The 144,179-nt window shown below is 39.8% G+C and overlaps 3 protein-coding genes across 3 annotated transcripts; 1 reads left to right on the top strand and 2 right to left on the bottom strand.

Moving 5' to 3' along the window:
* Positions 1-3,674: 3,674 nt before the first annotated feature.
* On the top strand, positions 3,675-38,015 carry LOC146002208 (endoglucanase E-4-like). Its single transcript, XM_083139927.1, has 9 exons — positions 3,675-3,738; positions 6,912-7,076; positions 9,999-10,094; positions 14,352-14,538; positions 23,459-23,632; positions 24,007-24,169; positions 27,468-27,632; positions 34,740-34,879; positions 37,790-38,015. The coding sequence occupies exons 1-9, from the start codon at positions 3,675-3,677 to the stop codon at positions 38,013-38,015; spliced, it is 1,380 nt and encodes a 459-aa protein (XP_082996053.1).
* Positions 38,016-43,005: 4,990 nt separating this feature from the next.
* Positions 43,006-109,172, bottom strand: LOC146001954 (uncharacterized). The gene is made up of 9 exons (XM_083139672.1): positions 109,061-109,172; positions 102,636-103,103; positions 83,239-83,334; positions 81,652-81,834; positions 79,785-79,962; positions 55,879-56,041; positions 53,208-53,372; positions 45,497-45,639; positions 43,006-43,357 (listed from the first exon to the last, which is right to left on the bottom strand). Exons 1-9 carry the CDS (start codon positions 109,119-109,121, stop codon positions 43,126-43,128), a joined length of 1,689 nt encoding a protein of 562 aa, XP_082995798.1. The 5' UTR covers positions 109,122-109,172; the 3' UTR covers positions 43,006-43,125.
* An 8,722-nt stretch (positions 109,173-117,894) lies between these two features.
* On the bottom strand, positions 117,895-136,467 carry LOC146002515 (endoglucanase E-4-like). Its single transcript, XM_083140414.1, has 9 exons — positions 136,325-136,467; positions 133,932-134,096; positions 133,351-133,446; positions 131,503-131,685; positions 128,303-128,480; positions 124,357-124,516; positions 121,972-122,136; positions 119,951-120,090; positions 117,895-118,174 (listed from the first exon to the last, which is right to left on the bottom strand). The coding sequence occupies exons 1-9, from the start codon at positions 136,377-136,379 to the stop codon at positions 117,961-117,963; spliced, it is 1,356 nt and encodes a 451-aa protein (XP_082996540.1). The 5' UTR covers positions 136,380-136,467; the 3' UTR covers positions 117,895-117,960.
* Between the last annotated feature and the right edge of the window lie 7,712 nt (positions 136,468-144,179).

A 144,179-nucleotide genomic window follows, 5' to 3' on the forward strand; every position in this document is an offset into this window, starting at 1 on the left:
AACAAAAACTGGGGTGGGGGCTGTGAACATGTATATAATAAACCTACAATGAAGGCCAAGGGTGTTATGTATCAAATACCTTATGCAGGTCTCAAATCTCTTAAAACTATTGACAGTCTTTTAACCAAAAAGCAGCGCAAGAAAAAAAGCTCTTGTCTTGCAAAGGGACATGGTATGAAATTGTTGCTTAGTACCCCCCAATTAAAAAAATTACAGCAATCAAGAAAAAAATCACATGTGGGGGGATTTATATTTACCATCCCTGCCATCTTAGCTGCTCTCGGGGCTGTTTGGAGCTTGGCTGGGGGATCAGCTGCCATAGCAAAAACAGTAATAGATGCCAAAAAAAATAGGGCAGAATTAGATGAGCAGAGGCGCCATAACCTGGCCATGGAGAAAAAAGGCAAAGGTGTTAAGAGAGCCATAAATAAGTTTAAAAAAAAACAAGAGCCGCTTACAAACCAAGATATTGAAGCTTTAATCAAGCCACTGGGCATCAAAAATTTTAGAGGTGTGTACATGTCTGATTCTTTACCGGAACAACCACTCAACAAAGAGTGTGGCATTGTTAATTTGGATGAGTACAAAAATCAGGGCACTCACTGGATCTGTTATCTTAAATATTTAAACAATGAGGCATTTGTGTTTGATTCATTTGGAGGTGTTCCACCTGAAAATTTAGTACAATATCTAAAATCAGCTAATCTTTATTACAATAATGCCCGTATTCAAAACTTCAAAGATGTTAATTGTGGACATTTGTGTTTATCTGTTCTTAGATATATGTCTCAAATAAATAAACCATCAATTGAAGATTTTCAAAAGGCCTTGTGGTATCTGAAACATCATGGGGGTATTCCATCTCACCAGCCAAAATTCAATATTGAAACTCAAATTGCATGATGACATAGTGTATCCCAAAACAATAGCTCTCAGAGCATTTTACGGCATTTACTTGATACCTAATATTACGCACCACAACAACAAAATTGCAATAGGGGATCAAAAAATTGTCATCACTCCAGGGCAATATAATCTGTCCACTCTAAATGCTCAATTACCCAGAGGTATAGTGTTAAGTCAAAATTCTGTCACTCACAGAGTAGAGATTGTATCTGCTACAGAAACAGTGGATCTGGGTACTATAGGAGAGCTGTTAGGATTTGAGAACAACACAAAACTTGAACCGGCCATCAAACACACTGCTATGAATATACCTAAATTCTTAGCCATAGAGACTCTGAATATTCACTGTAATGTGGCCGAGGGTATGATCACCAAATCAAATGGCATAGGCACTCACAAACAAACTGGCATCATTGCAACATTCAAACCTAATTCCGAATTCATGGAGCCAATCATCTACAATCCATCCCCAACATTATATTTTCCTGTATGCCATAATAGAATAGATAACATTGAATTGATGGTCACTAATGAAAAAGAAGAATTAGTTGATTTTGCTGGAGCCACAACAACTGCTATCATAGAGATTAACATTTAAATAAAAATACATACAATGGAAAATATTGAGAGTTATGAGCTACAATCATTCCCCCCAAACAGGAGGACATTTGCAAATTTAAATCAACCCAACACAGAAATTGAGGTTGATCTTGATGTAGGGGATGGATTTATACACCCCCACAGAGCAGATCTATACATCAAATTTGATGTTGTAAAGCTCGATGGAACAGATTATCCGGCAAATTCAAATATAAGATTGGTGGACAATTTTGTGCCGCATCTATTCTCTGAAATTGAGATCAGAAAGCATGGCGTTGTTATAAACAGAATAGATTATCCCGGCATTACCTCCACAGCTTTGGCCACTCTAAAATTATCCAAAACCGAGGCATCATACTACAAAATAGGTGGTTTTGAAGCTGGTGATAAAATATTATCTAAAAATCACACAGTGCTGTTCCCGATGCGCCTGTTGCCAGGATTCTTCTCGGATTACAAAGATATTATGTGGAAGGGTGGTTTAAGAATTACATTTAGAAGAGCTGCCAATGATAATAATGCTTTGATGAGGTACAGCACATTAAACTCTACAGGGGAAGCTCTGCCTAATACCTTACCAGATGCAGGCAAATGCATTATTCAGACTATGGAGCTAAGAATTCCAGTTGTTGAATATGAGGCCAGTTATGCTCTTAAATACAAAGCAGATATAATAAAAAATCCACAGATTCCTCTGCAATTTTATACATATCAATCTGTACAGAAGCCCGCATCTGGCACATATTATGAGTTTGATGCTACAAATTCATTCTCCAGCATACAATACGACATGCCTGATTTTGTGGTGGTACTGTTTCAGACTGGGAGACACAACAATCAGGAAAAAAATTCAAGTAAATTTGATAACTGCAACATCAAGAACATATATCTTAAAAATGGCAGAAATGAGGTATTCCCTAGAGAAAATTACAATTTAGACATTTCCAAGGATGATTTCCTCAAATTATATGAGGCATTTTCGGCTTTCAAAAGGGTCACTACTGGCAGTACTGACATGTATTACACACCAGATGAATTCAAAGCACAGAGACCCATGTTTGTAATCAACACTTCAAAAAGAAAACAAGTTGTGGTGAATGACAGGACAAACATTAAAATTATCTGTGAATTCCATGAGGCATTACCAGATGACACCATATGTAGTGTTATTCTCATAGGGGAAAAATCATATGTTTATGATGTAAGAAATGAGAGGGTCACGGAGCAATTCTAGAAGAATTACATTGTTTTAATATTAGATAAACAAATTGAAGCTGGTATCCAATTGAACTTAAACCAGAAATAAATATGTATGGGTATGTGTATGTGTGGGTGTGGGTGGCCTAGTTTTAAGTGTGGCCAAAAAAAAATATCAAGAGGGGCATATTTTTAACAAATTTATGGACAACAATCTCTCAGAAGTGCCTTTTATAAGTGTAGCCTCATCAATCTGAGGGGGTCATACTTTCCGAGAAATTCCCGAGGGCATTTTTTACAAAAATCTTGAATTAGGCAGGGTTCCACACTAGAGCAAAAAGCTCATATAGCCATGTTGAGCTTGTTTTAAGTGTAAGCAAATCTGCTGGAGGGGAGTTCATACTTTCCGGTCCTGTCCCTATCATAAATACCACTACTATTATGGTGTATGTAAAGGGCATTGGTCTATACAGTACAATAAATTGTAAAGCAAAACTGTACATACACTGCAGGACGTACATAAGCGGTACCCATTTGACTTCTAGCCACATTTAAAACCTTTCATTCTGCTTTTTTTTTTTGCCCTTTGTCTTTTGCCTGTCCGGATTAAGCGAAGTACGACTTCTCGGGGTCCGGATTAACGAGGTTTTACTGTACTTTGGTATCGTCGCTAACCGACTAGCATTTCATGAGCATCAACTTGGCACAGATGTTATCAATTTTTGTGTCAACTTGTCAATAAAGTCGAGAAGTCTACCGAATTAAATACTTCCTGCTCCAAGCGGAAGTAATACTTTCCACCACGCATGCAATCATCACATCAGACCTGAGTAAGTCAAATCAATAAGCACAAGTTAAGATAAGTGTGCATTAAGAGGTTGTACTATTTCGGAGTGGTAACGGATACCAGCGAAATGCACTGTTTACCCATTGCGATTGTGTTGGTTCTGTTTGTGCTGTTTTCTAACGTGATGCACTTGAACAAACACAGCTGTGGTGCAGAAGGTATTAAAGGTGCAAGAACTAAGAAAGCAGGTAGGTATTAAATTTGTTCATTCGAAGGTAAAAGTGAGTTGTGCTTGTGAAATAACGTTAGAGCTTTCCGCGCTATCATTTCGTAATCGAAAGAATCAAAAGTAAGAAATGTTTTAGTGTGAGTAAGATTGCTGATTACGTTTGTATGATTCTCGATCTCTTCTCGAGTTGTAAATGCCCATCTCGTTCTCGCCATCGTCTCGATTGATAACTGCTCTACTCGATCTCGAAGAATAAACCTAAGTCACGTATATACGTATATATGTGTGTATTGATTGATTGATTTGCATGATTTTACTTCGTTTTTGCACCACGTTTGGCTAATTTGCGAACATGAGGTTGAGTGATGATATGATGAAATTGATGAATGGACACTTACAAACATCCTTGCCCAGGCCGGGATTCGAACCCAGGACCCCTGGCGTCGTAGCGCATGTGTGTATGTATATATGACATGAATACAAATTATGTAGTTCAAAATTATGTAACCTTCTCCACTCACCTGTCTCCTTATCCCTTTTAGGTCCAAAGATTTTCCTAAGAATCTTATTTTCAAATACTCTCAATTTATGTTCCTCCTTCAATGTAAGTGACCAAGTTTCACATCCATATAATACTACAGGCAAAATTACTGTTTTGTATATTTTAACTTTTAGTTTGTTAGATATTAAACGAGAAGACAAAAGTTTATGACTGGAAAAGTAGCATGCATTTCCTGAATTAAGCCTGCTTTTTATTACATCTTTAATATCATTTTTATTTGTTAGTATTATTCCTAAGTACAAAAGTTTATGAAGAGAGAAGTAACATGCATTTCCTGAATTAAGCCTACTTTTTATTTCCTCTTTAATATAATTTTCATTTGTTAATATTACTCCTAAGTATTTGAATTTGGAAACTGGTTCAAACGAGTTATTATCAATAATTAGATTTTGATTATTACCTAACACCTGGTTTCGGCCTGTAATCATATATTTAGTTTTCTCTTTGTTAACTTCCAAACCTATCTCTGTAGCTGCTTTGAAAAATATTTTAGCATTATTCTTAATTGTACTTGTATTTATATCATCCCCTAATAATTCTACATCATTTGCATATGCTAACAACTGAGTCACACCGTTTAATTTTAGTCCTTCGTTACTTTATTTTACCTTCCTAACAGCATATTCTAAGGCAAAATTAAAGAGCAATAGAGATAATGCATTTCCTTGTTTTAACCCATCATGAATTGCAAATTTGTCAGACACATTAATACCCACACGAATTTTACTTTCTGTTTCGCTTGTGCATACTTTTATCATATTAACAAGCTTCTTAGGTAATCCAAACTCGACTAATATATTATATAATTTATCTCTTTTGACCGAATCATATCCTTCTTTGAAATCAATGAATTGCTGATGGACACTTTTATTGTATTCCCACTTTTTCTCAAGTGTCTGTCTGATGTGAAAAATTTGTTCTGTAGTTGATCTGTTACGTTTAAATCCACATTGATAATCACCTATAATTGCATTAGCATATGGGGTTAGTCTTGTTAAAATAATGTTAGATAATATTTTATATGTTGTTGAGAGATTCCTTGCCTTAGAATATGCTGTTAGGAAGGTAAAAGAAACTAAAGAAGGACTAAAATTAAATGGTGTGACTCAGTTGTTAGCATATGCAGATGATGTAGACTTACTGGGGGATGATGTGAATACAATTAAGAATAATGCTAAAATATTTTTCAAAACTGCTAAAGAGATAGGTTTGGAAGTTAACAAAGAGAAAACTAAATATATGCTTACAGGCCGAAACCAAGTGTTAGGTAATCATCAAAATCTAATTATTGATAACAACTCGTTTGCACCAGTTTCCAAATTCAAATACTTAGGAGTAATATTAACAAATGAAAATTATATTAAAGAAGAAATAAAAAGTAGGCTTAATTCAGGAAATTCATGTTACTTCTCTCTTCATAAACTTTTGTCTTCTCGTTTAATATCTAAGAAACTAAAAGTTAAAATATACAAAACAGTAATTTTGCCTGTAGTATTATATGGATGTGAAACTTGGTCCCTTACATTGAAAGAGGAACATAAATTGAGAGTATTTGAAAATAAGATCCTTAGGAAAATCTTTGGACCTAAAAGGGATGAGGAGACAGGTGAGTGGAGAAGGTTACATAATTTAGAACTTCATAATTTGTATTCATGTCCAGATATTATTAGAATAATTAAATCAAGAAGACTTAGGTGGGCAGGCCATGTGGCACGAATGGGAGAGGAAAGAGGAGTTTACAGAACTCTTGTTGGGAAACCTGATGGTAAGAGACCTGTAGGAAGGCCAAGACGAAGATGGAGGGACAACGTTGAGATGGACCTAAGGGAAATCAGTAGGGATGGAAAAGAGTATAAAGAACTTGCTCCAGATAGGGAAAGATGGAAGGTCTGTGTTGCTGCAGCCATGAACTTTCGGGTTTAAGAAGGCTAGGGAGTTATTTAGTTAGTTAGTTGTTGAGAGATTCCACGGTAATTATTGCAGTTCATTTTATCACCTTTTTTAAACACGGGAACAATTATGGATTCTTTCCACTGTTGATGGATTTATTCTTTATTCCATATTAAACAAATTAATTTATGAATTGACATATTAACGAATTTCCACTATATTTAATTAACTCAGAGGGTATTAAATCAATGCCAGGTGCTTTGTTATTCTTTAGCCTTTTAATAGCATCTTTAATTTCAGTCAAGTTAGGTTCTGGAACTAAAGGTTCTGCTGTGTGGACTTCATTTACTTCTGATTTATCTCCTACATGGACATTTTAGAGGTCATTAAAGTAGTTCTTCCATCTATTTAAAATATCACTTGGATCAGCAAAAAAATAACCGTCTTTATCTTTTATCAAACACTTTCTAAATTCATTTACACCTTTATATACATCTCTGATATTTTTGTTTTTGCTTTTTGTTTCAATTTCACTAATTTTGCTTTTCAAATAATCTATTTTTTTACTTCGAAACGTGCGGTTAACTTCTCGCTTTATTATTTGCTTCTCTGTACTACAACAGTACTTAATGCTTTCTGATGTAACAAACAAATTTCAATATATAAAGCGTTTAAACTGTCTATTTCTTTAAGGCTAATCCTGTATAATCACTACATCACACATATATAACTTGTTCTAGTCGAGCGATACAACTATTCAGAAGTTCTAGGATTGTCCTTGCTTTTCTACGAAGCGGAGAGGTCTGGGGAGCTACCCCCTGGCAATCGCATCCCCTGGAGAGGAGACGCCGCCCTTGATGACAGGGGTAGGGATGGCGAAGACCTCACGGGAGGATATTTCAATGGTAAGTAAGAGTAAGGATTGCTACTGAATGTATTCACCACTGAAATGTTTGCTCATAATATAGAAATCTTTGGCCAATGGTACTGCATTAGGCATGAACATATGGAAGGTCGCGGGATCAAAAGAATCTCTTATACAGTGCCTTTCACGGTCAAGTCGTCCATGAAGCGGTGGCTAGCGCGCCTGACAGTGAGGACACGTCTGCCGGCAAACTGGATGGACCATCTGCGTGACCGGTAACGCTAGCTATGAAATGAAATTAGCTCGTACAAATACACTGACAGTTACAATTAAAATGAGCACGTACCTTGTTACAAGAGTTGTTGGAAATGTTGTGCATCCACACATTTACTGCATCTTCTTAGGAAATTGTCACTAACACGTATCAGTTCCCTTCCGAAATTGCTTCAATTTCTGTCCTGATATTTTCCTCCAATTTTTCTAATGTATGGCTTCAGGTTTTAAAGTTTGGTAGCTCATAGAAACGCCGGAGGGAATTTTGAGGTGTATGCTCCAATCATGCTCCAACGTGGTCTACTTTCTCTTCGGTAAGCAAACGTCGTTTCACCCTTCGCTTCTTATCAAGAACAAACCCTGTTTCCCTAAATTTGTTCACAAGTTTTCGAATACTCTCTGTGTGTGGAACAGCAACATCTGGGAATTCTGCTGCAAAACGCATTCTAACTTCCCTACAAGAATTCGTAATGATGTAAGGGTATACATAAAAATGTATTTGTTTTAAATTGTACGCATAGCAGAAATTATTAGACTGTAGAAAAGCACCAATAATACGTAAACTAAAATAAGACAATATAAAAGCTTGTTAATACCTTAACTACAGCGCCTTGAATAACGTAGTGTGGAAAACGGCACAGTTCTCCGCGCTCTGGCTGGTTCCACTCGAAAATGATCCGCTAGAGGCGCTGGTGTTGAACCCGGTGCTTGGTATTCGTCTACTTATAATGGAAGTAAATTAAGTTTTCGCTGCAACGTCTGATTCTTTTACATGAAGCATTTCTATGAATGTGATAATTGCTATGATATTTGGTACAGTGGTCGCGAAGATATTAACGAACATTCTAGACAGTCGACCACGTCCTGTTATCGACATACTTTCGTTAATAATACGGGAGAAAAAATACGCGTGGAATGCTCTTGGTAACTAAATTTTTGTGTATGAATTAGGTTCATTATTATTATCATCATCATCATTTCTTTTAAAGATATACACACTGAAGCATTTGTATTTTGAATATTTACTGTCTCTTTTCTTCCGCTTTAAACTAATCGCGGCGATGATGATAATGATGATTCCATGAAACGACAAGGGGAACCCCACAAAACTTTCTTAGTGCCATCGACATGAGTGTAAGGAAACTTTCAAACCAATGAGACAAGCGACACGGGATGTTCACACTGTCACACTAATGACACACACTTCCAGACTGTAAAATAGCATTCATTGCACATGAGGGTCCAAACAGCAAACGACACGTTCATATGGCGTATTCGCGTGCTACTTGTTACTTCGCTCGGAAAGCTCCTTAAAGGAAGGGTGCTCAGACCGAAGCGACACGCTAAAGGGGGAGTTCCCAACTAAGTGACAAGCGATATGGTGCCTTCAGTCTATTGGAAAACGTTCGCTGCTAATTGTGCGAACAACAGATAGGCGACACGAAAAACCGCACATTACAACAACAGATCTAGGCGACACGATAAGTCACACGTGTCGCTTTGTGGCTTGTGCGTCGCTCAAACTGGGCCATTTCCTCAATAGCCTGCAACATGTTGCCGTGGTTTGTTGTTCGCGCATGCGCGATGCAATGAGTGTCTTGCTTTAGGGAGATTGTGCACCAAAGCGACAAGGGGCACGCGACACTTATCGCTTGAGGATTTCACCAACCGAACGCTGGCCTGTGCTTCCCGTCATGCCGCTACGATGTGAAATGTTGCTCTTGATTGGCTCGTTTCCGAGCAACATGTGTCGCTTTGGTGTGAAAGTTGCCTTGGACCGAAGGACCCGTGTCACTTTGGTGTGAAATCCTCGTATCGTTTGTCGCGTGTCGATTTGGTGTAAAATCTCCTTGAGAAAACGGTGCAGTCAGAGCTTGTGTCCCTACGGTTCGAAAGGCAGCATTGATTTCGGACTGCTCGCTTCCAAGCGACAGTTTTGGTTTGTCGCCTCGGTATGAAATATCTCTCAGGATACTATTTATATTCTAATAACATAGAAAAATAAAACTCTAGTACACAATCCAACACCTGACGTCCGGAATCACTTTGCGATGTTTCTTCTTGTGTTACGCATGCTATTTATTTATTAATTTTATTTTACTTTTCTTTCCAAATTAATGTCATTTCGTGACTGCAAATCACTCCACAAATATAACTGTTTCCATCAATTCACGTACCGCCTTTCAAGACAAACAAATCTACATAATATATTCCAAAAACTAACAAAGCCGCATTACTTTCATAAGAAAATTAGCACCGACATTGATCGCACTGCCATCTATGTTTCTTATCCGTCTGAGGAACCAGTTTTTTGGGTCGTTTTCCACACTACTTTATTCAAACCACTTCACAAACACGTGAAACTGGACACCAGTTATCTGAATACTGAAGCACTGGCGCGTCCAGTGCCAAGGTCAGAGCTGTGAGTCTAAATGCCGGCAGACGCGCTCCTACTTCCTGGTGCTCTAGCCGCAGCTCCACGGCCACCTCACCCGTAAAAACCACTGTAGAATAAATCATGAATCCTATTGGTCGAATTGTGAGGATGCCAGAACAGTTAATATTACCAATCGATGCAGATAAATAACACGTGTGTATACCAATTTAATAATATTTAATCGTGAGTAAAGTCGACGAATAATATGGTATTATCGCGTTTCGCTTTAAGAGGTATTTTATGGTCTTCCAGGTGGTGACCATGTAAAGTTTGGGTTCCCCATGGCTCACACTGTGGCAGTCCTTGCTTGGGGTCTAATCTCGAACTGGGAAGCATACGAGCATGCAGGTAAGTTTTAAATTTCTCAGTCTTTACATTGTGGAGCGATTTTGTCATATTGTTAAAAAGGTTGGCAAAGTTCATGTCTGACTCTACACACTGCCATTGGCTATCCATTACCTGATCCACGGTATTGTGCTGTGTCGCTTGGTTACGGAGTGATGACGATCCTCATTGGATCATCACATGGTCTGCTACGTCTCCTGAATTGGACATGTTCGGATGAACACCTTCAGAGTCACGAATCTTGTCTGAACAAATCAAGGTTCCTTGGCAGACTGAGAGAGAGAGAGAGAGAGAGAGGTATACTGGTCGCTTTTTCAGCTGGAGGCTGAGAAACAGCGATGAGTTAATTTTCTTAGACTGACAGCAGGCATTTTCGAGTCACAAATCACCGAACGCCGTTGGCAGATCGAAACAAGCGAGTGTCCACCAATGTTGCCAAACAGTTCTGCGACAACGATATCGTCAGGACCAGAAATCAACGAGAGTTAATGGTGCAATGGTGCACGCGGTTCTGCACAATGAAGTGTCCCGAACGACCACCCCACAGATCCGTATACAACTGGCAAAAACATAAGTGCGGTTGGCAACGTTGTTTCGGGACGGCGATATTACCCTACTTCGCAATCGAGTTTGTTGACACCCATCGAGCCACACGCTCCTGATGACAATTGGGGAACAGAAAAAGCCAGAAATATTCATGACGGTCAGCTGCCAGCTGGAAATTCTACCAGTATAATATCAGCATCGCAGTTGCCTAAGTGTGGGAGATTCGTGCGCATGCGCCCTGCCTTCGGACAGGGTTACCAACTGAGTTTGGTATTTTTTGTGCCATCCACGGTTAATGTGGGTGTCATGGTAGAATAACAGCCTATCAAGAATACGTCAATGTACAGACTATGTAGCACACGTTGGAGAAGTAGAGATTCCAGAATATTTAATGGTAAACCAGATGGCATTGTCTTGATTTGGTTTCACTCTGGTACACTTTGACATCAATTTTCGGCCACTCTTGTCTAATCTCGACAATGAGATTGAATGATGATGAAATTGATAAAGAGACACAAATAATACCGTTTCCCAGGCCTTGATTCAAACCCGGGACACCTGATGTCATAGTATGGTGTGACAACCACTCCACCACGTCCACGGAGGTCGACAAAGCAAGAGACCTGTAGGACAAGAGTACGATGAAAATTGGTTGATTCTTGTTCAGGATAGAGATATGCATGTAACATGTGTTGTTGCGGTGTTACAAATTGTATACAGTTAGAGACAAGTGCAACGCCCTTGGGTGTATGTTAAGGTAAGGCTCCACGTTATGGGCGCCACTATGCCACGACCCTGGGGGTACGTACTTAAATGTTATTTACCACGGCTACAGAAATCTTAATCTCAGGGGATAGATTCTTTATTCGAGAATTCCAAATAAGAAAGCGTTTTATAGCCAAGAGGATATAGTTAAATGCGGATCTATATTCGGAAAACTGTACACAATACATAGAAAATATATAGCGAAGCTTGTATATACATTGAAATATATATATATATGCTGATTCCAAATTTATATCGGTTATATTCTTCTTATAAATATATGTATAATTGAAAGGAAATCTTCTTCTTTTCTTCTCGTAATTATGGGAAAAGGAAATCTTCTTCTTCTTTTCTTCTTTCTACACTCATGTCCAAAATTAAAGCAACAAACAGGAAAAAGGCATTCCTGTTGGGATGAAATCACCAAATGTTGCAAAATGACAGGGAAAATGTTTGTAACGGTTGTAGTGCAGTGTTTGTAGCACGAGATGGCTTAACGGTCGAGTAATCCGATTTCAGGAGGAAAAAAGCGCCACCTGCCAAAAAATAGAGACATGTGTGTAACGCCTGTCAGTTGTGTAGAAGGTTCCAAGTTGTGCAGTGCATCTGAAGCACACGAACATGGAAGGTAGGAGGCGTTTGACTGATGATCTTCGATGTCGAGCCATTGGAAGACTCGAAGCAGGACAGTCACAAGCTGAGGTTGCCAGGTGGTTGCAGGTGAACAGGTCTGTGGTGTCTCGACTGTGGCAGCAGTTAATGGACACAGGAGGGGTAAGCAGAAGCCCGGGGCAAGGTCGGCCAAGGGCAACAACACAACGAGAAGACCGTTATCTTACCCTCCGAGCACGAAGGTACAGGACGAGAACAGGCAGGCAGTTGGCATTAGACCTCCATGCAGCCTCAGGAACAGTAATTTCGAGACAAACTGTTTACAGGAGGCTTCGTCAAAGTGGCATTTACGCTAGGCGACCAGCGATGTGTGTCCCATTAACCAGGGAGAAAAAAAGGAACCGCCTGACATGGTGTCGGGAGCATGTCACGTGGACTGAGGAACAATGGTCGAATGTGTTATTCACGGATGAATCGCGATTCAGTCTGCAAAGTGATTCTCGACGGGTATACATCTGGAGAGAACAGGGAACACGATTTACCCCCCAAAACATTCGTGAACGGGATCAGTATGGCGGTGGCAGTGTTATGGTATGGGGGGCAATATGATGGCTGCGAAAACTCCGCTGCAAGAAATTGTTCGGGCACGTGGGCAAGGTTTAATCGGCAGGAGATACCGCGATGAGATATTGGCACCTTGTGTCAGGTTGTTTCGAGGTCCTGTTGGCCCAGGGTTCATTTTCATGGACGACAATGCTCGACCCCATCGTGCTCAACTTGTGGACTCTTTCTTGGAAGGTGAGGATATTCAGCGTATGGAATGGCCCTCTTCGTCTCCAGACCTCAATCCCATAGAGCATGTTTGGGATGCTCTGGGGAGACAGATTGCATCACGCCAGCCTCCCCCAGACACCCTAGTGGAGTTACGGCGTGCATTACAAGAAGAATGGGAGTTACTGCCACAGGATCTGCTTGTGAACATGATCCGCAGTATGCAACATCGCTGTGAGGCTTGCATTGCTGTTAGAGGTGGTCATACACCGTACTGAGAGACGTTTGTTGTTTTTTCCTCATGGGGGATTTTTTGGTTCATATGGCAAAAGTCCTACATTTTTCATTTTTTTTTTTTTGGTTCTTATTCTTATGAGACGTGTACTTTTGTTTTCTTTTGCTGTAATATGTCTTACAGTTGACATTATAATGTGCCTACGTACGCTTTGTGTCTCTTTTCCTCATTTTCCTGTTTGTTGCTTTAATTTTGGACATGAGTGTAATTTTGGAGAAGGCTTATTCTTCTTTCTTCTATTTTTGGAAAATACTTCTTCTTCTTTTCTTCATTCTATTTTTGGAAAATACTTCTTCTTCTTTTCTTTCTTCTAATTTATTGTCTTTCCTTTTAAAGCGTAATCTTATTTATTACATATATGCGCTCAATTTCTTTGGCATTATATAAACAACACAAGCTATATTTATCGAAAGATTAGGGGCGTCTAAACTGACAATAGCGCCACCTCCTATGTAACGACCAAAAGGGGAATAGCCCAGGATCGCTAACAGCAAACGCTGCCTATGGCCCAGTGCGTCTAATAAGAAGCGCAACCGTAAGTGCTTCGGGGCGTCTAGTTTGACACAGCGCTACCGAGGGACGGACAAATACAAAAGCTGACGATTTTCTCCTCGTCAGAGGTATTAAATCAAATTTTGATCACTAGGATCAAAAAGGAGAGAGATACATTTCTGAATTCATTTGCTCACTTATTAACTTTCATAATTGTTTCATATATGAGCATATTCTTATTTATCTTAAATGGCTATTTACAAATTTTATTTTCTCCTATAATTTTTATACTCTTCCTTTATATATTTTTCATTTACTATAATATATATAATCGCTCTTCTCCGCTCCTAGTTTCTACAATGAACTCTGCTCTTCTTTATATGGCGTGCTGCCATCTATCGTCGCTTTCGGGGAACATTTGTTCCTTGCATTTTTCATTGTGTCGTCGGAACTGGCACGTGACACAATTGTCTTGAGAATATATTTTTTGAAACATAAATTAAATTAAACATTATTAAATAAATTATGTTAAACTATGATTATTTCCAGTGGCGTAACTTTGTGGCTTTGGGGAGTAATAACATTATAGATTTAAATGATTATAAATTAAGGAAAATATTACAAAACATAGAAGCGAGCTTTAAAAAGATATGTATAACCGCCCTAATCGTCATAACTCCCTCACAAAATTACTGGCACGCCACTAATTAATTTACATGTTTCTTTATATATATATATATATATATATATATATATATATATATATATATAATTTCCAGGTCAGTTAGAGTATTGTCTGGAGGCACTGAAGTGGGGCACAGACTACTTCCTCAAAGCGCACACAGCGCCAAATGAGTTTTACGGCCAGGTTGGAAATGCAAATTTGGACCACAACTACTGGGGCAGGGCTGAGGATATGAACATGCCCAGACCTGCTTACAAGATCGACGCTGAACACCCAGGGAAGTATAGTGAGGGTTTCTTGTTCTTGTATAACATTCTTAATTGTGCTCTGTATCTTACGTCTCCTTACAAGGAGGTCTGGACATAGTGCGAGGGATGTGATCAGCAACACGCTCAACCTTACCCCCTCAGGTCTGGCCCCGAGATACTCAAGTGAGTACTAAACTCTGTACCAGCTAACTGTAGACCAGGCGAACGAGAACAAGTCTCTGCGCAAGTAGTAACGCGAAACGGCTCCATAAATGAACAGTGAGAGAAACGGGATTGGGTAATGGATGACTGGTGTTACCCACTTTCCCTGCTTCTCTCTGTCAGCGTTGCAAACTTTTGAAAACGGTGAAACAGTACGCACATGGCAAACGGACCGTATTTTTGTCCCCAAGTCCGTACGCTTGGTTTAAGAATATCTTTGGGAAATATTAGGGATAAAACTGCAAGTGAAAATATTGACAAGGTGTGAACCGTTCGTCCATACATGACATGAAATTTCCGTACATATGATCCGGACTGTAAGGTTGGCAACGCTGCACTTCCCCGATCGATTTCCCTCCTCCTCCTCTGCCGTTATGAGCGGCCCTGCTTCACAGTTAGTTGGGACAGGAGAGACAGCGACTTGGAACTCACCTGGAACATAATTGTAAAATTTCTCTCTGAGATCATAGGGGATCGAACTCGGGGTCACCTTGTGGCAATTAGACTGCCGACAAGTCTAGGAGCTAGTTCCGCTTTTCGTGTTCATTGATTCCCTTCGAGTTCAAGGTAGCAAGGTGATGACGCAACCACTGCGCCATCGGGGAGGCCCAAATGGTCATATGACTTGCTTTCGATCGCTATTGGTTGTCCAGCGAAAAGAATAGACTGTTGGGTATATGAGAACAGCGTTGCCGCTTGCCGCAGGGGCGAGTAATGGACCTGCTGGCAGTGAAAGTACAAGACCAAACAAACGTGCATGGCGCTTGAATCGCGGGTACGTACAAATTGAAGAAATAAGTTCACGGTGAGCTATTATTAAAAGCAAGAAACAAATTCACAAAATTACATAAACTGAAAGAATAATTCTTAATGAACTTACTTTTCTCTCACATGTCACTCCAGGGGGTTAATTCCTTCCATTGCAGAATCATCACCAGAATCATTTTCTTCTGTCAGATCATCACTCTCGCTGGAATCTTCACCCAAGTGTATTATTATCTGATCAACGTCATCCTGCAATTCATCTGCATTCCACATTTCCTTCTCTATGTCCATGACATGTTTTACGTAATTTTGCCAGTTTTCAACTGTTACTGTCTTAAATGATTCAGTGATTAAATTTTCAATGTCTTTAGTTTTGAATGTAGTGTTGTTACACCGCACATAATGCTTAACCTGTGACCACACAAGTTCAATCGGGTTCAGTTCGCAATGATATGGGGCAAACGAAGCACCGTATGCCCATGTGTTTTGCCATCTCATCGATCTTATACTTATCGTACTTAATTTTATGAATATTTGTAAGTTCCAGAAGATCTCTCCGTAACATGTCGTCATCATAACGAATGCCATGAGATTTCAACCATTCTCTTAAATAATTCTTCTTCCACGAGGTTGTCGGCATTGGCTCTTGCTTGCGGCTATGATAAGAGGCATTGTCAACAACAATAACAGATCCCGGAGAGAGATTGGGGAGCAACTGTTCCCGAAAATACATCTCATACGTTTCTCCATCCATTTCATCATGGGCATCTGCTGTATTCTTTTTGCACTGAAACACAAGTTGAGCGTTTTGCAGAAAACCGCGTTCGTTACCCGCAAGCACTAAAGCGTATCGCGCTCCGCGAGATGTTGGATTTTTTAAACCAGTGGAAAGACCTGCCAGAAACGCTTGTTTTGCAGTTGTAATTGTCTTGTCTTTCCATTCATAATTGACTGAGGTTCCGGTGTTTACCCAGGATTCGTCAGTGTAAACAATATTTCTATTTTCACGCCCAAACTTCCTAATCTCTCTTAAATATTTATGGCGAAGAGAAATTAAATCTTCTCTTTCCATTAACATGGATTTGTTGCCCCTTTTCTCATACGAAAAGCCAAGTTCTTTGAGAAAGACATGAAACGTTGATCTTTTAAAATTCGGTAATGTGGAGTCAGAATTAACAGCAACAAGAACAGAATTAAGTGTTGGGGGTTTGTTTTTAAAAAAGAATTCGTGAACTTTACGTCGCACAGCACTTCTGACAAAATCATTATATTTTACATTTCTACTTGTAATTGGCGATCTTTTCCTGGGTCGTTTCTTACCTGGTGTTTCAAGAGGACCTTGAGAAACCTCGTCCCGAATTTTATACACAGTAGCCCGAGAAACTCCAGTTGCTTTCGCCGTCTCGCTGGCTAACCAACTTACACTGCGATCCGGATTTTTCTGTTTTAAATAAACAAAAATATTCATTACTATTTGTCTTTCTTTACTTTTGAGAACCTCACCACGCCTTCTCTTCTTTACACTACTTTCGCTCATATTTCAGTATTAAAACCAACGGTTTTTTTACATCACAACACAACACAACGCACAGATCCGCCACAGTCATTCCTCGTCGAAACCAACGGTCAGTCACCCTCTCCTTCCGAGAAATTTTGTCTACCGCAGTACTGGCTGAGGGGGTGGGGTGGAAAGCAGTCGACAACGCTGGGCTCGCCGTTCCCCTCCGTTCACGTGCCCCTGCAGAAACAAAATTAAAAACACGCGCTGCTGGAAGGAACTTTTGCTGGTCTGAAAGCTTAACCAGTTCCAGAATAGCGTTTTACATTCGAAAGAAAAGCAAGTGTGTTCACCTTTGCGCTCAGTAGTGAAAACAATATTTAAAAAGAGGGAGGATGTAGGGAAAGTAAAAGCCCATTTGAAGCAACAGTCTATTCTTTTCGCTGGACAATCTATAGCTGCCATATTGGATTCTGTACGCGGTTCTTCCCGGTCGTAGTATGTAGTGTGTAGCCAGGCCCATAAACTATATTTTTAAAACGGCGACCGAACTGGAATACACCGTAATACAAAATTGAACTTGCAACGTGAGTTCTTTAAGTTTACTGAACATATGAAACATCCCATAAGGCAACGTCGTTCAGACCAAAACCACACCACCCCAATTATATAAACTATATCACCAGATTGCAACTTACTTCTTATGCTTAAAATGTATAGATATTTTGACAATTATAATTCGTACTCTGGTTTTTACTCTATGCCAAAACTACACTTCCATGATTATATCAAGTTATTCTTTGCCATTTTGGATACTGAACATACAAAGTTAAAACGACAAGTGGAGAACTGATAGGGACCATAACGATTCTGTCAAGTTAATCTTTCATATTGTATCTTAAGGATTTATATGCTCATTAGCTGGAACAGTTTAAAATGCAAATTGAGAGTTGTAAAAGGATTGAAGGAATTTTGTCGGCTTCCTAATTTACAATAAGTAACTTTATCTTTTGTAATTCTTATTCGTCAGCATGTCAAGAAAATATAGTGAAAATATCGCTATACACATGATCAGTGCGATTTTTGTCCGTTTGATTACAAATGCACTTACAGTGCAGAAGGTTTAACCTGGCACAGTTCGCGCCAAACCATAGATTTCCTTCTGCTAGCAGACTTTCCCGTGCGTCACATGAGTGCTTTCAACCATTGGCAGAAGCCTTAGAGACAGCACGTGATTTGTCCTCCGCCTACCAGTGGTCACCGCTTCCTTCGCGTGTCCTTTGTTGCCACGTTGTCAAGGACGTGAATGGTCTGGTGGTGGATCCATCTGTGCTTGCACCCCTAAATTAGAGCCCGGCCTGTCGCTACGTTTGCTCGCTTGCGCCGAAATCAGTGGCAACAACGTCATGCAGAACGACAGAGAAGGTTTTTGGCGGGAGCCGTGCCACGTTAAGCCTTTTGCACTGTATGTTGGGTAGAGTACGTAGTTTTCTAGGTAAGCACGCGAGAATATTTAATAAGGGACTCTGTACACATGTAACACTGAAATTATTTTGTTCGTTTGCATTAGTTTCTAGTCGTACCCTGCTAAGTTCCACATCGGGAAAATTGGGCTAGTCAAATCACGATGTTACTTCCTCGTTTCGTCCTTCTGACAACAGCGTGCAGGGGTTGGAACAACTGGGTCAGCACCCATTCAGGAGAAAGGGCTGACGAAACCACCTGCATGCATGTCTGCTCAAGAAACTGGTTCCGAGGCCAAGTTTCCACTTCGAAAATTCCGTCGCTGTAGGATCGTAGAAATTTACTTACTTATCTAGGCAGTACCGGCTTCGGCTTATTCGCAAGTGCACACCCAAATAAATCTGCAATGCAATTAATTTCATTCACTGGACACTATCTTCTTCAAAATATCAAACGTTTCGAGGCCCCATCGGCTTCGTTTTACCAGCACCTGCCGCCGAGATACGTTCGTTTCGCACAAGTCGCCGTGTGCCTGTTTGCCGCTGTTTGCAAAGAAAAGAGAAGGGTAGCTCGTGGTATCAAATGCAGTGTTGCTATCCCGTTCCGAGATCGTATAGAGGAGTAGAGGGAACTATAGTGCGCGTCAAATCTCCTGCAAATGGCTGAACAGCACTAGCGAATCACAGACGTGCGGCGTTGCCTAGTTCCGTGACAAGACGTTTCGCTCAACCACGCTCTCTCTTTTCCGTGTGAGATTTCGACATGGCACCGCTGCAGTGCGCTGCTATTGGCTATCGCCATATGCAGGAGATTTGACGCGCACTCTAATGGTATACTAAATAGCTACATAGCTGACTCGCTGCGGACAAGTGAAGCCACGGAGGAGGTCTCCGTGTACAGCAAGAAACCGTCGGCTGTATGCATGATAGCCGTAAATATCGTTATTTCTTCAGTGCATATAACTGTATAACCCTGGGAAAGCCAGGGTCGGATGTTTTCTTTCATATATATGTATTTATTAATTGTGTACCTACATTTCTACTGTGAAATACGTAACTATTTTATGTATATGTTACTAGAAATATGTAAAAGGAAGCCAGTTCGTGTTTCGTTATTTGTGGGACAAGCATAGGCGCTGAGTTAGGAGGGTGAGGCACTTTCTGCCCTTCCCCCTTAATTCCTCAAGAAGTATATACATTATGCGTAAAAAAATATTGTAAATCTTCCAAATATTTGTATCAAGTTGCTGCTTCTGGGGATAAACCACGTATATGTTATGGAAGTATTATCATTTACCAACATACTACACTTGAGATCGAGGTTTTTTGTGTGTAGTCTCAACACAGTTTGAAAACTTATTATAGAAAGAGGTAAGGAATACAAGTATTTCCTTTAATTCATGGCATGGCATTATTTCATGGCAACATATTTATTTTGTAACTGCTACGATGTTTGATAGCTCCTGGATTAGTCGGTTAACTTGTAAAACAATTTATTTCTTAAGGGGAATAAATGTGACAACATTTTTCATAGTTGCTCCGCAGTTTGAAAAACCCCTGAAATTGTCTGTCAAAACGTATTTAAAAAAGGCAAGGGAGGTTATTTTCTTTGGAAAATATCCAATTAACATGGTTTTTGTGCAGTTTCAAAGAATTTTAGATGTACAAAACCTGTTAACATTACATTCTCTATTATTATTTATTAAGAAATTAAGCAAACTGAATGGAATATTTTATGTTCAGGCACGTGTCCAGAAATATATTTCAGAGGCTGAAGCTCTGACCCAAGTGATTCAGAAATAATAATGATAACAATAATGTTTAAAGTTATACGTTAATATAATTGATAGGTATATCTGGTATATTCATAATTATGTGTAAATACATTAATATTGCATTGTTATTATTACATGAATAGATAATAAGAATAATTTTAAGAATAGAGATAAAACAGCTTGTATCCATTATCTAGCTTGTGCTTAGTTAAGACCGACAAAATTTATGTTAAAACAACTTTTCTGGCAAGGAACAAAAAAAATAATGCAATATTTTTAAAAAAGATGCATAATGGAATATTTATTGAAAAGCAAAGAAACTATGTTAGATCCAATTAACGAAAAGTAAAGTTAGTGAATAATATTTTATGCACATTATTATAAATAGTAAGTTCGGTGGAAATAAATAAACAAGTAGTAAAGAAGCACATTTTCATTATTTTTAGTAGTTGTTAAGTTTTTTCGAGGGGTCCAAACCCCCTGGACGACCCTAAATACACCCTTGTTTATATTGCATTAAAGCAGTGGTTCGTTTAGCCTGCTAATTGTAATGTTTCCGCTTACTTTCTGTAAAGATAATCGACACTTTACATGGTACGCAATGGCATGCCTGACTTTCCATTAATTTAATAACAGTGAATGAATTTTATTGCATAAAAGCAACTCACAACGTGTTACGAATTCATTCTTCATTGTTACAACATTCTTCCCAACACACAACCTGTAAAAAACTTGAAATTAACATTCGTAAGCATAGCTGGCAATGGAGGGTTCCGCTCTTCCTGACGTACATGGCTACGTAGAAGTTTAAAAACAAGTCGAGATTTCGAACGAGAAAATATGATGGGCGTTGAGGGAAATTAAGTGAGGGAATTTATTACGTTGTGTAACGTCGATGCTGATTTAGTAAGAGAAAAGTATTTACTTTATCATGGACGTTACAATTCAAAATGGTGGATTTCCAATTTTTAAATCGCTTGTTACTCGGTTATTTCTCAACCGATTTCCATTTCATTTACGCCATATTACATTATATTTACACTAAAGTTAATGTCCCAAAATAAAATAAATACTTAGGCGGCCTATATACAATACTATGGTGGGCCCGAAGTGGCCCGCTGGTTGTAGTTTGAGATTGCATTGAAAATTCATCAGAAGGAGCAAATTCTAAAATTTTGACAGCAGTCATAAAACAAAATCCGGCGTACATCAATGTAAATATGAGATACCGGAGAATGTGTCTTTATATTTATCATACCTTGCAGAGGATAAGTTAAAGAATAAATTGAGTAAGAATTCGAACAAAGGGAATGATCCTAGTCCTGCCCGGAATAGTCACGTGAGGCTGCTCGACTCCCATTAGCCATCGCGGTAGCGGAAACAGAATGGCTTCATTTTCTTCAAAAATGTATGATTTCCTTACTTAATTTATTCTTTACCTTAGGATAAGGACGGGGCAAGTAGGAACTTGCGGAGGCAGGGGGGGCAGACGAACATACTGTAAGAAAAGTATAGGCCTCTCGGATTGCACAGTGGTAGCGCCGTCGCCTTGTAATCAAGAGGTCCCGGGTTCGATACCCGGTGGAGGCACATGGCACAGTGCTTCGGATCCCACTTTAAACTGTAGGTCCAGTCCCGATTAGCCTTTCTGTGCATAAAGTGGACTTAAAACAACAATTTAATTCAATTTAATTCAATCAATCTAAGAAAAGTACGGATATTTTCGGTTTGAAGTTAGCAACAGTGCAGCAGTTGGACTTGTGTCCGAACCTAAACGATTGCGAGCATCGGAAGAAATCGTAAAGAAGAAACGCCAATCCAGCATAAAAACCTGATCAGGTAAGCATAAAATGTACATGCAAAATCCTGAATACTAAGAAAATGTGTTGCGAACACAAGGATTGCATAGATTACTATGGCTCCGCCGAAGTTGTGATTTGAAGTGAAGTGAAGGCAGTGATTTCTTTACAGATACAGGATGGCGAGACATCGAGAAAGAACAACGGACAGACAGTCGGTATATGCAGTGGGAACAATTTGCCAACTTCATGGGCCATTTCATTGATACGAACCCCTCTGGTCCTATAGTTCTAATTCTCGATGGGCATGGATCATACTGTTCAGATCCTCCAACCTTGGAGAAGGCAGTCGCCAACGATGTTCACCTTCTGTGCTTACCACAACAGCACACATAAGCTTCAGCTTCTGGATGTGTCTTTCTCCGGCCCACTAAAAACATTTTACAATGATGGCTGTAGAGGTTACATGCGGGAAATGCGGGAAAAGGCATCAATAAAGTGGTCTTTGGTGGCATTCTTGCTGAAGCGTGGAATCGTGCAGCCACTGTGGGGAATGCTGTAAATGCTTGTATAATATATCTCTTTAATCCACTACGCGTGTTTGCATGTCTTTGTTCCTGCGACTGTCCATGTTGAAGATAAGCGATCATCAGAGCTGATGTGTCATCTCGTTTTGAGGAGCTCAACCTTTTGCCCTAAACTTCTGAGACCAGCAGCAGGAAACGCAAAACTTTGCAATCACATGTATTGACGGATCATTCCTTCATCGCTTGCCTCAAGGACAAAACACTGAAAGCTGCAGCTAAAAAATCAAAGAAGTTTAAACGCAGCACACGTTATGAGTGCCGTGTACGCAAAGATATGTACAGGCAGGGACAAAATTGGGTGCTCTCCTTGGTTCCATGTAAATTGTGTTGCAAACGGAAATGACCCATAATTTGTGTGTTGTTATTGTGAGAGTGATGATAGATCAAAAATTATCATGTCTATCTGCCGCATCCGGGGATTGATCATACTATTTTGAGACAAATATATTTTTTTTTTGCATAGGATGTGCTATCATGTGTTAACTGAACGTTCACACCTTCTACGCCAACAGTTATTTTCATGTTTCAATAAAATGTTTCAAAGTTATTTTGAAAATTGTGCTTTAGGGTGTCCGTTTGCCCCGTCCTTACCCTATCTTCAGAAATGTGGAATTATGTATACGTATTCTTCGAAATCGCCTATTATTTACATTGATGTACGATACACATCATGTTTTTTTTTTTAACGACCGCTGTCACAATTTTAAAACTTACCCCTGGCGACGGATTTTCCAATGCTATGGCATAGACAGAAACACATGAGGAGTTTGTTTGGACTCAATCTTGCTCAGCTGTCTGTTGATGACGTCACCATTAATATCGTCCTTTATTTCTGCACAGGCAGTGACCTGGCTGCGGAAACATCGTCAGCCTTGGCTGCCACGGCGATTGCCTTCAGGAATAAAGATCCCGACTACTCTGCCCTGCTGATCGAACACGCAGAGCAGCTCTTTCACTTCGCCAACACCTACAGAGGGCTCTACTCGGACTACATACTGGTAGCTAAGGAATTTTACAGGTACGTTTGAACATGAAGATGGAACAACATTGCTTTGGAGTTTATCTTAATGTGAAGGTTAACAGCAATTATTACAGATTTTTTTTACGAATGTACAAGTTAAAATTTTATTTTGGTTGAATTCTAATAATGCTAGACAAAGGTGATTATTAATAACAATAACCAGCTTAGCCGAGTGATCAAGCAATGGTTGTGTCGTTGTGTTTTCCTCATCAAATTCATCACATAATTCATCCGCATGGTCACGATTAATCCAATAGCTGATCACAACTGTCTCTATGGCATTCTATAGGCAAAATGCAATGTTTCAGTCGGTTAAGCATTTACAGAGTCTCATAATTATGACATAAATTGACAAGGTTATATTTCGCTAGCAATGACATGTATAACGATGAGTTGACATGGGCCGCCATCTGGTTGTACAGAGCTACAAAGAACGAGAGCTACCTCGCTATTGCGGAGGTGATATACGAGGAGTTTGAAATGCACTACATGCCAAGCGAGTTCAGCTGGAGGGAGAAATCAGTTGGTGTCCAAGTAAGATAATCTAATTACGTAAATTCTATCTTCATTTGCTACTCCTAGGCCAGCCGCACACAGGATCCGACGCGACGCAACGTCACACACGTCAATTTATATAATTTATCATTTTATATGTTCTGAAGTAAATACATTTCTAGAAAATAATTGGTTAGAAAATACGATATTCACAATTTGGTCCACGATTCATTGACTACATGCAATTGCTGGCTTCAATTGGCCTCCGTTTTTGGTCTGTGGCTGAAGTGAATGGATTCGCGCATGCGTAGATCGTTTTGTTCGCAAGCCGCACCTCGCGAGACCAAATTCCATGGACTTTCGTTGTTTTGTTGTGCAAGATGACACGAGGAAAATGTTTCGTCCAGTGTGTGGCCGCGTATAAGGTAAGGCCTTTCCTGAGAAGGTCTGCAACAAGAATGGCTCGTCCCGTCGTGTCTTGTCGAATCTGTTGTTTGGCTGGCCTTAGGGTAATACCGATATGAGACGAGGATAGGTAGTTTCGCCTCGTTCTCGGAATTATATCGGTGCAGAGAAGGTGATATGAAATAAATTAGTGTGGAAGTATAGGGCGACGCGAATATTTTCTGCAGGAACATTTAGTATACATCTAAAACATATAAAGTGTATATTTGGATCAAAATAACATTTATAAGAGCTGAGCCGATACCGATGCCGATATGTCGATATATCGACCGATATCAGTGGTATCGGTACCGGATAATATCGGTTTGATTTTATTTACAGATACCGGTCGATACGTTTCCGGTATTTTAGTCTTTCATGGGGTTCGCAAAATGCCGCTTGACACTTTCGCGGATTTTGAGGGCAATATGTAAATTACTTGAACTTTGTTCTGAACATGTAAATAGATTATTATTGATAAAAATTATATAAAATAACACGGCATATCACTTACAACACAAATATAAGTAACTCTTATGGCCATAAGTAAAGTTTAGCGGGATCCTACCTTTAGTCACTTATGTGGTGAACCGTACATAGAATCACTTCCGTGTCTATCCTCACTCACGCACTGTTCTTCCTTTATAAGAAGGGGGTTGTGATCCGCTGTTGGAGGGGACAAGGGGGCGGTAAATAGGCACCGGTCACGGTTCCAGATCCCAGGTTCGTTGCGCCTTCCTCTAGGCTGGCTGATGTTCCGGCTTCGAGCCTCGGAACTCCCTTAGTCCTCAAGGCTGGGGTAGAGTGGTATCAAGCTCTATCTCCCACTCACCATCGTCACCTGCACATCAGTCGCACTCCACTTACTCGTTTTTAAACCTGCATACCACTACACCAAGTTTTAATCACACCTCTTAGCACACACCTTCACTCCTGTCACCTATACAGGGTGTTTCCGGGCTGATGATACAAACTTTCAGGGATGATGGAGAAGGGCACATGTGTCAATTTGAAATAAGGAACCCTAGTCCGGAAACGACTTAGTCGAAAGTTATAAGCGAAAATCTGTGTACGAAGATGTAATACTTTTATAACCTGCACAAGTTTCACAAGCTACTACATTCACAACAGTTGTTCAAAGTGGCGTCCCCCAGCTTCGCTGCAGGCATGACGTCGTCGCACAAAGTTCTGGCGAGACACCTGTCGAGACTGACGAGGATCTCCTGGCAAGAATTCTCGGTGCCTGTGACATTGTTCGAACGACCCCCGTGTTGTTGCAACGGGTACGCCAGAACTTTTTGCGACGATGTCATGCCTGCAGCGAAGCTGGGGGTTGCCACTTTGAACAACTGTTGTGAATGTATCAGCTTGTGAAACTTGTGCAGGTAATAAAAGTATTACATCTTCATACACCGATTTTCGCTTATAACTTCCGACTAAGGCGCTTCCGGATCAGGGTTCCTTATTTCAAATTGATACATGTGCCCTTCTCCATCATCCCTGAAAGTTTGTATCATTAGCGCGGAAACACCCTGTATCTTGTTGTCCTCGTACCCCCCAAATACGCCAAAGCTTTTATTGCAAAACTTCCATTGTGTCTTTGCAGTGTGCTGTTTTTCTTTAGCCTTGTCCAGTGGCTCTAACACACACACACTAAAACACAAAAAGATAAGAAAAAATAACAAAAGAACACAGTAACCATTGTGACTTGCCTGGGGCGCGGTTCTCTCACCGCCATGCCAAGCAAGGGACTGAGTGCAACTTTGAAAAAAAAATCCTACGAACTTTTAAGTGATAATAGAAAAAGAAAAGCCAAAATATAATAATAATAATAATAAACTAAATTTAGGGTGGAACTACGCAAAATTTGAACTTTCCATTGTTTTTATGCACCAATATTAAGGTAAAAAGTTCTCTTCTGTGATTTCATAACATACATTTTTATATTCCGATGTAAGTTTTTGAATATTTTGAAACAAATCTGGTAAATTAATGCTTATTTTTGGAGTATAATACTAACCCTCTAATAACAATCAGTTTTTTTAGAAACGCTTAATTGTCAAAATTTCCAAGTAGTATCGGTGAGAATCGGCGAGAGTATCGGTATCGGTTCAATGTGGTATCGGGTCAACCCTATAATTTATTTTTTATCGGGGTTAGGTGGGGAACACCCTTCAATAAAGAAAATTTGAATTTGAATTTGAATTTAAATTTGAATTTGAATTTGAATATACAGGGTGGCCCAAAAGTCCCGCATCATAGGCAAATGACGATAAATGTGAAATATTTGCGTTATCTTCTTGCAGGTGAAGCATGTTGAATACTGAAGAGATAGTAGAAATCATTTTGCTATGTGGATGTCTACATGTGTTTTGACAGTGGTGGCCAACACATTGAACAAATATTGTAATCCAGTCTATGGTGCGGGACCTTTCGGCCACACTGTCTTATTCTTGTTTATTGTGGGGCGGCATGGGGTTCAGAGGTCGGCCTCTTTATTCATCTATGGGAGTTCATAAGGTGAGGATTTCTGGCAAGGAAATCTTGTAAAATAGGTAGTCAAATACGAATCAAAAATAAATAAAAGAGGCACTATTAAATATAGGTAGCGAACATGACCTTATTTATATTCTTAGTCAGATTCACGCGTATTGATTTGATTTTTTTAATCTCCTGTGTTTTATCAATTTTTGGTAACTTTTCTGTCACCTTGGGCTAATGATGATAAATGATGGTTACATAAAATTGACGAAGAGATACAACACACAAGGAATTTCCTTCCACAGTTAAAGAAAAAAATAAAGCGTTAAGTAAATAATACAGAGTGACGCTGTTGGCATACGTACCCTTACTATCAACTAATTCATCTATCTATTTCTCTCCTATCTCCTAGGTTCTTCTAGCGCAGCTCACTGGGAAAAGGGAGTATGAAGATGTGATACGGGAATTCTGCGATCATATGTTGTATAAGCAACAAAGAACTCCGAAAGGATTGGTTTTCGTCACCCAATGGCAAACTCTGAGACAAACCGCCAACAGCGTTTTCATCTGCTTGGAGGTGAGCGTTTTCACACAAACACATACAGGGTGTCGCAATAAAACATGGACAAACTCTCACTGCGTGTGCACTTGAGTTGTACTTCTCTTTAATTCAACTTTGGGCTAATGGCAGCAATGAAGATGAACGGTGAAACTAAGAGGTGATGGATGAAGGGAAAACCTCAAACACATATGAACGACACGAGTTCCCCAGAGAATTACACTGCACGTAAATCAAGCCGCCAGAACCTCGTTAGTCTTACAAAATGCAGTCCAATACGTGTAAGAGAGTTTTGGCTGATCTCATGCAAGCAGTGGTTGCTTAACGTATTCATCCAGGGGTCCCGGGTTCGAACCCAGACCTGGCCATGAGTGTTCTTTGTGAGTATCCCTTCATCACTTTCCTCACATAACCCAAAACTGCAGAAAAAGGAAGTAAAATAAAACAAAACCATCAAACACGTATCCACGGTAGCAAATGACAGTTATGTTTTATGTCGCTAAACGACACTTTGTTTTAATACATTGCGAACACATTGTGCAACCAATCAATGCAGGGGGTTGACCTCTGAGTGAATATTTATGGACAAAACGTAGGATGTCCTTGTTTAAAACATGAACAATAAATCAGGATATAGAGCAAGATTTATGTGCGGGAAGTTACACTCCGCAATTTCACAGCACTATTGATTTAAATGTTTTTTTTTAGAGAGAAATAAATAACATTCCAAATCATGCATCTGTATCATATGGATGCATACATACAAGATAGACATTCCGTTTCACGATAGCCTGTTGAGCCTAAACTATGCTACAAGGAGAAAAACGTTAATGTGAAATGTTGTTGCCTTGATTTGCCATGTACAGTACACCTCTCAGGTGTTGTTCTACAGGGTGGCTCAATAAGTCACTTAACACCCCTAATACAAGGCCACTGCGGCATGGAACGTGAAAATGGCGATGACCAATCGTTATCAGGCCAAGGGGGAACCACACTGACGTCACTCGCATGGTCGGCAGCCATCTTGATGTCCGCCATCTTGAATTCAACTTCAGAAATTTAAATGGGAAGGGGGTCGTGCGACATATCAAAATGGGCTAGAATTTCACCAGGAAAACAACTGTGACATTTGTTTTCACCTAACTTTAATTGTTGCAGAGTTAACAATACCACAAATTTATGGCTCAATAAGTCACTTAACACCCTCGGTACAAGGCCACTGCGACATGGAACGTGAAAATGGCGATGACCAATCGTTGCCTGGCCAAGGGGGAACCACACTGACGTCACCCGACCATGCCATCTTGATGTCCGCCATCTTGAATTCAACTTCAGAAATTTACATGGGAAGGGGGTCGTGCGAAATATCAAAATGGGCTAGAATTTCACCAGGAAAACAACTGTGACATTTGTTTTCACCTAACTTTAATTGTTGCAGAGTTAACAATACCACAAAGTTATAACACATGCTCAATATGACGTCCCTCTTGCGCAACGCACACGTGTAATCGTCTCTCCCATGACCTTACCACATTCTGAAGAACCTCAGGAGTCATTGCAGTACAGGCATCCACAATGCGTGTGCGCAAGTGGGCCAGATCCCTGATTTTCGTAGCATACACCATGGCTTTGAGGTGTCCCCAGAGGTAAAAGTCCAATGGTGTCAGGTCAGGTGAGCGTGCAGGCTATTCCACAGTCCCTCGGCGACCAATCCAGTGGTGACGGAATTGTTGATCCAGGTACTGACGGACTATCATCCCATAGTGCGGTGGAGCACAATCTTGCTTGAACCATTCAGGATAGCTCCCATCCTCGGACAGTAAGGATGGTAAGATCTGCTCCCGTAGCAGAAGCAAGTGGCCCTCTGCATTTAAGTTGCCCTCAATGAAAAATGGACCAACAAGTCGGGAACCCCAAGTACCACACCACACCATTAGCTTCCCGCCCCCCGTTACCTTGCTGGGATCTGTCCAATGTGGATTTTCGGGTGACCAGTACCGCAGATTTTGCTTATTCACCTCTCCCGACACTTAAAAATTAGCCTCATCACTGAACAGAATCTTGCTACCGACGGCAGGGTCACGTTGCAGTTGTGCTATAGCCCACTCACAAAACTGCAAACGCCTGTCTGGATCGTCCTCACTAAGGTGCTGCTTCAGCTGTATCTTATACGGATGCCAGTGGTGGTCACGTACAATCCTTTGAATTGAACCCCTGCTGACACCGCTTTCCAGCGCCAGTCTCCGTGTGCTACGGGTTGGGGACTTTGCAAATGATGCCAACACCGCTACAGCAGTACCCTCATCCGTGGCTCTTTTCGGACGTCCATGTCGCGGCTTGTCATCCACAGATCCAGTATCTTGGAACTTTGCCAGCAACTGGCTGACGGCCACATGTGACACCGGTTGTCTTGCAGGATTGCGGCTATTGAAGTCTGCGACAATGTCACGCGTACTTCTCTCCCCTGACATCAATATGATGGCAATCCGTTCCTCACGTGTTAGTGGCATTTTCGTTCAGATCAGTTGAAAAGGAAATGTGCTACCCTTGACACGATCAATTCACATCATCACTCTTTTAAACTTTTATGTAAAGACAAAACACAATCGTGATTCCCATGCCAACCAATACTACAAGATATGTACATACCGGTAAGTCAATATCCGGACATTTCCAGAGATTGGTCTAACAATAAATACCACATAATCACATACTAACGATTATTTGAACAATAAACATTTAAGCAAAAAGGAAAGGACGTGTCACTCTCCCATGCGGAAATCGCCCTTAAATTTAAAGTTAGGTGAAAACAAATATCACAGTTGTTTTCCTGGTGAAATTCTAGCCCATTTTGATATGTCGCACGACCCCCTTCCCATGTAAATTTCTGAAGTTGAATTCAAGATGGCGGACATCAAGATGGCATGGTCGGGTGACGTCAGTGTGGTTCGCCCTTGGCCAGGCAACGATTGGATATCGCCATTTTCACGTTCCATGTCGCAGTGGCTTTGTACCGAGGGTGTTAAGTGACTTATTGAGCCATAAATTTGTGGTATTGTTAACTCTGCAACAATTAAAGTTAGGTGAAAACAAATGTCACAGTTGTTTTCCTGGTGAAATTCTAGCCCATTTTGATATGTCGCACGACCCCCTTCCCATTTAAATTTCTGAAGTTGAATTCAAGATGGCGGACATCAAGATGGCTGCCGACCATGCGGGTGACGTCAGTGTGGTTCCCCCTTGGCCAGGCAACGATTGGTCATCGCCATTTTCACGTTCCATGCCGCAGTGGCCTTGTACTGGGGGTGTTAAGTGACTTATTGAGCCACCCTGTATAACGGAAGTGAAGTGACATAGCAACAAGCAACTCCACTATTAAGGCTGGGGGGACTGCACCCTTAGTGAGAAACACATTCGGGTTCGCTGTAACCGATGCAGCGACGCAAGTCGTTTATTGTTACCAGACGTCCTCTTCTACCCGGACAAACCCTCCTTTTCGGATCCTAAAAATGGTCCGGAAGGGTTTTTAGGAAACTTTTGGAAATATCTTCTTTTCCGGAATAAAGACAACTGCTTAACTTGAAGATGTGCCGCAGGTGTATAAATCCGATAGATGGTTGGGATCAGCGTGATTCGCAACACCACCATAGGCGCCATATTGCTGCCGAGAAGCTTGCTCTCCACATGTTCGACTGTCGTACCAAAAAGTCAGCGCGAACTCTCCAGCTCGAACCCGGTGCAGTCGAGCGATTCAGGAAGCATGATGCAACGGTAGAACACCCTTCCGCCATCATCGCCGACTTCGCGGCCTTTACGAAACCTTTTGTCCACCTGAATCCCCGATCCCGAACTATCCTCCACCACTCCATACCAACTCCACGAAGCCTCGATTTTCGCATAATTTGTGGTGTGGCGAGACCAGCGTGTCCTACCCGAGTCGTATGTGTACCGCTGTCCCAACGCGACTAACCACTTCCTCGAGAGTATGCTGGAAGAAGCCAGAGTGATAGGAAAGGTGTTTTTGACCCCCAAGCCTATGCTTCCACTATCCCTCGATGATCAGCGTAGGCACGATGCAGCCACCGCCTGTCTCGTTTGCAACTCGACCTTCACCGCCACCAAAAACAAAGTGAGGCACCACGACCATTACACCGGGAGCTACGTCGGTTCTTGGTGTAATGATTGCAACACGAAGGCCCGGAACCCACGGTTTGTTCCGATGGTTTTCCACAAGTGCTCGAGCTACGACTTTCAACACATGATCACGCATCTCGGGTACGACGAAAAATGGATCCACGTCCTGGCCGAAAACGGTGAATACTAAAACGGGGAGCACTACATCAGCCTGAGTAAGTGGGTGTCGATTCCGGGGAAAAAGCAACCATAGATCTACGCTTCTTGGATTAGCTGCGGTTCCCCCCGGTAAGCATCGATGCTCTTGCGGGAAGCTTAGCGACAACCGCTGTTCACCAAAGCCGCCAGTTTTCCGAACTTGGATGTCGGTCTTGTGAGACGTAAAGGGGTTTACCCCTACGAATATATCACGAACCACGCCAAGTTCGACGAAAAGTCGCTCCTCCCAAGCACGAGTTTTATAGCCAGCTGAGAGGCTCGGCCATTGCGGTTGAGGACTACAAGCATGCGCAGTTCATGTGGCGAGAGCTGGGTTGTGAAACTCTTGGCAACTATATCACGACGCCTACCTCAAGCTTGACATAACGGTCCTTGCGGACGTCTTCCAAGCATTTCGCTCGACCGTGATGGGCATCTACAGCCTGAACCCCACACATTTCTACAGTCTCCCCAGACTTGCGTGGTCGGCCATGCTCCTACTAACGAAAATCGAGCTCGAGATCCTTTCCAACGCGAACATGATGCTGTTCGTGAAACGCGCTGTCCGGGGCGGGATGGTCCAGGTCTCGCAGCGATACGCTCGCGCCAACAATCGCCACATGTCGACTGGGTACGACCCCTCGCAACCAAGCAGCTACATCCTCCACACAGACATCAACTATCTCTACGGGCACTCCATGATGGAGAAACTCCCCTCCGAAGGGTTTGAGTGGATTGATGATCCATCCGCGTTCGAAGTTGAGAATTGCGATAATTTGGAACGGGGTTTCATCGACGAGGTGGACATCGACTTCTCCGAGGATCTGCAGGAGGCTTTTCGCAACTTACAACCTGCGCCGGAATTCAAGCATCCACCCGACTCGGAACAGTCCAAGCTCGTCATGGATGTCGAGCCCAAGCGAAGGCATGTGCTGCACTACCAGAATCTCCGATGGTTGATGGCGTAAGGGGTCACGGTTGGCAGGATTCATCGCGTCCTCGCGTTCACACATTGGAAGTGGTTGCGCGCGTACATCGAAACCAAATCCGCGCATCGCAACGTTGCTTCCTCTGAGCTTGACCGAGACTTCTTCAACTCTTGAACAACGCGGTGTATAGGAAAACAATGGAGAACATGCGAAATCGAGTGATTCTGAGGTTGGTGTCTGATGCCGAGCGTTGCCGCAAACTAGTAGCGAAGGCGACATTCAAATAGCGGACAACCTACAACGAGCAGCTGGTCAAGGGACAAGAGGTTGCGGAGCGACCTGCAGGCTTTGCAGTTCACGCTCAACTCCAGCCTCCAAACCGAGACCTCAGTGCCTGAACCCCACCCTCAAAATAGAAGCCGAACTCAAATCCCTGCTGCAAAAATACACCGATATATATATATATATCAGTGGCGTATACTGGTTTAAGAACCTGGGCTATCGCACCATATCATAGTGTTCGAATGGACAAACATTTGCTGGTGGGGGTGTTTTTGTTTTCTTTAACTCATTTGGGGTGGCGGGTTGAAGTGATGTGACTCTGTGATTAAAAATATATTCCTCATAAATAAAACATTTAAATGTACACTGTCAGTAAGGAAAGGATTTCAAGAATTTCATTCTTATTTGCATAAATATGAGGCCCATATTGTGAAATATTATGTAGGCCTACCTACGAGAATAAAAATAAAATTTCAACCTACCTATTTTCACGATTTTAAGTTCGGGTACTCCTTGTTGGCGCAGTGGTAACGCCGTTGACTTGAAACTAAGGGGTTCCGGGTTCGGTACATGGTGGTTTAGATACCACTTTAACTGTAGGTCCGATCCCCAATAGCTTATATGTTCATAAAGTGGACATACAAGAAAATTCCACTACGATTTGGAGCTTATCGTCATTCGTAAGCCGAATAGACAGCTTGTTAATTATGTCCCTCATTTCAGTTCACTACACAACTCAGCACATATCATTCACAAAAATACAATCCACTCAATACTGTATTCACACGCTGCCTCTAAATAAATTCCACGCAACAAGACCAGTCGACGCGATCTAGACTAGAACTGTCCTTGTCATTTCGGTAATTTGTAGATGCACTCATAAACCATTCCCGCTCAGCCAACAATCTTCTACTCCCCAGTGTATCTCTAGTTGCTTGAAGGTCAACGACCTCTTTTTCAACTCCTCTGCAAGCGTTCAATGATGTTCTTGCCCCTGCCACGTGACACACTTTCCGCTTGCCTGCAATATTTTGGCTTCAAAATTCCTCATTCCGTGGAAAATTGCATGCTGGGAAAAATTGGTTTGCAACATTGACCCAGACTGTTGAGGAAGTTCAGAGGGTTTTTCCCCCGCCATATGCAACCCTGTTCTCTCTCCTGTAACAGTTTGGCTCCACAATTCCCCGATACTGGGGAAATAACTTGCTTGGAAAAATTGGTTTGCAACATTGATCGGGTGATCTTTGTGGTAGCTCTGTCAAGCTTGCCCATTACCCCCGTCAAGTTGCACGCGGACGAGCCGTCTCGCGAATTCAAAGAAAGCAGACAATGTTTCCAACTCATCTAAGAAATCAGGTTCATCATCTTATTGAAATGAACAATTTTTTGCACATTTTCTGATAGATATTTTTTCTGTATTTTATTCACTGAGTCTGGGCTCCGCAGATACCCTAGGTAGCCCCGAATATACGCCTCTGATATATATTTATATATATATATATATATATATATATATATATATAAGTGTGTGTGTGTGTGTGTGTGTGTGTGTGTGTGCTTATTTCACTGTTCATTCCCACAGGTTGCCAAGGCTGGCATCAACCCCGAGGCCTACACAGGTTTTGCTGTGGAACAGATGAACTATATCCTGGGTGATGGGGGAAGAAGCTATGTCGTGGGGTATGGAAATAACCCACCCACCCACTGCCACCACAGAGGAGCGTAAGTCTTGAATTGAACTGGAATAAAACATTGAAATACTGACCAAGGCAGAATTTCTTGTTTAGAAAGGGTGTCCCACGAACGGCGCAACTGGGAATTAAGAGTGGCGTTACTTTGTAACCGAAACCTGTACATACATAAGTCATACACCAAATGTTAGCCCTGTCCAAGTAGATATTTTTAAACATAGAAACAACAAACGGGGTGCAGTGTTGTTCATGCAGTGTTGCCAAATGGAAGTGAAAGTGTAAATTTATTTTTCCACAAAGCATGGAAAATTGCATGTCAAACATTCGTACCGAAATTTGGACGTCAATTTCCACCTTGGGTAGGTGGACTATTTCGCCATCTATAGTTCAGAGAAGAAAACCAATCGTTTTTGCGTATAGCCAATCCTGAAATGCCTCGTAAAGGCGTACCGGTCCAAATGGATGTTTTAAAAAAATTATGAGTTACAGTGGCAACACTGTTGATGTTTGAAGGCAACAAAAGGTGTGTTTAGTGATGGTCTATGACATGGAAATACTGGAAAAAGGAAAAAAAAGAAAATTAAAATTATGGTGAAAAAAGTGTTACTTACCTACTCCTGGCAACCATGCAATGCGCATAACAGGCAGTGTAGCTTTACAAAAGATGTTGAAAATGACAACCATTTTCCCTGAGGCATTCATCATGTTGGAAGCAACTTTATGCAAGGTTGATTGGTTTATATTGTTAATGGCTGTGCAAATGTTTATTTTTAGATTATCAAGTGTTCTTGGGTTATTAATGTAAACTGTTTGTTTCAAATAACCCCACAGAAAAAAATCTGGAGACGTCAGATCCGGGGAGCGACTGGGCCATAAGTATTTGCTTATAATGTGATCGCCAAAAACTCTGCCAACATGTCTAAAGTTTCATTAGACGTGTGACATGTTGCGGAGTCTTGTTGAAACCAACAATCACGTTCATCACGTTCCAACAGAGAAATAAACTGTGTGATAAGGTCACGATAAACTATTCCCTCAACTGTTGTGTTGAAAAAGAATGGACCGATTATTTTTCTCCGCGAAATCGCGCACCACACACCGATCTTTTGTGGATGAAGTGATTGTTCATGTAACAAATGGGGATTGTTACTTGACCAGTGTCGAGAATTTTGACTGTTGACATATCCATTTAAGTGGATCCATGCTCCATCCGTGAAAAAAACCTTATCCAAAATATTCACACCATTGTCTCTAATAAAATTTCTAAACCACTGGCAGTATCTTACACGTGTACCTTTCTCTGCTTCCTTCAGTTCTTGCACAGCCTGTACCTTATATGCACGTAGGTGCAATTGTTTTAACGTTCGGTGAGTTGTTGTTTTTGATACACCTGACTGTGCAGCAAGCAAGTTTACGAACAGATTTCCTGGGAGATTGTGATATTCTCTGCTCCACATCCTGCAGCACACCTTGTGTCAAAACTGGTGGTTGTCTGTGGTAGGGTTTGTCATTAACTGATCCTGTTTCACGAAATCTGGAAACAAGTCGATATATCGTCGAATTTTCTGGAACACTGTTATTCGGATATTTCTCGCGAAACACAGTTTTTACACTAGCGTACGATTTTGAACAAAAATAATGGTCCACATCTTCCAAAGAGTACTTCATTTCACAGAACAATTCTAATCTTCCCCTACGAACAATGCGAAATGCACGGCTCAAATAGTTCTGAGTACACAACTAACTGATTCTTTTGTTCTCGTTCGGTGGGCGCTCTTATCGCATTGCATGGTTGCCAGGAGTAGGTAAGTAACACTTTTTTCACCATAATTTTCATTTTCTTTTTTCCTTTTTCCAGTATTTCCATGTCATAGACCATCACTAAACACACCTTTTGTTGCTTTCAAACATCAACAGTGTTGCCACTGTACCTCATATTTTTTTAAAAACACCCATTTGGACCGGTACGCCTTTACGAGGCATTTCAGGATTGGCTATACGCGAAAACGATCGGTTTTCTTCTCTGAACTATAGATAGCGAAATAGTCCACCTACCCAAGGTGGAAATTGAAGTCCAAATTTTCGTACGAATGTTTGACATGCAATTTTCCATGCTTTGTGGAAAAATAAATTTACACTTTCACTTCCATTTGGCAACACTGCATGAACAACACTGCACCCCGTTTGTTGTTTCTAAGTTTAAAAATATCTACTTGGACAGGGCTAACATTTGGTGTATGACTTATGTATGTACAGCTTTAAAGAAATATTTTGTAGCATAATGTATATAAGGATTTTGTAGATATGAGAATCACTTTTGGTGAAAGTATAATAATCTCGTAATAATTTAATAGTGTCTATTAGGCTTTAAGAAAGGGAAAGAAGGAAACAAATTATATATACTAACGGGAAGAAGCTCATACGAAACGAATGTAATATGTAACCTGTAAACACCCTTATTTTTCTCTTGATTTAATTGATTGATTGATTGATTGAATTGCTGTTTTAAGTCCACTTTATGCACAGTAAAGTTAATCGGGACTGGACATATAGTTTAAAGTGGGATCCGAACCACTATGTGCCTCCACCGGTTATCGAATCCGATTTTTCTTGAATTAAAATTTAACAATTTATATAAGAAAAAAATAACAAACATTCTGTTCTGTAGAATAATATACAAAATACTAATCGTGTTAAATTGTAAATCGTGTCATTATCATTAAACTGAATAAACGTAGCAGCTGATATTTTGTAAACTATCATTAAAAAGAACTGCGAAACTTTAGCTACAGACTATAAAAATATTTTATGTTACAATTACACAGTACATCCAGAATGTTCAATTATTTTAACGCGGACATTCGGCTTTTATCGGCATATGAAATTAGAAAAGATAGAACATTTATAAAATATTTGACCAGCATTCTCCGTTCTTTTTCAGCTCTTGCCCCGATCGACCAATCAGATGCGATTGGGGCCAATACTTCACTAACGAATCGAATTTCAAAATTCTCTACGGGGCTCTGGTGGGAGGGCCTGATGAAGATGACAACTATACGGACATAAGAAATGACTCCCAACACAACATCGTGTCGTGTGACGCCAATGCCGGCTTCCAGAGCGCTCTGGCGTCGCTTGTTCAACTCGAGGTGCAAGGGTTGATTTGATTTAGTGAAATGTAAATTTGAAAAAAATAGTTAATGAAAATACAACAGATGATGTTGAAAATCCCAAGATTGTAAATACCTGATGTTAGTTCTACAGGGTGACTCAATAGTCCTGTTACATAGGAAAACAAATACGTGCATTCAAACTTACACACGACTGATATGTAACAGTTACAGTACATGTTCACTCTGTGCACAATCTGCTTGAATCCATCTTCACTTAGACGCTCCCAACTTCCTAAGACGTCTGCTAGTGTTGTGGGGGTGATTTGGGAAATGGCGCCGGAAGTCCTTTCTCTGGCGTGGCCCAGGCTCTTAATTGCCTTAGCGTACACGATGGACCTTACGTGTCGCCACATGTAAAAGTCCAGGAGTGTTACGTCTGGTGACCGTGGTGGTCATTATGTAACAAAGACTTTTGTGTCACCCTGTATTTCCATTTTGCCATGATTTTCTCTTTGAAAAACGGGCCACAGAGGGAAGGGGATTGGAGGCTATGGCACTTCTACTCCCAAACCCTCCCCCCCATAAATGCACCACAAGGTGGTAGAATACCTTTCCTAGAATTTATTTTCCAAGTAGACATAGAGAAATATAACATGTACGAAACACACTCAGCAATTTGTACAGCAGATAACGTCAGTGAAGTTACACATACCAAAGCTTGATTAGAAAATTGGAAGGGGCGAGCGGTGCAAAGTAAGGAAATTAGCGTAGTTGATTTTTCCAGAGAAAACTTTATTTATTAACCATTTATTTTGTTGTACCTGCAGGTGTGTTTATGTAATTATGTCAATATGGTTCCCCTTCCCCCACACAATGTCTTATGAATTTGGCAGCACTGGTTTGTAGTCCTTAACACTTTCATTGCGAGAGCAATGATACAAGAGTTTACGTACATTTTGCTCATAGATGGCAGCACCAAAGTAATAATCTTGTTTGTCAAGAAAACTCACGTAAAAAATGCAAAATTCGTAACTTTTTTTATGTTCTTAAACTCGATAATTTCGTTTTACAATATCGGAGAACAATATAATACGTGTTTAATTAGTGGTAATAACTTGCAACTTGTAAATTACAACTCTTCTAAGTAAAGGTTTTTGCCACAATTCTTTAGGGATCCTGGGCTCGTTCAATTTGTATTCGCGATACTCTGCTCAGTCAACATTTCTCTAAAAAACGCAACAATTGATGAAGTTCTATATTGTCTAAAAAAAACTATTTTGCTTGTTAGAACCTATTTTAGCTTTATGCGTCTAAATCGTACCTTTCTTAGGTTTTATGTATTTTTAAAGGTTTTACAGGATTTTTATGTCACACAGAGGCATTTGCCTTGTTTGGTGACGAAAGAATTCCATGACGAACGTGTTTGAAACATACTCTCTGTCGATTTCCCTTCCTCTAAGCCCATGGTGATTTTTCAAAGCTCTAAACAAAGCAAAATGTCTGGTGCCACTGTTACCTGTACAATCCAAAGTGATCTGATATGTGTGGTCTTCCTTACTTTCGCTTCATTTCGGTGCTTTCTGGCAATCACGCATTGCAAACTAACATTTCGGTATTCAAGTTTGCACCACTGACTGTTTTTGTTGAAATATTATTTTCAGCATATAAGATTATCCTCACAGACAAAATTGCGGAGCTTGACTGTGGATAAAATGAAAAAATGTTGTTGCCTAACTATACGGCGAAGAGTGGATTGTAATAGAAAATTTCCAATGGTAAGTTCTGCCATCGCCGTAGGGTTAGGCAACACACATAACGATATGAAGATAGTGTGTATTTCAGGATATAGGTGTCCCATTTTCATTGCCGGTGACTATACCTAATCAGCATTTTTCAGGAATTTTAAGTTATTTTGAACCTACTTCAGGATTTTTCGAGCCTAACAAGATTTTTAGGACCTATTTTAGGAATTTTAGAACCTATTCTAGGGGTTTTCAAACCTATTTTAGGATTTTAAGAGCCTATTTTAGAAACCTAAAAGCACACTTTTTAGAACCTAAAAATCAGAGGTCTAGTTATAAGTATTTTAAGTCAGCGCAGCGATTCTCAGTCTGGTTCGAAGAGCCCTGGGGATTCTCAAGAGTCCCGCGAAGCTTTACCAGAGAGGCTTTACCGTGAAAAATCCCTCATCAAACATTCATACTTGCAAACCCCAGCGAGTATACTATTCGCATTTCCAACTGGCGGCTGGGAAACAACGAATCAGCGATCAGTTGAATTATCTTCGACTGACATCGGGCATTTTCGTGTCACAAGGCACCCGAATATTGGTGGCGGGACGAAACAAATAAGCGTCGGATATACAGCATGTAAAACGGGAGAGAAAGAGAGAGAGTTGACCAGCACCGTTACTGGATAAAAGTTGTACAATAGCATGGGCGTCCCTTTTGAAAATGGATGTTACATAAACTTATACGTTACTCACATATATTTAATTTCAATCACAGTAATTTATGTTAATTGTTGCAGCAACGTGATAACTTCAATCTGAGGAAATGTTTCATTAGGACCCATAGGCGTAGCTACGGGATGTGCCGGGTGTGCCTAGGCACACCCTAATGGGCTGTTTTATCAAAGAGAATTAAAGACAGATATTTCAATTAGAGAGAAAATAAGCTGCAGTTTATAAGAAGTTGAAAATGTCATTGAAACGAGTGTCTATAGATTTTCGATTTTTTGATGTCATTGAAGAAGGAAGATATTTACTGCATTCTACTCTGTACTGCAGCGCCTTTCTTCTATACCTGTCACAAGCTGCACGTGTCAGAGAGAGCTTTCTCCAAGCTTTCCCAAGTGAAAACTAAATTAAGAGCAACTCAGAAGCAGGGTAGATTGGAAGCCCTGCTCTTGCTATTTGTGGAACAGCAAAAAGCTTAGTCTATTGATGTAAATGAAGTTATTGATGAGTTTAAGAACATTGTACCTTTTGACAGACGTCTCTTGTTATAGATGACGTGTATTTTGATGTATTTGTTTGTAACATTTATGAACATTTTGTGTGTGTGTAATTTCTATGCAATTTGATTTTTTCTACTACATATATTCAGAAATTTTTAACAGTCATTTAGTGAATTTATATTCCTTTACAAACATCAGTGCAGTTAAAGAGCCAAGTGATTGTGTTGCAAAATATGCTATTAAAAGGTACAAGACCGCATTTTTTTTCTTTGTGCACACCCAAATATGAAATTCTAGCTACGCCTATGTTAGGACCGCTGCCTCGTCCTTGGGTGAAATAAATTGTAATTATTTTATTTATTTCTTCTTAGTATGTTTCATCATGTAGTAGCTATACATATTCAATTTCTTTATCGTCTATATGTCATTTATCGATTTAATAAACTGCTGTATTAGGCCTGTATGATGTTTTTTCAGCAGTATAATCTAATACTTAAATAAATAACTAAATGGGCTTCGCGGTTTGAAAAGTTTGAGAACCGTTGTTCTAAACGCATTATATATATGCAAGGACGCCCTTAGAATTTTTTCTCAGGGGGGGAGCAGTGAGGGAAAGGTGGGGTGATGCTTTTCCCCGGTTAAGAGAATTCTCATAAAGCATCCCCAGCACTAGGATAATTTGCTAGGCACTTAATCTGCTGTCTTTCACGGCACTCCACGTCCATGTTTTCACGCTACAATTTCAAAATTTGAATTATATGAAGTCTTTCCAGAAATCTCATGGGGGCAAGTGCCCTCCCTTCTGGCCTCCCTCTGCGAGCGCCCTTGATTATATTGTTGTTGACTTATTTTCGAAATACAAACAAAACATTGTTCGTTGCTTTCCCGTAAATTCAACGTCAAGCAGTGATCACCCACCTATAGTCATGGTGAGCCGTGAGCCTTCTTTATTTGTATTTGTACGTACATTTTTGTAGTGTTTTACGTCACTTCTTACCAAGGGTGCCAACAAGTGGGGTTCATAACGTGCCTGCGTCATGGGAATTTTTGGGGGGACAACATTTTACAGTTTAGCTACCAATTCTTTATATCTTCACCCAAAAATGTGGGGACCGTTTCGTTTAATTGACTTGTTATTGATTTTTAATTATGGTTATTATGCACAGTTTTTCTACCTACGTGTGAATGATCACGGCAATGGGGTCGAATGAGATACCACCTCTTATGCTTTTAGAATCGGTTTGGAAGGGGAGACGTGCTGTTCGTACGATAGTCAAGCAGACACTGTTAGAGAATAAGGTTCAGTGCACTAACCATGGCAGTGAGCCTGTGCAGTTTCGTACTTTTTATGTTAGCATTTGCACACTCTTTCTTTCATTAAGTCTTTTAATTTCAACTGCAATGAAAGATTTCGAATGGCATGTGCCTTTCGATTGTTGGCATCTCGGCCAGTAGTAAAAGATGTTTGGGTAATCTCTTTGAACAACTGCTTAAAAGAGCGTGAAAGTTCAGACGACATAACGGGTTCTGAAGTTATGGATCAGCAGAAATGGGTTAAGAATGGCTTCCTTTTAAACCACACCGTGTTGTTGATCTTTCCAAATTTTCAGGTATTCTATAAAGTTATTCATACCTGTGACAAGTTGCTCTGCAGAACGCACAATGTACGTTCATGTATTTCTGATGAGTGGTTGATGTCTACCTTAATTAAAAGTGGTGCAAAATTAGGAAATTATCAATACGTTTGCTGGTATGACTTTGTAACGTCAGAAGTTATTATAATTTATATAAAATGTCATTTCGAACAAAGTCAAAGTAATATACTATATACATGTAAATGTTTATATTGTTCCACAAATTTTGTCTGCACAAAATAATTTGAGTACATGATTCGGCATATAGAGGGTGGTTGGAATATTCTAGCTTTTGGGGGGAGTGTGTCATAGATGAAATATATGGAGACAAACGCGATCAACTAACTATCTCGTAAAGTGACTTCTGTCAAGGAATATTCATCTAAAAAATACAGAAATATTTATGTTACTGATTGTACAGGTAAGGATCAAGTTTCAATCTGCTATTGTTTTCAAACTTTATTGGATTTTACAACAATTGGAGATTTTTTACATACATAGTTAAAGCAGAAGCACAGCCAGTGCATTAAAAGCAATCCCTTTCCTGTAAATAATATAAGTTAAGAGACACACTAACCCATCAATAAACCTTTCATTTTGAGGTTCTGAAGTGCCGCAACTGCGGACTGGAATCCTGCATTGTAGTCGATGGATACTTTGCTCTGTTTCGTTTCTGTTCTGACGTCACGATAATTGTCGTTGATGTCTGGTCCAGCGACCACTGCTCCTTGCAGAACGTGAGGGTTCGCGTCCGCCGAGAACTCGTTTAATCTGTTGCATTCCTCTGGTGGACTTGGACAGGAGCTGAAACGATAAATCAGAGAACAATCGATATTGTTAAAAGGAATTTTGACAACATTTTGTATATGGATTACCAGGTACTGTGGTATTTGAAACAAATATGCTTAGGAGGCAGTGGCGTGCGCTGACATTTTCCGTTGGGGAAGCAGATCCCGAAAAATTAAGAAAACCAAGAATTCATTGCTTCTACATGGTACGTTATAATGAAAAAATTAGCACTCTACCTCATACTGTTTCCATATCGTCTAAGGAAAAGATGAATGTCCTGGTGCAGTTGTTCATTTTTTCGAATTTCAGTTGGTCCGTTGTCAAACGTATTTAATACAACGGACGATTGCGGATGATTGAAACAATTTTCAAGATTTTCACACATTGCAATATTCACGAATCCACTTTGGCACCACGTAGTTCCTTCCGTAATAAATAGTAAACAATGTCAACACTAAAGTTTTAAAAGCAAACAAATAGAAATTCACTCGCCTGAAAAGCCATAACTTTTCACCTCGCAAAGCGCTTAAATAAGTGTGACCACAGCCAGCGAGTTATACAAACTCTATTTGGCGGATATATCCATGGATATGTTAGCTGTCTTAATAGCCAGAACGCTCGGAAACGTTTATCTTCATATAGAATATGTCAGCAATCATATTTTGGTGTTTATCCTGTGTTTTGAAACTTTATAGTTTATTTATGAATATACATTTTAACTAGCTTGGTGGATATGCTAATTCGCTGACAGTATACAGTACACTTGGACACTTAATCGTGCAGTTCGCAACACTGAGGACATCAGCAGGCTGACCGATGGCAGTCTCTGCTTTCTTCCAGCCCGTACAGTTTGGAAAACAAGCTTTGTCTCCACACAACGTTCCCTCACATTGGATCCTTCAAGGTCGCCGGGGTATTTTTCGGGTTTCTGATGGCATTGCCAGGGGGGTGATACTACGCAGATGTTTTGTAAACAGGCCGCGAGAGGGTGTTGATCGGAAAAGGACGAACCTTGGACGCTTGCAGGTTGATATTCTGTTGAGGCAACCCGGAAGAAATAATGAGAAACCAAAAAAGTTAAAGAATTAATTTATAACACTTATGCTGTTTGCCACCACTGCTGGCATTGCTGTACCGGAGTGCACGCGCATGTTAGGAGGATATTCCAGTGCCATTTTTGTGAAGCGTTACGCTAAACCAACCAGTATTCGAAGTGGAGGGGGATGTGGAGGGATGGTATCCCCATACAGGAATGTTTAAGGTCCAGGAACCCATAAATTCTAATGGGTTCTATTGGGTTCCGCAACAGAACCGGAATCTTTTTTTCTCGCACAATTTAAATTCGGTCCAAGTTGCATGTTGTTTCATTTCAATACGGAACTTGGACAGTATTAAAATTGATCGGAAAATGGTTACGGAACAGAATTGAAATTCTTTAAAGATTTACGCTTGTTGATTTTCTCTCCCGGACCGGAATTGAACTTACAATTCCTGGACCTTTAGCAATCCTGTTCCCAAGTAGGAAAATTTATGCAAACTATCCCGCACTGTCCTATTGGCCCTATGTTAAAACAAAGGAGCATGCCCCAGCTAGTCCCAAAATCTCCCGACCTAACGATTTCCACTTCGGGTACTAATACACATACAAATATACACGCACACATACACATACCATGTTTTGTATTGTTGTGTATGTGTGTTTGTGGAGAGGTTCACGCTCTCCTCACTTAGTGTGCCTCACTTCTCTTCTTTATACAACACTTTTGTCCATGTAGTTCGACCTATATTGGACAAAAATAATATATAAAGTCAAACTTGATTCAACCTTCCAGCCCCAAATTTCTCACAGATACCAACTTTATACAAATATACAAAAATATTAATGGACGTTACTTTTAAATGTAAAACATGACGTAGTTTTGATAATGCGTTCCTTCTTGGTTTCTTTCTATTCATTTAACAGGAGATATATTGCTCACAAAGCCAATGACATAAATAAATTACCCTACTTTTCTTGACACAATTCAAGTGCATAAGTATTTAAATAAATATTTAACAATAAAAAACATGTAGAGAAAACATGAGCATATGACTATGTGATTTTTTTCGGTAATGTAATAAAATTTTAAATTCATGTTTCCAACTTGCACTCACCTGGCTTCGTGGTAAGGTCTTACAGGTGGATTGTCCCCAAAACCAATGACGTAACTTCTACCTCCGTCTCCTAAAATATAGCCAATTTGCCTCCTTGAAAAGTCTCGATATACTTCCGAACCATTCATTTGCAATTTGGCTGCCTGTGGAGAGTAGCACCTTATGTAGTAATGCGCAAAATAAAATCTTAAGATACAGGGTAAATATCTCGCTAGGAAACCCATGAATTCCTTAATAACTTAATTTTTGTATGGTTCCCTGTGTAAAGTTACTTGAAGGAAGTCTATGTCTATCATAGAATCATCACACCCCTCAATGAAATGGACTGTACCCGTAACCTTGAGTAGCTAACACCAAACAGACGGTTGACTCTGTGTAGAGTAATGGCTGTGCCACAAACACATACAGTCAGTTAAACAGCTTACCAACCTGTTCAGATTCATGTTGTGTGTTTATAATTGAATTTATACTCCATTCGTATTTAATATATGTAATGAGATCCTGACAAAGGTTAGGTGTGAGGACAACGCAGACTGAAGATATTATTGTTGTTATTATGATAGGAATATTCCACGCCAAATTTCATGATACGTTATAGTGAGTTCTGGTATTAAGTAGCCATGTTGATATATTGAATCTGTACAGAAAATCTTCCTTAGATTACTATGAATGGCTCGCACGTTTAGATCTAACCACGTTACAAGAAAGAAGAAAGTCTAAAATAAAATGATATTGTACATAAGGTATTACGTTGGCAAATAGATATTGAATATTTCTTAATAGGCTATCTATAAAATAGCGAAATGAAAACCAGAGAAACACATTAGTTGAACGTCTTTGTACAGTGTTTGAGGTGTAAGAGCAGTTCTTGTTGAAGAGTACCATTTGAAACGTAATGAATATGTCGCATTTATGAGCCTATTAAATATTTGTCTGTGTAATTTTGTACCTTTTATTTGACGTGGCGCTGCATTAGATTTTATACCGTACTCAGCACTTAAAAGAAAATGTACTATTATTTTAATTTTGACACGTGCTTTCCTCTTGTACAAATATTTATTGTTTATAATTACCTTTCTTGTTGTACAAATATTTATTGTTATTAATCTTAATCTCTGTTATTTATTTTGTGGTTCTTGTGGTATTTAATACTTAGACCTATCACTGAGAATGTCAGGATTGTGACTGACCTTTATGTACATATCTTGTATGAGCTGTTCCATGGGAATTACGATTGTGTTTTGTCTTGACTTTTACTTCGGGCTTTGAGTTTTAAGGCTTGGTCAAGTTGAATTGTAAGAAGCTGTTATTTCTTTGAGTGAAATGGATTTTATGCACATAAGTAAGTGCTAAGAAGTAAAATACGATATACTGCTTTTCTCTTAGTGAAAACTTGACTTTGATTTTTATTTGACCAACGAACAAACAGAGATATTACTACCCAATACCCTGAGAGGTGTCACGTGAATGCTACGAGTCTTCATGTGATGTGATGCACTATGTTTGCTAACTGATACTGAAGATTCACAACACTTGAGAAGTATAGATAAATTACTAAATATAGTGTTCTTCAGGGGGTGCTCGTTGCTATGTGCAGTACGTATGCGCAGTCGTCCGTGGATGCATTACGTCATCTGGGAAGAATTGGGTTTGGTGCGGGGCACATTTAGCTACTAACACGTCGCAAAAATCGGAACAAGCAGGTTGTCCATTTATTTTTATTGTATTTTTGTACTTGCAGACTGGCCGCGGTGGCTCAGTCGGTAACGCGTCTGACTACCATGCTCAAGGTCCCGGGTTCGATCCCCGGTCGGTTCAAATCCGGAAACTTTTCTAACGGTGGAAGCGGCCCCGGCGCCCACCCAGCGTGGAATAACATGGGTACCTGGGGGAAACCCTGGGGGGTAAAGGCGGTCAGGGGCGTCACATCACCCCCACTCACGACCGGATCAAGAAAGTGTGGGGCGTTACCCCCCACCCCCTATACGCCTTCATGGCGTGGTGCTATGCACAGGGGAACACTTTACCTTTTTTTTTTTTTTTGCAGACTGCAATCATGTCTAATTGTGCTGTAGCAAGCTATGAAAACTATAACCAGAAAACTAAAGGAACTGACATAAAATATCATAGATTTCCAGTCGATAATTGCGTAAGTTAACAGTGGATTCAGGCTTGTAGACGAAATGTAAAAAAGGCAAGGGTGCAGTGTCAATTATTGTGAAGAAGACTATGTGCGAGATCTGAAAGCAGAACTTCTGCATTTTCCACCAAAGAACGTGCTGAAGCCAACTGCAGTGCCATCGCTAAAATTACACCCAGTTACTTTAGTACCAAATAATCGAGGAAATGGTGTAGCTCTCCTAAACACTTATCTTCACAATTTGATTCGCTTGTAGGACGTGTTGATAAGGTTTGCAGAGATGTACGCTACGAAAGACATGCAATAAGGAGACGTGCCCTAAACAGGCTAAAAATAATCTGCCAAAGAGATAAAAATATATAGACGAAGGTATATACACAAACTGCAAGCAACGTTTCGTTGTTGGAAAACATATTCGATCGTTTACAAAGGAGAAACGCACGTCTGCATAATGAAGCAAATAAATTAAAGATTACAAACAACCTCTTTCAACTTTGCTTTAACTAAATAAAGAAGTTCAAAATCTACAACGTAACCTAACCGACAGTACTACAAGAAAATCTTGTAAATGTGTTCAACTAGTGCGAAGTACGTAGTGAGCCTATCTGATTTGTTATGTACATTTTATGTAAGTCGGATTTATAATTACGGAGCGAATTTACAATATAGAGAAAGTCTCCAATTTTTTTAATTTTTGGTTTACTAACTAACTTAGGCCTCCTAATCACGAATGTGTTATTGAAAATCGGCGGCGAAGTCGGAAATTTGAAAAAAAAAATAATTTTTTTTCGAATTTTTATCCAGGTTTATATCTGTAGTTTTACGAACGAAATTTTATAAGTTTTACAAACGAAATGTTATAACTATGCTTACCTAACCTAACTTAACCTAACCTAACCTTCCGTGAATGGTTTTTGGGCAAATAATCACTTTGAATACGGAATTCGTGGTTTTGTAGCACGTAAATGACGAACAATGTTTCAAAAAACACGCCATTTTTCCTAAAATCAACGGTGGAGTATTTGCGTATTTTTACAAACGAAATATTATAACTATGCTTGCCTAACATAACTAAAGCTAACGTAACATTACCTGAAATGGTTATCCGTGAATGATTTGTGGACTAATGAACACTTTCAATAACAAATTTATAGTTTTGCAGCACGTAACTGCCCAACAACGTTTCATCAATACAGGAGACGCCATACTTTCCTGAAATCAACGTTAAAGCACTGTTGCCAAACTTACCTGTAATAAAAGCCCGCATTCACATGTCCCTCTACCTCGGGGTTCTTAAAGCCCGCATTCCACATGTTCCTCTACCTCGGGGTTCTCAGGGTCAACAACGTCATCTTCATCTTGCAGGTTGCCGTTTGTCGGATTGTATAACATTCCGGCAAGCTTGAAAAATTCTAATGTGCGGTCACATTGTAACTGAATGCACATTTTGATAAACATGTATTTGGCGAGGTAACCGGAGTAAAAAATTTTCTTTGTTCCAGTAGCATTTAATGTGATTTTCGCTTGCTTCCACGTCGATTCTATACTGTTTGTATGTGCCCCTGTTTCCTCATCCACAAAGTTGATACTGTGATTGACTTTAAGGTGTTGGTATCCTTCATCCTGAAGTTTATCATATGCCTTCCAAAAGTCGGATATGATAGTAGTACCTGGCAAAATCCATTCTTTAATCAAACCTATCAACGTATCGGCATCTCTTTTTTCGACAGGTACTAGGAAACAACGTCCGCTTCCTCTCTCGATACCCCCGAAAACCCACTGTCCCTCCACACGATGCCCCCGGTGGTACTTCCGCTTTCCAAATTTGGATTCATCGATCTCTACGATTTTACCAACACCTCCTATCTTCTGACGGTTGTTGTAGAAGGAATGTTCTAAAACTTCCCGACAGAAGGAACCCCAGTCAACTCCTGTCTTGTAAGAAATGCGAGCCTCATCGCATATGACATTTAAACAACAATTGCTGACCCAAAGTCTTACGAAAATACATACCTGTAAGATCGACAACTTTGATCTTGCAAAAAAAGTTCCTTTCCGTAGAGACACAGAGTAACCACATGGCTTTGATTTTTTCTTAAGGCACTGAACACTTTTTCCACACTTCCATGAGAACTTATCGAGGGAGGTACAGTTTTTATACAATGTCAATGCGTGCCCGCGAGGACACATGTAAGTGCCTTCTTTTGGCAAGACACCGAAATCCATTAACTTGTTTATCAGACCGCGACCCTCTTCCTCCATACTCCACTCAAATAATTGTACGACATTAACAATATTGTCACTTCTCTCTCCCGCCATTCTACAAGAACCTTATTTCTCCACACTCCACTGACATAAGCAAATACCACGTTAACAAACTTGTAACTTGGCAACGACTTTCCACGTTAATAATTTTCTCTCCCGCCTAAATTATCACTTCAACGACCAATGCTCTGAACAGTGTGGCAACGCTGTAGACGGCGCAAGGAATTTCGAACGTCATTTGTTCTGACATTGAAGATGGTGCTTCTTTCCTGAAATCAACGTTAAAGCACTGTTGCCAAACTTACCTGTAGTTGTCCGTATATGCTAAATTGAATGAAAGGAGTGCTAATGGAACCTAACCTAACAGGCCTAACCTAACCTAGTAGGCATACCTCGTCCCCGTGATGGTTCGTGGGGCTATGTCACGTTAATAATTTTCTCTCCCGCCTAAATTATCACTTTCAACGAGCAATGCTCTGAACAGTGTGGCAACGCTGTAGACGGCGCAAGGAATTTCGAACGTCATTTGTTCTGACATGGAAGATGGTGCCCGTGTTTCTTTATGGATAATTATCGCGGTAATTAACAATGTTATTTTACAACTTCTACAAATAAATATACAATTTTAACACGCGACCACCGTCTCGTAACTCGAGATACGTCTCTAGGAGTGCATAAGAAGTAAGTGTAAGAAGTATGAAGTGAATTAGAGACTTTCTTTATATTGTACATTCTAGCCAAACGGGGTCGGAAATGTGAATTTCGAAGATCGCGTATTGACTTTCACCCTATTGGAAATGAAATTCACTTACATCTTCAATTCGAGTTACATAGCATTGTATGCACGATGGTGAATATTGCATGACTGAATATTACACCCATCATTGAAATTTTTGGAACTTCCTTCAATTTTGGTATTTCACAAATACATTGTGGATAGTTTTGTACCCTTGTACTCAATATAAACTAATGGATGTTACATTATTACTTTGTAGTACATTTCTGTCAAAAAGAGCACGATCTATGATTAATGTAATGCAAGTTTCTTCGTTAATGTACAAATGTGTGTCGCATATCAGCCTTGGATTATATTTTCCGGTTATACAACTTAGACACACATGGAAATGGAAATGGAAAATCTGCGGACAAAGTTCTTTAACGAATAATAATTCGTACACTTGCACGGTCAATCATTGTGAGTTCATGTAACTTTCCTCTTTTATTGTTTAATTAAACTAAGAACTAAGATATTTTCATGGATATTCTCAAAGCGTTTCATTTACCGTGTGATCATAAATCTATTTCTATAGGCTTGAATTAGTAGGTTAAGACATTTAAATTTGATGGTCCTAGCACTCATCAAGTATTAAGTTAGTTAAATTAGTACTTGTACACTTTGGCTCGTCTTCTGCACGCATGTGTATGTAAAATTCTTAATACTAAAAACTAGAACTATGACAACGATAACTTGCAGCAAAATTTGAACCAGAGAAATTTAAAATATCTGCGAATTACAAACTGGAATTGCGTTTTCAAAGTCTGAAACTGCTATCTTACACACTATTTCGTCATTCTTCCTCCACATAAAACTTTCCAAAAGAATTTTGCATGTAGAACTTTGATCCGTAAATTATTGTACAGTAAATAAATATATGAAGAAGGTTGGGGACTCTTTCGAATTTAGAGTAAGTTTCAACTGCAGAGTAAAATTTTATCTACATTTATATTGCTTCTTTCACTTGAAAAAATTCAAAAATAAAGTTACATTATGGAGAACGGTAAGATTGGATTTTAAGTATATCAGTATTATTTTAATACTTTCTGATGTTATGTAAGATTTGAAATGTTCTTGGAAATGATTGCAACGTTCTGAATGAATAAGAAGGAACGATTCAGTCAGAAAACTTAATATTTGGCTTTTGTAGTGCGTTGTGTTAAATGTTGTAAGTAGATTATACCGGACTACTATCGGATTAAAAAATACGGATATTCAAGTTTGGTCTCCAATTAAAAGTTAACCAGTAGAACCACATAAAAAAGAGTTACATCAATATTCAGCTTATTCAATTCTGTGTCAATCTATAGTTACCAATTTTTTTTCGATTACGCCTTCTATTTTTATCGTCGTGAGAACAAAATAGGATTTTTTTAGTTTGGCAAACTATCGCTCTCTTTGAAATTCTATAAATAAAGAACGGGTGTTTTTTATTTATAGATTATATATTATATATTTTATTTATTTATTATCCAAATTCTAATTTCCATAATTTATAATCCGATAGTACTCCTGTGACGTTCTGTGAGGTCCGTAGTACCTCTGGGGCCTCTGTCGATCTCCGTGGGGAGTTGAAAGAACAGCGCACTACGACGCCAGGGGTCCCGGGTTCGAATCCAATCGGGTAAGACATTGATTTGTCCTTAATGAGAAAATTGAGAATTTAGTAAATGTGATATATGTGGAAACAAAGATTGATTGATTGATTTGCTTTATTTTTCTTCGCTTCTTGTACCACTTTTAGCTAATTTGCGAAGATAGGGATGAGTGATGAAATTGATGAATGAACACTCATAAACCACCATTCCCGGGACAGGATTCGAACCCGAACCCCTGGCGTTGAAGCGCGATGTGCTAACCACTACGCCAAGGAGGCCGGCTTGTGGAAACAAAGAAAGAGAACGACGGGGGGGGGGGGACTACCGCTTATGGGTTTTCCTTTCATATTTAAAAACAAGACAGAAAAGCAAAAATAAGCCAAATCTGTCAATCAATTATTTCTTTGTAACTCTTTCACTATGCAATTCTTCTTTACCATGCAACTTTTTTTTATTAAAATCATAATACGATTTATTATGAAATGATGAAATCTGAAATGCTAATGAGAACACGGACAACCTTCTTTGTAATATATCGATCAGGTTTCAGAAACATCAATTTTACGTTTGCATGTTCAATTTTCCTACTTTTAAAAGTAGCATGTTTTAATTATGTTACTAATCATTAAAGGAATACCTCAATACCATCGCGAAGTATGATAATTAATATTTCCCCCTCAAAGTAATGAAACACTTTCCCTCTCTGAAACTCGCATAGAAATGATAGCGGCCGTTTGCTTCGGCCAAGCCCCGAACGAACATAACCGAAGGGGCACGGAGGATAACCGAAAGGGCCCCGAGCCTCCCATATGATGTCACGCGTTGTGCATGAGCGGCAATTTTCGGATGGCGCTACCTTATATATTAAGTTACCTTGAGTGTTCTTTTTAACTTAGGTGTCACTTTTCCTGAAATAACCCTCTTCTATCTTACCTGTAGGCATATAAATGCAGTATTTGCAGCGTATCTTAGAGGAGCGTCTGGGTTATCATATAGCAGCTGCTTCGGTGTCTTGGTAGCAGTATTTATCATATAGTCACAATATTTCGTAATGGAGGTCTTGTACTGGTCATTGCCGGTCAATTCTGCCAAAAGAACCTGCGAATATAAAATGAAGAATGCCTTACAACGTTAGAGCGAAGTATGATGTGTATATAACAGGAGACTGATAATGAAGAAGTATCATAGTCCTTTTTATGTTCCTTTGACTTTATCTAAACTTTTCACCAGGATCCTGACCATGGGTGTATTTAAGGGGGGTTCAACGGGTTCAACCCCTCCTTTTGGTTCAGTAAATTTACTAAATTACCTGTTCTAACCGCTTGTTTATAAAAATTCTTCGGACTTAATTTATTTTATTTTATAATCCTAAATTCGAGATGTATAGGACGAGATATGGATGAGAAGGAAATTACGCAATTCCACACACCAGATAGGACTGCAGACCAAATGTCTGCAATTTCCTGGAAGTTTCAGAATTTCTGCGATACGAAACTACATTGAGACTGTCAAATCAGTTATCATTTCTTTCCCTCGAGTCATCTTAAAGAAATCTGTTTTTTTTTTTTAAAAAAAAAAACAGACCAGGTAAACATCTTAACATTCTCAAGTTGTTTGACACAAGATGAACAGAAAAGTTTCAATACTAAGTAGCGTGACTTCGTGACTATATACGCACAACTTTGTTGGGTCCAGCACCACCAACCCCCTTTCCGCAACAAGCTTCCGGTCAGCAGTGTCCTGGATTTTCATTTATGAAATAAAACAACCCTAATCATATAAAAAGTTGAACCCCCCTCCCCTTCCTTACGTGAACTCTATATATACGCCCATGATTATGACACAATAGTAGATTCAAGTAAAATTAGAGTATTTTGATTGATATTGTGAATCAAAGTTAACAAACAATTTCGAAAAGGAAAAGTAACAAATTTTAGTGTGTCAGTAACTAAACACTATTAGTTCTAATATACTTATCTTCTTTAATTTGTATTTCTGTCTATTAACTTTTATTAAAAGTAACAGTCAATCAAAATACGAAAACAATTCTGGTATATTTGTAATTTTGTTTATTAATTTTAAATCTTATATAATCCTAAACAAAATATCGAAAATTCGTGTCTCATGTTTGTGATTTTCTATTGATTGTACGTACGTATGTAAAACGTCCTAGGAATTTGGGATATTTAAAAAAAATATTTGATACAGTAGGTGACAAATTGATTTTGAGTTACTTGGAGGATAAGTTTCATACATTTCTTAGACTTAGTTTGTAAATACTTCTATCTATTACAGATAGATATATAGATACATAGTGTTACCTTTACAGTTATTTTATTCTGTAGGTATAAGATATAAATTGAAAAACATGTTGCATGCATGAACTGCAGACAGGCTGTTATTTTTTATACTAATTACCATCTAAAAATAAACCTTAATTTTTCATTACATTAAAATAAGTATCACATGTTTAAATTTGTAAATAATGAGGGACGAAAATTCAAAATATATCTTGTACTTCAAACATTTGCGACACCAGAAGCAGTTATATCTAACAAATATAGTTACATGATTGAGAAGATTAATATTTCTATTTTTAACCAAACTATATTTATTACTAATATCTACTTCATTTATTACTATTGGAATGTACGAAAATAAATTAATGTAACTTTTCATTCAGTTATTCATTACATAAAAAAAATTACCGAGTTACAGTAAAAGTTATTCATTTCAAAAAGTAACTAGTTATAGTTATTTGAAAAGGGTAATTTTGGAAATCTCCAGTTTGATTGGTGCAGTATAGTCAGCACGCCTATAGCGTGAGCAAGAGAGTTGAGATGACGTTAGCAAATCATATGTTGATTGGACGCTTCAGGAGTCATGACTCGCTGCCAATCTGCAATGCATAACAGCATGAGATGTCATGAGTAGTGAAAGGATTTTAATGTGCAAAAATTATGGTCGGGAGAGGTAAAAACGGTTCTGAAAATGTATTCAAAAGGATGCCAAAAAAGGTGTTGATGCAATGCCTTTATTCAATGTTATTTTTTTCTGGGCCTTCTGTATATAATGTACGTGACCTCATAGATCTGTGGATCTGTCGAATAGGTTTGGTTAATTTTTTGTTTTCTCTCGCGGGTTTTGCTGCATTATTTTGGGAAATATTATGGCTGCAATGATTATATTACACCACATTATAGCTCTCCTTCTGCTCTACAAAATGAGACTATAGGAATTTATATAGCTGCTCAAGAACAGTGGATTTATTTACTTTTCTGTCCAATTTTTTTAACAAAACATGAAAGAAGTGGAGGGGAAAAGGTGCGGAAGTATCAAAAATGAGGTAAACAGGGGATAAAATGTGCAAATCTTACGGAAAGATGCAAAAATATGCAACAAACTGTGTTCATTTTACTTGAATTCATGTCCTGAAATACATATCTCAAACGATCTGTGTGAAAACAGCTAGCTATATAATTGGAAATGTGCTGCACCTTAGAATCCGTTCCTTCTAGGCATGATAATAATCTCAGTGTAAGTGTCGTTACAAATAACACATTGTGTACAATTGCTCGTTTTGAAGATTGGACTACACACTAACCTGGGCACCGGCGTTCTTATACTGCCAGGAGAAAATGGGGGCTCTGGCCCCCATCCCGTAACTTTCGTAGATCCTTTCCGCTATGTACAAGTAGGTAGGGTCGTTGGAGGCCCTGTACATCCACGCGCCTCCCCACACTAGCTCGTCCACAAATGCTTTTGACCTACGGAAGAAAGACATATATATTCTCTCTGATACTTGTACTGGTTGCATTATTTCTTCAATGCTTCTTATTAAGAACCTGGTATTTTTTGCATCCTTACGAAATATCCTAATACTGTCGGGTGGCATCCGATATCCCCAGACCTCATTCCATTTGATTTTTACATCTGTGACTTCATATAAAGCCATTGTATACCAAGTAATATTAATACTTTACGACCTGAAATTGCCATCCACTTCTTCAATGGAACTTTCAATATTATTATAATTTCATTTACTTTACAAGTAGACCTAGTGGCCGGGTACTGAAACAAGATTTGGGGCTCGGTGGGGCTCGCAGTGTTGCCAACTCTTTACTCGAAAAAATCACCAAGGTTTTTGTTGGTCTAACCTAACCTAAAGCAAGGAGCTGGCAATTTTGCTTGAGAGTTCACAAACCGGAAGTGGGGCTCGATCGCCTTAATGGATTTCTCTCGTAAGGCATGATCTCCACTTGATGGCGCAGTGTTGTCAACTCCTTACCCGAAAAAATCACCAAGGTTGTGGCGCTCGTTGTAGCCTTTTATGATGTATATTTTGAGGGGCAGAGTTGGCAACACTGTGGGTTTTTACTGTAGCCTTTTATGAGGGGGGGTTTATTGCCCTCTGTTTACATCTGGCAACACTACCGTAGATTGACAGTGTTGTTAACCTACTGGGTTTTTTCACTGTAAATTTTCATCAAAGGACCTGAGGGGTCCATGTACTCTTTATGTCTGGCAATACTGTTGGGGACCTAGTGTTGGCAACACTGTGGGTTTTTACTGTAGCCTTTTATGAGGGGTACCTATTGCCCTCTGTTTACATCTGGCAACACTACCACTATTCATACTTTTTCTCACATATAGGTGTACGTGATGAATCACCAAACAGATTTTTCCTAAGTCATGAATTGGAGGGTTCTATGACAACCTATATTAATTCTCGTAAGAGAACAGAAAACACACACACACAAAAAAAAAAACAATACTGTGGTCACTACAACAAATAGTCTTCTTCAACCCCAATCCAACAACCCAAAAATCATCCTAACTAGAACCATGTAACTATCTGCCATCTGTTAGAGGTTTTGTGAACTATGTGGTGTTTTGTTTGTGTGTAAAAAAAATGCAATGCTTTTTGCACTTGGTTATCATCACCTAACATGTTATTAATTGTTTTTTAAAATTAATTACAACTAAAAACTAATAATTAATATTATCTAAAGTTACTAATTAATATTATACAAATAATTGATATATTTTTTTTTGTTCTTGTTGCTAGTGTTGGGTAATTATAGTTGTTGCAAAATATTAGCTCTCGCGTATGACAGTTTTTGAGTTTTGTTGGGTATATATAGACGAATCGAAATTTTATTTGTTATGTTAAATTGTATGTTAGGGTACATGGTAGGAGAAATCATTGTATATTAGAGCGCTCTTTTAATGATTTGCCTATAACTGCATACAGGCAGCCGTAAATTTAGCATAAAATATCCTGATCCTGTTTCTTCTAGCATGTGCGACGTTTGTTGTGGTGGGATCATTGGGGGAAATGTGATTCTCCCAGTATGTCATCTGACTTACTAGCATATGCGATACGAAGAACAGGTGTGTATGTGGCTTACTAGGATTAGGCTCATGGTAATGAGGTCCTAGTAGCTGAAACGTTGTCGGGGTATTTTGCAAAAAATTTTCTTAAACAGTTAACAAATATAATATATTTTTTTTAATTCAGACATTAGATGGATTTTACAAATATATTTAAAAAAAATAGGTTAGGTAATTGTGGCTTCTACAGCTCGCCAAGCAGGGTGCTCTTGCATAAGCTCTTATCAGTCTGTAAGTCAGCAACAAGCAACCTGCGCTAGAGGAAGATGCTCTTGACATCATGAAAAATGAAAGCTTTTTCACTGTAAATTTTCATAAAAGGACCTGAGGGGTCCATGTATTTTTTATGTCTGGCAATACTGTTGGGGGCCTAGTGTTGGCGACACTGTGGGTTTTTACTGTAGCTTTTTATGAGGGGGGGGTTTATTGCCCCCTTTTTATATTTGGCAATTTTATTGGATGTTCCTTTTTTTGAGGCTCGAAATTATTATTTGAGGCTTGAAATCATTATTTGATGCTCGTCGGTGTTGCCAACCCACTCTACAAAAATTCTACTATATGATCTTTCACTGGCTAACCTAACCTAACCTACTCTAACCTAACCTAACCTAACCTAACCTAACCTAACCTAACCTAACCTAACCTACTCTAACCTAACCTAACCTAACCTAACCTAACCTACTCTAACCTAACCTAACCTAACCTAACCTAACCTAACCTAACCAGGTCTAACCTAGCCTAAAGCAAGGAGCTGGCAACCTTGCTTGAGGCTTGCCTTACAGTGCATAAAGCAAGGTTGCTAACCTACTGGTATTTTTGCCATAACTTTTTACAAAAAAGAGAGAGGAGAGAGAGATGGAAGAGTTAAACAACCGACAGCCCACCTACAGCTTTTTTTTTGTCTAACCTAACCTAAAGCAAAGGTTGCCAACCTACTGGTACTTTTGCCATGGCTTTTTACAAAATAGAGAGAGGAGAGAGAGAGGGAAGAGTTAAACAACCGACAGCCTACCTACAGCTTTTTACAAAAAAAAAGAGAGAGGAGAGAAAGAGAGGGAAGAGTTAAGCGTATTATCTGCTTTCATGTCAGATTTTACCAACCTGTGAGCTGTAGTGTTTAGGTGACAAGCGACCTGCTCAAATAGGAGTTGGCAGCACTGACTTATAAACCCACTGGGTTCTCTTGGCATGTTTTTTCATGATGTGTTGCTAGACTATTGAGCATCTTGGCGTATACAATGTATATATTTTGAGAGGGGGGTTATAGCTTTTTTATGCTGTACGAATACTGGAAGCTTGACAGTGACAACCAACAGAGTAGGTAAACCTACATCCAGGAACTGCCAACACTAGTTTCTGACAGTGAATTTGAAATAAAATATTAAACAAAATACATGAGTAAGCACTGTGATTACAAATAGTACCAGTGTTGTGCCCCCAACTCCAACTGGGCAACTGGGGGAAATAATTGTACAACAATTTGTACCTAATTGTACAACAACTTGTACCTAATTGTACAACATATACACAGACATAAAAGAGAGAGCCTTCCCGCAACTTACTTCATGTACAATTTATATGATTTTACAACTGTGAAAAGAAAGCATATGTGTTCTGTATGCACACATTTATTCTTATTTTTCGAAGTTGAATGAAAGCACATGTTTTTACGCTCTCGTAATACTAACCTTGCTCCACTGATTTTAAATTGCTTCCATCCGCTTTTTTTTCTGTGTTATTTCCGCATGTATGCAACATTTGCTTTCAATAGACAGAAGGAATGTTAGTATAGCAGGCTCCGAGTTTACAATTTATTAAATTAAACAATAATTTATGTAAGAATATACTTGTACTTACCGAACACAAAATAATAAAAAGCACATGTGAATGTTTGCGTGTACAAAATGCTAATTAGCGAGAGTTAATTAAGCAAGGCAAGTAAAAGAAGCAAAATAGAACAACATATGGCGGCGTGAAAATATGTAAAAAATTCGATTCAGAGGTGGATCGAATTAAAGTTAGGGGATATTTTGCATTTTTTCCCTATAATGTACAAAACATTTACCGTACATAATCTTTTCCATTTACAACAGTATAAAATAAGAGGAATGTGTGACAATATTCATATTAATTAGGAAAGTATGTTGTATGCTAGGTTAGCTAATTGTGTCTTCTACAGCTTCACTGTATAGAGGGAAGATGGAAAAAGAGAGCTCTACGGAAACTGACGCTCTTAACAATATTGTACGCCCGTGAAAATTATATATAAATAAGGCATAAGCGTATTATCTGCTTTCATGTCAGATTTTACCAACCTGTGAGCTGTAGTGTTTAGGTGACAAGCGACCTGCTCAAATATGATACTGTTGACAATATTGAACGCCCCGTGAAAATTATATATAAATAAGGCATAAGCGTATTATCTGCTTTCATGTCAGATTTTACCAACCTGTGAGCTGTAGTGTTTAGGTGACAAGCGACCTGCTCAAATATGATACTGTTGACAATATTGTACGCCCGTGAAAATTACATATAAATAAGGCATAAGCGTATTATCTGCTTTCATGTCAGATTTTGCCGACCTGTGAGCTGTAGTGTTTAGGTGACAAGCGACCTGCTCAAATATGATACTGTTGACAATATTGTACGCCCGTGAAAATTATATATAAATAAGGCATAAGCGTATTATTTGCTTTCATGTCAGATTTTGCCGACCTGTGAGCTGTAGTGTTTAGGTGACAAGCGGCCTGCTCAAATATGATACTGTTGACAATATTGTACGTATATTGTATTGTATAGGAGACTAGAAGCATATAATTTGACGAAAAAAAAACCCGGGTAAGGTCATAGAAAATAGTTAAAAAAAAAGTGAACAATTATATTTTGCATTGCACAGCATTAGGTATTAAATAACATACCCCCAAAAAAATCTCTGCATTATGCGTTCTGAAAAAAATTGCCCTACGTGCCAAATTGCTGTGTCAAGTAAACATTTTCAAAGGCACTGTCGTACTTGTGTGCCGGGAAAGCGAATATGTGCGACCAAACTGTGCTCTAAGTGTGGAAAAATTTTTTCTATTGACTACTTCAAGGGACACCAGGTTACTTGCAAGAGCACTGGAACATCTCTACCGCAACCTTCCAAGCGAAAGGTAGAAGTAACCTCCCTCGATGCATCGCCACCTGCCAAACGCGTCAAGCTGGCGAAGAAAGCAGACCGATTTGCGTTTGAGCATTTATTAGAAGACTTTAACATAACATCAGACAGCTCATGCGATGTGCGTAGTTTTCTGGAGAGCGAGCGAGCTAAGATAATATCCATCCTCAACGATGCATTGGCTACATACTCCACTAAATTCTATGCTGTGCTATGCTGCAAGTATAAGAAACCGTCTGATGAAATATATAAATTCTTCCATGCCACAAAAGCAAAAACACTGCATCAGGCAGATGTCACTGACCTCGACAGCATCTACAACAAGTTTGTCGAGGAGTTTGTGGCAAAGCACGAGGAGCATCAGGCTAAAGGCTCGGGCGGTTCGCTGTGTGGCGACCCCCACGAACTTTGTCTGACACTTAGCAAGTTCCTGCCACTGGCAGGGTCTAGCTATATTGCCCTGCCACCCGAGGTTGAAGCAAGGAAAGCTGTTCTCAATATTCAGAACAAAGACACCAAATGCTTCCTCTGGTCGGTGCTGGCAGCATTGCACCCTATACCTAGGGAAAACAATCCACGCCGTGTTAACCACTACACGCAGTATGAGTCGGAACTGAAGGATGCAATGGCCGGGATTGCCTACCCTGTAGAAGTCTCGCATATTCGCAAGTTTGAGGTTAGTGCTCGTAACTTGTTGGGCCTGCAATTAGCCATCAATGTTTACGGTCTCACCGAGAACGAAAATGAGGTCCACCCCATCCGGGTGAGCAACGTGAGCAACAACAACGAGGTACGAGAAATCAACCTCCTGCTCATCAAGGACGAAACCCATCACCATTACACCCTTATCCGTTCCCTCTCTCGGCTTGTTTCGAGCCAACGGAGCAAAGACAAAACCCACGTCGAGGTGTGTCGCAGGTGCTTGGCTACATTTCATAATCGAGAACAGCAAAATTACCGGCGCATCAGAGGACCCAACATTGCTGCTGAGAAGCTAGCTCGCCACATGCTCTACTGTAGTACCAAGAAGCCTGCACGAATTATCCTGCCCGAACCTGGTGCAGTAGAGTGCTTTCGCATGCACAGTGCTATGGTGAAGCATCCTGCCTATATTGTAGCAGACTTCGAGGCCTTTCTTCAACCTCTGTCTAACTGCGAGCCCAACCCCGAAACATCCTCTACCATTCCTTTCCAAATCCACGAGGCCTCGAGTTACTCCTATGTTGTGGTGTGGCGAGACCAACATATTGCCTCCGAGCCCTATGTGTATCGCGGTCCCGACCCGGCCAAACACTTCCTGGAGAGAATGCAACAGGAAGCCATCAAGATAGGGAAGGTGCTGTTGGCCCCCAAGCCCATGCTGCCTCTGTCTCCCAAAAACAAGCATCAGCACGAAATGGCTCTAAATTGTCCTGTTTGCAACTCGGTCTTCACTGACGATAACAAAAAGGTCCACCACCATGACCATTATGGGACCGGAAGCTACATTGGCCCGTGGTGCAACAGATGTAACTTGAGAGCCAGGGACCCGCGCTTCATACCGGTCTTTTTTCACAATGGCTCGGGATATGATTTCCATCACTTGGTCACACATCTAGGGTACGACAATGCGAGAATCAATGTCCTGGCACAGAACGAGGAGCGTTATATTAGCATCAGCAAGTGGGTGCCGATCCCCAACTCAAGCAGCAGCATCGAGCTTCGGTTCCTCGACTCTCTGAGGTTCCTCCAGGCAAGCCTCGATGCTCTTGCTGGGAAGCTCAGAGACGACCAACTAGCCATTACCACATCAAGTTTCCCGAACTTAGATGTCGCACTCATCAGACGTAAAGGGGTCTACCCCTACGAATACGTCACAGGCCCTTCCAAGTTCGAAGAAGAGTTGCTGCCTCCCCAGGATAAGTTCTACAGCCAGCTGAGAGGTTCTGGTATTACCGACGAGGAGTACAAGCATGCTCAGTCTATGTGGGTCGAGTTGGGTTGCCGAACTTTCGGTGATTACCACGATGCATACCTGAAGCTTGATGTGACGCTTCTTGCCGATGTGTTCCAGGCGTTTCGGGCAACTGCGATAAACATTTACAACCTGGACCCTGTATATTTTTACAGCCTTCCTGGACTGGCATGGTCGGCCATGCTCCTGCTGACTAAAGTTAAACTTTCACTTATCTCCGATAATGATATCATGCTTTTCATCGAGAAAGCTATCCGGGGCGGCATGGTCCAAGTGTCGCAACGCTTCGCACACGCCAACAATCACCACATGGCCACTGGTTACGACCCCTCCCAACCATCAAGCTACATCATGTACACTGACGTGAATAATCTTTACGGGCACTCCATGATGCAGCCACTCCCAACAGGACAGTTTGAGTGGGCTGACCCCTCCAACTTCGACATCGAAAGCTTCGACGATTCAGAACATGGGTTCTTCGCCGAGGTGGACCTTGACTTCCCCGAGAAGCTGCAGGATACATTCTGTGACCTTTCGCCTGCTCCGGAATTGAAGTGTCCACCTGGCTCGGATCAACCGAAGCTCGTCATGGACTTGGAGCCCAAAAAGCATTATGTGCTACACTACTGGAACCTCCAGTGGTTAATGCAGCAAGGTGTCTCGGTCAAAGCAGTTTACAACGTGCTCTTGTTCAGGCAGTCTCCATGGTTGAAGCCGTACATCGAACTGAACACCAACCATCGCACTGCTGCCACTTCGGAACTTGATCGCGATTTTTTCAAATTAATGAATAATGCGGTATTTGGGAAGACCATGGAGAATGTGCGAAATCGCGTTGATGTGAGGTTGGTGACGAAGAAAACACAGTGTCGTCGACTTGTTGCAAGCCCGCTGTTCGGGTCTCGAACAATTTACAACGAACAGATGTCTCTGATTCACATGAACCGGGGCAAGGTGCTACTCAACAAGCCCATCTATGTGGGAGCTGCAGTTTTGGATCTGAGCAAGTTGTGCATGTTCGAGACATATTACGGCATACTACGTGCACACTACAACCACAATATCTCGCTCCTCTACACAGACACAGGCAGCTTGGTGTACCATGTTCGCACGGCCGATGCGTATGGTGATATAGCCAAAGTTCCAGCTCTTGTCAAGCTCTTCGACACATCGGGCTATCCCCAGCTAAACCGGTATGGAATTCTGCCCCGGAACAAAAAAATACCCGGCAAACTCAAGGACGAGAAAGACGGGGATGTGATTGTGGAGTTTGCTGGACTTCGTGCCAAAGCCTATGCGATCCGGGCTGAGGGTTCTGTAACAAAAAAGGCAAAGGGTGTAAGCAGGCAAGTGGTTCGGGAGCACCTCAAGTTTGAGGATTACCTCGAGTGCCTCAGAACAAAATCGCCCATTCTACAAAAAGAGCATCGTATCCAAAGCGTCGATCATGTGCTTACAACTAATATTGTCAGGAAAGTTGCTCTGGATGCACACGACGACAAGAGGTGTATTCTTGAATGTGGGGTCCATACACTTCCGTGGGGCCACTATCGCCTCCAAACTAGTAAGGCCTGCCCAGAGTGTAACAAAAAGTAATAGGCAATGCGAAAAAAACAATTTTAATTTACTTCCACTTCCTCGATTACATGCATGCATGGCACAGCAAAATTAAACTTCTGGAAACTGCTAATTGCAATTTGTACTTATATATATAAAATTCCACATTTCTTATTGTGTGCTATTTTCTTTTTATTTATTTAAAACTGTTCAGTTACTCTTTGATTCTTGACGTCATACACAAATGTTTTCTCTGCAATAAGAATGACACTGCACAGAGTATCTGCAGGCAAGGCATCGTGGAACTCGCATACAATCTTGATGTTGGTACGATCGTTGACCACCACTTGCTTCCTCTTAGATGTGTTGATGACGGTCATGGGTCTCCGTGCTTTGAATTCGCTGGGCGCGTAGTACATGTCCACGCTTCCTTCGGTTACGCGTTTGTAAGCCGTGTAAGCTTCGTAAAGTTTGAGGTAATCGTTTTTGGTCACGTCGAGGTTGTAATTCTCGCGCGGGAACACTTCGTTCCTACCGTTCTTCAGATAAACGTTCTTGATCTTGCAGTCGTCGAACTTGCTGGAATCTTTTTCCTGATCGTTATCGCGTCCGGTCTGAAGAAGCACTACGACGAAATCTGGCATGTCGAACTGTATGTTGTTGAACTGTGTAGTCACGTCGAATTCCATGTGACTTCCCGACGCCATCTGCTGCACGCACTGGTAACCGTGAAAGTGAATCGGCACCTGCGGACTTTTCAAGATCTCCGCTTTGTACTTGAGGGCGTAGTTCGGTTCGTATTCCACCACCGGCATTCTCAATTCCATGCTCCGGATGACGCATTTCGCTGCTTCGGGTAAAGTGTTGGCTATCGGCGTGGTGCCGTCCGGACCCAAAGTAGCGTATCGCATCAGTGCGTCGTTGTCGTTGGCCGCTCTTCGAAACGTGATCCTCAGTCCTCCCTTCCACATGATCTCCTTGTAGTCCGAGAAAAAACCAGGCAGCAGACGCATGGGAAAGAGCACCGTGTGACTTTTCGTCGATATTTTGGTTCCGGCTTCGAATCCCCCGGCCTGGTAGTACGCTGCGTCCGTTTTGGATAATTTCAACGTTCCCACTGCCGTCGACGTGATGCCTGGATAATCTATTCTGTCGATGACGGTGTTGTGTTTCCTCACCTCCACCTGCGAGAACAGGTGAGGCACGAAGTTGTCCACGAGTATCAAGTTTGCTGCTGCGGGAAACGCGTCTCCGCTTTCCTTCTTCACCACGTCGAATTGAAGGTAGAGGTCCGCTCTGTGAGGATGAATGAACCCGTTGCCTACGTCCACGTCGTATTCGATCTCCCTGTTCGCTTCGTTCAGATTGGCGAACGTGCGACGGTTGGGAGGGAAAGATTGCAATTCGTAACTTTCGATTTGCTCCATTTTACATGTATGGTTATTTATTATACGTTGATCTCCACGATGGCCGTCGTAGTGGCACCTGCGAAATCCACCACGTCTCCTTTCTCGTTCGTCACCACCAACTCTATGTCGTCTATGCGGTTGCGACATACTGGAAAATAGATCGGCGAAGAGGGCGTGTAGATGATCGGTTCCATGAACTCGGAACTTGGTTTGAAAGTGGCTATGATTCCCGTCTGCTTGTGACTTCCTAACAATCCGTCCGAAGATTTCGTGATCATACCTTCGGCCACGTTACAGTGTACGTTCAGAGTCTCTATGGCCAAGAATTTAGGAATGTTGGTTGCCACGTGCTTGATGCCAGCTTCGAGTTTTGGGTGGTTGTTCTCGAAACCTAAAAGCTCTCCCATGGTGCCCAGGTCCACGGTCTCCGTCGCGGATAGGATTTCCACTCTGTGCGTGACCGAATTTTGAGAAAGGTATGTGCCTTTGGGTAATTGAGCTTGCAAAGTGGAAAGATTGTATTGTCCTGGCGTGACGACGATGTGTTCGCTTCCGACGCTAATTTTGTTGTTGTGCTGCGTAACATTAGGTATGAGGTACATGCTGTAGAATGCACGCAGAGCCACGGATTTAGGATAGACGATGTCGTCGTGCAGCGTGAGTTTCAAGATTGAAGATTCGCTCGTGAGATGGAACACGCCCATCCTAGTGATGCTGTTTGAGGTTCCACAATGCTTTCTGGAAATCTTCGATCGTAGGGTTATTTATTTTAGAGAGAAACGCGAGCACGGAGAGGCAGAGATGGCCGCAGTTCACGTCTCCGAAATTTTGAATGCGTTCGTCGTTGTAGTATATAGAGGTTTTGTTCGTTTTCAGATAATGAATTAAATTTGTAGGTGGGACACCTCCGAAAGAATCGAAAACGAATGCTGTATTATTGTCGTTTTTGTGGTAACATATCCAATGCGTGCCTGGATTTTCTTGACCGTCCAAGTTGACTACTCCGCATTCTCTTCTTTTAACGCTTGAAGGTAACGAGTCGGACATGAAAACTCCTCTGAAGTGTTTGATTTGTAACGGTTCGATCAGAGATTCAATGTCTCGGTTGGTGAGTGCTTCTGTTTCTTTTTTTTAAACTTCTTCATCACGCCCTTTCCTCCTTTCTTCTCCATGGCCAGGTTGTGACGTTTCTGTTCTTCCAACTCGGCCTTGTTCTTCTTCGAGTCGATGACGGTTTTCGCGATGGCGGCACTTCCGCCGGCCAAATTTCCAACGGCCCCCAATGCTGCCAGGATGGCCGGGATGCTGAATATGAAACCTCCGATCTTTTGCTGTTTCCGCGAACGCTGCAATCTTTTCAATTGAGGTGTGCTGAGCAGCAATTTCATTCCGTGTCCTTTCGACAAGCAAGAACGTTTCTTCTCGCGTTGTTTCTTGGTGAGTAACCCATCGAGGGCACCTAGATTTTTAAGATTGGAGTATGGTATCTGGTACACGACACCCTTGGGCTTCATGTTGATGCTCTATGTGTTATTTTCACGGTATGTTATTTATATATATATTCTGAGATTTTTTCTTGTGTAGTTTTTTTTACGGTATGTTATTTATATACCCCACCCCAATTTTTGTTTCGTGTTCATGGCGATGGTGGTACCCAGTGCGGCGACCCGTTCACCCAACGATGCGTCTCTGCTCACGAACCTTTCGAAAGCTGCATGTTCCAATTTTTTGTCTGCTTCGTGACGTGCGTCCAGATCCGTCTGCGTGGTGTTGTAGGCTATGTCGTGATCTTTGCATGCCGCGTCCAACGGATTCACACCCTTGTCTCCTCTCTCCAATCTTTTCTCGAGTTTGGTACCCGGTCCGCAGTACTGGTAGCCAGGTAGATGCATCTCGAAAGGTAACTTGCTGATGATGTCGTTCACGAGTCCCTTTCCTTCGGCCACGTTCCAAAATTTCGGAGGCAGCGTGTTGATGATTTTGATCAGGTAACCTATGCCCTTGTCGTCGTTCACGATGAAGTTGGAAAGTTTCGTGCTGATCATGTCCACGATGCCAACCTTCTCGTTGTAGAAATTACGGTTGCCTGCATTCTCTTCGCCGGCTATCACCAACAATCGGTCCACGAGCTTCCTCACGTCGTCCACCCAAACGAATTCTTTGGGTAACGTGTTGTAGCGTTTGACGCCGCTGCCTGTTTTGACCTGGTTCCAAATCGGTTTGATGAGATTCTTGTACTTCTCCCCACTGCTCGATTTCACCCTATTCTGCGAGGCGTCGTTTTTCTGGTACAAGGCATCCGTCATGATCAGAATTTCCTTGTAACTTTGGTAATCTTCGTCGGTGTAATCTTTCGGCTGCTTTTTGGCGACGAGTTCCCACAGTCCCACCGTACCCGGATACCTGTTCCAACTATCCTTCTCGCCTAAATTGACTTTAATGTCGTTGCCTTCGAAGGTCACCTTCGATTTCCCAATCTTCCACACCACACCGCCGCCTTCGCTGGTTTCCATGCTGGGATACAATCCGAACACTTCATCCTTGTCGAATTTCCCCGTGCTCAGGTAGTCTCGTGCCAAAGGTCCCAACTCGATTTTATCCGAAGACGTGCTACCTATGGCTCGACGTCGTGCCGGTGCATCCTTCAGTTCGAACGGCGTCGAAGGAATGCTCGAAATGGGTGTGGGTACGGCGTAACTTTTAGCTGCGAGCGGTACGAGTTCGTTGATCAAATTTTTATTTTGTTCCGTGACACTTTTAATTTCTTTACCTAGACTGCTGATGGCATCGATCACGGGTTGATCCTGACGTTTCTTCTCTTCGTAGAATCCGCGATTCTCGGATTTCCAACCTTTGAAGCGTTTCGCGAGGTAATCGCGAAGCTTGAGATTTTCGTCTTCGATTTTTCGTTTCGTCATGACGTTATTTATACACGTCGTTTCTCACAACGTTGCAACGTTTAGAAAGTCGTTGATTTTGTTTCTGTATTTTCCGTCGTTGGGTTTCCTCGTCATGTCGATCGTCGCGAATCCGAAATCGTCACCGTTCCAGCAAGTAGAGCAGCAGCGTTCCGAAAATTGATTGTAGTTCATGTCTCCGCCTACGTAGTCATCGTACGCGTGCTTGAGGTTGGTGTGATCTTGACGAAACAAACATATGAAATTAGCGTTGTCGCGTACTAACTGTTTTGGAATTTTGGAAAACGTTTGAGCTAGGTAAAAGCAATCCATTCCTTTGTGACGACCTTGCGTGAAAAAGTTGCGAATTTCATTTTGATTTTCCAGGATGGCGTCGTCGAACACAACAACTGAATTTTCACGACAATCGTCGAGTGGTTTTATTTCCGAGGCGAACGTTGCAATGTCCAGACCATCGTACACTTTCATCAGTTGCTGGTATTTGGATTGCTCCAAACTTTTTGAGAACACGTACAGGTGCCTGTTCTTCCAATCTAACCAATTCGGTGCGAGGCGAAAATTGTCCACGAGCAGTGTCGTTTTCCCACACCCCGAAGGACCTACGATCAGACAGCGGATGCTGTCGGGAAGCAACTCACCGTTCTTTTTTTTTCTCGTTTGACTTTCCGGATCCGGTAGACGCTTCACCACGTTCCACGTACTTACAAGATTACTTCGTCCGCGTCGATCCAACTCTTTTCCGGAAGTCCCAGCCATTTGACAAACAGTTTGTCACCTTTCCTACGCAATACTTTCTCGATGAGGTACGTGTCGGGGTGTTTCGTTTTAGAGAGTTCCTCTTCGTAAAATCTTCCTTTCAAAATCTCGTCGTTACTATCTTTTATTATATACGTGTGTCGGTTTCCGGGTAGAACTCGAACCACCGTAAAGAGTTCCGTGCTCCAATTTTTTGTGAACCCCTTCTCGAAGGTGCGTTTGAATTTGCTGATCCTCACCTGGTCTCCAATTTTGTATTTAGCTTTTTTTGTCGTGGGTGTGTACTTTGGACAGTAAACGGTAGAAATTAAACGCTGCTCGTCGGACTTGGTAACGTCAACTGGCTTCATGCCTATCGTTCTGTGTACCGTTTCATTATAGGTGTCGACGAGTTCCGGCAGGATGTCGACCCATTTGTAATTTCCCCGAAGCGTGAATCGTTTCCACATGTGTGTTTTCAAGGTTCGATTGAATCTTTCCACGATGCTGGCTTTGATGTGACTGAAGCTCGAATAATGTCGAATCTTGTGTTTTTGAATAAATATTTGGAATACGGCGTTGTAAAATTCTTTACCGTTGTCCGTTTGCAGAAACCGTGGTCGTCTGCCGCCGCTTTCGCGAAAAATTAATTTGAATGCTTCCGTGACGCATGTTCCCGTTTTCGCCTTCAAAGGTAGAGCCCATGCGAATTTCGAAAATGTGTCTATAACGGTGAGAAGGTACTTGTTGCCCTTGTTCAATTTATGTACGTTTTTCAAATTGCCGCTACTCATCTCCACGAGGTCGCTTTGCCAGAGGTCGTCGATGCCCTTGGTTACCACAGCCAAACGTTCGTAGTTACGGCGTGCAGGTTTATGCAATTCTTCGACGATGGCTTGCCTAGACATTTTTTCTTAGAGATTACGTTTCAAGAGAAGCACAAGCGTGATGGGATTCAAAGAGGGTGGCACTTCGCTCGTGTTTTGAATGATCAGCTTATCGCCGGCACTCACGTCGAAAACGGTGAGATCTTCGTCTTCGTGTATTTCATATATGTTGCGCGTTTCGTTCCAACGTGCCAGAGGAATGTTTCCTGCTTTCTGGACACCACGATTCGATATCAAAGTCATGGTGGGAACGCTAGCTAGACCAGTACGATAATTCGTTTATCTGAATCGTGCCATCGAGGAGAAACTTGTAGTACGATGATAAGGATGTAACATGTACAGTTTGTTACCTTCGACGAACGTGGAGATTCTCTGTTGATTGGGTACGCTGTTGATTTCGATGGCTTGCAGAGAATGCAGTTTAGCGAATTTAGTGTCGACGCCGAGCAGATTACTGTGAACTTGTCCGAGTTTATTTTCGATGGGCAGCAAATGCTCGATTATGGTATCCGTTACGGCAGAAAACGACGGTTTGATTTTCACTTCCACGTTCAACTGCTTGTAGTTTTCGTTGAGTTCTTGCAACTTGGCACCGAAAGAAGCCAGCGTCGATTCCTGCGTGGATTCCAGCACTCCGACTTGATCTCTGATGTTGACGACGATGTTCTGAAGGTTCTCGACTTGATTCAATTTCGAGCTCTTCTCGGTAAGATCGTTCACGATGCTTCGCATCTCTGTAAACTGCGTGTGAAGGTCGGCGACGCTCTGCGAAGTGGGCAGCGTCGACACCAGCGAACTAATTTCGTCTCGAATCTGTTCCACGTTCGCCGTTTCCGTTTCTAGTCGTTTCAGCATTCGAGATATGTTTCTTTTCAAAGCGTGCAATTCTTTGGAGGTGGGGAGATTGGCCACCCTACTCTCGAGATCGCTCAATGAACTTTTGATGTCGCTCGAATCGGATAGTGCCGTCACCGCCGTTTTCAATTTTTCCAAATCTTCGCTCGAAGGTACGCTCGTCCGTAACGATTCCAAGTCACCCTGTATGTTGTCCAGTACGTGATGAAAATGAGCAAGATTGGATTCGACGTTCAAATTTTCTAAATATTCGATCTTCTGCTGAACCGTGCTCAACGTGTCTTGAATGCTCGTCAACGCTCTCGCTTCAGCGTGAATATTTTTAATTTCTTCGTTGATCAATTCCAAGGACGCCTGAAGCGTAGCGATGGTGGTTTGAATGTGTTCGAAATCTTGATAGGCCTCCAATTGAATTTTTATGTTCGCGACGCTTTTACCGATGACCTGCAGTTCGTCCGACGATGGTAGGTTCGTCATTGTATCTTCCAAAGTCTGTAACTTGGATTTAATTTCTTCCAACGTGCCGGTGAATTCTTCTTGTAATTTGGAAACGACGACGTGCAAGCGTTCTACATCAATATCGTTCACCACGGTTTGAAGTTCGGAGAAATTCTTTTCTATTGCGGAAGTTCGTTCTTCGATTTCGAGTTTCAATTTTTCCAAATCTTCATTTTTCGATTGAAATTGCTGTAATTTGGCCAAATCATTTTGAAGCGAATCCACGCTCAACTGTATATTTTGAACGCTGTCGTAAGAAGGTACGTCGACATAATTTTTTATGAGCGTTTTCAGTTCGGAATCGATTTTCAGAATGGGGTCGAGACATTGCGTTTGGAGCGTAGCGATTTCCGACTCTAAACTTTTGTTTAAGGTCTCCTGCAAAGCGATCAAATCGGTCCTCAACTTCTTAACTCGAATGTCCAACATGAGAATCTCTTCTGCGTGGTCTACACGCTTGGTGTTGCCGAAAATGTCGTTAGGCATTTTTGGTTAACGGTTATTTATAATAGGATAGACGATTCGTAATTCTACAAAGAGAGGAATGAGTTTGTCGTAATCTCCGAGAAGTTCCATGTAAAGATAATCTCCTGCAGAAACATCGTACGTAATGTTAGAAAGCATCTTGTCGTGCTTGATTCGAAAAATATTCTTGCCGGTAGAAATTTTGATTTCGCCTGCGTTTTCCGGATTCACGGTGATTTGAAGTTTCCCGTCGATCGGAATTTCGTAAAAATGTAAATTGTTATTAAAAACATAAAACATCTTGCCCACATCGTCATTCAGTTTCGTCCAAATGCTGTTGAGATGAACAATCAGTAAACCATTGAGTTTAGATAATACGGAAGGTAAGAGGTTATTGGAATTTGGCGGTGCAGTCTCCATGTTGATCTGTTTGCGGAAGCCAAAAAGATTCATTGTCTTTGTTAGTTATTTAAGAATACGGTCAAAGTTTTTTTTTTGTAATGACACGCAAAGTTTTTTTTTTGTTTGCTTGCGTCACAATACAGGCACGCGCGCGCACGTGTGTGTGTGCGACACATTGTTCCCGAAAGAGGTTTACAAAAGTCACGATATATAAACATTTGGTCCCACAGTTGGAAAATTACGATAAGTTGCATTCAAAAGTTTCAAAATATCATATAGTAGAATTTTTGTAGAGTGGGTAGGCAACACCGACGAGCCTCAAATAATAATTCAAGACTCGTCGGTGTTGCCAATTCCTATTTGTAGGTTAGCTTAGCCAGTGAAAGATCATATAGTGGAATTTTCTTCGGTTGGGTTGGCAAAACCCAAGCCTCAAACAAAACATCCAATAAAATTGCCAAATATAAAAAGAGGACAATAGACCCCCCTCATAAAAGGCTACAGTAAAAACCCACAGTGTCGCCAACACTAGGCCCCCAACAGTGTTGCCAGACATAAAAAATACATAGGCCCCTCAGGTCCTTTGATAAAAATTTACAGTGAAAAAACCCAGTAGGTTAACAACACTGTCAAAAAATCTACGGTAGTGTTGCCAGATGTAAACAGAGAGCAATAAACCCCCCCCTCATAAAAGGCTACAGTGCCCCCACAGTGTTGCCAACTCTGCCCTCAAAATATACATCATAAAAGGCTACGACGAGCGCCACAACCTTGGTGATTTTTTCGGGTAAGGAGTTGGCAACACTGCGCCTTACGAGAGAAATCCATTAAGGCGATCGAGCCCCACGAGCCCCAAATGATGATTCAGTACCGGGCCACTTGTACTACTTTTACACCGGTTTCTTCCTTTGTTGATAAGAGAAGCAAAATTCAAAATTGTCCACAAGAATAACAATTCTCCCCCCAAGGATATGCTGCATTTAACTCAGCCTCCTCCACGTCGTGTTATAATCCACATAAAGTATTTAATTACGACAGCGTAAGTTTATTTAGCTTCATCTAACACTTTACTTGATGTCCCCACCTGAATTCTTACTTTTCTTCATCTAACGGATTAATATTGGGGCACAAGCTGACCAGATTTTTAAAACAAAAAACCGGGACAATTTTCATATTTTCCTGAAGAAGACCGGGACAAATAGGGATGGCTAAATGTATATATTTTAATATGGGACACCTGGCCACCTTAACCTAATAAGTGACTTGGAACTAGCTGATGTAAATGAATTACTAAGGAAATATATTATGTTTCCCCCTTCCCAGCCTCATCGCACATATTGCAGCTTGGTGCCAAGATATTTGCACACAGCGATGTCAGTAAAATCGTGGAAACTGCCAGCTGGCGATGCGATTCAGTGCTAGCAGTGTTACCACGTTCCAAGTACAGCTTTACTCTGCTGAATAAAAATCTGTATAAAATCGGTTTCGCAATGTGAATTTTCAATGATAATGCATTTTAAAAACAGGTGCAAAGAGCTTCAAAACAAGACGAATATTTTATTTGTAGGACTATCCAGTACCAAGAAACAGTTGTTTGTCAAAATTAAAAATAATGTTTTTTTTTAGAAATTCTAGAAATCTGAAAATTAATAATTGTATTTATAAACTTTCTTTCCTGCACCCTACTAAAATTTCATAACGATCGGACAACTGGTTTTTGATTTACAGAATTTCTAAGATAGAGATCGTTTGCAAAACTTAAAAAAACGGCCCTTGTTTTGTTCTTACGACGATAGAAAATAGAAGGCATACTCGAAGAAAAATTAGGTGAGCATAGATTAACGCAGAATTGAATAAGCTAAATTTTGATGTAACTCGTTTTTACGTAGGTGTACTGATTATTTTTTAATTGGAGTCCAAACTCGAGTATCTATAATTTTTAATCCATGTGTCGCCCCAGTCGAATTTGTTCAAGTTACCATTTGTAAATAGAAAGTGCAACATCTGCGTGTTCATGCGTTATCTATGACTCGCACAAGATTGAGAATGTTCGAGAACTAATTTAAATTAACCTAGAAGACCGTGAGGGAGATAGTCTGTGGTGAAATATTAGCTAGTTGCGTAATATATAGTTACAGACAAATTCAAGCTTAAATTGTGGATTTAATCATCGTTTTTATTGTAAAAGTGTTCTGTGTTATTACAAGACAGTACATTTATTGAAACGTAAGTTAATATTAAATAATCTTGTGATTTAGAAGATAAATCAGTGTTAAATCTAGATAGCATGGAAGGCTCTGGGCCATCCAGATAAAGTTTCCTGCTTGTACGAAATTCAACAAATTTCATTCAAGTGAGGGAAAATGTCTAGCAAGGAAATTATTAATCAAAGCAGAGAAGACGTCCAAATGGAGACGAATGAAGTAGTGAAAGTAAAAAAGGACACGTCTTCAAATAAAGAGGGAGAAAATATGTATGTTGAATTGGTTGCTAAGCAACCAAAAAGTCAGAACACAAAACGAAACCGAGCAAAAGTTAGTGGAAAGGAGGAATCTATAAATGCTCCAAAAATTTTCAAAGCAAACGTATTAGAGCGTACAATGCAATCAAAGGACAATGTGAATAAAAATGACTTATTCTATCCTGGGCACGATGGCCCATATATTGTGCTTGTTGAAGGAGCGGAACACAACGTTGGTAGCTTTAGTGCTATTATGTTAGGTAGTCACTTAAGAGAAGCTAGAATTAAGGTGAATTATGTTAAGGCATCGGGTCCTAATCGTGCATAGGTTTACTTTTTAACATCCAATGATGCAAATGACTTTTACTTGAACAAAGAGTTTACAAGTTATGGGAAAACTACCTTCGAACATAACTGTGGATGATAATATTCAGAGAATTAAAAATATTCTAGTCGATTGTGCAAATATTACTTCACAGTTATTGAAACTTATTGAAGAGCTTGAATCATATGAAGATGCTCAACATTAAATATAATAATCAGTAAGTTACCACATGCAAAATATGTTTTTGTTTGTGCAATGGAATTTATGCTCGTTTCCTTCAAGAAAACCTGAACTCATAAAACTGATAGAAGAGCATCATCCTCTCATTATGTGTGTGTGTGAAGTATGGGGGGATGGGGGAGTTTCAATTGAAATAAAAATTTATCACGCAGTAATTAATCAAAAAATCCGGAAAAGGAGTGGGTATATTTGTACATGAAAACCTGGCATTCCAACCCATATCATTTAATCCCAATTTAGTGATTCTTCGAGAATATCGGGTGGAAGTAGTGGGAATACAAGTGCAAATTTTGAATAAAATATTTACTGTTATCTCGACCCATATACCATCTCCCTATACATCGCAAAAAATTGCAGTGAAACATTTAAGGTCTATGATTAGTTCATTCAAGACTCCATTAATCATAACTTGAGATTTCAATTGCCACCACCCATTGTGGGGTCGACAGGCAGCAGATAAGTTTGGTCGAACTCTTGTTGAATGGATGGAGGCGGAACAGTTAACTATAATAAATGATGGTTCACCTACTCATATGCCTAGAAATGGAAGTAATCCGTCATCTATAGACTTAACATTAATTTCAGAAAAGTATTGTGCAGACTTTACATGGGAGGCCGATGTGGACTTGAGAACAAGCGATCATTATCCATGTTATTTTTATCTGGCTTATTGCCATGCAACAAATGAAAGAATATTAACTATTCGTAAATGGAAAGTATTCAAAGCTAATTGGTCTAATTATACTAAACTTTTAAATATTTATTTCTCAGAGGATGATTGATTAAAACCTGATAATATTACATACGAGGAGTTTGTAAAAATCATTTCGGCTGCGATGGACTTGAGCTGTCCCAGGGTGACAAAAGAAAAGTAGTCAGCAACATTTCCCAAAGATATACTGGTGGACAGAAGAGTGTGCTGAAGCAAAACTACATAGAGTCGAATTAGCAAGAATATACTCACGTCAACCAAATCCGGAGAACTGGATAGCATTCAGACGCTCTGTGGCCAAATCAAAGAGATTATGCATAAAAGCAAAAAGAAAATCATGGAAATTATTTTGTGAAAATTTACACCCAAGCATGAAATTAGGATATGTGTGGAATAAGTTTAGGTCGCTCAAAAATCCTCGTACAGCAAATGTGGTCCCTTTGAAATCAAATTGGAAGACTGAATTTATTCAGAAACTCATACCTACAGTGTCAGACGGAGTAATTGAAACACCAAATGAATTATGTAGTTACACATCAAAACTACGTTCGGCGAAAGGTTTTGCAACTCCAATTTCAAAAGAGGAAATCTATGAAATCATCGGCAACAGTAAAGAATCTGCTCCAGGGATGGATGGAATTACTTATTCTATGATTAATCATAGCAATATTACAGGTAATTCTCATGTAGATGAGTGTGCAAAGAAAGCAGTGCGCCTTCCAAATATTACGAACTTATCCTTATGCTATACGGATCTTCTCCCTAGAGTAAAGAAGAAAATTCTGAATGAATGGTTTGATTGGTGTCGAAATGAACTTACAACAGTTGGAGAATCATACAGACCATTTGCTGAATTCAAAACACGAAAACCATTGTTTCATCATGAAAGTGCTACAAGAAATGTAATTGTATTAATTAATAGACTGAGAACGGGCCATTTGTGTACTAGGCAACATTTATCCAAAATTGGAATAACGAACAATAAGAAATGTGAATGTGGATGGGAAAGTGCAGATGCACAACATATAATACTGGAATGCTCAAAATATAATAGAGAGAGAGATATCTTGTATTATACTTTAAATAATCTAAAGGTTCAGTTTCCAACAAATTTGTTAAGTTTAGTTGTTAATCCAGATGTGAGAATTGGTTATAGTTTGTTATCATTTTTAAGGAAGTGTAACATACAATTGTAAAAGGCAAAATGTTCTTAAAAAAAATCTAATATCTGTAAAATAGGGGGGATGGACTGATAATTTTATTGTAAAATAATTGTGTGTGTATTTTTATGGACAAAAAACGGCATAAAAGCTGTTAGGTTCCAAATAAAGGAATGAATGAATGAATAGAAGACCGTGAAGGTGAGTGTCATCCGATAGTAAGTTAAGTCATCTTAAGTATACATGAAGTTATGTAATGATTTTTTCAGACTTAAAACGCCATTTCCAAGTTCCAATGTCGAGTGTACTCTCCTTTATACCGTTACATGAATAATACACAGCTTCATTCAACAATGTAAAATTATAAGGATTGAAATAAGAAATTCCAAATATGAATTATATTGTCGCTCGAGTGCGTGGCCGTGAAGCAGTCCGAATCATGTATTTTGCCTGTTTAATCGAATATACGTACAGTCACTGGCAATAGAAATAGGGCACATGCATCCTGAAATACTCGCTTCCATGTAAGGCGTTAGGTGTGTTGCATAACTCTACGGCGGTGGTAGAAGTTGCCATTCAATAGGACGCTCGCAGGTTCGAGTCTTCTGTGGGAAGCGTAACAACTTTTCTCCTGAGATTCCTGTCTGTGTATGAGACCAGTGGCCCATATTGGGGAGCCACGAGTGAGTAGCGTAGCCCGATCACAGAAACCTAGAACTTAGAAACCGTCGTGCTGACAACACGTCACCCAATAACTGGTTGGATGGTCTCCCACCTCGGCAGGTAGAAGTCAAGAGGTAGGCCCTGGCCCTCAAGCGCTGTTGCGCCACGGGTTATTATTATTATTTATATGAATTCAGTATTTCATGATTTAGGTGCCTCATTTTTATGACCGGTCAGTACGTATCCCCTAAACTCAAGCACACAGATTTATTTTGATGGAAATATTTTTAAGTGAGTAAAGTTATCATATACTTTTGTCACAGAAGATGTTTGAAATATTTCCTCATACTGCTAAGCATTTTTATGTATTTTGGGAAAGTCTCCTTCAGAATTACATCCTCACATTTCCGATCGAGCTTGTTTTCATATAAGAATGGCACTTTTTTTTTTCTTCGAAAGTGTGTTTATGTTGCGACATTATAATTAACAATATATTAACAATTATCAACACTCAGCACTTATCATTTACATCCTCATCAAACTATACAGAAGCGAATTTATATCCTTCTTCAGCACGACAAATAGGCTAGTATGAAAACGATTCGTTCACGGCAGACAAACATGTGCCATGGTTCCACGTTCAGACAGCAAGGATCGTACCTTTTATCAATAACACGTTACCAGTGGCGGCTCATGCTACTTATTATTAGGAGGGCTGCATTCAGAAAAATAAATAATACCTTACCTTAACTATTTGAAGATGAACTTCATGCGGCGGTCTTTCATTGTTGTGCGATTTACCATTCAGAAGACCAGATTATATAACTTACTGCCAGAAAACAAATAACTCTTTGAATCGATTCGAAAACTTAAAACTAGCACGCACTTACTGACAAGCAAAATGAACGCGTTATACGAGCCTCGGTAATCGTATGTTTATGCCCCGTGTTCGCCGTCATAGTGTGAGAGCTTTCACTTTTTCATTTACCCTAATTTTCTCTAATTTTCGGCTCCGTTTATCTCTTTATTCTGTATGTTTTCTCCCTCATCCTCTTTGATTTTCACTGTTTTCTGTCCCCCCCACTCTCTCTCTCTCTCTCAGGCACACACATAATACTCATTCTCTCTCTTCTTTGATTTATATCTCATTCCTTCTCTCCCTCCCTCTCTCTCTCTCTCTCTCTCTCTCTCTCTCTCTCTCTCTCACGCACACACATAATACGCATTCTCTCTCTTCTTTGATTTATATCTCATTCCTTCCTTCTCTCTCTCTCTCTCTCTCTCTATCTCTCTCTCTCTCTCCCTCCCTTTATGACGCACACACATAATACTCATTCTCTCTCTTCTTTGATTTCTATCTCATTCCTTCTCTCACTCTCTCTCTCTCTCTCTCAATCTCTCTCTCCCTTTATGACGCACACACATAATACTCCTCATTCTCTCTCTTCTTTGATTTCTATGTCATTCCTTCTCTCACTCTCTCTCACTCTCTCTCTCTCACTCTATCTCTCTCTCTCTCTCCTTCTCACACACACACTCTATCTCTCTCTCTCACACACACACTCTATCTCACTCTCTCTTTCTCTCTCGATTTATACCGTTCTCTCTATCTTTCTTTTTAATTTCACTCCATTTTATCTCTCTCTCTCTCTCTCTCTCTCGCTCTCCCTCTCCTTTATGACTCTTACAACGCTAAGATCATCTAATATACTACTTGCGGATATGTATTGACAGCGTCCGTTATAGATTGCTGATACAGTCCTTGGTAGTTGGTCGCGAAGTCGTACAGCTTTGTGGCGTGGTCCAGCAAGTACCAGGAATAGGTGAAGTTCCAGCGCTTCAGAGCAATGGAAGCTGACGACAAAGCAGCGGCCACCTCGGCCGCCAGATCTGCACCTGAAAAGCAAATTTGTTCGTTTTATTCTCCAATACATGTTATTATGGTTGACGTTGGTTTGATTAAAGTACAACAACATGGCAGAAAATTGCCCAGAAAAGAAAATCAAATTGTCCTGAACTCTTGGGAATGGTTCAAGTTAACATAGTTTATTTCCGTATCCCAAGGTGACAAACGCTGGTACAGAAACGAAGCTAGCAAGAATCGGAGACAAGAATCCATGTTTGCAAACGTATTGTAAGGTGCTGTCCGAACATGCAAACGCGCCGTTCCTCTGTCTTTGAGGTTGTCCGAATCGAAAAGCTCTTTAGTAGCACATTTGACACTTTTCCCGCCAGATGGCAGTCAACCACCACGTTCTGGAGCTCAGACGCACAATCCTCAAGCATAATGTTTTACACCCACTTACTACTTAATTCGAAAAATGGGTATATAATTTATTCCTTTAAATTTTGTTCTAAATACAGTGTTATCGATAAAATAGTACTTAGTTTTAGATTGTCTATTCAGTAAGCGTTGCCTCTACAAAGTGAAAGTTGCAATATGGCTGCCAAGCGAGGACTACGGCAAGTTGAAGTGTGCAGTTCCACCTCTTCCTTCCAACTCAACCTATTAAGTGGATTCAAACTATTAATGCAGTAACTTTAGACGATTTTTATTCATAAGAAGCTGAAATCTGGTACATCGAATCTTCATAACATTAATAACAAAAGATCAAAAGTCTCCGGCGATCATTCGTACACTAAGTCCGCCATATTGAAAAATGGCGGACATGTTATTAATGCAATAAAACAGTTATGTGCCAAATTTCAGCTTGCTATGAATTAGTTCCACTATTTCTCCTATTTTTACTGTACTATATAATGTACATTACACGCTTCGGACAGTGCTGTAAGTGAGAGCTGCTACAGTTTCAGACTACACTCAGTCTCAGGAATCTGTGGAGCAAGGCTGCGCATAACGGTAGAGAAGGGGAGAAAGCGAGTGGACGGAGTTACACAAGGCGCGCTGCTGGAAGGAGTGTTAGCTGCAGCGGGGTTATTCACCTATCACAAGGGAAAGTAAATGCATCACCTGAAACAAAAAATGCATAAAGTATTCCTCAGACCAAATGTTTAAGTACGTCATCGAGAAAGATGCAGACAAATGCATCAACAGATGCATTAAAGTGCTTCTAGACTGAAAGAAATACTTGCATCATATGATGGACATTAGAATGCACAAAATTCATCAAACCTGATTCTTTGCAGACGCCACAAAACACAGTTTAGTCCATCAATCGATGCGTTTTTGGTAGATCAAAGGATATGATACATTTAGATTTCTGTATGTGCCCCCCTTACACATTCATCTCGACTCTTATCTGCGCAGATACTTTCTCGCAATCTCGTTCGCATACTCTATAGATTCTCAGTACAGTGTAGACAAGCGGTTCTCAAACATTTTTTCTCACTGTACCCTTTAGTCTGTCTCATGTCTGATGGAAACTAAAGCATACCGACAAGTACGACAACAAGTACCGTGTGAGGCGAAATCTAGCAGATGGGTAGCCATTCCAGCGCCAACTAGGACATTCCTACTGGAAATCCAGTTCCGTGTGATTCGTCCCTTACTCTTCCATCATGCCATGATTTCCCATGCTGCCCTGCAAAGAGGATGTATTGCGGTTTTGAAAAAGACTGGCTCACCTGGATTGGTGGAGTTGATCATGTAGGCTGGCCGTTCTACGTCCATATCCTCAGGTCTTCCCCAGTAGCCTTTGTCCACCGAGAACTTCCCCACTTGGCCGTAGAGGACGTCTGGCGCCACGTGCGCCTTCATCAGATAGTCTGTGGCCCATTTGATGGCTTCTCGCATCTGGACGAGCTGGCCTGGGGAAGAAACAAGTCATGCTGATTGGGTGAAACTGAAGAAAAGGCACCAATATAAATATTTATAACAGGCTGGGACACGAACAGAAAACTTCGTTGGCGAATAAACAACTCTGCATATTCTGTTCCTGAGGTATTGTCACCTACAATAAAACAGGACACCTAGATCCTCACATATTTACTTTCCTTCATGGCTTTATGTGTGTTGCATAACTCTACTGCTATGAGCGAACTATAATAAAAAGTCTTCAAATGGCCTGGGTAATAGCAAGTTCCGTCATCGCCGTAACAGGCATAACACCACCCAGGGAAGGGGACATTTCAGTATACAGCTGCCACAATTTGATTCCGGGGACTATAGCTCGAATAATCATGGTATTGAGAAAAGATATCTTCATGTGTGGCATGGTATGGATGTGGGTGCGTGTGCGGGTGTGGATGTGGGTGTGGGTGTGGGTGTGGGTGTGGGTGTGGGTGTGGGTGTGGGTGTGTTTATATTGATTATGTATACAAGAGGTTTAAGGTTCATAATGACTGTAAAGAGCCCACCCCGATCAATGAAAGGAAAGATGAGATATAACTGAGTGAAATCCTCTCTCCACACTTGTCATACCTGTCTCATATTCTCGCTGAGCACTGTCCTGGACGTATCTAACACGCCGTGTCCATGGCTATTGTCAGAGTTCGTACATCGACTCTGACTCACGCTCCTTCCGTTATCCCACACTGAGTGTATCGATGAAATTTGCAAGCTAACTGAGAGAGCTGTCCTTCCGGATTTCATGTTTTATTCTGCTCCCGGACTAGATGTTATTACTCCTCATGTCCCCTATCGGTGAGGTGTACATTCATCACCTTCCGTATAACCTCAGCACAGAGGTATTTGGAAATGAGGTGCATACCTGGGATATGGACGGAGACGTCAGGTCAATGAACAGTGTAAAGATATCATTAAACGAGCCTCTTCTCTAACTTCACTCATTATACTTCATCAATATATATATATATATATATATATATATATATATATATATATATATATATATATATATATATGTGTGTGTGTGTGTGTGTGAGTGTGTGTGTGTGTGTGTGTAAGTATGTTATTCATTGTGTTCCTGTTTCCATCGAATTGGCATTACTCTAAAAACGGTAGAAAAGCGACGATAAATCATAAATTCCAAAAAGGAAATAATAATAATAATGCCGACCCCCCGGTTCCAGGTTCGAATTCAGGCCTGGCCATGGGATTTCGTAGTGAGTGTCCCTAATTAAACATCTTTTGATAGATTATTTGACTTCCTTAATTTTTCTGGAGCTACAGTACTTCTTCAACGTTAATTGTCACCGCACACCACATCTATAATTGTTTCAGACAGTTTTGAATATCCAAAAACACCTTACCTGATTTGTCATAAACATCGCGATAATCAATCAATCCCCAGCTGAGAACGGTTGTTGCACTGGCTAGTAGAAATGAGGACTTCAGGTATCCACTTCCTGTAACAATGAAATCAAAATATCCATTATTGTGTTGGTTCACAAAAGTTTCACAAATATATACATCTAATTCTTCAATGTTTAAGCACTATATTACAAAATTATTTTGGGGAGTAATTTGACCTTACACGAAATTTCAGAAATATCCTTTTAGATTTTTGTGCGTGTTAGTGACAAGGTTATAAACCAGAGTAGCATCAAGACACATGGTAAGCAAGTAACAAATCTTGGATGATTAATGGAACCTATTGTTGAAGTACGTGGTCACTTACTATGACTCCCTCTAGGGACTTCTGGAATTATAGCAATTCTTCAATTAACATGAGAATAAATAGCAGTCTACTTCCTTCTCGAGATCTAAGATCGTGATTACCAATTGACATCTAAAATTAAGCGTTTATCCTCCGCGGGTTGCCTATTAATATTAAATTATGATGTCTTCCATTGCACTTCAAGAAAAGTTGTTGGCCTGAATTTTTCGTATCAAGAATTAAGTAATCATCCCTCTAGCCGTTTAAAGCTGGCAGATTGTTGAGTTGAAGGTTGAAGTGGAAGGACGTGTTTTCTAGCCGCTCCGTTCTAAGCTCGTGGTAAACAATGGGGGTTTCGACCGAGACCTGGCGTTGCCGGATTGGAATGTTCGTGGTGAAATCAGGCCTGAAATGTCAGGTGCCTGCGGAATGTAGCTCTGAATTGAAGCAATGTTATTGTGCATATGGTTTAGTGATTTTAGTGCTACTAGTGATAGGTAGTGTGGAACAAAATCCTGGGTCCAGTGAGGGAATGGGAGAGATCAAAGCAATGCTGCAAGAACTCAAGGCTTCTAACGACTCCCTAGTTTCCGAAGTTCGGCAATTTGGCACCTCACTCAAAACCCTCGTCACTAGAGTGGACGTTCTGCAGAGAGATGTTGGCTCCCTTACGAAACGTGTGGAGGAACTGTCTCAACAAAATAACTGGCTGGAACAAAGACTGGACGACCAAGAAGACAGAAGCCGACGCGATAACTTGGTGTTATACGGTGTTGAAGAAGGGGACTCGGGAGAAGACTGGAGTCAGACGGAGACAAAAGTGCGAACAATAATTAAGGACAAATTAAACATCGATCTGCAAGAGGATTCCATCCAGAGAGCGCATCGGATTAACACCAACAGTAACCGAGGTCCTCGTCCCATCGTCTGTCGCTTTTTGCGATACAAAGAAAAAGAAAAAGTTATTGGATGCCGCAACAAGCTGAAGGGAACGAAGATATTCCTGGAGCAAGATTTCTGTTATTCCACTCGCAAAGAACGTCAAGGATTACTCGAGCATATGCACCGAACCCGGAACGCTGGTCACCGTGCGTACATTAGTCATCGCCATCTTGTGGTCGACAACATAAGATATTCCCTGCGCGATCTGCAAGCTGACCCTGGCAACCCTTCCGATGCCCAAAGTGTTGGTCCCCGCCTGGAGCAAAGTGAAAGCGGAGGTCAAGAACCCTCACCCCTCGTTCGTCCAGGAAATCTAAGAATGCAGGATGGAAGGGGGAGCAAGTGGGCAAGAGGTAGCGGTCTCCCAGCTCTTTGAGGATGTCAAGGTAGCCACGCTCAACGCAACTTGTCAGGTAAGAAGTTTACTTCACCTGTTCTTGTCCCTGCTTCTGTGGAGACGTCAATCAATCCCACTAGAACTGACCCATCCAAAACTCTGTGCGACAATGAAAAAAACAAAATTAGCATGAACATAATTTATCAGAATCTGAGAGGAGTTCGATCAAAAACCAAACAGTTCTTTTTAAGTGTATTGAGTAACAATTACGATGTGGTGTTGTGCACGGAAACGTGGCTAAATTCTTCAGTTTCTGATTCCGAACTACTCGACGATAGATATAGCGTCTTCAGGTCAGATCGCAACACGTTAGAAACTAGCAAAACTCTAGGTGGCGGTGTCCTCATCGCCATAAAGAAAAAAATTAATCCTGTAATGGTCAATGCTCTTTTACACGAACAAAGCATTGGCAGTTTAATTATAAAATTTAAAACAGAATCTGGTCGCGATTGTTACATGTGTGTTGTGTATATTCAACCTGCATCTCCCGTGGCCGTATACGAGAACTTCTTTAGTCATATAACTGCTCATTACCCTCTGGGTAGCCCGTTGGTCATTGCCGGTGATTTCAACATCCCTGAAATTAAAAATTCCAACACGGAGTTGCTCACGTTAGGCGCACAATGTCGCGAACTGAAGTATTTCCTCGATTTCAACGACCTCAAAAGCAAAAATTCCATACAGAACGCCAATAGTAGAACTCTCGACCTAGTTTTAACAAATATTGAAAATACTAAAATATTTCGCCAAGAGCCTCTGGTAAGCGAAGTTAAACACCATCCGGCTCTAGGAATAACTTTAACACAAACCATACCTAAACAAAGAGCTTTAAATCCAAACATCCAACGATATAATTTCAAGAAAGCCGATTTCATTAATATGTATCGGAAACTCGAATTAGCTGACTGGGACCAACTAAAAGAATGCGAAGACGTAGATATTGCCGTTGTTAAATTTTATGAAATAATCGAAAGCATTCTTAATGAATGTGTACCATGCTCTCGCTCCTCTGTAAAAAAATCTTACCCATGTTGGTTCACGCGGGAAATTATTAAAAATCTGAAAGCAAAATCACGTCACCACAAAAAATGGAAACAAAGAATGGGAAATGTAACGCATCACGAAATTAAGTATAAAACCTTAAGAACGAAATTAAAATGGGAGATCAGTAAAGCTTACCAAAACTATATTGAAACTTCAGAAATCAATCTTGCTCACGACACTAACCAGTTTTGGTCTTTCATTAAAAATCAAAGAAAAAATCCACCCGTGCAGCCAACTATGTATAATGATAAAACCATTGACGATAATGGAAGTATCCAAGATCTCTTTGCAAAGTATTTTGAATCCGTATATTCCAAAGAACCATCTTTCTACAAGGATCCGCATCCTAATGTAAATATCAACTCACTTCCTAGTATCTTAAATATCTCTGAAATATCACTAAATGAAATTGAGGAAGCCATTAAAAAACTCAAACCTAAAAAATCCGCCGGCCCTGATTCAATCCCCCCTTATGTAATTAAAGGATGTTCGGAAATTCTTAAGTACCCTCTTCACACCCTTTTCAACTTGGCTATCAGAACTTCGAGATTTCCAGCAATGTGGAAAACAACTGAAATCTGTCCGATTCCCAAATCTGCTGATAAGGCTGACGTATGTAACTACAAGTCTATTGCAAAATTGTCAGTACCAGCAAAACTCTTCGAGCAGATAATATACAAGCATATATATTTTCATATTAAACCCATTCTTTCCCCCAAACAGCACGGATTTGTGCAAAAGCGCTCAACCGTAACCAATCTTGTCGAACTGACAAGCTACATTGCACCCAGTATAGCTAATAAAGGGCAAGTTGACGTTTTATATACAGACTTTTCAAAGGCATTCGACACAGTTCACCACGATATATTAATACAGAAATTAGCCAACAATAGCCTTTCACCTCCACTTATTTCTTTTCTTTCTTCCTACCTGCAGAACCGCCGACAATATGTCGTGTATCAAGGCTGCAGATCAACCGAATACGTGGCCAGTTCAGGAGTCCCACAGGGGTCGAACCTAGGTCCCTTGCTATATTTAATTTTTGCCTGAACTACTCACAAAATCTGAGACATTAATCTTTGCTGATGATGTTAAAATATATAAAAATATCGAAAACGCTGATGACTGTACAATATTACATGAAGAGCTGAATAACTTGCTTCAGTGGTGTGAAATTAATAAAGTCAGCCTAAACCTAAAGAAATGTAAACTTGTATCATTCACACACAACAGACACCCTATTCAACATTCATACACTATTTCTAATGTGTTAGTACAAAGTGAGAATATCGTTACCGACCTAGGGGTTACTTTTGACCAAAAGTTAACATTCCAATCGCATATTGCCCGCATTTTAAGCGAAGCTCACAGAAATTTGGGATTTGTAATGAGAATGGGTAATCAATTTAGAAAAAAGGAAACATTTCTCTTGCTGTATTAAACGCTCGTCAGATCTAAACTCGAATATGCTTCTCTTGTTTGGAATCCGCAACTCAAGAAAGAGATCGAAAAATTAGAAAAGCTTCAAAATAAATTTCTCAGATATCTACTATTTAAACTTGATGGTACATATCCAAAACTCACTCCTAGCAACATATTACGCGAAATCTTTAATATTCCGTCAGTCGACGAAAGGAGGCAAACAAGTCAAATAACTTTTCTCTCCAAGCTTATCAATGGTAAAATAGATTATTTTAATCTGTTGTCGAATTTAAATTTTTATGTGCCAAACTGTATGTTAAGGCAGTAGTTGTATTTACGGTAGGGACAGTGCGAGAAAGGAAGAGCTCTTCTCAAGCAGCTTTGGCCATACTTAAAACAAGCTCAACATGAGCATATGAGCTTTTTGCTCTAGTGTGGAGCTCTTCCTAATCCAAGATTTTTGTAAAAATGCCCTCGGGAATTTTTCAGAAAGGAAGAGCTCCCTCAGATTGATTTGCCTATACTTATAAAAGGCACTTCTGTGAGATTGTTGTCCATAAATTTGTTAAAAATATGCCCCTCTTGATATTTTTTTTTGGTCACACTTAAAACTAGGCCACCCACACCCATACACACCTACACCCACCCACACATATTTACTTCCGGTCTACTTCCGGTCCACTTCCGGTCCACTTCCGGTCTACTTCCGGTCCACTTCCGGTCCACTTCCGGTCCACTTCCGGTTCACTTCCGGTTTGACTACTTCCGGTCTACTTCCGGTCCACTTGTGGCCAAGTTGTGGCCTATTTCTGCTTTTTTTATCCAGCATAAAGTTTTGATCTGAATCCCAAGAAATTGTATATAAATACCAAAGCCAAAAATATTAAGTGTATACACACATATACACACACACACACACACACACACAGTGTTGAACCCAACTGATATTTTTATCCAGCATAAAGTTCTGATCTGAATCCCAAGAAATTGTATATAAATACCAAAGCCAAAAATATTAAGTGTATACATACATATATACACACACACACACACACACACAGTGTTGAACCCAACTGATATTTTTATCCAGCATAAAGTTCTGATCTGAATCCCAAGAAATTGTATATAAATACCAAAGCCAAAAATATTAAGTGTATACATACATATACACACACACACACACACACACACACAGTGTTGAACCCAACTGATATTTTTATCCAGCATAAAGTTTTGATCTGAATCCCAAGAAATTGTATATAAATACCAAAGCCAAAAATATTAAGTGTATACATACATACACACACACACACACACACACACACAGTGTTGAACCCAACTGATATTTTTATCCAGCATAAAGTTTTGATCTGAATCCCAAGAAATTGTATATAAATACCAAAGCCAAAAATATTAAGTGTATACATACATACACACACACACACACACACACACACACACAGTGTTGAACCCAACTGATATTTTTATCCAGCATAAAGTTTTGATCTGAATCCCAAGAAATTGTATATAAATACCAAAGCCAAAAATATTAAGTGTATATACACATACACACATACACACACATACAAATCACACAGCTGAACCCAACTGATATTTTTTATTCAGTATAAAGTTTTGAATTGAAACCCAGGAAATTGTATATAATAAACAACAGCAAAAATGCCAAATCAAAAATATTGTAATCAATGCAATAAAAATATATCCAGCTCTAATTGGGCCAGACACCAAAAGATTTGTAACCCAGACAAATACAGAACTCCCACAAAAATTTGCCCCAAATGCCATAGAAAATATAACATGGAATATTTCACATATACACATAAAGATACTTGCTCTGCACAGTCATCAACATTGCCCCCTCAACCATCTACATCTGGTCTGAAAAGAAGGCACGAAGCACCTCTTAATGCCAGAGCAGCAAAGCAGCCACGCTATGAACCCATCCGTAGCAGTTTTAACGGCCAATTAAGGGATCACCGGTTTGTATCAGAGCCAAGATGTGGCATTGAGAATTTCTTGAACAGTATAAATTCTGATCTGCAGGCAATTCTAAATGCACAAAATGGCTCTTATAAGCTGTCCCTCAAATTGTTTGTACAATATAAGAAACCAAATGGCACAAAATTTAGACAGCCCCACATAACAGAAACTGTACCGGTTTATTCAAATACAAATTCAGACACAATAATAAGCAGCTTGATAAATCAACTGAATATCAAACACTCTGAATTTGCAGCAAAAGAGTCAGGATGGGCCCTATGCGGCTCTCCGCACAAGTTATATGTTAATATTTCTGAATTCAGCCCATTACAAGGATCTACATATGTGCCATTACCTGCTAATATCAAAAACAAAAGAGCCGTGGTCAATATAAAAAATAATGACGCGAAATGCTTTTTGTGGTGTATTTTAGCTGCTTTGTATCCAGTTTCAAGGAATCCTGAGAGAATAAGTTATTACAAACAGCATGAACACAATTTTGACGATGCAATGGAGGGTTTAGAATATCCAATGTCAGTTCAGAATATTGATAAATTTGAAAAAAAGGCCAGGCATATCAATGGCAAACAATTATCTATTAATGTATTTATTTGTTCCACTGGCAATTGCCCGATAGCACCTCTCAGAATTAGTATACTTGATGATGAATCTGCTATTCCGATTGATCTGCTCTTAATTGAAGGGGATGGCACATATCATTATACTCTGATACATAATCTTGAAGCTTTAGTGAGAACACAACTAGACAAATCCAATACAATATTCAAGTTGTGCAGAAGATGTTTAACTGTATTTGATGGTCAAAAAATGGTGAAGGGGGTTCGGGAAGAGAATGCAGAAATTGCTAAAAACAAGTTAATTGAGCGTCTGAAATACTGTGGGAACCATAAACCTGTTCATATGGTGATGCCCAATCCAAGTGAAAATTGCAAATTCAAAAAGTTTGATGCCTTGTTGGAACACCCAGCATATATTGTCTGTGATTTTGAATCGAACGTCAAACCTCTTGCATCCTGCAATCCAGATCCTGAAGAATCTTCAAGTACACCATACCAGCTACATGAACCTTCCAGCTTTTGTTATGTGGTTGTACAGGATGGTGTAGCTAGTAAAGAATATTCATACATGGGACCAGATGCCATCAAAATATTTGCACATAGAATAGAAAATGAGTGCCGTGACATAGCATATAACATCTTATTAAAATCAAAGCCTATGTTGCCTTTAACAGAGGAACAGATTGAAGATTTCAACAATGCAGAAAAATGTCCGGTATGTGATTCTGAATTTTCAGATACAAATATCAAGGTACATCACCATTCTCATACAGATGGTCGATATAAACAGGCTCTGTGTAATAGCTGTAATATTAAGATCAAGAGACCAAGATTTGTCCCCATATTTTGCCATGGAGCATCCAATTATGATTTCCATCATTTGATCAGATACGAGGGGTTTGACAAGCAGAATTTAAATATTTTAGCTGAAAATGATGAAAAATATATATCTATTAGCAAGATAATTAAAGTTGATGGTGTTCCTATTCACATAAGATTTCTTGATTCTTACAGAATTTTATCTGCTAGCCTGGCTACACTGGCCACTCAATTATCTGATGAACAATTCAAAATCACACGTGCATTGTTTCCAAATCAGGACCTGAAATTAATTAGGCGGAAGGGTGTATATCCATATGACTATGTTACAGATTTTTCTAAATTTGATGAGTGTTCCCTGCCACCACAAGAAGAGTTTTACAGCAGAATCAGAGGATCTGGAATCACTGATGAAGATTATCACCATGCCCAGTTGATGTGGAACAATTTAAAATGCAAGACATTTGGTGATTATCACATGGCTTATTTAAAACTTGATGTGACCCTCTTAGCTGATATATTGCAGGCATTCAGAAAATCTTCCATGCAAAATTATAGACTGGACCCAATGTATTTTTACAGTGCCCCAGGTCTAGCATGGGCCGCAACGTTTTTGAACACTAAAATGCATTTGGATCTGATCCACGATCAAGATATGTATCTGTTTATGGAGCAATGTATAAGAGGGGGGATGGTGCAATGTTCCCAGAGATATGCCAGAGCAAATAACAAGCATATTATGCTGCCTGATTATGATCCAGCACGGCCATCAAATTATATAGTGTATGTAGATGTAAACAGCCTCTATGGTCATGCTATGATGAAAAAATTGCCATATGCAGGGCTTGAATGGGTTGAAAATTATAATATTGAAGATCTTCAGGACTTTGATGACAGTGACTATGGCCTCTTCATAGAGGTTGATCTGACAATTCCTGAAGATTTGCACAACAAATTTTCTGATCTGCCCCAATTTCCGAGGTTCAGTGTTCACCTGGCTCTAAACAGAAGAAGCTCATGATGACTCTGGAGCCGAAACAGGGTTATGTCACATATTACAAAAACCTCCAATTCCTGATGAAACATGGTGTTCAAGTGACCAAAGTTGGCAAAGTCTTAAGGTTCAGGCACTCAGAATGGTTGAAACCATACATTGATACAAATACGGAGCTTCGAACATCTGCAAAGAGCCAATTTGATAAGGGCTTGTTTAAATTGATGGTGAATTCAGTGTATGGCAAAACTATTGAAAATGTCAGGAAACATACCGATGTTAAAATAATTACTGACCCCAGCCTGAGCAAAAAATTGGTTGCAAAGCCCAACTTCAATTACAGAAGAATTTATGATGAGCACATGGCACTTTTCAACATGAAGAAAACAAAGATCAAGTTTGATAAACCTATTTATGTAGGGGCTGTGATATTGGAATTGGCCAAATTACATATGTTAATATTGTATTATGAGGTGTTGAAACCTTTTTATGGTGATCGTGTAAAATTATTGTACATGGACACGGATAGTTTTATTCTTGATATTCAAACAGAAGATGTTTATCAAGATATGTCACAGCCTGAATTGTTTCAATACTTTGATACCAGTGAACATACAAGAATTCAACCCCACAACAAAAAGGTGCCTGGCAAGTTAAAAGATGAGACACTTGGTGATGTTATTGTGAAATTTGCTGGGTTAAGTGCCAAGGTGTACACTTTTGAAACATGTAGTGGCGCTGTTGCCAAAAAGGCTAAGGGCGTTGGCAAAGTAACTGTGGAAAAAGATCTCCAATTTGAAGATTATGAAAATTGCATCAAATCCCAGAATTCAATCAGAACATCAGAAAATAGAATTCAGAGTGAGGATCACTTGCTGACTTCAAATATTGTAAGAAAAGTGGCCCTGGACCCACATGATGATAAGAGATGCATTTTATCATGTTGCATACATACTTTACCTTGGGGGCATTGTGATTTGAAAAATGGGAATCAATGCCCAATTACAGAGCATGATTTGAAATAAATAAACATGCCTATGAACTTATTTGGGTTCAAAAAGCAGGCTATTATGGAGCTGCCAACACCGCAACCCTCTCCTGATATAATATCTAAACTGAGTGGCTTGTTAATTATTCATCTGAACAGCATATTTACAGATAATGATGATGAAACAGGCAAAACATTGTACATATTTAACAATAATTTAAATCATTACCAATTACCTGTAGGTGGGCAATTGCAATTTATTACAACCCCTGAGGGTGATGTCAAGATTTCAGTAGGGAGAAATATTTACAGAATTAAGCACTCAAACATGGTTTCTGGCACTGTATATACTGTTTCTGCTGGTGACTGCTTATATATTGAGGTCCCTGGGTCATATGACAAGCTTATACCCTTTTTTATAGAATTAAGAATCAGATATTCAATAATAAATAACCATTAAAACAAAAATGCCTAATGATATATTTGGCCATACAAGACATGAAGATCACAGTGATGAGATTCTGATGCTTGATGTCAGAGTCAAGAAATTAAGAAGTGATTTACAAGCTTTACAAACCACACTCAATGCCAGTCTTCAATTAGAAATTACAAATTTACAATCACAATGCATGGACCCTCTTCTCAAAATTGATTCTGAACTCAAATTGTTGCTTCAAAAATATACTGATCTGGCAACATTAGATAATTTTCAAAGTTTAGAAGAAGCTGTAGCAGCTCTTCAAGCCAAATTTAAGACCCAGGCCACCAATTCTGAGCAATTGAAACAACAATTGGAAGAGCAGATAAATAATGTCCAGGCACAGCTCCAAACAATTGTCAAAAGCATAAAATCACAAGAAGATTTTGATCTAGTGATTTCCACTCTAAAAGAACAGATTCAATCACTCCAAATACCTAATCTGGATCCTCTGCACAATGCCATAGCCGAGGTTAAAGAAAAAATTGAGACACTTGAAAATTTTATGAACAATTTGCCATCTTCTGATGCTTTGAATGCAATAACTCGGAGTGTAGCAAATATTAAGCTGCAACTTGAAACATATGAAGATTTTGGAAAAATTCAAAGTACCATAACCCATCTTGAGGGTACAATAGCAGCAGTGCAAAGTGATTTGGCAAATGTACTAGAATCTCGCCTGCCTGGGATTGTAGACACCCTTGTCAGTGTCCAGCAACAAATCACAAAGCTTGAAAACCTCAACACTGAATCTGAACTATCTCATTTTCATCACTTGATAGATGATATCCAAACAAAACTTGAAATTTTACAACAATCCACACCCACTCAGGCAGATATAGCCCTGCTCCAAAATGCTATGCAAAATGTGGCTGATGCTTCTGAATTAAACAATGTAAAATTGGCACTTGAATCTTTGCAAAATACAGTATCAAATCTTCCCACATCACAGGAACTTAAAAATATTAAGAGGGCAGTGAATAGGATATTGAAATCAGAAGATATCAAGAATATCCAGACAGAGATCAAACATCTCACTCAGACAGTGGCCACTCTTCCAACCAATCAACATATTAATGAATTGCATGCCCTGTTTGAGGATATCAGAAGACAGGTCCATGATCTTACTGCTCAAAATTCAAAATTGGCAGTTGTTGAAAATTTGCAACAAATTGTAGCTAATATCAAGCAACAGCTAGGGACCATGGAATCCAATCAAGCAAATGCTCTGTCTGTTTTTGCCACCCAGCTTCAAGAGATTGTGCAACAATACAAGAAACTTGTTGTGGACATAAAAATCAAGCCAGGCCATGATGATGTTGTTAGGACCATCAATGAGCACCTTGAATCTGTAACAAGCAGATTGCTCACAGCAGAAAAGGAAATAACAGGCATAATCGAGAATCCAAAACATACAGTAATTCTTGAATTGTACAGCATCCCCAACAAAGAATATGATTCACCATTTACACCAGGTGGCAAAATATATATGCTGTCCCCTGCACAATTTTATTATCAATTTTTTGTTGGGGGCACATTGAGACCAATCAAGATCAAATATTGGCATCAGCCACAGGCACACCACTACCCTACCTTATCAATAACAAATGCTGACAACAAAGTAAAAATCACCAGTGTAGAGTTAGAGGATTTTACAGACCCCAATACATTAGAAACAGCCTATGCTGAAGATGATGGCTCTCTGGAATTTAAAATACAAATAGGGGACAAATTATATTTAGAAAATCCTGTAGTATCAGCTGCTGAACACCCCATAGTTGCAATATTCTTGTTTTCATATTATGTCTAGACAAATTATTGTTGATGAATTACACAGACAGGCCCGACATAATTTTAAGAGACTCCCAGTAGTCACAAAGGGCATAGATGATTTATGGCAGAGCGACTTGATTGAGTTGTCAAGTGGACAGTTGAAAAACTTAGACAAAATCAACAAGGGCTACAAGTATCTACTCACTGTAATAGATACATTTTCAAAATTTGCATGGGCTGTGCCACTCAAATCCAAGACTGGAAAATGTGTTACAGAAGCCATCAGGACAATCATCAATCAGAGTGGAAGATCCCCGCGCTATTTGCAAACAGATAATGGCAAAGAATTTTATAATTCTGTGTTCCAACAATTTATTAAAAGCCAGGCAATAAAACATTACTCGAGTTACAGTGACCTCAAGGCCTCAATTGTAGAGAGATTCAACAGAACCTTAAAAAATCTTATGTATAAACAATTTACACTTCAAGGTAATTATAAATGGCTTAATATTCTTCCAGAACTTCTACATAAATATAACAACTCGGTCCATTCCACAATCAACATGAAACCCTCTGAAGTAACTTCATCTGATGAGCAAAAATTGATCAGGACTGTTTATTATCCTAGATACCAGCCAACAACAAGAAAGGCCAAATACAGGGTGGGGGATCAAGTTAGAATCAGCAAATATAAGCACTTATTCAAAAGAGGCTTTACAAGAAACTGGAGTACCGAATTATTTACAGTGGTTCAAGTTAAACCCGGGACCCTTAACACATATATAATAAAGGATCACCGAGGAGAAATTCTCAAAGGCAGGTTCTATGAACAAGAGCTCAGCAAAACTAAACAGCCTGACACATATCTCATAGAAAAAATCATCCGCAGAAAAGGCAACAAGTTATTTGTCAAATGGCTGGGTCATCCGGAAAACAGCTGGATCGATGCAGACAAAATAATAATATGAGCACCTGGGATGTTATAAAAAGGCTGCCAGAACCTGAACAGCAGAATAAGAGAAATGGCAACTTGCTGCCTGATAATATTAGATGTCTTATTGTTGGGCCATCTGCTTGTGGTAAAACTACACTAATGGTTGATAATTTTTTATTGGCCCCCAACTGGTTAGACTGGAAAAACAGGCACTTGTATGTTTTCTCTAAGAGCTTGGAACAATTAAAATATCAGCAGCTGATGAAGCTATATGATGGACTGGATATTGCTACTTTTGAACCAGATGTTAAGCCACTTGATGAATGTCTCGATAATTCTGTTGTTGTGTTTGATGATATTATACTGGATAATCAAAACAAGGTTAGAAATTTCTTTACACAGGGGCGGCACAAAAACATTGATTGTTTCTACCTGGCACAGACTTTTTCTAAAATTCCGAAGCAGCTGATCCGAGACAACAGCAATTTTATATGTGTGTTTCATCAAGATCATACCAACCTCAAACACATACATGATGAATATGTAGGTGGGGACTTGAGCTACAATGATTTTTCCAAGTTTTGCAGTAGGTGCTGGAACCAGGACAGTTATGGGTTTGTCACAATTGATATGACAAGACCACCCAGTAGTGGCAAATACAGAAATAAAATCAACGATTTTCTAGACGTTGAGAGGTATATAAATAACCATGAAAAGGCCAATCATTGATGATCTTAAGTTAAGAGATTATCTTGTAAAAAGATTTAAGGGATGGAAATCAGAGAACCGAGGAATCTATGAAAAACACAAACAAACAGAACAGCCTGTAATTGATGCTATTAATAATTTAGGTAAGAATATCAAAACTGTTACAGAGCAAAATCAAAATTTGATCACAGAGCTTGTGCCTGTAGCTGCAAGGAACATATTAGATTATCCATTCACCCCACTTTCCAGTATTCATACACCTAGTCCTATTGCTCCTAGAAGAATTGAAGCTACTCAGGATCCTATTGAATTGGGTCTTCTTGCTCAAAAATATTTAACCACACCTAAAGACAATAAAGATGAGGTGTTTGGCTTATATGCTGACACAGAGCTTGATGGCAGCATCATACATAGAATTGGCAACTTCAGAGTAACATTTATGCGAGATGATCTGATTGTTTATTCAGAATCTCGTCTCGGAGAAAAAGGTGCTTTTGTTAAGTACCCCGGAACACCTGGATTGTGGGAACTGATGACTCGGAAAAGGCCTGGCAGCTATACAGATCAAGATTATGATTATTACAAAGAAATATTAATAAAATCAGATGCTCTATACCAGAACAATGATCCCACACAAAAAAGAGTCAAGTCTAGCAGTGGGGCAAAATACAATAATTTAATCAAGCCCATATGGTCACAGATCAAGACAGGTAGTGGAATCAAACAATACAACACCCTGCCTAAAGAATTTGTGTGGGTTGATGATGTCAGGAAACTTGTAGATAGGTTGCTGGTGATAGCTGGGGAGGAAAATGCTGGCAACCACAATTTTTATAATGAAAAGGTTGGAATTATGGACATGATAAGCACAAAATTGTCTAATTTTATAGTGAATGACACTAAGGGGATTGGATATCTCATAAAAATTATTAATACTCTACCACCTAAATTTTGGAATATTTCTGAGGGTCGGGGCTTGGTTAATGACATTATAAACAAGCTGCCATTTGAACTACACATTCCAGGCTATCAGTATTGTGGTCCAGGCACAAAATTGGACCATAGATTAAACAGAGGTGATCCTGGTGTTAAATCCCTAGATGCTGCTTGTAGAGACCATGACATAGCATACAACACACATACTGATCTTGACAAGAGACATGTTGCAGACAAGAAATTAGAAGAGGCTGCATTTGGTAGATTTGTAAGCAAAGATGCTTCTTTGAGTGAAAAAATAGCAGCATTGGGGACCACCATAGCTATGAGCACCAAACAAAAACTGGGGTGGGGGCTGTGAACATGTATATAATAAACCTACAATGAAGGCCAAGGGTGTTATGTATCAAATACCTTATGCAGGTCTCAAATCTCTTGGGCCTATTGATAGCCTCTTGACCAAAAAGCAGCGCTAGAAAAAAAGCTCTTGTCTTGCAAAGGGACATGGTATGAAATTGTTGCTTAGCACCCCCCAATTAAAAAAATTACAGCAATCAAGAAAAAAATCACATGTGGGGGGTTTCATATTTACTATCCCTGCCATCTTAGCTGCTCTCGGGGCTGTGGGGAGCTTGGCTGGGGGATCAGCTGCCATAGCAAAAACAGTAATAGATGCCAAGAAAAATAGGGCAGAATTAGATGAGCAGAGGCGCCATAACCTGGCCATGGAGAAAAAAGGCAAAGGTGTTAAGAGAGCCATGAATAAGTTTAAAAAAAACAAGAGCCGCTTACAAACCAAGATATTGAAGCTTTAATCAAGCCACTGGGCATCAAACATTTTAGAGGTGTGTACATGTCTGATTCTTTACCGGAACAACCACTCAACAAAGAGTGTGGCATTGTTAATTTGGATGAGTACAAAAATCAGGGCACTCACTGGATTTGTTATCTTAAATATTTAAACAATGAGGCATTTGTGTTTGATTCATTTGGAGGTGTTCCACCTGAAAATTTAATAAAATATCTAAATTCAGCTAATCTTTATTACAATAATGCCCGTGTTCAAAACTTCAAAGATGTTAATTGCGGACATTTGTGTTTATCTGTTCTCAGATATATGTCTCAAATAAATAAACCATCAATTGAAAATTTTCAAAAGGCCTTGTGGTATTTAAAACATCATGGGGGTATTCCATCTCACCAGCCAAAATTCAATATTGAAACTCAAATTGCATGATGACATAGTATATCCCAAAACAATAGCCCTCAGAGCATTTTACGGCATGTACTTGATCCCTAATATTACACACCACAACAACAAAATTGCAGTAGGGGATCAAAAAATTGTCATCACTCCAGGACAATATAATCTATCCACTCTAAATGCTCAATTACCCAGAGGTATAGTGTTAAGTCAAAATTCTGTCACTCACAGAGTAGAGATTGTATCTGCTACAGAAACAGTGCATCTGGGTACTATAGGAGAGCTGTTAGGCTTTGAGAACAACACAAAACTTGAACCGGCCATCAAACACACTGCTATGAATATACCTAAATTCTTAGCCATAGAAACTCTGAATATTCACTGTAATGTGGCTGAGGGTATGATCACCAAATCAAATGGCATAGGCACTCACAAACAAACTGGCATCATTGCAACATTCAAACCTAATTCCGAATTCATGGAGCCCATCATCTACAATCCATCCCCAACATTATATTTTCCTGTGTGCCATAACAGAATAGATTACATTGAGTTGATGGTCACTAATGAAAAAGAAGAATTAGTTGATTTTGCTGGAGCCACAACAACTGCTATCATAGAGATTAATATTTAAATAAAAATACATACAATGGAAAATATTGAGAGTTATGAGCTACAATCATTCCCCCCAAACAGGAGGACATTTGCAAATTTAAATCAACCCAACACAGAGATTGAGGTTGATCTTGATGTAGGGGATGGATTTATACACCCTCACAGAGCAGATCTATACATCAAATTTGATGTTGTAAAGCTCGATGGAACAGATTATCCGGCAAATTCAAATATAAGATTGGTGGACAATTTTGTGCCGCATCTGTTCTCTGAAATTGAGATCAGAAAGCATGGCGTTGTTATAAACAGAGTGGATTATCCCGGTATTACCTCCACAGCTTTGGCCACATTAAAATTATCCAAAACCGAGGCATCATACTACAAAATAGGCGGATTTGAGGCTGGTGATAAAATTATATCTAAGAGCCACACAGTGCTGTTCCCAATGCGCCTGTTGCCAGGATTCTTCTCGGATTACAAAGATATTATGTGGAAGGGTGGGTTAAGAATTACATTTAGAAGAGCTGCCAATGATAATAATGCTTTGATGAGGTACAGCACATTAAACTCTACAGGGGAAGCTCTGCCTAATACCTTACCAGATGCAGGCAAATGCATTATTCAGACTATGGAGTTAAGAATCCCGGTTGTTGAATATGAGGCCAGTTATGCTCTTAAATACAAAGCAGATATAATAAAAAATCCACAGGTTCCTCTGCAATTTTATACATATCAATGCGTACAGAAGCCCGCAACTGGTACTTATTATGAGTTTGATGCTACAAATTCATTCTCCAGTATACAATACGACATGCCTGATTTTGTGGTGGTACTGTTTCAGACTGGAAGACACAATAATCAGGAAAAAAATTCGAGTAAATTTGATAGCTGCAACATCAAGAACATATATCTTAAAAATGGCAGAAATGAGGTATTTCCTAGAGAAAATTATAATTTAGACATGTCCAAGGATGATTTCCTCAAATTATATGAGGCATTTTCTTCCTTCAAGCGTGTCACTACTGGCAATACTGACATGTATTACACACCAGATGAATTCAAAGCACGGAGACCCATGTTTGTCATCAATGCTTCAAAAAGGAAACAGGTTGTGGTTAATGACAGGACAAACATTAAAATTATCTGTGAATTCTACGAGGCATTACCCGATGACACCATATGTAGTGTTATTCTCATAGGTGAAAAATCATATGTTTATGATGTAAGAAATGAGAGAGTCACAGAGCAATTCTAGAAGCATTACATTATTTTAATATTAAATATGCAAGATGAGCCTGGTGTCCAATTGAACTTAAACCGGAAGTGGACCGGAAGTGGACCGGAAGTGGACCGGAAGTAGACCGGAAGTGGACCGGAAGTGGACCGGAAGTAGACCGGAAGTAAATATGTGTGGGTGGGTGTGGGTGGGTGTAGGTGTGTATGGGTGTGGGTGGCCTAGTTTTAAGTGTGACCAAAAAAAAATATCAAGAGGGGCATATTTTTAACAAATTTATGGACAACAATCTCACAGAAGTGCCTTTTATAAGTATAGGCAAATCAATCTGAGGGAGCTCTTCCTTTCTGAAAAATTCCCGAGGGCATTTTTACAAAAATCTTGGATTAGGAAGAGCTCCACACTAGAGCAAAAAGCTCATATGCTCATGTTGAGCTTGTTTTAAGTATGGCCAAAGCTGCTTGAGAAGAGCTCTTCCTTTCTCGCACTGTCCCTACCGTAAATACAACTGATCTCTTTCAAATCCCCCTTGGAAGAACCAAAATGACCGAAGCTGAACCCATGAGGAGAATGTGCAACTTATTTAATTTAGTTTCTAAGAATAATCCAAGCGTAGACCTATTTAAATGTAATTGTAACATAAGATCTATTCCCTGAATTTCTGTATGTTTTGTTTTGTTTTGTTCATTGAATTTTGGTTTTCATTCAGCTTGTAAGGTTACATCCAACAGTTTAACGTCATTTATTGTTGCTTTGTCTCTGTGTTCCCTTTGCTTCTATAATCTAATAGTTAATTTCTCTCAATTATTCTTAAAAGTAAAATGTATATTGCATCATTCATATTTCTTGTTAATTTTCTTAGTTATGTTCTTGTTTATGTAATGGTGTCATCCCATATTGAACACTGTAATTGGGCATGCGCCTGTTGTGTTTTAATTAATTAAAATAAAATAAAATAAAAAAGTCAGTTAATATAAAAGAAATTGTCATTGCCAACTTTGAACAACTAAAACAAGCTATTCTCCTTTCGATGTCTAAAACAAAAAGCGTCCCCTTTTGACGTCCAAAACAAGCGATTTCCTCTCTTTATGTATGCAACAAGCGATTGCTTGTTTTGATGTTTAAAACAAGCTATTGACCCTGTTGACGCATATAAAACAAGCGATTATCCTTTTGACGTCTAAACCAAGACATTGTCTCTCTTGACCAGAGATGTGTGTCTACGCGTGAACAACGATAGTCTACATTCTACACGTAGACTATTTTATACACGTAGGTGACGTAATCTATGTAAACAACATGGCGAAAGATGATAACTTAGGAAAGGGCGCCGTGGAAGTAAAACAAAATTATACTGCGTATCAGTTGCTGATGTGTCAGGAGAACTTTTCATGCTCTTCCTTCCAAATTCGAACAATTTCTCACGTAGGAAAAAACCTGACGTAGGAAATATTCTAGTGTTTTTTGGGGGAAAAAGACGAATTTTGTCTCATAACTGCCATCTGTTGTCTTTTTTGCATACTATTTATCTTCTTCCGTAGTTGATGATAGAAGAGGAGAGAAATTTTGTGGTAAATAGGATTCTTGACAGTTCGTTGGGAACCAATATAGTTGAAAATGTCACTTTCCTTTCATAAAAGCCTTGAAAATTAATTTTATGCACTTTAGATTGTCTACGTAGTCTATGTAAACTACAACCCAATGTAATCTACGCGTAGATTACGTGTAGACAACGCATGTAGACGTAAACTTATAGTGTACGGCACATCACTGCTCTTGACATCTAAAAGAAGCGATTCCCCCTCTTAACATCTAAAACAAATGACTGCCTATTTGGATATCTAAAGAGATATTTCCTTGAAATCTAAAATTAAGCCACCACCCTCGAAAACAATGAAGTTCTAATCTAACAATATAGCCAATCAACGGTCAGGAAAACGAAAGCACCCACGAGCCACGGAAGAAAGCAATTAATCCACCTACCGTCATAATATCCACCAGTCAAATCTTCTCCGTTTACTCCAGAGTCATTCAGGGCAGAATCTCTACGCCAGGTGATGCGATTGTTCGCTGGAAGCTTTCCAGATCTCTGGGCCTCGTAGAAGAGAAGAGACAGTTCCAAAACTTTAGAATAATTGTAATCCCTTGGTACGAACACGGTCGTTGTAGGTATCGTTGTAGGTTCAGGTGTGGATTCCGTGGTTGGTTCGTCAGTAGATGTTTCGGTTGGTTCAGTCTCGTCAGCAGGTGTTTCGCTCGGCGTTTCGGTTGGTTCATTCCCGTCAGCAGGTGTTTCGCTCGGGATTTCGGTTGGTTCATTCCCGTCAGCAGGTGTTTCGCTCGGCGCTTCAGTAGTCACTTCTTCGTTCACAGAAGGTGATTGGTTAGATGTTAAGGGAACATCTATGCTTGTTACCTCATCACCTGTTGTGGCTCCTTCTTCAGTTGTGCCTGAAAATTCAATTCGAATATAAGACATTACTGGATATTTAATGAACAACCAAGATACACATTTGCGGAATTAAAACTGGAATATATATATATGTACTAAGTGAGCATGTTCTAAGGACTACTAGCTATCAGTGGCGTATTGAAGGAGGGCTGTCGGGCTTGGTCTCCTCCGCCATATTCTCGACAAAGAAAATATATTCATCATAACTTATAATTTTTAATTCTATAAAGAACTGCACTTAAAATATGAACGTTCCAGTGCTAAAAACAATTCCATCCCCCAGGGCTCTTAAAACAAACTAAAAACTGTAATGTTAAAAGTGATCAGACTGTCTTGGCATCTAAAACCCAGTCATCAACCCATAACATATCCAAAGCTAACAAAGATCGGTATTCTTTTTTAAATGCCCGCCCCAGGTTATAGGATCCAGTGACGACACCAAAGGGGAGACTAAGGAAGTGGGCAGCCCCTGTCGAGAGCTCCCTTTCACGAGCAGGCAAGATAACTACGTGGGTCAGTCAGTGGAAAACAGGCCACCTTGACGTGTAGATGCCGCGGCTCCACGAAACTCCTGCCACTGGAAGGGGGTTCCGTTGTCGCCCGGTAGATGGCAGTAGCGTCGCAGGCTTGTATGAGCCGTGTGAAGTGCAGACGTGCAGGGACGTGCCGTCCGGCATATCATGGAGGCCAGTAAGGAAGAGCAGCGAGCAGTCGTGCGTTTCCCGGTGGAGGAAGGCGCTAGTACGCGAGACATTCACCGTCGAATGGCGGCAGTGTATGGGGAACAGTGTTTATCTCTGCCGCAGCTGAGTGAGTGGAGTCGGAGGTAATGCAGGTCCACATACGACCAATGTCCGGGAACTGTTACAAATATTTCTGTGGGAATCACTCCAGCACCCACCTTAGAGCCCGGACATGTCCCCGTGTGATTATGCCATCTTTGTTAAGCTGAAACGGGCACCGCGTGGTCGCCGGTTCAACTCGGACGATGAGGGGTGATTGGTTGTTGCAGCAACCACCCACCTTCTACAGGGCTGCCATTGACCTACTGCCAGGACTGTGAGACAAATGTCTCAACGCCTACGGGGATTACTTTTAAGATGAGCGAATAGCCTCATAATTATATAGGGTAGCCTGTTTTCCACTAACTGGCCCTTGCAAATAATTGCTGCTTTATCCTAAATGCACATTTTAAGTATTTTATTTAAAAAAAAAGTTCTGTTAATACTTGTTTAAGTTCACTTGATGCTCTGATAGATTAATGGGAACTGGACTTTCAGTTTAAAGCGGGATCGAACATCTATGCTTTCACTTGGGTCAAACCAGAGAACCCTTGAATACAAGGTATGGTATTTAAGGTTATATTAAATGTAACATCCCCCTTTAGTTTCGTTATTTTTCAAGTCGCTTTCTGTCACTTTTGACTAATCGCGATGATGAGAATGAGTGATGAAGGGATACTCATGTAGAACACTCGTGTCCAGGCCAGAATCCGAACCCAACAACAAATCGAAACCCGCTTGACCAACGAGTCCGCTAGTTATTTTGTCTGGTGTCTTAAGTGAAACTGTCACTAATTCGCCACTGTTATATTTCATATGATTATATTAAAAGTCATTATTATAGAAACATAATAAGCTAGGGCTAGGATTTTGATGCAAATGCATCATTTTTTTGGTAAGGCAGAAACGTTGCATAAGCAGATAGGAACGTGTTTTACACGTAAGTGAATAAATTGGGATGCCTTTTTGGAGTGAAGGTCATTTTTTAAACTTTATAAACCGTTTAAGTCAGTCATATTATGCATTTTTCTACATTCTGGTGAAAGAAGGGACATTTTACATGCAAATATAACCCTTTGAAGTAGAGAGGTTCCCGACTCTCGTCTCATTGTCTTCAGCGTAATTCTGAATGACTGTGTTTGAAGCAACAAATAGAGTAGAGACGGCGAATGTGGAATGGTCGGCAAAAGTGGAATACCATGATATTTACAACTACATACGTCTACCATCTATCGGGGTAGTTTAGAACCATCAGACGGTATGTACAGATGTCAGCACTGAAGCAACCCCCGCCATCCACTGTGAATGTTTGCTGACAGAGCACGTAAAGCTGTTTTGGAGGGAGCGGACTTTCTTTCGTTACCGCCGTTTTGTACACACAAAGCAAACACAAGGTAAGATTTCTGCAAGTGTTCTATGTGAAATTGTTCACCAATGTCGTAGCTAAATAAGCATTGTCAATTAGGTGTCCTGGAAGTTTCCGTTATTATCTAATTTAAGATTAAAAAAGAAAAGTAGTTAGCGGGTAATGTGGAATAGATGAGGGTGGTTAATGTGGAATACTATTCCACATTACCGTATCTTTTTCAGGCCTTGATACAATTTGTTAAAATCACATTTTTATAGTTTTATGACTTCCTGCATGCAGTTATAAGGTACAGCTAAATGGCAGAGAATGTTTATCATGTTGTGGGGGGGTTCAAGACACCCTCAAAATTTCTGCAACTTGTTAATGAGAACATTTTTGGCAAATATTCCCTCGACATTGATCTTATTATGCGGCAGCCATTCCTTCTTCAGCCCTTATTACTGTTCTTATTACGAAATTAGATTTTCCTAAACCCTTGCAGGAAAAAAATTGAAATTGTGCCCATGTTAAGATAGAATAATTGCTGTAAATGTATTATGACAAAAAATCATATATATTTAATCTGCATATTTAATGCTCAAAATGGTCTCTTTATATTTTGCAGATTCACAGACCCTCCCAGAATGCCGAAAGGAGGAGTACAGCAGAAGAAGTGGGAGCCAGAGAAAATGACGCAAGCAGTGACAGCAGTCAGGCAAAAAGAAACAGGATTTCTGCGTGCCAGCAAGACATATGATGTTCCACGGACCACATTATTTCATTTAGTTAGAGAACATTCTGACAAATCTGCAGTTGACGCTGCAAGCATACGAGTAGGTCGAAAGCCAATCTTCTCTCCAGCCATGAAAAATGATCATGTCAGTTATGTCTTAGAAATGGAATCTTGTTACTATTGACTCACAAAACGTGACATTTGTTCAGTTGCTTATCAATTAGTTGTTCGAAATAATGTGAAGCACCCATTCTCTGTGGTAAGAGAATGTGCTGGTAAAGACTGGTTTAGATTGTTTATGCAAAGACATAAAGATGTAGTGACTCTTCGAAATCCCACTGGAACCTTATTTGCGAGAGTAAATGGCTTCAGTCGCGAAAATGTGGCTAAATTTTTCAACAACTTGGAAGATGCCTACAAGGAGTTCAATTCCCACCCCCCTGACCGTGTGTATAACGTAGATGAGAGTGGACTTACTGTGGTGCAAACCAAACAGGACAAAATTATTGCATTAAAGGGGAAAAGACAGGTGGGTACTCTGACATCCGCTGAGCGAGGATCACTAATAACTGTAGTAACATGTATGAGTGCGGGTGGTTCATTTGTCCCTCCCATGTTAATTTTTCCAAGGAAAAATGAAAATGTTCAACTGATGAAATATGCACCTCCAGATTCCATTACAGCGTACCATCCCTCAGGCTGGATTCAACTCTCAATATTCACTAACTGGTTTCGTCACTTCATCAGTAAAGTGAAGCCAAGGAAAGATGACCCACTACTCCTCATACTTGATGGCCACTACAGCCACACCAGGAATATTGAGGTTATTGACCTAGCTCGGGAAGAACCTGTTGTTATAATTTCTTTGCCACCACACTCGACACATAAGCTACAACCTCTTGATAGAACATTCTTGGGCCCTCTGAAGAGATATTACAATGAGGAGTTGAGATTGTAACCATGGGAGAAGAGCAACTCATTTTGTCGTAGGAGAACTATTTTCCAGAGCTTACCTACGTGCTCAGTCGGGCGAGATTGCTGTTAATGGATTCAAATGCACAGAGATTCATCCCCTGAATCCAAACGTTTTTAGGGCTAGTGATTTAATTGGAACTACCAACACAGCCAGTAATGACGTCTCTCTACCTCCTGATAGTGTTAATCCACAACCATCCACATCTTCGCCAACTGAAAATCCCACACCGCCTGTACAGGAAACAACTTCAGCAAGTGAAAAGTCTACAAATGCTGTCTACACTCGCCGATCAACTCAACCCAACCACGCAGTAACACCATGGGATAAATCTCCAGTTCCAACTACAAGTAATGCACAATCCAAGAGGGGAAGCAGAACCACTTCGTCAACTGTACTCACAGGAACACCTTATAAATATTCTCTACAACATGAATCAGAAAACAAGAAGTCAAAGAAAAGCAACTCGTGCAAGAGATGTATCTTCAAAGAATCAAATCAGTGTGAAGGGAAAGGAAAAGATGAAATAACAAAATCCAGAACGCAGCGTGGCAAGAAGCAGGAAGACATTGCAAGTACAACAAGTGAATCAGCCATTGAAAGTGATGGAATCACCTCTGATCATTGTAGTGTGATTGGTGAAAGTGTAGGTCCGAGGAACCCAGACACTGAGTGCTTGTTCTGTGGAGAGAATTGGTCGACTGTTCCAGGCAGTAAGTGGATCCAGTGTATATTGTGTGAATTCTGGGCCCATGAGCTCTGTAGTGCATCAGAGGGAGATGTGTTTATTTGCGATTTTTGCAAGTAAATTTGTAGTTTTTCATTTAACTGCATAACCAATGTCGAATTAACATAAATGAACAGAACAATAAGGCTGTGTGTCAAAGTTGTGTAATCTCTAATTATGAGGGTAATGTGCAATACTGTATTCCACATTATCCCCCCACTTTCATTTTGTTGACATTTCGCACTTTATTCACTAATGTTTTTCTCTTCAAAAGCACATTAATTATTTCAAATATTCTGAGTGTTTTTTTGAAAAAGGAATGTGTATTGTATTTTTTTGTTGAATTTTCATATCAAAATGTGCACAAATAAAGTAATTATAGTTCAAAACAAAAACGGTATTCCACATTTCATTGTCTACTGCAACTCAGTACTTAAAGTGTAAAAGATGACAAAAAGTGAACTTTCTTACTTGTACTACCATACGCAATGAACATGTGATAGATACCGTAACGTTAATGTGTAATTTGAATTTCTCTTGGTAATTTATAAATTTGTTTTACAAAGCTTTCAGAATTTTTAGGTCATTTTTTCTAAGTTTATAGGGCATTTTCTCGGATGTATTAGGTCATAAATGCATTTTTTGATGGTCATTTTTTGACAGTTTTAAGGTTATCAAAATCCTTGCCGTAATAATAACCATGGTTGAATCGATACCGACGCCGATGTATCGGTATCGGCCAAGAACAGTGGTATAGGTATAGGCCTATAGCAGTGGCATCGGTATCGGCTGAGAACAGTGGCGTCTGTATTGGCCGAGAGCAGTGGTTTCGGTATCAGCCTAAAGTAGTGGTATAGGTATCGGTATCGGCTGAGAGCGGTGGTATCGGTATCAGCTGAAAGTAGTGGTATCGGTATCAGCCGAGAGCAGTGGTGTCGGAATGGTAACTGTCGATTAGATTCTATTTACCGATTCCGGGGTTTTGATTGTTCGCGGGGTCTGCAAAAAAGCCGCGCGGCAGTTCCACAGAGTCTAATTATTCTGAATGTTATTATGCAAAATGCGCAGTTTCCATTCATATTGTACCAATATTATGTGAAAACTGTATTTTGTCATTACGTGACAGATAATTTTATATCGTGATGTAATTTTTTAACATTTTATAGCAAATCTAGAAAATTGATGCTTATAGTCGTGTTACAATACACACCCACTAATATTAATTAATATTTTTACAACTTTTCATTGCAACAATTTTCAAACATCGGTACCAGTAAAATGGTATCGGCTGAGCCCAAATAATAACTAGTCATTTGTAATTAAAAAATAATAGAAAATTTAGCAAATAGGCGAAAATAAGACAGCTGGCCAATGGAGGACCATTTTTGCGTACCTTCCTGTGCAAGAACGCCTGCCCAAGCTAGCACAAAAACAATCCACAAAGCTCTCTTCATCTCTTGCCGATCTTCTCCTCTAGACCTTCAGAAGCTACTGACGTCCGTGAACGAAAAACTATGTAAATATTTTCAAGTCGTCCTTTTCCTTGTACACGCACACAGTGCTATTGTCATCGACATATTTCACCTGAATACAGACAAGGATGCCATGTTGCAGATGTTCCTCTATTGTTCCAAACATAAAATGATGGATTTATACCTTCGTTTGTTATGTGTGTACTTGAACTAGACAAGCAAAAATTTGTGCAAACTCTTAATGAATTCGTGCATGTGGTCTGTCCGCTGTTTTTCTTTTTCATGTCAAGACTACTCGTGTGCGCCAACGTATGGGTTGGTGCTTGTAAGGTATTGTTGAAGTGTCGGCGTTTTGAGTGAAATTTATGTCACCAGGTGTAATATGCGTACAACATCTCGTTCAACCTTGTTTCTTGTTTCTGAGAAAACAAGACTGCGCGTGTCTCCTCTGTTAAATTTCATTTTGAATTCAATATAATTTTGTTGAAATACAAGTAAATGATGTCCGGAGTTTATCCACAATTCCATCTGGGAAAATTTTACAGTTGGTTGGTTGGTTCATTTGGTGTTTTAAGTCCACTTTAAGCACAGTGAGGCTAATCGGGACTGGACCATTATGTGCCTCCATCGGGTATCTAATCCGGGATCACTTGATTACAAGACGTAAAATTTTAGGGAGTGTAAGGGTAAATCTAGAGGGTAAATTGGACTTTTGAGAGGGCGGTGTTGAGAAAATTTGGGTAGTATGAATCACTGGCTAATATCTACAACGAATTTTCATTCTAATTTATACATTAGTGCAGTGGTTCCCAGTTTCACGAAGCGCCAAGTGTTTCAAGATTTTTCCGCGGCGCCCAAATCAGAATATAGGCCTATCTAACACTTGCAACGCTCACTTAGTGTGGTTGGATTGCTTGCCTTAAGTTAAAAATAAGTTCCATGTCAATTCATCCAGGCCATGTCACCCACCAGCCCCGATTTTGATGAACTTCGGTATACGTATAGAACTTTTATTGCTGATTACAAAAATGACATTTTTTTTTAGATTGGTCAAGGGGTTCAGAAGTTACGCACTTTTTAAAGTCTCCGTGTACGTCACTTGCGACTCCACTTTGAATGACACGCATTAGGTTATAAATGATAGTATCTTCCCTCAGGTTTCCCGTAGAAACTTCAAGTTTGTTTTCTTTGTTCAGGATAGTGGAAGCTTTTATTTAAATATGGTATCAATAACCATGTATTTTTAAAGTTATGTATAGTTTCATGTATTTTATAAGAAAAATAAATTACTAACTTCAAGAGTGAATTTCGTGCAATGCACCCTTCAATTTCCCCCCAGTTGTATATGTAGGTAGCTCAGAGTGGGTACTAATGCCTGATGGAAAAATTGGGATGGGCATTTCAGAGACAGGGTGATAAAAATTTATTTGCATCAAATGACATTAAAAGAATCTTATTTAAAATGCTTATGTATTTAGCACAAAGCCTGAAGTACGATATGTTTTAAGGTATAATATTCAAAATTTCTCTTCAGTATGTGTGAAGATAAGCATAGGTGTAACCTGGCGGGGGTAAAGGGAAGCATTTGCCCCATCCCAAATTTATAGATCAATTAAAATTTACTAGTTAAGTATATTTTGTGAATCTCTGGCACTTGAGAAATAAACAAATAAAGAGTAATAATTCTGATTTTTTAAATGTATTTAGCAAATAATCTTGGCAACTATTTTTATTGGATGGAAATCTTTGTGATTCTCTCAACTCAAAGATAGTTGCCAAGTTACGCCCGTGAAGATACTACCTAATAATATTTACTCTATTGTACTCTATGCATCTATGCATTGCCAAAATTTCATGTACTATAAATAGTGTCGTTCACATTTTAGAAGAATATTTTGACCATTTCGAACACACTAAAGTATTTGACTTATCACTAGGTACATATGCCCTTCCATTTGTGCTGTTAATGTCCACTGGACACAGAATACTTTGTGGTCAGTTGAAGTTGATGGACCAAGTGGATGCAAGAATTTAATTCTGCATCTCCTTTTTTCACTTGGACTTTTGAAGCAATCTTACAGACAAGTTTGAGTCGCTCACACAAGCTACTACATAACTGTTTAGAGTTGGAATTGAGAAAGCCACTTCTTCACAACAGTCAAACCATACAGTTATACAAAACATATTTCATCAGCACTTATTATTTTTGCATTGACTGTTAGACAACCAGAGTTTCGAAGTAACTAGTTACAAGTAACAGTTACTTTTTATTTAGGAATTGCTGGACTGGCAAGGAAGCTATGCTTTGTTGCATGCTAACTTTAGAACAAGCACGCTTTAATTCAATTCATTTCTAATTGTATGTGAAAACTTTAGTCGTTTTGGTGGACTGTTGCGTTCGTTTGGAATGTGGTTGTCGAGCTAGGAAAAAGTCATTGTCGAAGGAGTGGATCTTTGGATCTTTTTGAACTTGGAATGTAGGAGAAAGAAATAGGTGCAAGTGGAATCAACTGTAACTCGGTTACCGTGGTCAGCATACAAATGACTTCTTAATTAAAATCGTTCAAGCAAAGCTGACTCTGTGTTCCATCATTTATTTGCAGTAGTAATGTAAATATATGAAGACATATTATGTTCTAGAAACATAAGTAAACGCAACTTGAAACGCAAGTCTTCAAGATCATTGATTGTGTGTATTTTTTACACAAATCAATGATCATTAACTGTAAGTTACTTTCACAGTACCAGTAACTGTAACCGAGTTACTTTTTAAATGTATAACTGTAACTCGGTTACTTGTAGAAAGTAACTTACCGAATACTGTAAATAGCCTGTAGCCTAAGTTCAAAATAGTGCATACTTAAGCTTCATGGTACGGTTGTTGTACTTTGCAATCGCTGACACATTTTCCTCTGGGTTGCTGTCATTTCATCTTACGTGACTAATAAGAAATATATGCCTTGAATACTATTTCTACGGAATTGGTACTTCATCGCCGCACTTGTTACTTGTTACTGCAGAAGTCTATACAAGTCTTTTAACTGTTCCAACCACCACGTCACAAGGAGATTTTCTGTGGTATGTGGCAAAAAGGCTCCATTCGGAAAAACTTCAATCAGCACAAATGTGTATTATTTATTCTTACTACATATTACTACGTATCCCCATGAAGAGTAGCCAAAAAAGAACTTCCATATTGAGATAAAATGCACAAAAAGAATATTCTCAAAGAAAATTTGCCAAACTTGGGAATCCTAATAATGATGATTATATTTTTTTTAAAAAATGAAGACAGTTGAAACTAATTTAGATACAGTGGAACCTAGATTTTACGTGATTCAGGGGGACCAAGCTGAAGAAAATTAAAATGCAAGAAAATGTGAAACCGAAGAAAATTTCTTAGCAATTAGCTATGTTAGGACCACCGAGATTGAATGTAAAATTCAGGAAAATGTAAAATTGAGGAATTTGAAATCGGGGTTCCACTGTAATTATTATTTGTAAATTTTAATTAATCTATAAATTTGTGATGGGGCAAATGTTTCCCTTTCTCCTCGCCAGGTTACGCCTAGGCTTACCTTTACACACACTGAACATAAATTTTGAATATTATTCCTTAAAACGTATTGTACTTCAGGCTTTGTGCTAAATACATAAGCATTTGTAAAAGATTAACTTTTAATGTCATTTGATGCAAATATTTTTTTATCACCCTATCTCTGAACTGCCCATCCCAATTTTTCCATCAGGCATCAGTACCCACTCTGAGCTGAGCTACCTACATATACAATTGAGGGGAAATTGAAGGGGGATATTGCACGAAATTCGCTCTTGAAGTTAGTCATGTATTTTTCTAAAAAAATACATGGTTATTGATACCATATTTAAATGAAAGCTTACACTATCCTGAACAAAGAAAACAAACTTGAAGTTTCTACGGCAAATCTGAGGGAAGATGCTATCATTTATAACCTAATGCGTGTCATTCAAAGTGGAGTCGCAAGTGACGTACACGGCGAATTTAGAAAGTGCTAACTTCTGAACCCCTTGACCAATCTAAAAAAAATGTCATTTTTGTAATCAGCATTAAAAGTTCTATACGTATACCGAATTTCATCAAAATTGGGGATGGTGGGTGACATTTTCACAAAATTCTGGATGATTTGACATGGAATGACCCAGACATATTTCAAATTCAGAAACATTTTATGCGTAAAAGTACTAAAACTATGTGTAGACTAACAAGAAAGTGGCATATCAGTGGGAAAAAAACAATTGAGCAATTCGCGGCGCCCCTGTAAACCAGCTACGGCGCTCCACTGCATTAGTGCCGGACCCTGTGGCCGAGTGATTAGCACATCGCGCTGCGACGCCAAGGGTCTCGGGTTCGAATCTCGCTCGGGCTTGGTTGTTTGTGAATGTCCATTCATCAATTTCATCACTGATCCCCATCTTCGCAAATTAGCCAAGAGGCACAAAACGCGAATAAAATGAACTAAGGCAATCAATCAATCAATCCACTGCATTAGTGTGCAGCTCACCGAGGGGAGACGGGGAGCGGGTATGAAAGGAAGGACCGGTTCATTTGCAGATTTTAGAGGTAGCAGAAAGCCTTCCGCTGCGGTTTTTCGAAGAGCGTGGGAGTTGATTTGCGTCAATCTCGTTGACGTATGTCCGCAGCAACAGTTTGCTGCTTTTCTTTCAGTGGCCAGAATAATTTTGTATTGCTTATCTTGTGAATTATTTAGACTGTATTTCAAAGAATTTTAAAAGAATATAGGGCAACGACTTTAGGGTTACCAGATGACAAACTTTAAAAAAGAAGGCATTTTTAGATTGCAAAATGTTCTTAACTTTAGACGAAGACACACGTTTAGTGCTTACTGGTGTTTTGGTGAACTTATAAATCACACACCCCTGTAAAATAATTTTACACCCTTTCCGTATAACTAATAATAGGCCTCGTTGAAGGGAAATGTCTGAATATTCTAATATTTATTCACTATGCTCTTAATATTATACGGTTGTGAAGCTTGGTGTCTTACTTTAAAAAAATAACATAAATTGACATTCTGCCTCGGAGCCTAAAACCCCTATCACACGGAACTGGATTTCTAGTTGGAATGCCCTAGTTGGCGATGAACTGACTTTCTGGGTAGTAATCATGGCCGCTTGGCTGACTGCTTGACTGGTTTTGAGGAATAGGACATGTTCTAATTGCTACTAACTTCTTCGACTAGATTCTGTGGAACAGCCAATCAGAGCAAAGTTTGGCCATGTGAAGATATTCTGTGAGTTTGTAAAGTAGCCTTTTTTTGTCTGTGGCTTCCGAGTGCATACAACACGAAAGGCATGTTTACAATTGAAAAAGCTAAAATCTTCTTCCATACGTGTATAGTAAACGTTGTAAAGTATGTATTTTATCAGCGCCGTTCCCCTCTACCTAAAACCATTTTATACGAAGCGATATTCCTCTCGGTTGAATAGTTATCGTATTTTAAAAGTGTGAAGTGATACGTTGTTTACATCTCGCGCGGCCGCCATTATGGGAACGAAAGACTATCGACAAGTACAGTGTAACAAGTACCGTGTGAGGCGAAAACTAGCAAATGGGTAGCCAGTCCAGCGTCAACTAGAGCGTTCCTACTAGAAATCCAGTTCCGTGTGATAGGGGCTTAAAGTCAGGAAACAGTTTTTGTAAGTCGTCACTAAAAACACATTTGCATTTTGGCATGGTTCAGATCGCTGATCGACAGAACTTCACTTCTCCACTGTCATGTGACAACTAAGAGTACGGCAGTTAGAAAATACTGTTTATTTTTTAATTCTGTCATGAAACTCAAATCAAAGTAAGCCGCGGCTAATTGCATATTCTTACCTATTGTCGGAAACTTGCTGCTCACCAAGAGCCGCGGTACATGTCCCAAATGCTTACAAATCAAATCAACAGAAGAGACGCAAAGGTCCAACAATTTTTCTTTGTTGCAAGAAAAGTTTATTTTCTTTGCGCTTGCAACTGAGAGTGTTGTATTTCTTTACTTTGAAATTGAAAACTGGAAACAATATTAACAATTATGTACAAATAACATTTTGTTACTAATCTTGAAGTAAAGCAGTTGTCTAAATCCCAAATAATCGGATATTTCCAAATTTTCCTAAAAACCCACCCGGAGCATTTATAGTACCCGAAAAACAGGATTTGTCCGGGTAAAAGAGAACTTCTGGTAACCCTAAACTACTTGCGTCGTTGCACCGGTTACATGTGTCTTTCACTCAGGGTGCATACCTCCGACCCTACTAGCGGAGTCGCCTGCGCTACGTCATTTTACTTCCGTCAGGGATCTTCTCCTGAGCGGTCAGCTGTATGTGCCTCTAAGATAGGGTTCTCGCCTTGTAGCCCTTGTAGTCAAGAGGTTCTGGGTGCCTGGATGGAGGCACATAGTGGTTCGGATCCCGCTTTAAACTGTAGATTAAATTCGGATTAGTCTTACTGTGCATAAAGTGGACTTTATGCAAGAAATAAAAATCCAAAATTCAAACAAGTGTGTGGATGATCTTTGAATTTGAAACTTATCCTGTTAGTCTTTCATAAGTGGAGAAGCTTAGATAATTTAAAACTGTATAATATGTATTCATGTCCAGATATTATTAGAATGATTAAATCAAGAAGACTTAGGTGGACAGGCCATGTGGCACGAATGGGAGAGGAAAGAGGAGTTTACAGAATTCTTGTTGGGAAACCTGATGGTAACAGACAAGTCGGAAGGACAAGACGAAGATGGATTCGTCTTGCCCAGGATAGAGATGGATGGAAGGCTTGTGTTGCTGCAGCCATAAACCTTCGGGTTTAAGAAGAATAGAGAGTTAGTTAGTTAGTTGGTATTTCATTAGTGGTTAAACAACGTAGCGTAGCCAAGATTTTCGAAAGGGTAGCATGTTAGCGTAAAAGGGTGGATTATGTCATGATTCCTTTTTTTAGTATTCAGACGTCCAGCTCGGAAGGTTTATCACGCCAGTGGTTTGACGTCAGCTGGAAGACCTTTTCACGTACCACGTGACTGCTTCCATCCAATAAGAGCGACAGCACGTGCTTTGCGCTCTGCCAACCAGAGCTCGCCGTTAACTTTGGGAAGGGAATTTAAACACTTTGTTGACACATTCACACGGGGGGGGGGGGGGTTATGGGGGCAAACTCCACATAGGGAGCAGATGGCAAGAGCAAAATAATTTACTCTCTCAAGTCCTGAATAGGACATTGATATTAACTTTCTTCCCTTTTAAAGGACTCTGCAACAGCATGGTCAGTAGCCATGTCTGCACCAAAGATACCAGGTGGCCATGAAGACCATGGAGAAATGAATGCTGACGCAAAAATAGTTCCAATTTTCACCAGCAGATGAAAATGTGGCGCTGAACTCTGGTGCAGAGTGAACAAAATCCCGGGAACGCTTCCTGCGACCATTTGCAAGGTGCTGTGTGGTTTTTACGCACACAGCTGGAAAATGGAAAGTATATGTGTAAAAGTTTGAATGTTTGTAAATACTCGTGCCTAGGCTGCTTTTTGTCCAGTAACAGTGGAAGCCAACGGTTGTTTTCTCTCAACGGCTTTCCCGTTTGCAAGGTAACAATAGGGCCTTGCTCCCGTTGTTGGGGGCGGGCCGTTGTCGGACGTATAAATATCGGGTCCCGACTTGTTACGGTCTCTCAGATCTCAGAAAGTTGCCGTCGCTTAAAAACTCGACTCGCAGATATTCCGATACAAGGCCCGATGGAGTAAGACTTTTTTTTTTTTTTTATGGATGCATAGGAATATACAGAGAGTGAGCGCCGTATGTATAGGGACCTCTGCGTGATAAACTGCGGGGTGGGTTAGCACTTTGCTAAATAGTGTGATCGTAGCTGTAATTAGATGTACTGCACTTAATAAGAGGATGGCGTAGCGACCTCTGCGTCATAAAACTGCGAGAACGGGTTAGCGCTATGCTAAATAGTGTGATCGTAGAGTGAAGTCCTGATAAGTGCATTTCTCTGTGATGGAGCAAAAGGCAACCTGGAGAGATTGTTAATGGGTTGTAACGAAACGAAAATATGTACGGCGAAGGGTAGAAGTGTAAATAAAGGTGTTCATTTTCCGAGAGACGATATTGAACGTAACAAGGGCGCACACTGAACACTGCTGTACCGACATTAACTCAACTTACCGTTGTTACTTCAGCGCCACATTTGCACCTGGTGGAGATTTTTTTTTTCATAAGCATTCTCTTTCCCACTTTTCAGCATTTCTTTTCGCTTTCGCTTCTTTACCAAGTTTCAGCGCAATCCGTTTCTTCGAATGGCCTCCAGAAGGCTCTGAGTAGAACAACTTTTATTGTGGTAACCCGATACATTTAGCAAAAACAGCTTGTAGAATAACTACTTTGGCATCATTTTCAGCAATAGAATTCCTTTTTAGGAATGGAGAGTCAAAGGTGGGGTAATTCACCCCTCCAAACCTCTCTAGATAACGCCACTGAATGCCGAGTAATATCAAATTTCTTCACTGGTATGCTACAATATAGTCAAGCATCACAAACAAGAGCCTCCTCTCCTATGCATTGTTATCAAAGGGTTTTGGGTTCGAAACTCGCTGGAGGCACACAGATCCCACTTTGAACTGTACGTTCAGTCCCGATTAACTTATCTGTGCATAAAGTGGACGTAAAGTTTGACTTTCAGAAATATAAATGGAGGGTATATTAAGACACTAATGTTGACCGTTTTGCTTTATTCTCGAACGCTGTCTACAACACTACAACTTCTTTGAGGAGCGTCGAAGGTAGCTCTACAGATTGTACTGAAGAATGCCTGCCAAAGCACTCGTGAAGGCAGCGTTGTAGTCGCAGGCCACCTCGTTGTGTTGAGCGTCCTGGCGGGTGTCGATGTAGTCATCGTTGGCCCCTGGGCCTCCTACAAGGGCCCCGTTCAGCACATGGGAGTTGGGGGCGTCGCTGTTGAAGAAGTTCCAGCCGCACTCCTCAGGTGGCGTTGGGCACGATCTGAGAAAAAAGATTGATTGATTGGTTGATTGATTGATTGACTGAATTTGTGTTTATTTATTGACTGACTGGTTGACTGATTGACTGATTGTTTGATTGATTGGCTGACTGACTGGTTGATTTGGTTTATTGCTCTTCGCTTTTCTGACACATTTGCCTAATCGCGAAGATGAGGATGAGTGATGATATGATGAAATTGATAAAGGGAAACTTACAAAGAATACTCACGCCCAGGCTGGGATTCTAACTCGGAACCCTTTGTATTGTAGTGTAATGACAACCTCTCCGCCATGACATCGGCAATACACGTTTGAGAAAGAGCGAAATATCCACAGCATTCTCTGCATACATATCGCGAAAGGGAGGAGTTGAAAACGTCCATCGACCCCACCCTCTGAAAATTAGCTGTTACATTTTAAGTTATATAAAAGAAAAAAGAGATAAAGTTCATGTAATAAGTATTCAGATTATCCGATGGTTCCAAGGGATTTCAATATTTCAAAAATGGTATCACCGGAGAATTTCGTTTCGGGTGAGTTCAAGGGTAGAATAAATATTTTCAGGTGGGCTCTGTTTCAGTGATAGCTCTATTCTTCTATTCTTTTCTATTTCTATCTCTCTTCCTCGCTGTTTCCTTGTATCTTTGGTATCTTCTTCCTCTTTCCTTCTCTCTCTCTCTCTCTCTCTCTCTCTCTCTCTCTATCGCTTTCCCTCTTTTACTAGTTCTTCCTCTCTTCCTTTATTCTTCCAATCCTTCCTCTATTTCCCTTTATCTTTCATCCTTTTCAACTTCGTTTCCATTTTTGCTTAACTTTCTTGCATTTAATCTTCTCTTGTCTATTTTGCTCCATCACTTTTGGTTCCATTCCTTCTTGAACTTTATCATACTCCTATTTAGGTAGACAGATTATTCGTGTAAAATTATTTCAATGCGGGCTAGAGCCCACCCGGTCGAGACGCCCGTGGTTTTATGTGAGATGTCACAGAATATAAACTTACTGTGAAAAATATTTTCCCTCCTCATTATTTTTATTCATTGAGGTGTGTAATGTAAATAGCAAAAGTAGGCTCACTGTGCCCTTCAATATATTAACAGTTTGAAATGTGAAAAATAAGAAACAATAAAGATGTAATAATAATAATAATAATAATAACAACAACAACAACAACAAGTTGACAATATAAGTAATAATTAATTATTAGTTTATAATAATTGTTTATTATTATTATTATTATTATTACTTCTGCCATTTAAATTTAAATCAACAGCATGAACCCCCACCGCACAAAAATTCCTGGTGATGTCAATGTTTGTATTATTTCGGACAGAATTGAGAAAACTTTGTGAATATTTATAACCACCTTTGAATTTAATAAATAGAGGCATCATGAATACCTTCAAATACAGGGTGTCCCAGTTAAAAGTAGCCAGGCTCCGATCAACAGTTGCATGCCAAGGATCGTGTATAAAGAAATGAAGTGTGTGACTGATGAACTTGAGTACCTACCACGGTTCACGTTACAATGGACTATTCCATTTTGCTGGTGCAATATAGCTGGGCTACTTTTAACTGAGACACCCTATACAAAAAGCAATGCTCAACCCCCACGTAAATACGTCACTCTGCAACGTAATTGCTGTGGTGAAGACGTTGATGGTCGACTCAGCTCCTCCTCACAGAGGGCTCTGGGTTCGAGTCCCGACCTGGCAGAGAAGCGAAGGAAAATTACACAAATGACAACAGATCTGAGCCGTTAAGTAGCAGTGATACTCACGCTCCTCTGTGGTGCTCCTTCTGTGGGTAGTTCTCGCCGAAACCTACCACGTAACTCCTATCGCCATCTCCCAAGGCGTAGTCCACTTGGCTCTTCATCACGGCTCTGTAGATGTCGGGGTTGATTCCTATCTCGGCAGCCTGGAAAACGAATTCAATAACTTTATAATTGAATCACTTGACTTGCTTTAAATCCATACCACAAACACGAAGAATTCTCATCTTGCACAAATACAGGGTGTTTTAAAAGGAATTTAACGATAAAAAAGTGTTCCATGAGCAATACAATATAATCACAGATCGAATATCCGGGCAAATACATTCGAACACATCCTAAGATTTCTTTGGAACGGTACGAGCGGCTAGGAACAGCAAATTAATAGGGTGTACAGTCACGGACACTGCCGGATTGTAACGATTCATTTAAAGTCAATGTATTCATTACAACCCAGAAGTGTGCGTAACTGTACTACGTGGATACGAGGCACGTCCAATTCCTCATATGCCGCATAAGTTTCATAGTTTTTTTCCCCTTTCAAGAAGTATTGTTCGTGTGCAAACATAACGTCAAAAGCATTCTGAAATTCTAATTCTAACAGTATTAAACCTAATAACAATGTAAAATTACTAGCAGCGTAAAACCAAACAATCCGAACCTAACAACATTAAATTACTCCTAAACAATAACCTATCACATCTTCAAGCATACTAGTAAAAAAATATGCATAGATACCTTGAAAATACGTAGCATTCCCCGCGAAAAAAGATATTTGTGAACAGTATCCAGCAACAAAATATCGCTGTATGGACGCTCATAAAGCGAAAAGAATAAGTGAGAAATATAACAGCATTGAATCTAGCACTCCTAACACAAATGTAAAATGATCGTCAGCAACCACGTCATAACGTCATTAATAATACCACATAAAATCACTGTAACACATCGCCAAAAGCTAAAAACAACATAACATAATCATATCAGACACAAGTTTTATAAACAGCGTGTTCTGAGTATCACCACCACACTTAATATGTAGAGGAAGTATGCAAATGTGGGCCTCCATTTTGTTTTTGGTGCATATAAAGGAAACCATGTAAAACAAAATAAACGGTACTAAAGCCTGAAATAGTACATTATGTACTTATTTAGTATGTCTCATCCCATAGCGAGAAAAAAATGGATTCGTTGTGAAAATCTTATTTTTTCGAAGAGGTGCAATTTTAAAGATTGGAAAAAACGTTCCTAAGGTGGCCCACTTTATATTTAGTACAATTAAAAACAGCAGACAGCTTAAATTATAGTGATATAAGCTGGAGTACGAAACAGGAAAGGCTGTGGAATAAAATATTTTCTGAAATGTTAGGCATACAGTATTACAAACTTTCTTCAAAATCATCGTTTTCTTTCGTATAGAATCTATATGGCAATCTTCCCTTGATTCCACGTTCTTAGTATGTCCTCTGTTCTCGTCATATCTATTCTATTGGAACTTGCACCAGAATTGCATGATAGAATGTGGGCGAAAACGCATTCTGTGCTTGTTACACAGCACAAGGGGGCCACTTTAGGAACGACGTAGGGGCCCAATTTAGTAACGACATAGGAGCCCAATTTAGGAACGACGTAGAGGCCCAATTTAAGACTACTGGGTTTTTTTTCATGATAAATATTTATCATGTATTCCCATTCGTTTCTCACAAGCTGCATACAAAGATAGCACCTATACTTAGGAATAAGTATATAGAAGAGTTGCCTCTCAGATGACCGAAGTACAGCAATTGAACGTGGGTGTAATAAAACTTTCGACTTGCACAAAATCACTTACTAGCTGGCGAGAAAACTGCACGCAGTAATCAACATGGGCGCAAGCACTGCATGTGGAAATAAAGTAAACCACCAGCTCCATGAATTTCCGCCAGGTTGCAGCACCATTCAGAGCAGAAAGCAGGGGGGCCGCTTTAAGGATGGAGTCCGTATTTGGTACACTTCCTCTAATAATTAAGCTAAAAATAGTACTATACCTGGAAGCAGATGTAAGTAGCTCCAATAGCATTTCTGAGGGAACCCCATTCGCCCAGAAAGATCAAGCCAAGAAGAGTCCTTTCAGCGTCTGTTCTCAAATACTCGCACATTGAAGTAATAAGGTTCGTATAAATATCCTTTCCAGTCAATTGGGCAAGAAGTACCTTAAAAGCAATAAAATAACAATTATTGTTCAAGATTAAGGAAATAAGAACAGAACACCGACTCGCAGTGCCAGAAAGCAGTTTCCACTGTTCGACGAACATCGCTGTGTGCCGTGTTGCCATGTACCACGTAGAGCTATACTCCGGTGTATAAAAATCTGAATAAAATCGGTTTCGCAATGTAAATTGACAATCATAATGGATTTTGAAAACAGATGCAAAGAGCTTCAGAACAAGACAAATATTGTATTTACAGGACTACCCAATACTGAGAAAAATTTGTTTCGCAAATTTGAAAAGAACTGTTTTTTGACAAATATTGAAAATCTGAAAATTAATAATTGTGTTTAAAACCTTTCCGCCTGAACCATTTCATAACGATCGGACTACCTGTTTTTGATTTACAGAATTTCAAAGAGAGCCATCGTTTCCAAGATTAAAAAAACGTCACTCTTTTGTTTACCACGATAAAAAAAGTAAGGCCTACTCGAAAAAAACAATTTGTTAGCATAGATGAACGCAGAATTGAATAAGCTAAATTTTGATGTAACTTGCTTTCTTGTAGGTTAGTTTTTAATTGTAGTGTAAACTCGAGTATCTATAATTTCTAATGCGATAGTACAGGGTGACCCAAAAATAATATAACCAAGACATAAGGTAACGAAAATTATTCGATTACATTTTTTGAACCACCCTGTATGTATTTTGATGCACCGAAAGTTCATCATTAGCAGCTTATGTACTTCAATGACTTACTGGAGTAAAAAATTACGCATATTAAGTACTGTGTGTGGTTTTGCCCTTAGTGATGATACAAACACTTGGCACTGAATATATTAGACATTTTTGGGGGCTCTGTGTTATGCTACGCTAAGAGTGAGAGAGGATGGAGAAAGAGGGAGTGAGGGAGAGATTGAGAGAGAGTATGAGAAAGATAGAAATGGGTAGGGTTGGCGATGCTCTTTGAGTACATTTTGAAAAAATCTTACCTTTACCAAATTTTCCTTTGAACCCCTTAAACTCTAACTACAGTAAACTTTGATTGAAAATTCTAGATACACCCAGCATAAGTACCATGTGGCACTGTCCTATCAGAGAACAGATGACCCGAGAACCAAATAATTCGATCTGTGCGATGGTAATTATGACAGCCCTTTGTTGAATGACCATCTAAATTAGAACCGCCAAAGAACACTACGCCGAAATCCTTTTCATTAATTTTGGACTATATTATGTAATCCCTGGAAATACATACCTGGCTGGTGTAATGGCCTGCGGTGGTGTCCTGCATAGGGCTTTTAGCACCCTCTCACACACACACACGTGTTTACTAAACTTCAATGTCTGCCTTGTTCATCAACTAAGCTGTCTATCGCAATCACAAAGCTGTTCATCGCAACTATCAAAAACCGTCTCGCAACTCTCTATAAACCGTCTATCATAACTGTTCCGCAAAACTACCCCTTCCTCTCCCCCGACCGCACTATACAGGGTGTCTCAAAAGTAATAGCTCAAACTGACACAGGTGAAAGTACACGATAATAGAAGTAAGAAAGTCTCAGTAAACATGGGTCTGCAAACGAGCCGTTTTCGAGATAATCGCGAATGTGTGATTGCAAGCCGCCATTGACTTCATTGTTTGTAAACGTCGTCCTAGTTGGTAAAATGCTAGTAATGTGTGCGAATGTTCTGTTTGATTGCAACGCAACCTTTCGGAAATGATCTGTTTGATTACAACGCCACCTCTCGAAAATGTTCTGTTTTGTAAACAAAGATCAAACATCGGACCGCGCAAGCAGTAAAGCACTCGGTGTTTACAAAATACAATCAGTGACGGCTTCTAACCACACATTCGCACACATTATTAGCATTTTACCAACTAGGACAACGTTTACAAACAATGTAGTCAGTGGTGGCTTGTAACCACACATTCGCGATTATCTCGAAAACGGCTCGTTTGCAGACCCATGTTTACTGAGACTTTTTTGCTTCTATAATTGTGTACTTTTACCTGTGCTAGTTTGCGCTATTACTTATGAGACCAATATCCTGTTCGCGGAAGTCGGAGGACAGGCACCTTTAGTAAAATGCTGAGTTGTCCCTATGCAGAAAACGACTCGACGGAACCTTGGAAGGCCATATACACCACAGATCTAACAAATGTATAACTGCTTTAAAAATTATGAAATTTGTCTTCAGCAGGATATTTATGTTTCTTACCTGGGCGCCGGCCATCTTGTCGTCCCATCCAAAGCCACCGACTTGATAATTTCCCCATTGGTTGAAATAGTCTTCGGCTTTGGCCAAGTAAGTTTCGTTGTTTGTAGCCTTGTAAAGCCAGGCAGCTCCCCAAATAAGCTCGTCGTTGTAGGAATAAGAGCTGTTGAATAAGAAGATAAGGAATGTCAAATGAAGAAAATCAGTAACAGAATCTAACGGTAGGCATAACGATGACTTTAAGTGTTGTAGAATCCTTTTGAGTGTGAGAGAGGAACCATTGATGAAGGAAACTTTACTGTCGTAATCACTAATTTCTCGGATAATTAAGCCGGCCACCGTGGCTGAGTGGTTATAACTAGGGACGTGAAGTTTTCGTTTTATTTTCCCCTAAATTTTGATGTTATTTCGTACTGCAATTCGGTGTTATTTTTCGCGGTTTAGGGCAAAATTTCGGTGTTAATATAAAATAGGTGTTATTTTTACATGCATTTTTACTATTCCTTCTATGCTCAACATTTTCACATTGCTTTAGTTCCGGAGAATTGAGAGAAATTTTAGATTTAATGACAAAATATATGGCTTACCTTCGCGAGAAATTACAAAATGTATTCCATTTCGAAAACTATTTCATCTCATCAGCCGCTAATATGAAATGTTTATTGAATGACAACACCCAAATCTTTGAACATAATCATACACATCACATTTCCCAACAATGCCAAAAAATCCTTCTGCGACCTCAAAATACCGTTTTGTGTACACACATACATGCCCCCCCCCCCCCCCCGCGCCCCTGAAATATAACAGGTACTTCTCCCGGAAAATTTTCACATTCCTGCGAAACTTCCCTTTTGGGAAGATCCCCCCAGCGAATTCTAATTCAGGACAAAGTTAAACACTGTCAGTCGTGTCTGGGCCAAACTGCAATAAATGAAGCGTGATAATCTCTTTTGAACCGAAATTTCACCAGCTCGTAATAGCACTTCAGGTATAGTACTTTTTAACTAGAAGAAGTGTTATCCTCAGTTTATTGCATATTTTCCGCCATTTTTCGCGTTAAAGTGCAAAATTCGAGGTTATTCTGAAAAATGGCATAATTCGCGTTATTTTGCGATTTCGAAACACCGAGAACTTTCTTCCTTAACCAACCCAAATATATTTTAAACACTTTATTTTGCTTTCCTCAACTTTAACAACCTCAGTTGCAAAGTAAAAGATGTAGGGTTAACATCACTCTCCCGTTACAGCGCTGCCAAGCGTACGTCTGTTTTTGTCACTTGTATTTATTAGCTTCTTTGTACAGTGTTTGGATGTTTTGTGTACTATTTTTCTGTGCTTGTGTACTATTGTATAACTTTTATCCAGTAACGGCGCTCGCCAGCTCTCTCTCTCCCCCGTTTTACAGTACGTTTGGCAACATTCTGTGCATCCTACGCTCATTTGTTTCGTCATGTGACAAGAAAATGCCCGATGTCAGTCGAAGAGATTTCAACTGATCGCTGATTCGTTGTTTCCCAGCCGCCAGCTGGAAGTGCGACCAGTATAGCACATCGTGCTAAGACGACAGGGGTTTCCTGGTTCGAATCTAACCAGGACCATGGGTATTCTTTGTGAGTGTCCCTTCATCATATCATAACCTCATCTTCGCGATTAGCCAAAAGTGGCAGATATGCGAGGTAAAATAAATCAAATCAGTAAATCGGATAATTAAGGATTCATGGAAGATCTTGGATGTTAGGGATTAATGGGCCTTTCTCATTGTAGGCGGAAGACCTCAATAATTGCATCGGTCATTCCTACAGCTTAACTAAAATTAGAATAATCCTGGCAAACTCGCAAACTAAAATATACAGTCATTTTGTATTTTTCCTTGCACATCCTCTACGCTTGCGCCAGAGTTCCCACATGTTGCATATAATTCTTCCTTTATTTCGTTGTCAAAATTTTAACAACGTTAAACAATACGTCACTGTGTAAGGTTTTAACCTTCATGTTGATATGAACACTTGGCATAGATTAAAGGTAACGACGATGTGTTGAGGAACGCCCAGATTTTGGCAACTCGGGGGCAGGATTGCATGGTAAGCAGTTGATTGCATCACCCAAACTCCTTCCGCTCGCTTAGGGTTGAGAATTCTACGACAGCGCCAGGAGGTTCTTCTCACCCTTGTCAAGCTCTATGTTCATTGATTGATTTGCTTTGTGAATAGACACTCACGAACATCCATGCCCAGGCCGGGATTCGAACCCGGGACCCCTAACGTCGTACCGCTATGTACTAACCACCGCGCCACGGGGGCCGGCTCTGTGTTCATTGAAGATTTGTTGGTAGTTTCAGATGTCTCTCCAAGAATGTCGAGAGCCTTCAAAATGGCGTAGTGGTAAAGTCGCCGGCTTGTAATGAAGGGGTCCCGGTTTCGATACAAGGCAAAGGCACATAGTATTGGATATTCATAATTAGATGAGTTTCAGTTAGCCAATTCTGTACATGGTGTGGCTACGTAATGGATATCTAGAGTTGGTTGGGTTTCCCAGTTCTGGATATTTCATAGACTTTGATATCCGAAATTGGATATCTAATGGATATCCATGGATTTGATCCGGATATTGTGGATATTCCTTGGAGATATGTGCTCTATGGGTGGATCAGGTCCAACTTTCAACTGTAGGTCCAATCCCGATTAGCCTATCTGTGCATAAAGTTGACTTAGAACCCGAGAAAGTCGGGAAGAGCAGAGCCATTCCAGAAACTTGCCAACTCTCTGTTTGCTAATGCGGCTGCTAAGTTTGGCAATGTAGAATTAATCAAAACTTACTTGTCATTTTAATGTTGCTATAATAGTTCAAGAGCCAACGCAGCCTCTGTCTATAACAACTAAAGGCCGAATAACAGGGAACTGGATTTCCAGTAAGCTGAACTGTCTACCTGGGTGGAAATCATGCCCGCCCGGCTGGCTGCATGACTGGTTTTGATGAATAGGCAAGGTTCTAATTGCAACTGGCTTTTCTCGACTGGATCTGAGGAACAAACAATCAGAGCGAAGTTTGGCCATGTGCAGATAATCTGGTAGTTTGGATTGGATTGGACTGATTTGGCGTTTTAAGTCCACTTTATGCACAGTAAGGCTAATCGGGACTGGACCTACAGTTTAAAGTGGGATCCGAACCACTTGTACCTCCACCGGGTATCGAACCCTGGATCCCTTGATTAAAAGGCAACGACGCTACCACTGCGCCATCGGGGAGGCCCTCTGGTAGTTTGCGAAAGGAAAGTTTTTTGTCTGTGGTTTCCGAGTGTTAGTTAACTTTTTTTCGCTTCTCAATAAAAGATATGCATTCGTGTTCAGTTCATTAATATTCAGGTATTTATGCAAAGCGTTGAGATTTGTGCGTGGCAAATATGATTAGCCGATAATGAAAATTCTTATTATTACAAGTTTGATACATGTAGTTGAACAAAATATTTTTTGTGAATGAAACCTGCAAATCTCGTGTGTGAATATTCATACCCAAGTTCATTAAAAAGCTTGTTCAGTATGCATTGATTACCCTATTTTCTATCCAGCCAATTTCTAGTCCATACTTTTCTATTTTAATTTTTAAATTATCCTACAACGTTCTTCACATTGCTCGTCCATCTTTACAGATTGCCTGCTCTGCGCAATGTCTTATGGGAACAAAAGTCTATCGACAAGTACGGTGTAACAAGTATCGTGTGAGGCGAAAACTAGCAAATGGGTAGCCAGTCCAGCGCCAACTAGGGCATTCTTACTGGAAATCCAGTTCCATGTGATTCGGTCTTAGATGCTCATCGCTTAGGGGAAAAAAGTGACCTTAACTGAATCTAGCATTCAGAGAGAGAAGGTCCTTCCCTGCCACTATCAATGACACTGTCATTCAAAAGTGTGTGGATTTGTGGATGGTCAAGCGCCCTTTCTGTACTTACGCGTAAAAGTTGGCCGCATCAGCGATGGAGTCTGAGTACTTAGCACGGAAGTTGTCGGCGAATTCGTAGAGTTGCTTCGCCCTGTCCAGAAGGTCAGAAGCGTAGGCTTGGTCGACGTCCTGGAAGACGATGGAACTGGCGGCGAAAGCAGCGGCGACCTCAGCCGCCAGGTCGGAGCCTGGAAGAAGAATTGGGTTGCAGTCACTCAGTCATTTTAACACTGAATTCAACATGCTTAGGATGCAATCATATCCTTTAACATTCTTGCTAGCACAAATGCTACGTAAATGCTTCCAAAAATCAGATAGTACTATACACGAAAGCATCATGGAACATTTGCGTTAGCTGTTGCAATTACAATGTATAATACATACAGCACGAAAGGCACGTCGAATTACACCGTCAATGGTGAGTGTGTTGACAATTGAAAAAGCTAGAACATTCTTCCATACGTACACAGTAAACGTTGTAAAGTATGTATTTAATCAGTGCCATTCATCTCTTTCTAAAACCATTTAATAAGAATCGATATTGCTCTTGGTTGAATAGTTATCTTATATTAAAAGTGCGAAGTGATACGTTGTTTACATCTCACGCAGCCGCCATTACAACTGCACTCGTGACCTAGAGGTCGCTTCTGATTGGTTATGCTACGAAAAATGCTACGGAAATAGAACCGGTTCTATCTTTGAGGAATGCCATGAAATATGCCATGGCATCTGAAATGCTATAACATTTGTCACTTTACACGGTAGCTTTTGGTCATAGCATAAATGTTAAGAAAATGCTAAGGAAAATGCTTTCGTCTAAAGCGGGCCTAATAATTTTATAGTAATTATGAGAAAGCTTTGATAAGAAGAAGATGTCTCATTATCACTGCCATTGTTATAAACTGTAGTATTATGAGATGTAGTAAAAAGATGAAACTCTTAAGTTGTCCTGTGTGTTATTTATCAAAGTGATGACGTAAAAACCAAGCAGCAACAGTGTGCATAGCGGAGGGGCGAATTTTGGGGAAATATGTGATTAACCAATCATCTTTTCCGCTAAAATATAGTACTTTAATGACATTATAAGACAGATCTGTATATTAGACTGAAGTTGTGAACCGGTCAAATAACTAATCGGAACATAAGAGGTTGTTGAGAATCATATTAACAACATCATATAAGAAAAATGTTTGTTGCAAGTAATGAAAAACAGACGCTTCGGTCCGTTATACTTTCTTGTAGGGGAAGGAAGGGTAAATTGGCCAGTGCGGGCAAAGTGGCCATGTGAGTTTTCTTCGCTGTATAGCCGCGGGAGCCGGGTCACGGATGCTGTCAGTGTTGTCTGTGACTTTGAAGCAGGAGGCTGCACTTTTCTAGATGTGAACTCATTTTATATTTTTTTCGCAAGTCTGATTTTAGCTAAGTGGTACAAATTGTTGATTATAGCTAATTAATAGTAAGTGTTATAATTATATTCTCTTGTGCTGTTTGATCAGCGTGAAATAACATTTTAAATGATGTGTGTTTGAAAACGCTAAGTCATGTAGGTTAGACGTTAGACCAGTTTTTGTAATGGTGTCATTCCGGGCAAAGTGGCCACGAAACAGACAGACTCGAAAGGCAATTAAGGATGGATTAGATGTTTAAAATGTAAAAAGTGGGCACATGAAGAGTGCGCCGGTTGTGACGAAGAAGATGATGAGTTTGAGTGCGAATTTTGCAAATAGGCCTAAGCCTAATCCTTTATTGATAGACTATTAATTACGATGTACTATTTACTTTATCTTGTAAAGATTTCATACTTAAGATAATACTTTAAAAACATAATACTTATTCTTAATGTGTATTACTTCAGCTTGTGTTGATTAAATACACACTCTGAATCAATGTGATTTGTTCATTTACCTATGCAGGTAAAATGGGAAGGGGCTGGCCACTTTACCCAACCTAGGCGGGCAAAGTGGCCAGTTCGTACTTTTTTTAAAAAAAGTAACGTATACATTTCTAAACAACAAGAATTAACAAAAATAAAATAGAAATTGGAAGTAAAGTTATTATACTTACTATTGGTCTATGTTTCTATAACTTTGCTGATTAAAAAGGTATGATAAGAATTCATCAAACCTTAGACTGGCCACTTTACCCTTCCTTCCCCTAATTCTCCCCAAAAGTAAATGCCTAGTAATGATGTACGGTCACCGGCAAGTAGTACATATTGTGTACACTCACTGTACACTCACCTGCAATGAAAATGGGGCACCTAAATCGTGAAGTACTCGTTTCCCGGCAAGGCTTTATGTGTGTTGCCTAACTCTGCGGCGGTGGTAAAAGTAGCCAATGAAAATTTAGTATTAAGATCCACTTGTCGCCGTAGAGTTAGGCAACACACATGACACCTTGCAGGGAAGCGAATATGTCAGAATCGGTGCCCCATTTTCATTGCCGGTGAGTGTACAGTCACGGACACTTCTGGGTTGTAATATTCACATTGACTCTCAATGGAATCGTTACAACCCAGAAGGGGTGTAAGGGGTGACCTTCCACGTAGTACACCCAAATGTCAACCTCACTTCCACGTTAGTACACCCTGGACTTAAGACTAACGAGGCTCTGGCGACTGGCCCCATGGCCAGTATAATTTTGTTTGTTTTGTCCTGTTCTTATGTGTGCTGAGTGCCCCTTTGCAGCCTCAGCTTTTAACGAAAGTCAGAACATTTTAATATTTTATGCTTTTAATTCTGCAACGTTAGAGTTGTTATTTGTAACGATAAGGGGCTGGACCCCGTATACTGTGATGGGTGCAAAATAGCCTTAGTGCTGACGCACCCAAAATTTTAAATTCAAATTCAAATTCAAAGTTACAACCCAGAAGTGTCAGTGACTGTACAAGGAGTACGCATAATATGTACTATTTGCACTTGTTAAACTGCTCTTGCATGAACAAACTTGTAGTATGTTCAGAAATTGGATGAACACAACGAAAGTAAAAGTCTCCTTTCCATACGAATCAGAGCATTTAAAAGCGACTTCAGAAAAATAAATTACTATCTTGTCCCCTTCCTTTAAAACTTTTCTAGATTAGAGCTAATTTTGCAACTTCAATATCTCTTACCTTTTATACTTGATAATTAGTATTTTTATTATTGCGAATGCATTACTGTTGAGTTGAGAATCCCTGAAACTCTTATTCGACTCGCCTTTGCATATTACCTGGATGTTCTTCGTCGATCTTGAACGCTGGTCTTTCCATGGTCATATCTTCAGGTCTACCCCAGTAGTTGTGGTCCAAGGTTCCGTTGCCCACCTGACCGTAGAGCTCATGGGCGCTCACATGGGACTTTTTCAAGTAATCAAGACCCCATCTCAAGGCGGCATAGCCGTAGTCTACTTGACCTGAAAGAGAATGTGTATTTACAACAATACAGAGAAACCTAAATGATGTTATCTACTTCATTATTCCTTATTTCAGTCCATTTGCTTTAAGCGTTGAAGCAATCACTTTGAGTATTTTGAGAACTATTTTAACTCAAACTGCTTAAACCTTTGACATTCCCAAAATATTAGCCCGAACAGTTTATTGAGCCACTGTTGCCAGAACCAGTGAACACAATTTTTCTTTCGTAGGTACAAAACTTCACATTTTCAAACAAGTTTTCCCTTCACCTCAAAAAATGAAATTACAATCACAAAATTATTATCATCAATATTTCTATTGATCTCTTAGGAAACAACAATTTAATAAAAATAAGAATTCATTGAATGAATAACAATAAGAAAGCAATAGACGGATAAGATTAAATTTTACTAGGCCTTATAGATGACGTAGTGGTAACGCTGTCGCCTTGTAATCAAGGGATGCCGGGTTCGATAACTGGTAGAGGCACATTGCAGAGTGGTACAGTGGGATCCATGAGTATTACCGTGCAAATTCTCCATCACCACATTCGTGCACTTAATTTGACCCAATAAGGGCTTCAAGAATTAAAAGAAAACTCACAACAGGCTGTTGACAACTTCTGCACCAGCATGCATAAAAATCCATCTGTTAAAGATATATAGGATCTAAGAGAAAAATTAATGAAAAAAAGTCATGGACAATTTGCCGAGCAATACTAATGGATATCATTGTACATATCCCACAATTTCCAGATACTGCCCTGAGTAGCTTATGGAACTAAGACAGACTTTGACAAACTTTTTATATGAATTATTTTAAAAGTTAAGTAATGAGATAAAGTTACCAAGCCAAATTTTAAAAGAAATAAGTATAGTCCATATAAGGGGAAAATTACACAACGACAAGAATTTTAAAATTGCTTTCATAATTTCAAAGATCTTGAATGGACAAAACAATATTTCAAATTTTAACCTGAATTTCCCTGTGCGAAGGAAACTTTACCATCATGTGGCAACATACTGAGTAAATTTCCTACGTCTTCAACGAAAATTTGATTCACGGGTCTTAGCAGTTCAAGTAGCTTCCGCCAGGTGACAAGGAGTTAATGGATGACATTAACTCATCTAACGGGGAGACTTATAGTGCACAGACAATTTCTATGTCTTTTCGGAGTTTCTTGTGATAAATGTGGATAAATGTTAAACACGTATTATATATGATAATATTTTAAAATATCTTCCACAACTGTCATTTGTATACAGTAATGTGTGCAGCGGTATTGTGTAAAGAGTTCGTTGTGTGACGTCTTGCATATTGAAATTTCAACACTTGTTCGGTCTGAAATGATTCTGTTTTGTTTTTGCAGTGTTATATATCTTTAAGCATTTCTATGTATGTTCAGTAGTTTTATAATTTTAATATCTTGTTATACATACATAAATGGTATTCGACGCTATTTATCTTCAGAAAAAAATGCATGTAGATTTGTATAAAATTTTAAGCATATCGCTGCATATCTGCTGAATCTTGCTCAAATATTGGTGTTCAATTGTCGTTTGATTACACAAATAACGTAAATCATATCTATTAACAGAATAAAGTTCTGAATTGCATACGTTTATCTAGTTAATTCACAAGAGAGGTCCACAATGTGCCATTACCTGCCGCAGCATAGCCATCAAGACTGGTGATCATTCCCCAGGCAAGAGTTGTGAGGGTGAAGGACATTGGGAAATGGAACTTCACGTGGTCACCAGCTGAAAAGAAGAAAAATAATGGCATTAGCAGATAGAATTTTAAAAAGCGTACTCTACCAAACTACGTATTTTTTCTTGTGCTGCCTAGAAGCATGAACATCAAATAAAATATATATAAAACTCCTTTTCAACTCCTTTATACAAGTTTTTGTTTGAACTTCTTTTTGAACATCACGTAGCATTTAGAACATTAGGCAAGCTGCAAAATGTCATAGTAAATATACTTGCTATAATCAATAGTGTTCACGATACTTTTTGTAAGAATCTCAATATGAATCCGGCATTAACTTCTAGGTTCTGTACTTTTCTCATCTTTTGTGTAACACTTATGGATGCAGTTATTCATGATGTATCGAGAATAAACGAAGACAAATGATCACTTTTAGGTTATAATTGAGAAATGACACTGCTTACGCCATCTGTTGTCAAAAAATGTTACTCCTGTTTACGATTCTTTATGTGGATGATCAGAATAGATAACTTACCATCGTAGTATCCTCCAGTTAGGTCTTCTCCGTTGATACCCTTGTCATCGAGGGCTGAGTCTGACCTCCAGGGGATGCGGTTGTCAGCAGGAAGTGGGCCAGATCTCTGGGCCTCGTAGAACAGCAACGCCTTCTCTAGTACTTCCGCATAGTCATACTGCGCAGCTGAAAACAATTGAAATATTACAAATTGAGATGGGTTGCCAGGTCACTACGTGCAAGAAGTAGGATACACTGTTGCAAAATGCATTTCCATGTCAAAATTTAGGACACAATCATTCACAGCAAACAATATATTAGAAGAGTTTCTAATGAAACATTAGAAGTCCAATAAAAATTGTAGGGCAGACTGTATATAGCCTAATATATTGTTATTACAAAAGAACCTCAAGGCTGCAACACTAAACAAGTGAGCTTCAAAACGCCATTTTGTTATTGATAAAGATGGCGCCTCCTATACACAATTGCATAAGTGAAGAGGGGTGTGGTTTCATGCTCTCTCTCAGCCTAAAACTTAAAGAAATTTCTCGGCAAATGAAAATTCAATATCGCTGTGCATGCTTACCACACCAGCAAGGGGAAAGTTCGTCAATTGACTCAGTTTACAGGCAAATGGGTGGAAAGGCCAACGCACGTTGACTTCAAAGACTTATTTTTCCTGAGGTGTACAGATATGAACTCAAAGTTGAAAATTTATGTAGATCAGCAATAGGTATGTGATAAAATGCAGAAAACTTGTGCAACCCTACATACAGAAATTTACTAGATAAGAAATAAAATCAAATTAAAGTTTTCATTTGAGTCAGAAAGTATTCTCAAATAATGACAGCCGGTTCTGCGGCCGAGTGAGTTAAGTAGTCGACTTTCGATCTTGCCACTGATGTTCCAGGGTTTGAGTCTCGGTCTGGGTAAGGGTGTTCTTTGTGAGCATCCCTTCTTCCATTTCATATCATCCCTCATCTTTGTAGATTAGCCAAAGCGGCCAGAAAAGCGACACCAAAATAAAAGTACACATGCTGTCAAATAATGTTAAAATGATTAATATTCAGTAAAGAAATAATGATTTTTCAAATGAATTCTTGAGTGTAGACTTACGGCGTTTTTTAAAGAGAGTAGCAGGAGCATACTTTCATGGACCCTCCCGTCAAAGTAACTCCAGACATATCGAATATACTGTTTGTTACATATTATTAAGGGTATGGATATTTCGTTTTTGACAAAAAACGAAATGTCCAAAAACAGATTGTAGTGTTAATTTATCTAGTTTTTGAAAGGTGTGAGATGCATTTTCCTACCCTGTTTTGTCACGAATTAATGCGAAAATAACTGCAAAATGCGAAATAAACTCTTAAAAACGAAATATAGTTTTTTTTTCCAAACGCAACACCTTCAGAGTTCTGAATTATCCTGTGAGTTATGCAATTAACGGAAAAATTTATTAATTCTGCTGTAAATATTGGAGAAGAAAAAATGGACTCCCTTACACAGAAATAAACTTAATACTCTGATAACTACATAAATGTCATATTAGAAGTGTAATGTTAATTTTTTGTACTAAGTGTAGTTTTTAAATTAAATTTAAGATTATATTCAAAATTTAAAACCAAAATGTCATTTCATATACCGCTTTCTAACCGTTATAACACCGACATTTTATTTTATTTACCGCTTTTGAACCCGAAATTGACTCAGTTTTTGTACCAGAATTTGGTTTTTTTATTTAGCAAATGATGTGCATCTACTTATTATGTACTACGTACTTGTTATGACTATTATGAGTATTTAGAACACCGACGCATTTATTGTTTACTTAGATTTTCCTCTTTCCAGAACATTTGATTTCATCTGTAAAAATGCATATGCTTCTGGCAGAAATAAATTCTACTGCGGACACTGTTATTCCCATTAATCACATTTTAAGAACAGTTGTGGGACACTCATCTTGTTCATGTTGCTTGATACCTCTCTCTGTTCAAATTAAGTTGTACTTTTCGATCTACTATAGTTTGGAAGCAGACGATTTTCAATGAACCAACCAGCTTCCTGGTTCGTGCGTTTCGTGCGAGATCGAACTTCACTCATCGCATGAAACAACGAACTTCAACAAGTTCACGACAGACTTGTGGAACGGAGGAAATGTCCATTTAACTTGTTAAACTCGTGAGACTTTCGGAGCGCACTCCAGGTTACACCTTCTGACCTATACGTGAAGTCGGCCATTTTATATGTGAATCAAGAGTGCGGCAACTTCTAACTTTAACATAATTTAGGAAATATTTTAGAGTTACTCAATAGCATAACAGCTTCTTTCTTATCTCTACAGTTAAATGCATACCACACTTGAAGGATGGAAACCAAAAAGTTGAAGCTACATTTAACCAATAGCTAAATACCTGCAAAATGGCTGCAGAAGACGAGGAAGAGGCAAGGAACCACTGAGTACTTCATGATGACTCAAGGCAAAGAAGTTGAGGACCGTTATCCTTATATACCTCCCACTGTCTCGTAGTCAACCGTAAGATCCGTTCTTCCAAAAAGAAATGAAAATTATCTCGGCGTCTGCATGGCATACAAGAACAAGAGAAAAGCCTCTGAAGAAATAACTGTGATTGGTCTTTGAAGCCCAAGAAAACTAGATGAGACAGGTGTGTTTACGTCTTGACAAGTGTGCATTTTGCCAACAGAGGTACACATCTGCAGAAAAAAACGTTAATGCCTGTCGTTTCACCAGAAGGCATTTACTAATTTTGTTCTGTATTTGCCATTTCTGAGTTTGTTTTCCCAAGTGCCAGGGAGAAATATTAGTTGTTTTTTCTCTAATTGGAAGCTCTATTCTGATAGCAGTTGTAGCAAGAAACATTTAGGCACACTTGAATTGAAATGGAATGATTATGGTATTGCAGAAAAGTGCATGTACTAGTCAGATAGAAGTCCTGTAAGTGTGGAGTGAGCCATGTTTTTTGGTCTATAGTTTATTTCTTAGCATTTTCTTGCAGAAGTGTACAGTCATGGAAAAAAGTTCTTCCCCATAAGGCTTTAATAGGAGCAAGTAATGCAGGAGGGTAGGCAACACATATTGCACCCTTCGATGATCGGGTGATTTTGCCTGTCTTAACACCGAGAAATGTGTTCCACGCGAAGGTCAGCATGACAGGAAAGCAAAGAGGGTCACGTGACTATTGGTTACGTGGAGTGTTGTGCTTCTCCACGTCCCCAGTTCTTGATCCACATTGCAGAAAAAAGTAGAGCTGCATGCAATATATGAAAATAGGTTGTTTTCAACTACACGCTTAATTATGATTTTCCCAATTGTAAATCTATCAGACGTGTCTCCCGATTTAGTCGGGACAGTCTTTTACTTTGAATTCCTGTTTGTCATAGGCGTAACTTGACGGGAGCAGAAAGGGCATTTGTAACCCCCCCCCCAAAATCAGGTTTCTTAAAGCTGCTAAAACAGGAATTAAATACTATGATTCGACGCGTCCAAAAAAAGTATTATATTGAAAGATTTTTCCCAAATACGTAGATAGCAATTTAATACTTTGAAAGTGTCTCAGATTTGTTTATTGTCACAACTTAGTGTGGCACAGGTCTACTACAAAAGTGGAATTTCTTAACAGAAATATGAACCCACTCCTTTTATTTCGTAGCCGATTTCATCTTGAAACTGAAATTAAGAATATTAGTTAACAATGTCATTGGTAAACAATAAAAAAATGTGTTAGACCCAATTCTTTAATACCTTATCATAATCTTTATCGCAAGTTTAAATTTTGTTGTAAGTTCACTTTATGCAAAAAAAAAAAAGGTAAAGTTCTCACCTGTGCTTGGCGCTACGCCATGAAGGCGTATAGGGGGTGTGGGGGTAACGCCCCACACTTTCTTGATTCGTTCGTGAGTGGGGGTGATGTGATCAGCATCACGCCCCTGACCGCCTTTACCCCCAGGGTTTCCCCCAGGTACCCATGTCATTCGACGCTGGGTGGGCGCTAGGGCCGCTTCCAACGTTAGAAAAGTTCCCGGGCTTGAACCGGCCGGGAATCGAACCCGGGGCCTATAGCATGGTAGTCAGACGCGTTACCGACTGAGTCACCGGCACAGATAGACTAATCTGAAGTGCATACAGTTTAAAGTGGGATCCGAACCACTATGTGCGATCACCTGGTATCGTACCCCAGACCCCTTGATTACAAGGCCTTACCACTACGCCATCAGTGAGGCGCACACAATCTTTGTATTTTGACCTTTTTAAACCTATATGTATCATATAAGAGGTTGTTTAATGTTGCTATGCCTCTATGGATTATATTTAGCAAGTATTCGAGCACATAGCGTCAGGTTTCATAGAATATAAGCTTCTCTTCCATGTTTATGGTTTCCTGTCTGCAGTAGAAAAACTGGCAGGTTCCCATAGCTTTTCTTTCAATAGTCTTACAATGGTTACATATCATATCACTCAAATTTGATTCATTCGTTTCGAACACAATCCCCGATGGCGCAGTGGGATCCTGGGCGCCTTGTAATTAAGGGATCCCGGGTTCGATACTCGGTGGAGGAACATAGTGGTTCGGATCCCCCTTTAAACTATAGGTCCATTCACGATTAGCCTAACAGGACATAAAGTGGACTTAAGACACCAATCAACCAACCAACACAATCCCGTTATTGTCCAGATTATCGAATCCAGAACCTTCGCGAAAAACATAAGCAGGAAGACAACGTGAAATAAACGAACAGAAACAGAACCTAAAACCTACATCGGATAGATTGAATTAAGTTGACGATACAGCACGGGTTCTTAAATGAAAAAGAATACGAAAGTTGAAGGACCTCTATACGCACCCACTTTTCCTCCACTCAATGGGGAAGATATCCTTCTAGCTGAGAAGCCTTTACGTAGGAGTGCCCTGAGGGAACTTCAAGGCCACGACGATAAAGTGTTCTACGTGCAATGACGGGACCAAAACATATGGCAGATAGCTGTGTTCCTCCTTATTTCGTACGCCATTGATAACTGGAACACGTGACCTCGTCATTGGTAGAGCAGAAGCCTGCTTGCTTGCCACCACCCTTTAGTTCAGTGACCTTCGCCCGTAGTTAGAAAGAGTGAATGACTCACCATATACTTGTTGTCTGTGAGGCTACACAAGAATAGATATTTCGTTAGTGGCTGTAAGTATTGTTTCATCTGCAGTTATATCAGTTAACATTTCAATAGTTTCCTTCCTGATGGTTACGTTAGTGATAAACATGTAAATTAGTTCTCGAGAGTGAACGTTTTATCTATTTGAACGGGGGATTTTTATACAGCCTGCATGTATTATTTTTTCCTGAAACAAGAAGAAATTCGAAGACGCAAAAAGAGTTGTATAAGAGTAGTTAACAAAAGGAAAAAAGAAGAAGAAAACGAAAATGTAAATGCTGAAATAAATTATGGTAGAGATCGAGTAAATAACATTTTGTCATGGGGCTTCCTCGATGGCGTAGTGATAACGTCGTCGCCTTGTAATCAGTGGATCCCGGGTTTGATACACGGTGGATGCACATAGTGGTTAGTATCCCACTTTAAACTGAAGGTCGAGTCCAGATTAGCATATCTGTGCACCAAACGAAAACTAAGAAAGAAATTGTCACAGTGCAAGAAAATTTCATGTTCAACTAGATACGAAACAAAAGGGAATAATATATTGCAGGTTGGAGTTCACATCTGTAGCATCTAACCAGCACAATTATGAATCGCAACATATCGTATCAGATCCATTTGTATTATACATGTATGATAATATAAGAGAAGTAGAGGAAAGAGAAAACCAAGCGAAACACGGACGCCTTCTCCAGAATTTCAAATCTCGTGACATAAGATTCTGGGTTGGAGTCCCGAACAGGCATGACTTTCTTGTTCTTGCCCTTTTATCTGCTTCATTTCATCATTATTCATCGTTATGGTTTACCTGCAGGGGAAGAATAATGACAATAATTGCCAATACAAAGCCAATGACAAACAGAACAACTCGATTACGGAGATGTCAAGATGAAACGAGACTTGACAGTGTCTCCGTATCTCGGTTTGTCGAATTGAAAATTGCTCTCCCGTTCTCGGTCTCGATTAGTTAAATATAGAAATCGAAAATGTATGTGAATGAATATACATGTATTTTATATATTCCGGTTTTGTAGGAGATTTCGTGAGAGATGAAATAAGTACTCTTCCATCGTATTTATTAGGGCCTCCCCGATGGCGCAGTGGTAGCGTCGTCGCCTTGTAATCAAGGGGTCCCGGGTTCGAACCTGGTGGAGGCACAAGTGGTTCGGATCCCACTTTAAACTGTAGGTCCAGTCCCGATTAGCCTTACTGTGCATAAAGTGGACTTAAAAAACACCAACTCAACAACCATCGAATTTATTTTATAATTTTTATTCCCTGTTCGATGATCGCGACGATAAGGACGAGTGACCATTACGTGAAATTGATGACGAAATAGTCAAACACCCCCGACAAGGACGGTACTCAAACTCGGGAACTTTGGCGACGATATCGAATGTCAATCACTTAATGAGCTTGACCACCGAGCCTGCTTAATGTTGTTTCTGTCAGGTAATTCGTAATAATATCCCACATTCACTATCATTTGCTTCACAATTTATCTTATTGTTGTGATTAACCTGAATTCAAAGAATTAGTTGAAAGGCAAAAATGCAAGATTGAATGTCTCTGATGTTACTTCGTGCCGAATAATATGACGTGGTATTATGATATGAATTAATTAATCATATAATATGCCTATTCATTCCATTGATTGATCCCAATTGAGCACACAAAATATGATATAATGTCCACTACATGGAGGAGTGGTTAGCACAGCGCGCTACGATGCCATGGGTCCCTGGTTAGAATCTCGACTTGGGCGTGGGTGTCCTTGGTAAGTGTCCCTTCATCAATTTCATCATAGCATCACTCATCTTCATCGTCTCTATTTGCCAAAAGTGAAAGAATAGCAAATCTAAATAACAAACATCCAATCAAATCGAACATCTCTACCGATTTAATTCTATACGGTACCGAATTCCCACTTTATTACTGCATCTTAAGTCATTTTACAGCATCTCAATTGTTACCGATTCGAAAACATTTGGAATGTTGTTTTGTGCAGTTGATTGTGCATTGTTTCGTTGTTTGGATTGTTTAATTAACGTCGCATTAATTAGTTTTAGACCAATCGTGACAGGGGGAAGCAAGAGCACAAAGGAAGCGAAAAAGACAAGGAAGAGACCACGGCTTTCTTTAAAGATAGCATCCCGTGAATACAACTCAAGTGATTGCAGAATATTATGAATAAAATTTATTTCGCTTTTTCCTTTTATTTCTGTTTCAGTTATTTTACTTCGCTTTTCTTCTACCACTCGCGTTAATCGTGTCGGTGAGGAAGAATTATAAACTCGTGAAATGGACGATGGTACAAAAAAATATATGCCTCTCCCACGGTTCGAAACTGTCAGTACAAAATATTGTCTTATTTTTAAAATTTACGGGCAAATATGGTTTGTCACGTAGCAATTTTCGCTTATCTCTTTCTCAAGGGGTTCCATTGCCTCTCGGATGTCGTAGTGGTAACGTCTTCGCCATGTAATGAAAGGCTTCCGAATTCAATACCAAATAGAGAGGCATTTGGTTCGGATCCCATTTTAATCTGTAGGTCCAGTGCATGAACTGGACTTAAACAATTAACGTGTGGCATGTGGTCTGTGATGAGAACCATCATTTCAGCGAACCTTCTTGACAATGGCTCTAATATCACTTGAAAGAATAGTATTTTCTTACGAGTAGCTCTTGTCAAGAAACCAGTTCCTGAAATTTTCTTCTGGAGGCATCGTAGCACCCAGCTGTTTGTTGTGGCTGGGGCACGAGTCATGTGACTCATGCTATCAAAGCTTAATCCTTCCCGAGAACTCAGAATCACCAGGCAAACTTAAGCGAATATTTTGTTATTTGGGTTGCATAAACAACAGGCTTTAAGACGTTACGAAATTCTACGTCCCGTGGCCCAGGTATTTTTTTCTAAGACTGTACAGTCATGGAAAAAAGTTCTTCCCCATAAGCCTTTAATAGGAGCAAGTAATGCAGGAGGGTAGGCAACACATATTGCACCCTTCGATGATCGGGTGATTTTGCCTGTCTTAACACCGAGAAATGTGTTCCACGCGAAGGTCAACATGACAGGAAAGCAAAGAGGGTCACGTGACTATTGGTTACGTGGTGTGTTGTGCTTCTCCACGTCCCCAGTTCTTGATCCACATTGCAGAAAAAGTAGAGCTGCATGCAATATATGAAAATAGGTTGTTTTCAACTACACGCTTAATTATGATTTTCCCAATTGTAAATCTATCAGACGTGTCTCCCGATTTAGTCGGGACAGTCTTTTACTTTGAATTCCTGTTTGTCATAGGCGTAACTTGACGGGAGCAGAAAGGGCATTTGTAACCCCCCCCCCCAAAATCAGGTTTCTTAAAGCTGCTAAAACAGGAATTAAATACTATGATTCGACGCGTCCAAAAAAAGTATTATATTGAAAGATTTTTCCCAAATACGTAGATAGCAATTTAATACTTTGAAAGTGTCTCAGATTTGTTTATTGTCACAACTTAGTGTGGCACAGGTCTACTACAAAAGTGGAATTTCTTAACAGAAATATGAACCCACTCCTTTTATTTCGTAGCCGATTTCATCTTGAAACTGAAATTAAGAATATTAGTTAACAATGTCATTGGTAAACAATAAAAAAATGTGTTAGACCCAATTCTTTAATACCTTATCATAATCTTTATCGCAAGTTTAAATTTTGTTGTAAGTTCACTTTATGCAAAAAAAAAAAAGGTAAAGTTCTCACCTGTGCTTGGCGCTACGCCATGAAGGCGTATAGGGGGTGTGGGGGTAACGCCCCACACTTTCTTGATTCGTTCGTGAGTGGGGGTGATGTGATCAGCATCACGCCCCTGACCGCCTTTACCCCCAGGGTTTCCCCCAGGTACCCATGTCATTCGACGCTGGGTGGGCGCTAGGGCCGCTTCCAACGTTAGAAAAGTTCCCGGGCTTGAACCGGCCGGGAATCGAACCCGGGGCCTATAGCATGGTAGTCAGACGCGTTACCGACTGAGTCACCGGCACAGATAGACTAATCTGAAGTGCATACAGTTTAAAGTGGGATCCGAACCACTATGTGCCATCACCTGGTATCGTACCCCAGACCCCTTGATTACAAGGCCTTACCACTACGCCATCAGTGAGGCGCACACAATCTTTGTATTTTGACCTTTTTAAACCTATATGTATCATATAAGAGGTTGTTTAATGTTGCTATGCCTCTATGGATTATATTTAGCAAGTATTCGAGCACATAGCGTCAGGTTTCATAGAATATAAGCTTCTCTTCCATGTTTATGGTTTCCTGTCTGCAGTAGAAAAACTGGCAGGTTCCCATAGCTTTTCTTTCAATAGTCTTACAATGGTTACATATCATATCACTCAAATTTGATTCATTCGTTTCGAACACAATCCCCGATGGCGCAGTGGGATCCTGGGCGCCTTGTAATTAAGGGATCCCGGGTTCGATACTCGGTGGAGGAACATAGTGGTTCGGATCCCCCTTTAAACTATAGGTCCATTCACGATTAGCCTAACAGGACATAAAGTGGACTTAAGACACCAATCAACCAACCAACACAATCCCGTTATTGTCCAGATTATCGAATCCAGAACCTTCGCGAAAAACATAAGCAGGAAGACAACGTGAAATAAACGAACAGAAACAGAACCTAAAACCTACATCGGATAGATTGAATTAAGTTGACGATACAGCACGGGTTCTTAAATGAAAAAGAATACGAAAGTTGAAGGACCTCTATACGCACCCACTTTTCCTCCACTCAATGGGGAAGATATCCTTCTAGCTGAGAAGCCTTTACGTAGGAGTGCCCTGAGGGAACTTCAAGGCCACGACGATAAAGTGTTCTACGTGCAATGACGGGACCAAAACATATGGCAGATAGCTGTGTTCCTCCTTATTTCGTACGCCATTGATAACTGGAACACGTGACCTCGTCATTGGTAGAGCAGAAGCCTGCTTGCTTGCCACCACCCTTTAGTTCAGTGACCTTCGCCCGTAGTTAGAAAGAGTGAATGACTCACCATATACTTGTTGTCTGTGAGGCTACACAAGAATAGATATTTCGTTAGTGGCTGTAAGTATTGTT

The sequence above is a fragment of the Lepisma saccharinum genome, chromosome 18 (assembly GCF_977018435.1).
Source record: "Lepisma saccharinum chromosome 18, izLepSacc3.1, whole genome shotgun sequence".
In the NCBI taxonomy this organism is placed as follows: domain Eukaryota; kingdom Metazoa; phylum Arthropoda; class Insecta; order Zygentoma; family Lepismatidae; genus Lepisma; species Lepisma saccharinum.

Bases quoted from the DNA above. Each gene is read 5' to 3' on its own strand.
- LOC146002208 (XM_083139927.1), top strand. From the start codon at position 3,675: ATGCACTTGAACAAACACAGCTGTGGTGCAGAAGGTATTAAAGGTGCA. The intron at 3,739-6,911 runs GTAGGTATTAAA...AACTTGTTCTAG, and splicing joins TGCAAGAACTAAGAAAGCAG to TCGAGCGATACAACTATTCA. The intron at 7,077-9,998 runs GTAAGTAAGAGT...ATGGTCTTCCAG, and splicing joins CACGGGAGGATATTTCAATG to GTGGTGACCATGTAAAGTTT.
- LOC146002515 (XM_083140414.1), bottom strand. From the start codon at position 136,379: ATGAAGTACTCAGTGGTTCCTTGCCTCTTCCTCGTCTTCTGCAGCCAT. The intron at 122,137-124,356 runs GTAAGAAACATA...ATTGCTTTTAAG, and splicing joins ACAAGATGGCCGGCGCCCAG to GTACTTCTTGCCCAATTGAC. The intron at 120,091-121,971 runs GTATAGTACTAT...TTCGTTTTCCAG, and splicing joins CTACTTACATCTGCTTCCAG to GCTGCCGAGATAGGAATCAA.
- LOC146001954 (XM_083139672.1), bottom strand. From the start codon at position 109,121: ATGAAGAGAGCTTTGTGGATTGTTTTTGTGCTAGCTTGGGCAGGCGTT. The intron at 103,104-109,060 runs GTACGCAAAAAT...TTGAATTTTCAG, and splicing joins AGGCGTTCTTGCACAGGAAG to GCACAACTGAAGAAGGAGCC. The intron at 81,835-83,238 runs GTAAGGTGTTTT...TTTCTTCCCCAG, and splicing joins CGATGTTTATGACAAATCAG to GCCAGCTCGTCCAGATGCGA.